At 43.8% G+C, this 142,941-nt stretch overlaps 2 protein-coding genes across 6 annotated transcripts; both read left to right on the top strand.

Annotated features, from left to right (window-relative positions):
- The first annotated feature begins 55,112 nt into the window (after positions 1 to 55,112).
- Positions 55,113 to 120,510, top strand: RASGEF1C (RasGEF domain family member 1C). 2 transcript variants are annotated; one of them, XM_054516416.1, is made up of 15 exons: positions 55,113 to 55,376; positions 95,003 to 95,185; positions 96,805 to 96,927; positions 97,156 to 97,221; positions 99,345 to 99,482; positions 103,891 to 104,103; positions 105,936 to 106,010; positions 109,330 to 109,425; positions 110,503 to 110,605; positions 110,706 to 110,785; positions 111,423 to 111,518; positions 116,301 to 116,396; positions 116,545 to 116,668; positions 118,655 to 118,727; positions 119,123 to 120,510. In XM_054516416.1, the coding sequence occupies exons 2-15, from the start codon at positions 95,009 to 95,011 to the stop codon at positions 119,145 to 119,147; spliced, it is 1,485 nt and encodes a 494-aa protein (XP_054372391.1). In that variant the 5' UTR covers positions 55,113 to 55,376; positions 95,003 to 95,008; the 3' UTR covers positions 119,148 to 120,510. The 2 variants fall into 2 exon arrangements, with proteins under 2 accessions (XP_054372391.1, XP_036247391.1); XM_036391498.2 differs by lacking the exon at positions 97,156 to 97,221 and having other exon boundaries at positions 55,115 to 55,376.
- An 11,251-nt stretch (positions 120,511 to 131,761) lies between these two features.
- Positions 131,762 to 142,271, top strand: CLK4 (CDC like kinase 4). 4 transcript variants are annotated; one of them, XM_036391557.1, is made up of 14 exons: positions 131,762 to 131,881; positions 133,771 to 133,830; positions 134,433 to 134,590; positions 135,617 to 135,842; positions 137,017 to 137,107; positions 137,496 to 137,562; positions 138,821 to 138,937; positions 139,030 to 139,196; positions 139,302 to 139,396; positions 139,743 to 139,872; positions 140,176 to 140,258; positions 140,748 to 140,827; positions 141,746 to 141,833; positions 141,916 to 142,271. In XM_036391557.1, exons 2-14 carry the CDS (start codon positions 133,777 to 133,779, stop codon positions 142,051 to 142,053), a joined length of 1,494 nt encoding a protein of 497 aa, XP_036247450.1. In that variant the 5' UTR covers positions 131,762 to 131,881; positions 133,771 to 133,776; the 3' UTR covers positions 142,054 to 142,271. The 4 variants fall into 4 exon arrangements, with proteins under 4 accessions (XP_036247450.1, XP_036247452.1, XP_036247453.1 ...); XM_036391559.1 differs by having other exon boundaries at positions 131,765 to 131,874; XM_036391560.1 differs by lacking the exon at positions 133,771 to 133,830 and having other exon boundaries at positions 131,765 to 131,881.
- The last annotated feature ends 670 nt before the right edge of the window (positions 142,272 to 142,941 follow it).

Raw genomic sequence — 142,941 nt, 5'->3', positions numbered from 1 at the left:
CTGGGCTTCTCCCTCCTGCCACAGGCTGCAGCATCATGTTCAGGTTTGTGTGACAGAAAAACTCATCACAGCATGTGGGTAATCCTGGAAAGCAGGGGGACTAAAATGAATCTCCAGTAGCTTGGCTGTCCATGCCCCACACTGACCCTGCTCTGACAACACAGTGTGGACAGACTCCCTGGAGTCAGAGGAAACCAGACAGGGCAGCAGAAAGAGCAGCCAAATATATTCCCCTGGCTGTAAATAGCTGCTACTACAGAAAACATTTTGATGGATACAGTGAGTTTGTATTCCTAGAAAATAGAGTTATAATGGTAAGGGTGAAAACTGGAAGAACAGGGAACTCATTGGTTTTGGATCCCCAAGATGTCCAGTAAAGGAATGCAAACCTTCAGTAATTCCAAATGTGGTGGAGGGTTTTTTTCATCTTGAAATTTTTTCTGTTGTATTCTGATCTCTCTGCTAGACAAAAGAAACAGCTTGAAATACTTAGGCCCCATTCCTGAAAATTAGAATCACTTCAAGGCCTCAGTATCTGAAAAAATGTGTGAGTCTCTGCAAAAGCCATGACTATATTTCTATACGGTCATATTCCCTGAAAATCTTGTTTTGTAGAAACAAAAAATCCTGAGCATGTGTAACTCTGAAAATTTTATGGTGGGTCCAGACAGTAAAGAATTATTAATGGAAATCTGTCTGTGGCATACCAGGAGATACTGAAAGTTGAGTGTGTCACACGCTTGAGCTGCTTTATTTGTACAGTCATTTATTCAGCAGTCACCCTGGTAGTTTTTCTACCCCTTCAACTTTGTGAAAATGTAGAACATGACACAGTTTCTTTATAAAGCTTTGTGTAGTTATGTAGAAATCAAACTCATCATTACTTTAAAAGGCCACAATATGCACGGAATTTGTCGGTATGCTTAGGAATTGGAATGACATTCTGTTCAATTTTAGAACATTTAGCAGTTAGCTCATCAAGAGATGTGTCTAAAAAGTCAGTAACCAGAAGCTGAGGGTTTGTTAAGCAAAGGCAAATATACAATTCTTGGAAAGAAAATAAATTGAGAAGAAATCCAGAGCTTAGTAAAAGAAATCAATAATGGTGTATATTCTTCTAATGTGTTTAAGAAGGTGCTTAAATGGCTAAGACTTGGCAATGTATAAAAAAGAAAGTACTCAGATATAGACAAGTCAATTTTAAGAGAGGGTAGGTTAAGTGACTTTGAGTACTAACAATGCCCCCAGGGTTCAAGGGGATAAAAAGAAGAGAGAAGCATATTCAAAGTAAACAGAATATTGAGTGTACTAGAAAGAGCTACCAGCAATTAATTTCTGGGGTTAATGGCAATGCAGAGCAATGTGATATGTGTCTGGGAGAACCTGTGAAAGAGAGGAATGCCTGGCAGGGAAGGGTAGCGGGGAAAAAAATTCTCCAACTCTGTTGCCATCAAATGCTTGTCCATCTCTCCATATCCTTCCTAGCTCCCAAAGGCACAAATGCCAAGCTGTGCCTGGCTGTCAAACTGCCTGAGTAACCAAGCAACTCCATATATATATATACACACACATATACATATATATACACATATATACACATATATGTGCATACTTATGTATTAAGTGTCTTCCTTTTCCCTCCTATATATAAATATAGGTAATAGTACTCTGGCTTAGATTCTTAAACTGGTTTCCCCATTTCTACGATTCCCTCCCTGAATACAAGCTGGAATTTTTTTTTTTTTTTTTTTTTTTTTTGTGGTCAGTGACAAAAAAATATTTTACTACCTTTTGTGAGCAACTTTCTGTGTCTTTTAGTTCTGGCCCTTAACACCCCGAGCACCCCACAAGCCCTAGGCTGTAACTGAGGTGTCTCCTGCTCTGCAGCACAGTGTGTGCACTTGCAGTGATAATTCCCAGGACAATTTAGCTGTGCTTTGAGGAATTAGTTAAACCTCCAGCTCTACCTAGAGCTGAGCAGTTTGTGGGGGTGGGGATGCTGCATGAAAAGTAGGCAGCATGAGACAAATATAGAAGCTGTCAAGGGAAGCTTATTTCAAGCCTGTCCCCCCAAACCCACCAGTCTATTATTCCAACCATAAATTTGTCCTTCGGTGTTTGTTTTTCTTGTCTCAAAGTCTGAAAGACCTATTTCTAACATGGTGAAGCCTCAGCTGTCATATCTGCTTTCCTCTTATTGCAAGCTATGCACTGAAGCACCGTGCCCTTTCATATCAAATACATCATTAAAATGGAGCCTTTTCCCATCACAAGGAAGCTCTGGGTACAGCTATTCAAGCATTTTCTCTTGCAGCCGAGCCAATCTAAGACATTCCCACCTTCCTGACCTCTTTCTGCCCACATGTACAGTTCCCATCCCCTCACGTGTACCTTGAGGGGGGGAGTGAAGTGGGGTCCCCATGAATATGATCCTTGTGGATGAAGCCCTGCTCTGAAAACACATGTCTCAGCACATCAGAGGGGGGCACTGACCCCTGCCATGGAGATGGGGAGTGTGTCCTTGGAACCACATCTTCAGACACAGCTAAAGGCTGTTGTTGCTGCTTACAGGCACTTCCCAAAGCAAAGCCTGAAAGCAGTGAGAAACCTGACCTGAAACCTTCATACAATCCTCCAGCAGCCAGCTAGAGACCACAACCATTTATTTATCTCTAATGGCACTCTCTTTAGGCATTTCCCCAAACAAAATTAACACCCTTAAATCCTCAAATCAAGTCATCTTTCACATTTTGCTACAATCAAGCAGCATGCTGTTATTTATTTAATCCTCTTTAGAAACAGTGGTAAGAGCTATATTTATTTTCAGGCGTTTAAAATTCATTACAACCCTGTACTGGTAGATACATCTGAAGGTTTATATCTAAACCACAATCCAAGGTGAGTCCCCAAAGCTGCACTGCAGTCTGGTATCCTCCCACAAACCTCCCAAAAAACTACAGCCCCCAGCATGCACTAAATGCAATGGCATTTCTGGAACCAGGGTGACAGCTTGCATGAAGAAGCAATTAACCTGCCTTGGCAAAACAGGGGGGAGTGGGAAGACTCATGGCCACAGCTGCTCTGTATTCCTGAAAATTCGGTGCAGCTGCCAGCTTGCAAGGCAACCCTGCACCTTCAGCTAGTGAAAATTTGCAAGCTGTTTGATGTGCTGGTTGTCAGGAGGAAAAGGGATGCTAAAAATGACTGGTGGAGGGCTGGGTAAATGCTGTGATAACCCAGGAAGGTACTTAAATGCAGAAAAAAGCACCTCTGTGAGCAAATGCTAGTGCTTTGGAGAAAATGCTTTAAGTCAAACTTGCAAAGGAGCAGAACAAAAGCTGAACTGTGTCACAATGGGTGTTGGCATCCCGAGCGCACTAATGAGCTGTTCCACCTAATGAATGAACCCGTGTTCCACGTTTTGGGGACAATGCCAACAAGCTGCAGCTCTGTGACACCCGTGCTGACCTCCCCAAAGGGGTTTTGTGCTGCTGCCAGGCTCGGGGTCAGTCCTGCCCGCCAGCTGCCACCACAGGGCACAGCGAGTGCCCGGCAGGGAGCAGGCACCTCGCCCATCATTCCCACACCAAAGTGTAGCTGGCTGCTATCTGAGTGTGTAAAGTTTAGCTTTTTGCAAATCTGGGAGGCTGGGAAGAGAAACAACCTTGCCAGTGCTCATCCCCTCAGCAGAGGAGAGCTGGATTCATTGGATTTGCATCACCAGTTGTATCTGCTAAATCAAGTCTCTTTAAGCCATTCCTGTTCTTTTCCCTGGGGTGAAGATGCTGGAAGAGAGGGAACTTAGCTAGGGACAAGAAATCCTGTTTATTTGCACATTTTTGAAAAATCTTAAAAATAGAAGTACCCATTTGTTTTTCCTCTAGTCCTGTCAGAGTTAAAGACTTGGGTGTGTATTTGTACAGGATATATGTGTACATCTATAAAAATCTTCACCTCCTCTTCTTCTCCCCCACACATACAGACTCACTGCAGCACTTGAAATTCTTCAGTTGCTTGCTAGAAAAATGCTCTGAAGAGTGATCAAAGGTTAATGAAAAGTTCAGCCAAGGAGCAGACCCCAGCAGAGACAGCAGTTCTTTAAAGCTTTCAAACAGCTGACAAGAAACCATCAATAAGTATTTGTGGTCAGGGATAAAGAGAAACATCTTTTTGAACATATCCAAGCATGAAACCTCCATGGTAGTTACCTTATAATATTATCCCTACATGTCAACCATGTCATTTTTATGAAGAAGACTGATTTATACATGACAGCAGCAACTTTTTACAGCCCTCAGGGGCTGTGACTTCAATAGCTAAGATCCAAGTAGTAGTAGAACTGTAGTCTACTACTCCCATACCAAATGGCAGTGGTAGGAAGATGATTGTTGTGTTTCCAATCCTGTTACCAGACTTTAAAAAGTATTGCCTGCAAGTGCAGTCAATTTGCTTTCAGGGCTCAATGAAAATTGACTTTGTGGAGCAATGTTTTTTTAATTATTATTATTATTTTTTTTTACTTTTTTTTTCCTGTGTTTCTCATGTTTTAAAATAGAACTGTCTTGAAAGTAAGTTTTTGCTTAGATACATGGGAAATTTTTAAGGACATTTATTTATGTTTTGCAAATGTTTGTGTTATAAATGAGTGTACTTGTGTTGTTTCTGTTCCTTGAGCACTGGGGTACCTCAGTGTTCCCAAGAGCAAGGCACAAGAAAGAATGGGCTCACATGGGCTTTGGTTTGTGTTGGAACACCATGGTCAGAGGGTGGGGGGAAGATCTTGGAGAACATGCTCTGGAGGAAAAGATTGATTCACATTCTCTGGGTTAATTACATGCTGGATGCTGATGGACTGGATAGAGACCTTAATATCTGTAAGGTATTTGTAATGGGAGTTTATCATTATCCTATCCTGTTATTGATTGAAATGGTAGTGACAAGACATCTGAATCCTACTGATTAATTTAGATATGTTAATTGAGTGTGTGCTCTAAACAGGGTTTGATGCACTAGTGCACTTTTTCCTTGAGTTTATTTTCTTGTCACCATGGTGCTGTACATGTAAACACTCCTTCTTTAAAAATATCAAGTATGAAAACAGATTCAAAGCATTTTAGAACGTAAGTGCTGGGACCAGAAAAACATGTGTGGTGTTTTGACATGAGCTGAAAATATATCCAAAGGTTCCTTTCCAGCATGCTGCCAAAATATATAAATTAGCCTGGCAAAGGTTTGGTTCCCACCAGAGCTCCCAGCAGAGCCCTGGTCCAGCAGAGCAGCCAAAGCCACTGGTACGTGGTGAAAAATCATTTTTCTAGCACAGATTGTACCTGTGCCTGTCACAATAAGGACCACAGGGAAGGCAGCAGCTCACTCACTGCCCCAAGTTCAGTGATAAATTTGGATTTCTCTGTGCCTGGCTGCTACAGGGGTGGCTGAGAAACCCCCACAGTGGCCTTGGCTGTTCCACCAGTGGGAAGGGAGGGAGCAGAGTCACCCCTCAGAGAGGAGCAGAGAAAGACAGCACATCCTGAGGAGAAGCATCCCATCTCAAATCACCAGCACTTCCCTCTTAAGGAGCCATTCAGTGTTTCTCATTTAGGCCCAACTTTACCAGCACTGAGAACCCTGGCCCTGATTACACCAAAGTCACACAAGCACCACAAGAAGGAAGTTAGCATTAGGAGTGTAATTCCTTTTAAAACATCACAGATTCTGTAATTTGCACTACTAATTCCGACAAATACTCTGGAAAAGGCCACTTGTGTTTCTCAAGCACGCTAGGACTGCTGGTGGGAAGTTCAAAGTCAAAGCATTAATATTATTAATATTGAAGCACAAAGGGGTCATGTGGTCTTTAAAAGTCATTTGAAAAAGGAACTCTTCCCCTAGAAAGATCAGCTTGTTTCTCCCAGGAATTCTCTGCTCCCAGGCAGATCTGTGCTACTGATGGGACACTCATTCATGTTCACATCTTGTCTGTTCTGATAGAGACTGAAGGAAAATCTCCCAAGGGAATGTGTGTGGCTGCTCTGGTTCTTGTGTTCCATCACTGCACCTCCTCTGTGCTGTCCTGCAGCCCAGGCTGCTGCACTGCTGGCAATAAAATGCCAAAGATCAAGCTGGAAATCAGGTCAGCCACCATGTCTTGGTTTCAGCTGCTCTAATTGCTGCATAGGCCAGGCAGGCACAGAGACCCCAGAAGATTCACCTTGGCAGTGAGCCCCCCTCTCCAGGCTGCTGATCTAAAGAGGGGTTACATTTTGCCTCTGAGAGCTGTTAATTGGGTAAATTATTCCAGGTGTGAACAATCCTTCACATGGGTCACTCCCTCTGCCTCCCAGCAGCTGGGGACAGAGGGGGAACATCTTTTAGCTGAGTAGGAGCCCTGAATCACTGCCAGCAGTGCTCTGTCCCCACCCTGCCACACACCTCTCCCAGATGCTGGATAGCTTTAGTGGCCTTGCAGTTAAGGGGCTGGAGCTGCTCCAATGTGTGTCTGAGGGGGATTTCTCCCCTTATGGCTGCACTCCACTTTCTGAAGCTCCCTTACAGCGTGTGTGGCTCTTCAGTCACAGATAAGCAGCAGTTCTTGGGTTCATTTGGTGGAGAGCTTTCATTGAATGTTTCACTCCTGTGAGTTTTGAAGTGGGTGAGATCAAGTGGGTTGGTTTCCCACAGTTTGCTCCTAGGCTCACGTGAGGTCTCTGTGACCATCCGCCAGGGAAGCATGTCTGTGTCCTAGGAAAGGTAAAAGTGGGATGAAGTTCTCCCATTCTTCATGGACAGCAAAAAACCATGAGACTTGTGTTTACTTTTTTTTTATTGTTCCATATCATCTTCTGTAAAACTAAAAGCAATTACTGTTTGTGGGTTACTTGGGCATACAATAAAGCTTAGTGACATATGGTCAAATTAATTCATGTATTACTGGAATTTTCTTTGTCATGCTTCTACTGGCTTCTTGCCCACAATCATTATATTTGAACTTTGATACAGCCTATCAAATAACGCTCACTTGGGAAGCGGGTGAAGCTATCAAAGTCCTTAGCAGCTCTTGGGGGGTAGGTACCCAGTGATTTTCCAGAAGTGCTCAACATCTACTGTACTCACAGCTCTGAAAATACAAAAAAAGTTGAGCAGATGAAGAAAGGTGTTGGATCCTGAGGTAGGGAAGTACTTGACCTTTTGTGTCTGCTGCACCCTCCTGTCACTCTGGGCTGTCTCTTGTTGCTGTAGGAGACATCACACATTTATGAAGGACCTGTTCTACACCTGAAATAAGAAAGGGTTTTTTGTGGCTTCTTTCCTAATATTCTGAACTAAGCCATTCAGGTCTTCCTTTTATTTATAACAGTTTTCTCTTGGTGGAGTTCATAACGGTTTGTGGTGGTTTATCCTGGTATAGGAACAGACAACTTATATAGGACCAGGAGCTTGAGGATTAAAAAAATATTTGGAGAAGAAACAAAGTTTTACCTGGTTTGTTGTGACTCTGAGTTTCTTGGGAGAGTCAGGGTGGGGTGTGTGGAATTGGCAGTGAAGTGTTTCTTGGTCTGTAACTAGTGCCTAAGGGGTCACCTGAATATTTGCTGCAACTCTCCTTGCCTTGTTGAGGACATCTGGCTCACAGCAGAGCTCCTCCAAGCCCCAGAGCAAAGGGCTCAGTGTCTCACTGCACAGAAGTGACTTTCTTTCCAGTGTTTCATCTGCATATTTCAAGTGTGCAGCAGCCAGGCAGGGGCTGCCTGTGCCCTGTAACCCTGGGGTTCTTACAAAGATGGGGGACTGTCACTTAACTAACTTAAATGAAATTACATAAGAAATTAGAAATAAAGGTCTTTGTTTAGAACCTCAGATTTCCTTGTTTTGATGCTAGGAATGAACGTCACATGAGATGTTCAGGAAATTCCCCTACTTAGGACGGCAGAAATCTGTATTTGAACAACAAAGCAATATGTCATAAGCACTGAAATTATTGGCTGGGAAAACACAAGTAATCCATCAGAATCAGGTACTTTGTGAGAATTCTGGACCTCAGACATGTGCATATCAAAATTCCAGCTGGCTGGCAAGGACTGTGGGAGCATCCAAAAAGTTTCCCTCTTGAAACACTTGCTTTATATCAGCCTAATCTCTCTGGACAGTAAATATCTGGTATATTCTCTGCTCTCATAATCAGGTTGATTTACCTTGGTGAAACTGAGAAGACAATACAACCTTTGTTTCTGATGGTTACTTTTCATAAAAGATCATCTATCCTCTATCTCCAGCAAAACTAATTATATTCTTCCGTATTACATTCCAGTCATTTCACAGTTGTCTTTTGTACCATGTAAATGGAGCAGAAAGCTTGTAGCAAGTGCCAATCCTGGTAAAGTGAGTCCTGTTTTTAGTATATTATGGTTGATTTGAAGTGGTTTCTTGCTGTTACTGTACATTTCTGTCAAGGAAGAGGAGGTGGATGCTGTATTGCCAACTGCTGAGTTATTTCACAGGTTTATTGTAATTTCCACTGATAGCAAATGTTGTAGTTAGGGATGGAAAATGGCTTTCACCATAAAATTCTGACTCAGTGTTCTCCTCTTTAGCCTTGGGATGAAAGTTGTTTCCAAACAGAAAGAAAGCAATAAGAAAATAAATTATTTTCCCTACCACATTCCTTCTATTGTGAAATCTGCTTCCTCTGCCCAGTTATTGAGACCTTAACTTTTCACAACCATGAGGAACTGCAACAAGGTACTCTGCAAGCAGCAGAACTCATACAGAACAGCTCTCAGCAGTGGGCAGGAGTCACTGAGCTGCTCTGAGCCAGGATGGTCCTGGGAAGCCACCAGTATTGTCACATTCCAACCATGTTCTACCTCTGCTCATGAGCCCCAGGAGGTTCAGGCTGGCTCCACATGTGGGCTGGCTCCACATCTGGGCCATGGTTGTCCTGGGGTCCCTAAGGCACCAGGACAGCAGTGTTGGAGCACTGTATGGCAGCCACAGCAGCACACACAGGGTTAGGAGCATGCAAGAGATGTGACTGAGAAGGCTGTACATGAAAAACTGATCTCTGGCACAGGTGAACTTCTTTCAGTCCTGAGCTTCTGTGGTATTTTCAGGGTCCCCTGTGGCAGGAAGGAAATGATGAATTTGACTCCACGTTCTTAGAAGGCTAATTTATTATTTTTTGGTGTTATATTATATTAAAGAATACTGTACTAAAATTGTACTAAAGAATAGAGAAAGGATACAGACAGAAGGCTTAACAAGATACTAATGAAAAATCTGTGACTCTCTCCAGAGTCCCAACACAGCTGGACTGTGATTGGTCATTAAGTCAAAACAATTCCCATGTTGGATAAACAATCTCCAACCACATTCCAAAGCAGGAAAACACAGGAGAAGCAAATGAGATAACACTGTTTTCCTCTTTCTCTGAGGCTTCTCAGCTTCCCAGGAGAAGAATCCTGAGCAAGGGAGTTTTTCAGAAAATATGACGGTGACAGGCTTCTTGATAAGATCAGGGTTTACTAGGAATGGAACATTCCCATTCACTGTTCCCCTCATAAAGAAGAAAGGGACCAATTTTGTTTCCCAGGGCTGCTCAGTCCCACTGGAATGGTTGCCCTGCTGAGCTGCTTCTGGATAGTGGAAGAAGTGGTTGGATGCTTCCACACTGCTTGGCTGATGTGCCAGTTTTCATTCTATTTCCAGGGCAGCTTCCTCCACATCAGGCTCTTGCATTCATGACAGCAATCCAGAGATCAGTGCTGTCTTCCCAAAGTCAAGGGCAGGGCAAAGGTAACTGGAGCAACAAGGAGATAATTCTTAATCAGGGTTGTTTGAGGGCAATGAGAGGATGAGAGTGTGGTTTGCTGCAATAGTAGCGATCAGGGCCTGGATCTGTTCCTATTCTCAATGACCTGCTCTGACTCTGGGAAACACAAATTGACTTCTTCAGTCCCCATTTGTAGGGAAAGGGAAACACTTCCTCAGCTTCACCAGTGTAGCAAAAATAATAGCCCCTATCTAAGGGATTTTCTTCAATACCATGATGCCTCTTATCCTCTTTCCTCTCAGCTCTGGCTGCACAGGCAGGCTTAAAGGAGGGAGGGGATCATCCTTTCTCCCCTCTTAGTGCCCTTACCAAAGAGAGGAAGTACTTTCATGAGTGCAAGGAACTGCTGGACTGCTCTGAACGTGCTTGATCCAGAAGAGGCTTTGTTAGCTGACTCAGCTTCAGCAGCACTGAAATGAAATTAGCAGGTGTTAAGCCTGTTTTGAAATGCTGCATCACTATGACCCAATCAATAACAGCCAAACTCTTTTAAGCTGCCTCTTCGGCCTTCTATGATTAAAACTTTGCCAATACATCATGTTGTTCCCTTGGTTTTTCTTATGCCAAAATGAAATTCACTTTATTGCATTAGCCTTGGTGGCTGGAGGATGCTTGTTATTGCAGGCAGTCAGAAATCTCTCGTCCTGTTCCTGCAGAGAGCAGAGTGTGGGCAGTTCCTGATGGAGCTCCATGGGCACCAGCCAGGGCTGCCTCACACCCAGGGGTGTGCAGAGCTGTGCCTTCCCCATGGCAGGAACTCACCCCTGCTAGAAACTTATTTCATCTGGATGGTTTTGTTTGAGACTGCAGACTCAAAGCTTGCGGTGCTTTCCTGGCCTGTTAAACTGCTCCTGTTTGGAAATCAGGTGCTTTGCTTGCTTCCAAACTGCTCCTGTTTGGAAAGCAGGTGCTTTGCTTGCCTCTCGTGCCTTCTGACTGGCTGTGCAGGTACAGAGACCTCCAAGCTCTGCTGATTACTCTTGTGGCAAGTAGCAAACAACACTGCATTTTTATTTTGGTTTTAATGCTCAGGGTGCCAGCCTCTCATACATTCCTCATGTAGTCTGTGTGATGCAGACTTCTGTCCATTTCTTTGCTGCAGATGCTGTTGGCAAAGCAGCTTCTGAGGAAACTATTGGATGCAGTGAATTGGGACACCTATCTCAGAAAATGAGAATGGTGTCACTCCTCCTGTAACCTTCACCTTCCCGGGCTCCTCTTTTCCTGCCTCAAATTGTTTATTTAGCCTACATGTTTGCAGGGCAGGGCATGGCTCTTTTCTTCCAGGCTGCATTTGGCAGAGCCTGATCCTCTGATAATGCAGCAATAAATCTCCTGCAGAGTTTCCTGACTTGACAATTGTGTGCTGAGTCCTATCTTCAGACATTCAGGAACCCAACAGGCTCAGGTGTCTTGGCTGTAACCAGCAAGACAAGAGTGAAAACCAGGTCAGCTTTTTGGGAACTGGTGTTTTGATACTCTGTCATCCTGCAATTACAGGAAACGAGGTAACCAAATTTTCAAAATCTCATGTACTGATACCTGCTGATAATCTGCCTGCTGCTTTTGATGACCAAGTGAGGGCTGACTCTCCTCACATGGTCAAGTTCCTACTTGACTTCTGAGGTTGACTCCAGCATCTGATGTCAACAGAGATGACATTCATTCATCTGCAGAAGGCCTGTATGTCACCAAAACTGAGTTTTAATATGGTGACTGAACTTGATCCTGTTCATTATTGCCATCTAAGCAAGCTCCTTTTCCCCACACACCTCTGAAAAATGCTATGAATCCCTGGATGGCTGAGTTTTGAAGGGCCATATCCTTTCTCTCTTTCCTAACACAGCTGGGCAGTGCAGTGCTCACACCCACAAACATGAGGAAGTCACAGCTCTTAGCTCTGCCATATCCAGTGTGAGGGCATGCTCTGTTAGACTAAAACTGATCTAATCCCATTAAAGCCCCCAAGCTGTGCAAGTTCAGACAGCCTAGCTCTTTGCTCTGAGTTCCTGAGTACATCTCTGAATGCAGGAAAAAAAAAGGCAGATATTCATTACTGACTTAAAGCACAGAATATAAAGAAACTAAAATTGCACCACTACTAGAAGTGTTTGTGAAGAGATTTTTTTTTAGTAAAGAATCTCTTTGACTTGCTTGGGTCATAGTGACTTGCTGTGATTTCCTTAGTTTGTGCTATTTTCATGCAGATACAAGGATTTGTTGTATAACCAGTGTTTGCACATGTCCTGTATTTTGATACAAATTGTCTAGCACCAGAGCTATCCTAAATGGTCATCACAGTAAACAAAGCCCAGTCGGTGTGTGCTGGGTGAAAGGAGCAGATTTGCAGTGGAACAGCTGACAGGGGAAGAGACAGTGTGAGACTGCAGCCCTGAATCATGTCACTGACTTCAGGCAATGCAGATCAGCAGGAGACAGGACTGCAGCAGATGGCCTGAGTTTGATTAATCAAATGTCCTGAATTAAAGCCTGATTGTTTTTCTTTAAAAAAAGTAGGTTAAAAAATAAAAGCAAGCTGACAATGTAAATGCAGGCACCGTCTATCGCTGTTATTAACTTCAAATAACTGAAGGCTGAAGGAATCCTTGTTTTCCTGACAGATCTCAGCACATGCAACATCAGAGTGTTTAAAGAGATTTAAAACATTGTGGAGATCATAGGAACAGCAAATTCTGAATCCTCTGGAAAGGCTGAGTGTGATGGGCTGGGAGCCTGGTGAAGGACAGGCAGGACTGTGCTAAAATTCACAGGGCCCCACCAGTCTTGGGAGCTGCTCTGGGCCACAAAACCCTGATCAGCCCCAGACATTCACACCCTGTGCTTGAATTCAATGCAGGTGGGGGGCTGAGCCTTCCAATGTGACTTCCAGAGAAGGAAACCAGACCTCAGTTCTCCATGGCTGAGATTACATGTTTATTTTTTGCTTCTAAATAATGCACATTTCATTATAACTAATCAGCATAACCCAAGAAAGGGGGAGAAATTCCAAAAGTGAAAATCATATTCAGCTCTGATTTTCTGTCTCTAAAACAGCAAAAGCCACCCAACATTTTAAGAGTGCAGAATTGAATTAAAACTATAGATTGATCATAAGTCCTCTTGGCTCCAAGCCAAGAGTGGAGCTATTAATTTGACGCAAATTAATCTATGCAAATTTGCACACTGATTTAATGAAGAGACAGACATGCAATCATTTCATTACTTCTCAGATTTTCAATTAGATTGAATTCAGTAGCTGGCCACCATCATAGTCACAGAGTTTTGCTAAAAGGTTATTTGATGAATATTTATGAATTTGTGACTCTGCTACAGCTGGGCTTAATAGCCAGTATCATACTTTCTGAGTGCATGCAAATAATTCTTCAAATATCCTAATGCAGTGATTGATTTACCTTTTTTTTGTCTTGACTGCTCTATCTTTAATCCTGGTTATTACTCTGCTGTTCTGCTCAGAGACAAATGACTTGCTTAGGGGTAAGTGACTGTTTTAAATTATTACAAACACTGTCTTGTTTCATGGCCATTTCAGTGAGAGACGTGATGTTCTGAACAGCTGGAAACGTGACAAATCTCACTCAGAGTGCAAACAGATAAAAACTGAGACAACCCATAATACTGCCCTGGGCAAAAAAGGTGTCACTTCTACAGATGTCTGAGATTAGAGGGATGGATTCCCTTCTCATGGAGTTCCATAATTATATTCAGCTTGCAATCACACCTAAGGATGTGTTCAGATGGAAGTCTGAGGCTTCCTGACTACAGTGAAGCCAGTACCTGCTTAAGCATTGTCCCAGTTTGAACTGGTGCTTCTGAACCTTATCCAGCTTTTGCTGAAATTGAAGGAGCTAGGAAAAAAATTTGTGACTGGGAATAGGAGTAAATCCAACGTGTCCTGTTCCTGCTTTTCACTGTTTCAAGTTCTCAAGTTAGGATACAGATTAAAAACTGAATGCACAATGCACTCATGTACTGCAGGACCATTTTTGAGCTAGTGGGTGTTTGGGGAACAAACCAGGTGAGGAAGCTAAAGATTTAATGTGCACATGCATTACTCCCTCAGGAGTTCAGAAATGTTATTCTCTGGACTCATTTAAGGCTACAGATGATCTCTAGCTTTAAATCTGAAGGTTCAGACACTTAGTTCCTCCAGGCAGCTACTTTTATTTTTGATAGGCTTTGGTTTTTTTTCTTTCCATCTTTCAACCTTCCTGTTCACAAGACATTAGCTTGGAGTTGGACCAAATCTCTTCTGGAGACAGCCAGAATCAGAAAAACCTATGCAAAATACTGGCTGCCCTGAGGTGGCCTGTACACCCCAAACTATAGACTGAATGTCAGAAACTTGGAGTAGAAAACATTTCATTTAGTGCAAGTTAAACAGGGACATGAGGAAAAAGTGATCACATCATTATGAGCACTCTGAATCTCCATTTTTCTATGTTTAGCCATGTAGGCTCTTACAAAACCTCCAAAACCAGTGTGAGAGCATGTTCCTGTAACCACAGGTGTGCTGTTTGCATGAGGGACTCAGTGTGTCTCTCTGCATCTCTTCTCAGCTCTGCTGCTATAAATGGGATTTGCTTCAGCTGTTCCTGAAGTCAGCCTGGAGAGCACACAGCTGGTAGTTTGGATAGGAGATGGAGAGGTTGTGATGCTCTTTAGTTCCCAAAGAAAACAATTCTGCTGTCTGAGGTCAGCATCTTTCTGTTTATCACAAACATCAAACTTTGCCTTGGACTGTAGCCCTTTAGTGGTGCAGTGCAAGTGAAAGCACAGGTGAATGTGAAAGGAAAATGGCTGGAATTTGTGAGCTCCACAAAATGAGATCTTGAACTGCACAAGGCAACATGGAAATAAGCCCTATATTTTATCCATTCAGAACGGGAAAGAGCTGGCTAACAAGAGTGAAAACACAGAGATGTCTTAGTAAACTGTGATGGAGGTGACAATGGTAACTTCACAACTGAGCCAGAACTGGGGTCACTCGCACCTTCTGCCAGGCTCTGGTGTGCCAGTTAAACCAGTTCTGTTGCCCTTTGGTTGACACCCACATGTATTATAATTACTCCCACATAACTACAGCACTGTGTCATTTTTACCTGAGCAAGAGCATTTTCTGTGTGAAGAGCCAGAAGAGCAGGATGTATCTAGAAAGACAAGAAGCGACTGAAGGAGGCTGCACCTCCTTTTAGATTTCACTCTCCACTGGAGCCAGGGTGTTAAATTTATTCCTACTAAAACATACACCATGTTGTATCTTCTCTCTGACCTCTGTGTGCTATCTAGGCTATGAATTAAATCTTCTTTGTGTTGGAGGTGTTTAGCTGGGAAAATGGAAGAGCAGCAGAGGGTTGGGAGGTTACCAGGACAAGGAAGGCATGTTCCCATTCTGCTGAGAGGGAGTCCTATTCTCTTTCAGTGGCAAGGAGATTGGTCACTATTCACTAATAGGTCCTGAAATAAAGAATATTTATAAATTTTTGCAATCCCTTTACTCAGGAAGGTCAAAAGGGTGCTGCTTTCATTGCAGCCTGTTTCTTGCACTACATAAACACCTGCAGGTTATGTCAGGCAGGACTCAGCTGCTCTGTGAGGAAATGCTGCAGGATTTCAACACAGGCCTGGACTGCTGGGAAGAAAAGCTCATTCAGTGTAGGCTTTGGGAAAGTTTGTAGCAAATGTCAGTGGCAGGGTTTGTCTATGTTATGTAAATTGGGGTACATGGAAAGGAGGATTATCAAACTGGTAAAGCAATACTATCACCAGGATGTGATCTGAGGCTGAACCATTGCAGGGAGGCTGGGCTGAGGCAGGGCTGCAAAATTTGACTCTATTAAGGGGTTTCTGATTTCCACACCCATTTATTTGCATGATGTCTGTGAGTGTCTAATCCTCTCCTGCTTATTTCTATTTTTGCCTGCTCTAGAGAATATCCTCCTTGAGCTTTCTCTTTAATGTAACAAAAGGAGGTTTCATCACTAGCCAGAGATCTGACCATACAACTTGGAGAGGTGTTGCTGCTTTTACAGCTCTATTATTTGACAGTGCATGATGTTTCCACACTTAACTGGAGACCTTGTCAAATGCCTCATTGCCCTCCTGAAAATCGCCTTTCTTCTGAGCAGTGGTGACAAATGACCATCACAGGGCCCAGGGAGCAAGAGGGAAACTGTAAAATTCAGTAGAAATTAATTTCCTGAAGCAACAGAATAAACCCCATGTTTGCACAGCCCCTGGCAGCATTTCTGCCTCCCTGTGGGAGCAGTTGAAGAGTTGTGTCCCCTGTGCTGATCTTGGAGCTGGTTTTCTTGGCTTTTGTGGCTCACTGAAAGGATGTGGCATGTCCATCTTGGCACAGCCAGGTGCCTTTTCCAAACCCTTCCTCCAGGAGCAAACTACAAACACCATAATCCCATTTTCCCTTTAAAAAGCAGGGGTGTGCAAGCAACAGGATCACCCAATGTGAGGGACAGGGAAAGTTTTGTCCCCAGTCTTGGCCCATGTTGCTGTTTCTGGCTTGTCCTTCCCTTGGAAGAGGGCCCTGTACTGGCAGGAGACTTCCTGGGAGCTGAGGAGATTGATGGGAGGGAGGAATGCAGGAGATCTGTGTGTCCCCGTGGATAAGGCACCCCTGGCTTTACCTGAGGTATCTCCCCTAATGCCAGTTGTGGTCAGGCTCCTTATTATTACCACAGCTGCCTCTGGGGGGAAGGCACTGGTGCACTCCAGTAAAGGAGAACAGAGGTCAGGAACATTAAAAAGGTGCTTTTCCTGCCCGGGGCACAGTGCTGAGGGACTGCTCTGGGGGTTTGTCCCATGGCTGTCCCCTCTGCCTGGGGGCCAGGAGGAGACCCCTCCCCTGTGTCAGGCTCCTGGGGCAGGGTTAGGTGCCCTGTCCTGTCCTTGTCCCCAGCTGAGGCTCTGAGCAGGGCAGCAGCTGCTGGAACAGTTGCAGAGAAGCTCTCCCCATGAGGCAAACATAACAAGGGAAATACCTTGCTTAAACAATAAAAAAGTTGCCTTTTTTCCTGTGGTGTGTAGCCCATTGCTGCATGGAGGGGCTTCTGCTGCAGGGTCAAATCTGCTGCTCCTGGCACTTGTCTGGATTTTGGGGGTGTTTCTCTGCAGGTAACACTGTGCCTGCTTTGTTGTGCTTCTCTTGCACCCATGTAACCCTCTCCAAACTGCCCCTGAGTGGGGAGGTGGCTCAATTTATTGTCTAATAATATTAAGTCTCTCAGCCATACTGCAAATAAACCTCAGAGAGAAATCAATATATCCCACCCTTAGCACATTGATTTACACCACCTTTCCAATGATGCCTCTTGTAACAAATGCAAAAGGGCTTTTAAAGACTTATCTGAATGCAAATGTCTCCCATGTGCAAAGCACAGTAGTGTGGGGTGGTGAGGAATGTGTGGTCCTGAACCAACTTGCACAGGGTCACACAGGCTCATGCAGGGCTGCCTCCTGTGCATGTGAGTGCATGTTTGAGAGATGCAGCCCACAGTCTGGGAACAGGCAGTAAAACAGTGGGATGCTGCCTCAGCATGTGGGCTATAATGGAACTAGGATGGCGACAATACATGATGACAATAAAAAAAAAAATATATATATATATAAAATAAAGGCAGTGACAAGGTTTGAACCTTGAAGCACTTTGTGGCAAGAGCAGAGCTGAACACAAAGAAGCAGCACATGTCATGCAGTGCTTTTGAGCTGCCTGTGTTTTGGTGCCAGGCAGCTGAGTGCCTCAAATTCTTGTGTGTGAGAGCCTCAGACAGATGGTTACACTGCCAAAATATTGGCCTTTTAGCTAACAGTGAAACTCCCTGTTCTGGGTCAGGCAGGGCAAGGGGAGAGGTTTCAGATGTAGCTGATGTATCAGAGCAACGTTCTCCACACCCCAAAGCCCTTCAGTGACCTGAAAGCCACCAGGATTGTGTCTCTGCCTCTTCTTTCAATTTGCTATGCAGAAAGTGTAATTTGTATTGCCATGGTTGTGTGAAATCCAGGCATTGCTCAGTCACAGCAAGCCTTTGTGTTGAGCTGCATTTTGGGGAGGTACAGCAGCATCAGTACCTGGTGTCCCGTCCCACCCAGCACTTTCACCAGCTGAAATCGCCTCTTAGAGGAGTTGTAGTGGCTTCACAAGGTGCTGTGCCTTGCCCTGGCAGAGCAGCATCAGATCCTGTGTGTAAGCAGCCAGAGACAAGCACTGGCAGCACAGCCTGGAGAAAATGCTGAGTGCAGCTTTTTGCTGGCTAAAAAAGGACTTGGAGCTCTCTCCTGCTGCTTCGTTCCCGGTGTGTGAAGCGAAACGAGGCTTTGTACATAATTTGAAAGCAAACAGGATTGTGTCAAAGATATCAGACTTTACTGTTAATTATTTCTGCAGACTGGAATGACCCATGGGAGTCAGATATTTTAGCCAGCTCCTCTGGGCAGGCAGAAAATACAATGAAGTGTTCTAATCTGATGGAAGTGGGCATCACACCCTAAATGGTACACAGATACACCTCAGCAAAGAAGCTGACAAAAATAAAAAGAAACAATTTATATTAGATTTGGAGCTGAGCAGCACATGAATTTAAATAGCTACTTTCAGTTGGCTACTTGGTATATTGAGTACATAATTTTCCTGCTCCATTACTCCACTGTAAAACAATCACTAATGAAGATGGAATTAAGAGTCTGAAAAAAATGCTTTCAAATATTTTGCAGTTTGACTCAAAGTGGTTCCTTGTCTGCAAGGGTAGATCTGATAGTTCACAGAGCTGCAGGTATTGCTGATATGCACTATACAGTTAGTTTAAAGGTGTCAGCATTTCAGAGCTGTTGGACTGTACATCTGCATTGCTGCAGCCTATGAGTTCCCATTAGGGCAGTTTCCATTTTCCAAGCTTCATCTCCAGTAAAATTGCAGGTGCTTGAGGAAGAAGGCACAGAGGATAATAATTTCTTGTGTTTATACAGTATCTACCACAACAGGACTCCAATTCTAACTGAAGTCTTTGGGTACTGCTGCAGTACAAACATTTTCCAAATGACAAATAAGTCTTCCAAACACTGTTTAAGGGCCCTTCAGGAGGCTGTATAGCATGTCTGAGTCCCACTGTACAAGTTCCCTGGCTCAGGGATTTACTGTTGATAGCTTCATAGGATGGGTGCTTGGCTCAGAGCAAGAGCTGCGCATCTGGCAGTGTTGTCTTTCTCTTGAAAGACTCAACCAGAGGTGCAAAACCTAAACATAAGCCTCAACATCCTTCAGCTCTTAGGTTGGATTGGTTTGTGTGACCTTGTTGGGTCTTCAGATGTCCCTAGAAATGTGACCTGCTGGGGTCTGAGCATCTCCTTGGGCCCAGCAGGAGCAGAGGGTTATGCTAGCTCAGGATCTCTTTCACAGGCAGACTCACCAATGCATTTTAATGCTCTTGGTTCAATATGAAGAACGTTTATTTCTTGAAGGAAAAAAAAATCTGTCCAGAAACAGGATTTGTAATAATTCTTTGTAATTTGGATAAAATTGGCACCTTTCACTTGAATGACCCTATACGCAAAGATTATTTCACTCACTGAACATCATGATTTCCCATCAATTCCCAGAAAAAGCACTGCTCAATCAAGGCACCTCTGCCTGTAGGGCAGAGCAGTGCTGCAGCAGTGGTGCTTTGCGTGGTCAGTGAGCTGTGCTTATGGTGCACATTTGATGTTCCAGCCATAGTCCCATATCATACATAAAACAACATTAATTTTCCCAGCAAGGAGCTCTGCTGTACCTCAGATCAGCTCTCAGTCCCAGCAACACTTCAGAAATTGCAATACTTTAAATAGAATGGTTGTGTGTGCATCAGCCCAGACTGATTGTATTCATAAGCTGCCACTGCTCTGGGCATGCACAGGACAAGGCACCAAAAAATGGAACAAAAAGCCACAGAGTCCAAACACTTCAGCTGTAACTTGGATTTTGGGAAATTCACTTCATAGGACAATGCACGACCTCTGCACTGAGACCCATTTGCATGATTTGTCTCTTCTGTATTCATGAACAGCTCTCTCATTATGGCTATTTCTCACATTTATTTAATTTCTAATTACAGTGATTTATGATTGGGTTTTAATTAACTTCTCTTGTCTGGATCCTACCTATATACTTAATTGAGCCTTGCAATCTAAGCTTCACACTGGTAGAAGCTGTACATGGAAATACCCTTGTAGCCACTAGCTTTAAATTAATCTAAGGTTAGATTCTGGAATGGAGCAGCTACTGAAGATGATCTCAGCTTTTGTGGCACAGAGGAGGTGAATAACTTGTTCAAGGTCTCTTCTGAGCCCTGGTCTCCCAACCAAGTTCATGCTCAGTGGTCCTCAGACTTCCATCCCATGAGTCGAGTGCCCTTGCCTGTGGATACCCCTGTTGTCCCAGAAGCTTGGCTTTGTGGATGCTGTCTTTCACCTTCATGGCACTCAGCAGCTCTAGTGAGACCTCAGCTGTGACTTTGGAGGGTGCTGGGACCCCAGAGCAAGACAGGAGGACAGCAGACTGCTGACAGTGTTGTGGTGTTGATTCCCTGCAGGGCTGCCACGTGTTCCAGTCAGAGAGAGCCACCCTGCAGGGACACAGGGCCATGAGATAGCTTTAATGTGACATCAGACTTTCAGTTTAGTATGACAGTCCCTCAATTTTCTAATAAATTTGGGTCAATGTTGGTCGTTTGTGGGATAATTAAGGTTGATCCGTTCTGCAGGGCAAGCAGGAAGAAAATTCATTATTGCATGAGGAGGTCAGAGAGGGCCAAGGTGGAGAATATCTGTGCTCCAAGCACTGCTGTTTAGTGCTGCATCCTAATTGATCAGTGAACCATGTAAATGCTGAACAGGTCAGGCTCTGCATTTTATGAAGTGTCAGAACTTTTGAGGCTTGCTTTGAAAAGTTCCCTTGCTGTGCTGCATGCTGCCAAGCGAATAGGAAAATGGGATCTTTAACAATTGTTCATTTTTAATTCATGGCAAGTTCTTCTTATGATCTTTACACTGTGCTTGGCCTGCTGAGCATAGTGATTGCCCCTGTAAACAAAATGCTCACAACACAAATACAACAACAAACATTCTCCAACCCTTCTCACCTCCTTCTCCCTCATGCTGGGTGCTGTGCAAAGCAATGGCAGAGCAGTGTGTGTTTCTGATGCAAACAATCAAGCTGCTTTGTAATAATATTTATTAGTTGGTTTTGGGGGAAAGGCAAATTCTGGAGCTAAAATCAAAGCCCACTGAGGCCACTGTTTCACACTCTCTTGGGTGTGGACTTCCTTTCCTTGTTTTTCTAAGAGCAGAAACCTGATCCCAATCACAGTCTCCATCTTAATTCTACCTGGCTCCAGAATTCTGGATTGAATGTTGCTATGAGCACCATGCCCTGAACAGAAGAAAACAGGAGCATCTCACAGCAGAGCTGGGTCCTTGTATGGCACTTCTAAGCTGGAATTCCAACACTGGGAGGAGGAGATTTGCTATAAATACAGGGCTTTGTTTGCAGAGCTTTGACTTGCAGGATTGTGCTCAAGTCCCATAGCCTGAGCACTCTGCTAGAACAAATTGCTTTGAGAGATCTCAATGTTTTCCATTTTACTATGATTGGAAGAATGCCAAGTTCTTTTCATTCACTTCTAGCAACAAAACTTACCTGACCTCAGGGCATTACAAAGTGCAATGAGTTAGAATCATCTAGGAATGAGAACTTCCTATGAAGCAAGCTGCATATTCATTTTTCAAGTGGTGCAGGAACAGAATTCCTACTTGTTTCATTAATCACTTTTGTGACAGGCCCTTCACCACTCCTTCCTATCAATGCTAAAGCTGGGAAACATTGTTTTTCACAATGAGAGAGGCAAGAAGTGGATCCCTAATTATGAATACTATTAGAGAGCAGAAGCAAATCACTCAAGGCTGTTTTAAGTATCATGCAATGGAAATCATCACTCAGGCTCAGACAACACACATCTGTTACTGATATTAGAATTGTTAATGTGAGCATATCATGGTTTTCCTTTGTGATAAGACTGTGCAAATAAAACAAAAAGAAATAAATTCAGAGGATGCTTGAAATTCTGGTTCCTCCAGGCAGAATTCCTCTGGTGGGCCCTGAGCTGTTCACTGTTTGAAAGGGTAGAGTGGAGGACTTGCATCCCAGTCTGGGACAGGTATGCTGTGAGGGATGGTCTTGTTATGAAGAACAAGGAATTTCTAATCCTGAGAGAGGGAGGTTGAGGCTCTCACAGGAGAAACAGCTTTTACTGCTTTGTGAAGTGAGAGCTGAAGAGAGAATGTGCTTGCTGACTATAAATTCCAGAGGAATAGATAGCAGGAGGGAGAAGAACTCTGTTGTTGGCCCGTGTATCTGTCAGTTGGCCCAGTGCTTTCCCATTGTATGAATGGATTATTGAAAGATGTTACTTCTCCTAGAAGACTCTGGTTTTCTTCTAGTCTTGGACCACAGCAGCTGTGGTACATCTATGCTTGGGACTTGACTTACGGTCAAGTTGAGATAAATTTGGTTTCAGTGTGAGGAGGATTCCAAATATGAGAGCTTTCTCCCTGGGAAAGGCTCACAGTATTCAGGCAAAGCACCTGAAATAGCAATAAATTGGATTTTGATTAGTATCTGAAGGATTGCATGACGTGGGAGCATGTGATAGCTGAATTGTGATGGCTCAAAATCCTCTGTAGTCCTGGGGGAATGCAAGCTGAAATAAAGAGACTGTGTAACATCAGTGAAGTGGGGAAAAATCTACATGAGGAACATCAGCAGATTTACTAGCCAATGGTTTCTATTTAATTATTGATAGTAATCCAAGTACTTCTTCCTCTGTCTTGTACTATTTTCCAGTGTTTTCCTCTATGTATTAAATGTCTGATTTACTAAGGAACTATATGCCTTGGAGTTGTGTAAGAACAATAAATGTATTCATCAGCTTTCATACAAAGCAGCTGTAAGATCTCACTGAGGAGGGCTTCTGCAGAGTTAAGCTGGGGGATGAAGGGAAATGTAATAGAATTATACATAAGATTGGCACATCCATCTAGTGTGCTACATGGGCTGTGTCATAAGGTTGGTTGTTTTGTTCTCCCTCTGTGCTTAGAACTTAAAAAAGCATTTCAGAAATTCAGCATCAATATCTAGGATAAGACTTTAGCTCCCACTTAGGCCCAGTACAAAGGAGCCAGGGTCTCAAATGGAGGGCTTTGCCATGGGGAAATGCTGCTCATCACACTCAGCCCAGAGGAATGGGGCACACACAGATCAGTGCCCTGCTCCCAGTGCCTGCACTGAGGGGGCTGCCTACAGGCATTTTGGGCAGTTACAGGACAAAGGGAGTGCAGTGTTTTGAATGCTGCAGCAATTTCTTCAGTGCAGCTGGTGTGGGATGGCACTGACCAGGGCAACTTTGCATGAAAAAATTTACCTGAGTAAATTGCCAAACTTTTATCCAAGATAAACAACCAGGGAATATCAGATTGTTTCTGTAAGCTAACCCTGCCAGTGGACTCACTGAAAGTACCAGAAAAAGCTCTCATCCTTCCTCTGCACTGCATTGTATCCTTGCTTTGTATTGGTAAGATGGAGATTTCCTCATCTGGAGCCTTCATGGTTCATTGTGCTACAAAAGGCCGCATGCACAGGTTTAACTGAAAGGAGGTTGCAGTGAGGTGGGGGTTGGTCTCTTCTCCATGTAACAAGTGATAAGACAAGAGGAAACAGCTTCAAGGTGTGCCAGAAGAGGTTTAGACTGGATAATTAGAAAAATTTCTTCACTGAAAGTGTGGTCAGGCATTGGAACAGGATGTCCAGGGAAGTGGTGGAATCCATGTCTCTGGAAGTGTTCTAGAAATGTGCAGATGTAGAGGCATGGCTTGGTAGTGTCCTTGGCAGTGCTGGGTTAATGGATGGACTCTATGATCTTAGAGGTCTTTTCCAACACTAATGATTCTATGATATGATAAAATCGCCTGTCTAGACTGTTCTTTGCTATTCCACTGGAAGGGGTAGCCCATGATGGGAGGCTGATAAAACAGGATGGAAGACCTCACTGGGCCTCCCTGGAGAAATGTGTAGACTCAGAAGAACAAGTGAAAACACTTCCCATGTCCTGACTGAGCCTGTGCTCTGAACTTTGGCTGCTCTTCTTGACAGCTTGGGTAGGTTGGGATCAACACTTGCAAATGGGAATGTGTTCCCAGAAATGACACAGCAACACTCAGGAGCCATTGCGAACAACTGGATGAACACAGGAGGAGGTTTTACACTGTCCTCAGCTATCATGCCTCTCCTGCTGTAAATGCATCTGAAGGGTGTGATTCCCATTTGGAGTACATTATAGAACCAGGTCAAACATGAGGAATCTGGTTTTTTACCTGCCTGCTAACATGACAGACCATGTAGTTTGATCTTTGGGAAATTATCTGACTAGACATGGCACTCTTCAAAAGTAGAGGATTAGGAACTATTTAGACAAAGGAGAAGACAGGTGTTTTAAAACAGTCATGAAAGTTGCTTACCCTAGATTTACAGGGAAAATTAAATTAAAGAGGAAATTGTTACTTATTTGACACTGACTGTGGGAATTACTGGGGAAAGTGTTACTTATTTGACTGTGACTGTAGGAATTATTACTAATTGCAAGAGTAATTTCTTGAAAATGATGCTGTAATGATTCTTTCTATTACAAGTGGTAATGCTGTCATTACTACATTACTCAAACTCAAATCCATGGGGGGAGCTCTGTAGGGTGAGCAGTGATTGAACGTTCAACATTAACATAACTACACTCAGTCTTAAATTTAGAATATGTGATCTATATCTAATGTTCTCTAGATTTCTTAAGGTTCCTCTTCCACAGAGATGCTTCTCTTATCTGCACTGTGGACTGGCTAATTTGTTCTTTTTATACTAATTAGTTGTTCAGGACATGTTTAATGATAATATTCAGAAATGAAAGAGTTTTAGCATTCATACAATGGTGAAAATCAAGAAGTGAACAGCTCATTTCTTATCTGTAATGCTGTGTGAAGAAAAATTTGTCAGTTCTATCCAGAGCTTTCCTGTTTTTGCTGCCTCTTTGAGATAGGATTTAAGGATCCCAGTGGAAACATCCTCTGGCAGTGTGAGAAATATGACAGAGGCAGGTGCAACAAATGCTACTCCAGGTCTCATCTTCATTCTGTAAGCCCTGGTGAAGTGGGCAGGGTGTGTGAAGGATCAAGAGGGGCTCTTCTGATTAGGGTAAAAGAGAGTTATGAAGTTGGGCTTCCACACAGTCTCTCTCTACTAAGTCTCTGTCTCACTGACCCAAGGGCACCCTCAGAATTTCCTAAGGAAGGCAGGGCAAGCCCTTCCCCTGGGAAATGCTGTTAATTCTGTTCTCCCAGAGCTGAGGAGCCTGCTTGATCTAGAATTTTAACCAGTACCTTCTGTACTACTTGAGAGTCAATTCTTTGCCAGCCAGATGGAGACATGTGGCTGCTGTGTGCAGATATTCCTTGCTGTGGCAGAGAGCAGGGAGCACCTCTGAAATGCAGGAGAAAGAAGGTGCTTTCCTCTCCTTGCTTTGTTCCTGAGCTGTTCCTGGGTGCAGTGGGAGCTGAGCCACTGCCGTGCCCTGCCTTTGCCTTGGCTTTCACTGCAAGGTTGTGCCGACCTAAGTGTTAAATACTATTGTAGGATCAGCTCTGAAGGAGAGTTTTATTCTGGCTTCTCTCCACCAAATGAAGGGGAAGGAAGCCCTCAGAACAATTTTTGGGTAAGTTGACTGGATGGAAATGAGGTAGTCATAGGAAAAACACAACCCAGTTCCACTAGAGGGTGAAGGGGCTGTGGGAGATGGACTCTCCTGCTTTGGAAGCACTTGCAGAGCTGCTGCTCTCTGTTTCTCCACAGGGTCCTGAGCAGGGGCTGCAACCTGGGGCTGCTGAGGGGACTTGGCTCCCACAGGAGGGAGGTGCCTGGCCCAGTGTGGGCACTGGGGGCTTTCCCTGTTCTCATTGCTCTTCACTTCAGTGATGATCTTGCTTCCTCACTGAGCTTGTCCCACTTAACTATAGCTGGGGACTTGTCAGGATCCTCCTCTGGCAGAGACATTTTAGTCTTTGCTCTTCAAACATATTCTCCTTTGTAAAAACGTTCAGAATGTGTTTTCTTTTTAAGTGCAATTTTGAACACATTAATGATATTGGCAATTACTCAAAGGAAAACATGTAATCAATGAAGGCTTGCTCATCTGTGGGGTGATAAATTTCAGAAATACAGTCTGTGCTTGCCTGGAATTTATTGCTTCAGGCAAGGTGATGGCTGCAGCAGTGCCATTTCCAAAGACTGTGCTGTGCATTTATTTTCTCATTAGCATCTAGTTCCTATTGTCTATTTTGAACAAAGGTAACCTTGGAGTAGGAACACATTCCTTTCTGTCAGGAAGAACTTGTGATGCTGTTTCAAAGGTGCATGCATGATTGAGCAGCAATACATCACAAGAAGCTCTGCAAAGAAGATAATTCTCCATGGGCTGTAGTTGAAGAAAAGAAAAGAAAAATCCATTTTTTGAGATTACCATACTTTGTTGGGGGGGAGGGTTAATTTATGTGTGTTGTGACAAGCTCTCTCAGATGGTGAGTAGACTGTTTGTCAACTCATAACTATCATTCTCCAAAATAGCAAAGATTCATTGATTTGCATTTTAGTAGGTTTTGATAAAAATCTATATTCCTTTTTGAAGGAAGGAAGCTGTTGTCAGTGAAAATTCTTTAAAAAGCAGGAATTCAGAGGGGTTTTTGTAGTTCAGGAGAGGAATTCAAAACAGTGACTCTAAACTTTAACTGCAGCATCCACTGTATAAAGCCCTTGGTTTATTGTTGTCATTTAATGCAATGACAGACTACATTGAGGTGCAGACAGACTACACTGAGCTGGAAGTTCACAGGAGCTGCATTTCTGAGGATGGAGAAGAAGATGAGGTGGGGAATTGAGGAGGGGCAGTGCTGTGGCAAAGCACTGAGCTGTGCCCTGGCAGAAGAGGAGGCCCATGGTGGAGGGAGAAGAGTTTGTGACCAAGAACATCAAATGTCAGTGGGAGCTCTGGAAATGGAGCTCAGGTGCTCCTGTTTTGGAAGCACCTGCATGCCAGCAACACCTCAGAAACATCAGGCCCAGCCCAAGAAGGTAACTAGGAGTGGACCTTTCTGTAGCTTGGCCCAGAGCTGGGATAATAATCACTGCCCAGCACAGGAGGGACCCATTCACATCCCTCAGAAACCACAGAGCATGGTTAGAGCAGGAAAAACACTGGCAGCAGAGCCAAGTATCGAGCAGGATGCTAATCCCAGTACTCTCATTTTACAAAACACAAGCTGAGACCTTTTACAGCTCTGCTTAACCTCAGTCTGGTCTGCTCCAGCAGAAATGTGCCCCCACATCTGAGGTGAGCACTGGTGCAGGGGAGTGGCTTCTGCTAAAACCCCACCATGGGATTTTAAAAACCTCTTTTGAAACCTCTGGTGTCTGCAAAGTCCATCAGTGCAGGGGCAGCTGCCCTGAATGCTGCCAGGATTTTCACTTCATGTGCCCCTGGAGCAGCTCCCAGTGCCAGCAGCACTCAGGGATGAGCTGAGCTGTCCCAGGAAAACAGAGGCACAGGTGATGAGCTGTGCAAGGAACGTGGTGTTAGAGCACAAGGAGTGTTCCCTGCTCTTGTGGGTGGGTTTTACCCCAGCTGAGCTGGCTCTGTGCTGGGGACACTCTGTGCTGAGCACAAACAAGGCTCATCCCACTCAGGAGAGAGTAGTGCCTGGGGAATTCCAGGGATACTGGAGGGCTGCACCAGCCAGAGCAGCTGTGGTGCTGGCCCTTGCTTTGTGTGTTTATGATGATGGGGATGGAACTGACACCTGGAGTTTATTGTTTTCAGGGTTTTTCTGTGATGGCAAGTTTGAATCCTCAGCTTTCCCAGGACACCAGTGTCCCAGGAAGTTGCTGCAGGGGAACATGGGGCTGGTCAGTTCTGTGCCAGATCGCTCCTAAAGGTGAAGCCTCCATCAGAGGAGTGGGGGGTTTAAGGATAAACTTCCCATGTGTAATCACAACATGAGAAGATGGCTCTTGGCTTGACAAGCTTCAGCTCTGCAGTCAGCTACAGCTGTGCTGGCTCAAGAAATCACATTAAATCTGTGCCTGTTCCTATTCATGAAACTTGTTGGGGTTTGAACATAACAAACTTTATTGTGTTTGAAAGTGCCTTAAGTTGGTAATGATGATGAAACACAGAGAACCATCCAAATTTCTTCTGTTTACTTCTATAGTATAAACAGCTTTATTCAGTAGTTACTACATGGGGTAGTCAAGATTTTTAACTGACAACAGAAATCCACATATGGCTCAGAGAAGTGTTGGCATCCTCTTGTGTGAAGTTTGTTAAAATTGTATGATAGACATCTTGTTATTTAAAAAATCCTTTTCCTTTCAAACAAATTTATTCTGTGGTTTAAAAACTGTGTCTTAAAAGCTAATTGGACAAGGCCAAGGTTATAATTAGATTTATGCTCATGCAGAGTAGTCTCCTAGGACAATTTTGTAACTCCTTGTCTGAAACTGAAGTTTGCCAGGGTGTCAAAATTTATTTTAAAAAAATTGTCATCTGCTGCAAGTGACAGTTGCAGTTGTACCAGGAATTTTTCAGTATCAAATGCAGAGATGATCTCAGATGGGGGGGATCTGCCATTATTACTGCCATTATTATTTACCATCTACCTTGTCAAGCTGCTTTCCTCCCTTCTCTCCTGGAGGTGATGCTGATGGCCAAATCTGTCCTGCTGGTGGTTTCTGTAGGATTAAGAAGGTTAAACCAGCATGAGGTCACTCACTGAAGGCTGATTCAGAGCTGTTAACAAGTGCATTCAGTAATCATATTCTTTCTCCCAAATCAGTAACTTCTTTAAGAGGAGCAGAAAATAATTTATTAAGGACATAAGAATCTTCACAAGCAGCCTAAACTTTATTTAATTTTTTTAAATGTGGATTTAAATTCTCTCGTTCTCTTACCCAGAAAAAGATGCCTTTGTTTGCGTCATTTCATGCTTGAGAGGGGTCTGGGCACTCATAGAAAAGCAGAAAAGTTTAATTAAACCTACCCTGGGCTGGTAAATGCCTTTCCCACCCATTCTAAAACTTTGTTAGCTCTCCCTTGTGCTTTTATCTGCTTGTATGGCACATCAGAGAGACCTGCGAGGTCCTGGCTGAGCACAAGGAGTGCTCCAGGTCCTGGCTGAGCAGAAGGTGTGTTCCAGGTCCTGCCTCAGCACAGGGTATGTTCCAGGTCCTGGCTGAGCACAAGGAGTGCTCCAGGTCCTGGCTGAGCACAGGGTGTGTTCCAGGTCCTGGCTGAGCACAGGGTGTGTTCCAGGTCCTGGCTGAGCACAGAGGGTGCTCCAGTGGGTCCTGGCTGAGCACAAGGCTGCTCCAGTGGGTTCTCTGTGGAGAGGTTCTGCCCTCAGCCTCCTGTGACCCTGCTGTGCTGTGGCAGGGGCACCTGGGGGAGAGGATCAGCTTACCTGGGCTTTGCCTCCTCTCCATCCTGGTTACTGCTGGAAGCAGCAGCTTTTGCAGTGGAAATGAGAGGCTGCTGCCAGCAAGTTCTTCCTAATTCCATAGTGCAAATCCTGCATGTTGAAGAAGCTGTTCCTCGTTAGACACACACTGTCATTAGCACAGGGAGGTATCAACAAAAGGCAGGTGTCCCTGTGCTAACAGCTACATTTGGGTAGTCAGAGCTCATCTCTGTCCTGAAGAACTTGCAGCTTGAGCTTGTGCACAGGACTCATGGGGAACTTCTTGAATGGGGAATTTTCCAGTAGTCAGAGCTGGGTGGTTTTGTGGCAATGACCTGACTTCCCAGACCTCTGCGAGATCACATCCGTGTCTGAATTAACACTGTTTCCTGCTTTCCTAGAAACCCCAGCCCTTCCAAAACCCCACACAAATGGAATGAATAATAAGGCTTTCAGTTTCTTTTAAAGGCAGGAGGTCTTGAACAAAAATGATCCTGGAAATTTTTGCTGTTTTTTCTTTGTTTGTTAAAGTCTTGTTTCTGGTGAGCTCTATTTATCGCCTAATAGAAAAGGTGGAGGAAATGTGCCTTGAGAACAAACCCATTAAATGACTTCCCCAGGGTCTCACATGTACTCCAGAAGCAGAATTGAACTTACAGCTCCTGAGTATTAAGGGCCTTAAGTAGGGCCTTAACTGCAGAATGATCTCAGTCTTGTTCTGTGAACATAATCTCAGCTATATGCTGGCTGACTTAAACCTCTAAAACTAAAAGCAAAGCTCTAGCTCAAAAATGAAATAAAATGCTGGAATCCCTTCAGTACTAGTAAATTATTAGCACTAACCATTTAAAGAGAAATGTTGCTGTTGTAGAGGAATAGCCTTTTTAAACAGTGTTTTCAAAGGACAAATGTTTATATCCAATAAGCAGACTGCAGGGAATCATCTCTGAGAAAGCTGCTTCGAGTCTTTACCCATAATTTGCTAATGAATTTCATGTTAAGTGCAGCTAAAATGTAAGAGTTTGACTAGGGACTGGATTGAAAATAATAATTTTTCTACTTCCTGTTTTCTCTCTAGGCACTTGTTAAGAAATGTTTGAATGCAGTGAAGTGTTAAGAGACTGAGAGCTTGTTAAAATAGCAGAGGGGCAGCTGTTGGAGGGGAGGCAAAGAAGAAAGATTCTTCAGATGCATTCCTTACTTTCTTTCCAAGAAAGATTAAAAGCACTTCAATTTGAGGAAAAATAAATGTCCTTTCAGATCTTCCTGTTACACACTTTAAAACCAAATGAGGCAGAAAATTTGTTTGGCTGCTTCTATGAGCATCAGTCTTTTATGTCTGCATTGGGACACCAGACCTGGTGTGCACATGCCCAGGTTAATTGCACTGGTAATGGTCTCATGCAGCAACTGGATCCAAAATTGGATGGATATTTAGGAATAATGGATGTACTCATAGCTAAAACCAGCTCAAATATCTAGGCTGCAGTGGGTGATGCATTCAATTTTGATAAGGACATTTTGCATTAACAAGGTTTCTCTATCTCAATAATTAATCAACTTCTTTATTTATTGCTCAATAGCCATAAATAGCCTTCTGCTCTTTCTACCTGTGCTGGGTTGGATCTGATGCTTTTTGGACCCTGCCTGGAGCTGAATCTTTTTTGTAATCCAACTGAAAATTAACTAAAATTAACTAAAATTAATTTTTAAAAAGTGGTCTTTGGTTTGGTTTAGGTTTTTGGTTGGTTTGGTTTTGGCAGAATGGGCCCAGAGCTGGCTCAGCACAGGCTCCAATGAACCCAGAGCTGAAGGAGGGCAGGGAGCAGCACCTCTGCCTTCAGAGCTGCTCTCTCAGCTCTCGGTCCCTAACTGGGAAGTAGAGTTAACAAGGAAGATTTGTTAAGTAAAGTGTCTTAATTTTTGTGAGGTTATTACAAGTTTGTGGAGTAGATATCCTGCCCTGGGAGCAGGAAAGGTGGCAATGCACCTTTGCTTTTGAAAAACTGCGCTGATGTGTGTGCAACCTTAGCTTGTTTCAGGGTTTACAGGCACAGATATTGAAACAATTCAATTAGATTGCATGTGATTAAAGACACTTCTGCTGTTAATCAGTGTGGATTAGGAGGATAGGTTTAAGAGTTTGAAGGGGGAGTTGAAAATATGGAAGGGGATTTATTAATATTTGAAGTGCAGACTGTCACTCATTCAGCTCTAAGCTTTGGGATCCCAAGGAGCCCCTGTTTCATTTTCCAGCAGCATACAGATGGCAAAGTCTGTTGACAGATGCATCATATTCTGTGGGAGACTTAGTGGGAATGTTTGCCCTGGACTTTTAGTATTATTCATATATAGTTCTTATTTAGATTGGATTTTAAGCAAGAAATCTGCCCCCATTCCAGTCTAGTTTGCATTTCAGGGCTTACCTGTACACGTGCTGGCACAGGCTGAGCTGATGCCACTGAGCCCTGCCTGGGATGTGGGGATGGAGCAGGACAGGGACAGAGCTGAGCTCCTGTTCCCCCCCAGCTGCTGTGAGCACACAGGCACAGATCCCCACACTGTGCTGGGACAGCCCATTGCTCTGACCTGGCACACCAGGACTCACAGGAGACATCTGGCAAGGACTCTGCAACCAGAGCCTCAGATTAAGGTACCCTGGACTCTGAAACTCTGCAAAAGCCCCAGAGATTGCTTGGCTGATATGGCAGATAAAGATCTCCAGGCAACTAAAGAATATCCTGGCATGTATTTGTGTTGCTGGCTTTGAAAATGATAATGGTACATTTTAGGGACTGAATCAAGCCATTTAAATCATCCAGCCTGACTTCTGTTACATCAGAGTTTTTCCTTACATTCTAATAGAGGAAAAAAAAAATCTTTTAGCTATAAGGACCAGTCTGTCATCCCCCAAGAGGGCTGTTCACCTACAAATTGTCTTCAGTCTTAGAAGTGCATTTTGTGATGCTGATGCCTTTCAGTTGAGTAGGCAAGTCCATAAAACTGGCTTTGATGTTCGGCCTAATGTGCTAAATTGAGCCTGGATACTGAAAACATTGCCCAAGAAGGGCACAGAGGTGACCTGGCTTAAAATTTGGCTTGTCTTCACCTTAAAAAAAAACAAACCAAAAACAAACAAACCAATAAAACTAAAAGCCCAAACCAGACAAACAAAAAGTGTCAAGCAAAGAAAAAACACACACAAAAATTATTGCCATCTAGTTTACCCATGATCACAGCCTGTATGGTTGCTGTAATGTTGCTAACACAAGGGGATCAGGAGTACTGCTCCTACTTTCCTGGCTGAGCAATGAAATAATCCATGTTGGGGTATGAGCAGTAATTTTCTGCTCCTACTTTTCTGGTTGAGCAACCAAATAATCCACGCTGGTGTGGAGCAAGTACTTTTCAGCACACAACTGAAAATGTCTTTATCAAAATCCTCAATTAAAACAAACTCTCCCCTAGCCTCAAATATGAAATCCTATTCATTGGCAAAACTGGTTAGCTTGTCAGTTTGTTGAGTATTCCCAGGACTAAACTCACACTGCCAAAAAGGATAACACAAAATGCAGAGTTTTAACAAAGCCAGAAGAGGGATGGAAGCTCTTCTTTCTCCTGCTAATGTATTTCCAGCACTGTTTTGCATCCTTATAACTCTGGGGAGCACATCTGAGGAGTACACAATTAAACATTATCACTGATTTCAGAGCCATCCTGTTACCCTGAGTAATAACTCATTTTCCACCACTGTGCACACCAATATTGCTGTCAGGGCTGAGAGCCTGACCCTGGCACTGGCAGCCCAGGGGAAGGGAAGCCAAACACCAACATTAACCATTGTGAGCACTTTTACACCTGGGAAAGCCAAACAGAACTGCAGGTCTGCCATAGGCTTGGCAGGCTGGGCAAAAGGACTGTTCTGTTACTCCAAGGCATTTTGGTTTATGGTTATAGTTTTCTGTGGGTTTATAAGAAAGTCTGATGTTTTCCTGGAGGCACCATTTTCAATTTGAGGGCAAATGAAAAGGGGACCAGTGTTGGATTCATCTGTTTAATGGGATTGCTCCAGGTAGAAGTTGCTCTCTGTTAATTAAAACATTCACTTGAACTCAAACCTGAAATACTGTCTGGAAGCAGGAGAGCAGCAGCTGCTGGGTGTGGATGTGAGAGGGAGGCTGAGGTTGGTGGCAAGGTGCAGCTTTGGGGCAGAAAGAAGTACAAGAACCTTCACTCTTTAAATCCCTGCTCTTCCAGTCTCCCTGTTGGGCCACCTCACATGCAATGGAATGATGGCTGAGATGTCAATTGATGGAGTATCACAAGGGGCTCTTGCTGCTTATAATCCCTAGACACAGAACTGGAGATCCAGTCCCCATTTCCCAAACAGGCAGGAATGTTTTCATTACTATGTTAATTCAATCTCTCCTAGAACAGCGATACTTTAATTGCTCCTCTGTTTTCCTCAGACATAATCCAATTCCCTTTGGCCTCCTAGTTTATCCACACATTAATTGGGTTATTGCCTTGTAAAACAGAAGGGCAAATATATAGCTTAAACGTTATAACAGACAGTTAATAAGCATGATTGAGATTTTTTAAGTGCCCTAATGCAATTATGTGCCAGGCTCCCAGGAATTTCAGTAGGATCTGGGTGCCTTCCTGCCTCACACTTCTTGGAAATTCCCATCCCAGGTATGTAAGGATGACTATATTACTTTACTGTACATTGAATACTTCAGAGTTTCTCCTTTTCAACCTGAATTCTTGATCCTACAGTCTTTAATCCTGTAAATCTGCTTTTGATTTAATCTAGTAAAATTCCTTTTGATTTCCTTGATAAAGGATTGTGGGGTCAAAAGCCTTTGAAGTACAGGTGAAGGCTTTGAAGTACAAAAGGGGCAGAGCCAAGGCTTGGGGGAGTGGGAAATGGACACCCAGATTCTCACACTCAGGGACTGCAGTCCCTGCCAAAGGTGACTCTGTGCTTCTCCAAGCTTGTGGCTGCAGGACCAAAGCCCATCCCCTGAAATCTGAGGGAGCTGCTGAGCAGCCTTGCTCAGCACACACAGAAAGCTCTGAAGCTTCTCCACACCCCCTTGCTGTGGGAAGGAGTTTACCCTGTCACAGCCAGGTCTGGGCTGGGTATCCAAGGAGCAGCTGTCTCTGAACCCCCCCTGTCTTGTGGGCACTTCTGTCCAGTGAACTTCTATTAACTGTGTCAAGAAGCACTGGAGCAGGATAGCAGCAAGGAAAATTATTAGGGAAAAAACAGAGGCTGCCAAGGATGGCCTTAATTCATTTTGACTTGAACAGTGCAGTGGAACACCAGGGCTGAGCACACTGTGAAGATCTTCCCCCCTTGGCTGTTTCAAGCACCACTTGCAGCAGCAGGATGAGAAATCCTTCACTCATAATCAAACACATCCTGCAGCTCCTTCAGCTGCCTGCTCTGGGAGGCAACAGCTGGCAGCAGAAGGGGGGATGGCTGCTGCACCCTCCCATGGGTGACACCAGGCTTGGGACATTGTCACAAAGCCCTCACCAAGGAGAAGCCTGGGCTCTTTCATGTCACTGACCTGGAGTTTGAATCAAACAGCAGACAAGGCAATAGGGAATGATCAAAGGGTGAATGCTAATGATAAGAACATTACATTAATTAATGGAATACCTGCCATGCCCTACCCACAGCACACCTGTGGAGTGGCAGTGATCGATTTTCTTCAGGCTGGCAAGGGAGAAATAAGAATTGCCAAAGCAATACACACTTTGGCCTCTCTATTCCTTTGAAATATGGAGTGAATAAAACTGACAGGGATCATTTTTCTTTGATTGAAAAACACTTTCCATCCAACCTTACACAGTGTAGGTGTGATAATGGCCAGGGGAAACCAGACATTTCATAGAGCATTGCAGGAGTTGCTGAAGTCAGAACTGGAAATAAGTCAATAAGTTGCAAGTGGTGGGAGAGAGCTGGGGGCAGGTGCTCCTCCAGTTCAAGCAGGGATTGAAAACCCAGGGCTGAGCTGAGCTGGAACCTCTGAGTCCTGGAGAATGCAAAGCAAGATGTGTTTTGGTAAAAAATTCTTTTCTTCATTGGAATCTTTCTTGTTTAAAGTAATTTATGGATTTAGAATCGGTCTCAAGTAACTTTCACTGACATGTGAACTGGGGCTTTTCAGGAAGTGCTGTGTTCCTAACCTCAATGGCCAGAGTGATAATGAACATCCTGGTTCACTTGGGTGTGCCATGGAGCTGGCAAACACAATGCTTGCTTTTGCTTCTGACTCTTCCATGAGGAAAGTCAGCCCTATGGCTGGCTGGGCTTCCAAGTGCCTGCTGATAAAAAATTACTTTTATTTGGAAAGTGTCCCCTGTAAGAATGTAGAGATATGCTGTCCTAGGGGGAGGCTGATCAAAGTCTGTGGAGGGGCTGGATTCTCCATCAATTGCAGACAAATTCAGAATATTTTAAAGGTACAGTTGTCCAAACAAGCTGAGAACTTTGTGGAGTGTTTCTGATCTGTTACACTATTTTGGCTATGACTGTCATAAGTATCATCTTAAAGTCTACAAACAAATCTTGTGTTGTGTCTTTCAATTCCAGGAAATACCTTTAATTTAAATATAAAAAGTCTGAGTAATTAAGGCAAGCAAAATGCTGTAGCAAGGAATGTGCCATCCAGCTGTGACTGTGCTAAGTACTGATGTTTCTCTTCCCCCTTCCCAAGAAATTAAAGGAGTGACAGTCTCATTTCAGCTCTGTTGCAGTTCCCAAAGCTCTCTTTGCCCATTTCCCAGCGGGGCTGGATGTGTCCAGCTGGGTGTTCATAGAGAGGGAAGGGTTCCCTGCCTGGGCTGCATCCACACACAGCCCTGGAGCACCACCCTGGGCAAGGGGAGCTGTGCCAGGGCTGAGCCTCCCAGGGGCACTGCAGCTCCTGCTGGAGCCTCTGCTGTGCTTTCACCCCTCCTCAGCAGGGATGGGAGGTGAGCTCTCCCTTGGGGAAACTTCCCTGGGTTTCTTTGGCGAAATAAGAAAAATGAAACTTTGAGGCCTCCTCTGCAGTGTGGTGGGTTTGGAAGAGACAGAAGTGACTGCAGCAGTGCTCTGTTAAATACTCACTGCCACAGGGGAAGAGATGCTGTGGCTGCTAAATTTGGGGTGGATTAAAACTCCCTTGTAGTGTAGGACAGAGTATTTTCATTTGGAGCTTGGAGTCTGTCCAAAGCAGAAATGCAGAAATACAGAACAAGCTGTGATTGTGACAACTGCTCAGTCCTGTCCTTCCATCCTTTCTCCCTGTGCAGAAAAACAACACAAGGTTTCATCTCAAGCCCTTGGTCTTGCTTTCCTTTTCAGCTGAACACTCATTTCAGTGCTCAAGTTCTATTTCTTGAAAACCATGCTCTATTTCTTGAAAACTCAGAAGCCCAAAGATTCATTTTGGGAGGTTATTTTCTTCATTGCAGCTTTAGAGTTACATGAGGGGCCAGGATATACTTGTTGGGTTTTTTAGTGACAAAAGTATCTTAAATAATGTCTTTTATGGTCTCATAATCTTTATTTGTTGTTGGTCTTTTCTAATACCTTTCAGGATTTATTAGCTGTGTATATAGAAAACACCCTAAAATCTGATAATCTGTAATGCTTTTACTCAGGCTGTTGAGTTGATTGCACCTTATGAGACTCAGTGACATCTTAAGTACTTCATTGAAGCTACAGCTATAAGATGATTATTGCCAGGTTTTTGGCATTAAAATACCAGTGGCCACAAGGGTTTAAAACTGTTGCATGCATTAGAAAGGGGATAAAATATATTGATTACACTGGAATTTATTCACAGTTCTTTAAGACAATGAACCCAATGAACCAGGAGAATGCTGATCATGCTGAGGGAAGCTGAGCTCCCATCAGCTCTGCACCAACAGAATCAGGCCCACAGAAAAAGTCTGAGATGGGAGAACCAAAATCCCACTGAAGCTGCTGCTGCTGTCTCTCTTACCTACGTGGGGTGTGGGCTCCAAATTCAAAGTAGAGGGAAGTACAGCACTGATTTCCTCCAAGTGATTCCCAAATGGCCAACAACTGGGAGATTCCCAAATTTCCTGGTTTGCTCTTTGAGATATGTTTTCTTGGCCCCATTCCCTGTAGAAGAGCTGCCTGGATTGAATGCTCTGAAACCTTTAAGATCAACAAGAAATTGGCCAGCAGAGATTGGAACTTCAGTCCTGTCTCTAACTTTGAACAGGCAGTGTAAGGTCCCAGGAATAAATGAGAAGGCTTAAGGGAAATGTCGTGCTTAAAGAACTTTATTGCTTACATTCTGTAGCACTGATTTTGATTAATAGCTCTGTCATGCTGGCAGCATCATATCCACATCAGAGGGAGCTCCACACACAGAGACCCCAGATCTCACTCTAAGGGCCGTGATCATAAAATAATTTGTGTGGTTGGAAAAAATAAGATGGTAGAAATGGGAAAGGGGGCAAAGGTGTTAAAAATGCAGATATGGATTATCTTTTAGCTCCATTTCAGTGAGGCTCAGCTGTGGTGCATGGTGTGTGTTCAGAGGTGCCAGTCTGGCTGTTAACCTGGGACTTGGAATGGAGTTGCATCTGGAGTGCTGAAAACCATGATGTGATACAGATTGTACCCCTCCTTTGTGTGCCATGCCAGCATTTCCCTGGCCCAGAAGGACCATCCAAGGCTGAGAGGTCATTTGACTCCCAGGGATGCACAGACTGTGACTTTGCCATCTACAAGTGCTCTGTCACTCTGAAAAACCAGCCCTGTGCCTGGCATGAGATCTGAATTCCCCCTTTGTGCCAGCTGGTGTGATGCAAGTCTCAGGACTGTTCTAACTGCAGAAATCTGTGAAGGTGGCAGTAGCAGTTAAAGTTTATCAGATTTTTCAGATGTGCAGGTTAAGGAAACAATTCTGTGACCTTGAACTGAACACGACCACTCTCTTTACAGCCTCAGCATAAACCTTATCAGGACCAGGTGAAAAAAGCATTCTCACCTTGTGGAGCTGAGTGGGCTGAGGGCTGTGATCCTGAGCTGTCCTGCAAGCCAAATCCAGCTCTGCTTTCCCTGGCCACAGCCAGACCAACTCCCGAGAGATTAATGAGCCAAGTTCTGATCTCAGTTGTATTTGTGGACTTGTCCCATATCCATCCTATATAAATCAGTCTTACCCTGCTCAGGAAAGCCAGCTGGGTTTTGGTCCCAATTAAGTCAATGGGAATGCTGCCATTTTTGGGTTTCATTTGGGTTGAGAGCTTTTGGTCTCATTTAACTGTTTCCTACTGGAAAAGGCACTATTGTTCCACAGCTGAAATAAATATTTGGCATCTCTAAGCAAGGCAGCTCTCATGTAAAGGTGCATTGCATTTCTCATAAAAACTGCTGCAATATTTGGTTGGCCAGGATGCTTCCCTTTCATGCTGAATCAAGGGCTCTAATAAGCATGATGACAAAATATGAGGAATTCTGTGTAATTATGGCAACGGCACCACCTGCCTCTAATTAAGCTGCCAAAACATTTGGTCTAAAATGATGCAATGAATAATAAAAAAAATGTATATCCAATATTTTGGCAATGCAACAAGAAGCTGGCTTTCCTCACATAATTGGTTTTAACAAAGTGTTGTTAATCTGATTTTTGATTAATAGACTATTTAATCTTATAGAAGGCTGACAAGACTCTGATCTGCCTCTGGTTTAAGTTTTTTTCCACCAAAAAGGCTAAGATTTATAAGAGTTTTAAGAGATATACTTATAAAAGAAACATTAGATTTTCTTATTATTTTCATTGTTCTTCATGAGAGCCCCAAAGGTTACATTCTCTGAATTCACTGAACTTTTAAGCCTTTCATTAAACTGGAAGCCAGAGGAAAAGCTCTTTTTTTTTTTCCCTCTTCCTAATTCCTTGTACAGAGAAGTCACTGGTATGACTAATTGGGGGGAGGAGGGGTGCCCAGAAACCTGACAAGCTCTGCACATTTAAGAGCTGCTGGTCGGCTGGCAGAAAGTATCAGCTTTGTGGGCTGCTGTGATGCCCTGGGGTGTTGGGTGGCTAATGGTCTCTCGCCCTAGAAGTGCTTCTCGGGCTGGATTTAGTGACAATGAGGAGGGGAATGTAATGAGTAACAACAGCAGAGCAGCCCAAGCGCTTTTCCAGGACTTGTGTGGCCATTTGGGTTTCAGAGCTGTTAATGTAACCTGGCATGTTAAATCAGACATGATCAACACTGTAAAAGAGCCAAGCATACCAACAGTACAGATGGGTGGCAGATAATGAAAGCAGCCGTGGCTGAACAGTGTAAAACTGCTGATCAAACCACGTTAATATGTGGGTCTTGTAATTCTGAAAATCAGCATTTGAATATACCAGGATGCAAACAGGTAACTGTGTATTCCCTGTAGGTACATCTATAAAAACCATGATTTTAGCAACTTGCTTGTCTCTTGCCCTAGGTGCCTTAAATGAATGTTTTTTCCAGTACTTTGTGCCCCTGCAGCAATTGGTGACTCCATGAGTTGGGTGTAAATAGTTTCTGCCAGCTGCAGTTTCTTGTCTCACCCTGTTGAGTTTCTTTCCCATAGCACTGTCTGGGCTGGGTTATCTACTCCCACTCCAGCTGCGAAGTCTTGATGAGCTTTAAAATTCAGAGGAGTTTCAAGAAAGTGCCAGAACTTGACTGCTCTGGGCTATTTGTAAAGTTGAGTGTTAATTCAAAAGATTTGTTTCATTTTTCTCATCCTGAAGTAATGATAATGGCATTGTTCTTGTATCTGGTATCTTCCTAGGCCAGTGTTGAGATTTCAGCATTTGAGAAAAGGTTTTCTGTTGCAGTTCCCAGCTCCGACAGCAGAGATTTGATGGCATGAGTGATACTCCCCTTAGAGGTCAGACAGCCTTTATGTCTGTGTGCTCTCTCACCCTTCAGAGCTGGGCGCTGAAGTCCATTTGTTATCTCCAGGCTGCCTTTGTGCAAGGAACTGGTTGGTTTTGTAGCAAACCTTAGCAGATTTGCTAAGTAAAAACCGAGTTGATGTGTGGTACCCTGACCCTCCCAGCCTGAGGCTACAGCACGAAACCTCCTCCAGATTCCACCTCCTGGCAGCCCTGGGGGTGTGGAGCATCCTCAGGAAATGCTTCCAGCTGCTGAGAAGGGGAGACAAAGAGGGCCAAAGGTCTCTGGATGCTGATGGGGTGCGTGAGCCAAAACCCAGTGGGTGAGGGTCCCACACGATCTGCTGAAGCAGCAGGAGTCTGGGGTTCCTCGCTGTTCACTGGCACACCCGACAATAATAAAAGCCAGGATCTCCACTGGTTCCCAAATCTTGCCAGTAGACTGCCCTGCTCCTCCAAAACAACAGCAGCAACCCTTAGGTGGCCATCTCATCTCTATTACATCTCTATTGGACTGCCAGATTAAATCCTTATGACTTCTTTTTTTTCCCCTCCACTCTCTATCTTATTTATCAGATAAGTTTTCAGGCACAGATTTGGGAATACCCCGTGTTTACTTTCAAATGCACTTGGTAACACTTGTTTTCTTAAAAGCTAATCCAATAGCTGAACAAATGGGCTCCTGAGCCAGTCCATAGAAGGAGGTGGCTAGGGTCAGTTTAATATTTGCCATGATTAAAGTACACACTGCTGAGTAAATACAGAGAGGAATTATGTGTTATTTGACTAGCTGCTAATTACGGTGAGCTCTTCCTGACTGTGCTTCCTTTTTAAAAGATGAAAGTCAGATCCCTCAAAATTCTCATATTTAGTTCCTTTGGAAAAAATGATCTGGTAAAGAAAACAAGTATTACTGCTCTAGTTTGTACCATGCTTCTTTTGCATGCTAATCTGAAGTTCCCCTGAGATAATATGACAAGAAGGCCATTAATGCAAATTTAAGCGTGACCTAGAAAGGACTTACTTTTCATGTACCACGTTGACTCTCTGCTATTGTTATTTGTTCTTCTTTGTTTTAAACTGCCTGGTGTTTTGGAGTTGCCTTTTCTTCTTTTTATTTCCCTTTTTTCCCCCTAATGATTGTAGTAGCACAACCTAGAAGAAATACATTGCTTTCAAATAAAATGCTGGAGTCAGATATGAAAGTGTTGCATGCAAAGAACAGAATTTATCTGGCAAACACTACATTTAGTTTGGGAAAACTGTTTTTGTAGGCAATTAACAAAAGTTGACTTTAATTTCTTTAAGTTTACTGGAGAACTTGTGTGTGTAAATGTGCATTATAGGTACCTGAGCTTTCCTAGCAGGTGTGGTCTCAAAGCCCTTCATTGTCCAACAATGCTAACTGGCCAGCAGAGTGAAGTAAATGCTAACAAACCAAAACTATTGCAGATGTAAGGATTAAACATTCTCTTTTCTTCAATGATTTGTTCCAGTAATTTCTAGGCATAGCATAATTTTTGGGAACTCTGGCTCTGCCATTCATGTAAGTTAACTATTGCAGAGGAAAGTAAGGAACAGTCCCAAGCACTCCAGCATATCAATGCTTCTGGGTTTGGTTATACCTTGAAAGAAATAAAAAAGGTCAGAGCTACCTGCTTCCCTTTAGCCCTTTAAAGGCCACTTCAGGGGTTTTACTAAGAATGGAATGGAATGGAATGGAATGGAATGGAATGGAATGGAATGGAATAGAATAGAATAGAATAGAATAGAATAGAATAGAATAGAATAGAATAGAATAGAATAGAATAGAATAGAATAGAATGTATGTAACATTTCCCAAAGGGATCTCAAAGCTCTGTGCCATCTTCTTTCACTGAGTCCTTGAAAAATACACATTTGCTCACAGTCAGGAAAAGTAGATCTAGCTGGTTTCTGGATAAAATGTGGCTTGTTAGTCTGTCGTAGTAGAAACTTCTCTGAGTCAGTAGGGTTTTCCTGCTTTGGCAGGTAATGGCAGCAGGAAAACCTTTCCTTTCCCTGTCGCTGCCTCTGCGCAGGGAGATCACGGCTGGTGCCGGCCCCGGCACCGCGCCCGGCTCGCTCCGGGTGAGTTCACATTTCTGCTCTCCAGGTCGATGCGTCTGCTTAATATTCGGCTGGAGAGAACGCAGAACACTTCCTCGTGTGGCGCAATGGGGACAGCGCTCAGTCCCGGGGCTCAGGGAAGTGGCTCAGGGAAGTTCAGAGCCTCGGGGTTCGGGGGTGATTGGAGCCGGGGCTGAGCTCTGCCCTGCCCTGCCCCGGTCGCGGTGCCCGGCAGCGACACCGCTGTCACCGCGCCAGCCTCCGCTGCCGGAGAGCCCATCCAGCGTCCAGCCCGCCTGACCCCCCGTCTGAGCGACTTGTTTTGCCATTTGTCACTGCCAAATGTTTCTTTCTTCTGCCTCAGTCACTCGCTTTGCCACTCATTTGACTCCCCGCATAATTAACTTTGCCAGCCAATTGACTCGCTGTGTAATTATCTCTGCCAGTCGCTCTGGCCTGTGCATATTAATCACGGTGTGTAATGGGCCTGGGGGCAGGCTGCAGCTCGGTGGGGCTGGCAGCAGGTGCTGGCCAGCCCCAGCACCCAGCGGCGCTGCCTGGTGCCGGCACAGAGCCCAGGGGCTGCCGGCGCAGACGGGACCTGGCGGGGCTGGGACAGCTGCGGGGACACGCTGCCACTTGCTGCTTCTCTGCCCTGACCCGAATCCAACTCCGCTTCCCAGCAGTGCCCCCCTCCAGCCCTGCCCCTCCTCGTTTAATTGCTCTCGTTTGGGATCTCATGACACATTTCCCCATCTGCTCTTATCGCGCTCGGGCTGTGCGGGCAGAGCCCTTCGCCCCCCCAACAACCTGCAAGGCGTCCACAAATTCTTTGTTCGGCTTCAGGTGGGGGGCTCTTTCGGCAGGAGGCCTTGGAAAAGTCAGCTGACTTAGAGTGACAAGTGTGAAGAGCAGTTGCAGACAGTTTATACATCCTCCTGGGGGAAAATAAACCTGTTAGTGTGCGCCATATGCTACAAAGAAGTGGCTCTCGGCCACGCAGCTGAAACACTGGAGCCCCTCCTTGACTCTTTGTCTATTTGTCTTCAAAGCAGGATCCCCTTACAGCTGACACTTCTTAAGTCCTGTTTACCAAATAGCTGTGGACTTTGTAAATAATGCTGATAAAAGTTTTGGATGTTGTTGGGAACAAACAATATCATGTCTAGATCAATGGCAGGATAATGTACTTTGGAAAACTACCTTGCCTGCCTGCCTAACTTTCAGAGAAGGTTGCTTTTCTCCATTGGTGCAGTTTGCCTCTAAAATCTCTGTAGCCTGTGCTTTGTTCTGCCCCTTCTGTCCAACTTCAGTCTGGCCCCTGTATTGCTTGATTAAATTTCATACAACTTCATTCCCTACTGGATATGCTTTAGCTCTAAAACCATGATTCAGCACCAAAAACAAAGATTCCAATCTAATTTTCCCTGATGGTGTTTTCTAATTTGCCTGGATGGATGAGAATCCATTGCTAGGATTTTGGGCTCTCTGCATCCTTTTTTAGTGACTGCTTACATTTATCCTCCTTGCTTAGAGGACCTACAACAAATTCCTGTAAAGAGCTTTTTAAAATCCTCTCCCATTGCTCAATGTTTTGCATCTGTATGTAACCAACAATGTCGTGCAGGGCTTATTTTTCTGAAGTGTCAAGAAATATAAACTCCCAAATGCATTTCTGAGATACAAAGGCACGGGTCCCTGTGGTGCAATCGAGAATGGTGTTGTTATCTCGCCTGATTTTAGTTGAGCTCTCCTACAGGAGCTTTCCAGGTGCTGGGGTCAGTACGGTTCTCACCTGAGGTTCTTTAGGCCCTCTGCCCAGCTCTGTGCAGCCTTGCTCAGAGGTTTCTCATGAAACCTCTGTGGGATGAGTGATGTGAATGTTTTGCTCGTGTCAAAGGGAGGAAAGTATTCCCCCTCCTCTCCAGCCTTTACATTCCCTGGCATGTTCCTCGGAGAGCCTGAATTATTGGTGGTGGTGGTTTTGTTTTGCAAGAGGACGAGTTCCTTGGCTGACTAATGCACCGGCAATCGTCTCTCCTGGCTTGGTCTTCCCCGAAGTTCTGCATAACAAAAGGAGAAGGAGCGATCCCATCTCAGCTGGGCTCTCACCCTGCCTTTCAGTCTGGGGCAAGATAAAGGAGCTCTGCTGGGAAGAGATCTAAAGTTCACAATCTGGAGTCTTTCTTCTGAGGTTTAGCAAGCTTTTTTTCTTTTTCAGAAAAAATAATGAGTTCATGTGTGAAGTATGAATGCTGTTTATTACTATTTTTTTTTCCTGAAGTGTCTCTGCTCTGTCTGTCCTGACAGCTTTGAGCTGCAATAAACCCACTCAGAGCTGCACCAAGAGCCAGTTCTGACCGGCGCAGACAGTGAGGCTGCCGAAATTCGATTTCAGCACAGGAAGTGACATGACTGGGGCAAATTCCTCAGCTTGATATTTAGGAGCAAATGTAACATCATTGGTGGTTTGGCTGGGCTGCTGTTGTTCTGGGCTCGGCTTTGGTCAGTGGGAAGCACAAGGACAGAGGGGATGTGCTAAGGCAGCCTCACCTTCCCTGCTCAGGGACAATCTGGGGGACAAGGGCTCAGCTCTGCCTTTTCCCCAGGTCAGTCCCTGCTGTGGGGATGTACAAACTCAGGGCTCTGTGCACAAGGAACTCCAGCAGAAAGCAGGAAAGAAACACAGTCCTTCCACCAAGCTCTGGCTAAAGATTAACCTTGCTGACTAATTGAATGCTGGGTATGAAAAATGTTAAAACTTATAGACTAAAAAAACCAGGCTGTATTTTTCCTCTCCACTGGCTGATGGAGGGCAGTGTTGCCACCTGTTTGGGACAATACTTTTAGATATTAAATAAACCTGGTCTCTTTCTGTGACACAGTACTGAGAAGTTAATTCAGCTCTATTAGAAAAGTCTAGAGCACAAAGTGAGTTAATAACAGCTTTGAGTGTGTCCTTAAAGCCATGTTTCACACCCACCCAGAACGCAGAGATAACAGTGTTTACTATCACTTTGTAACTCTGGATGACTAAATCAAAAAGTAATGAAATGAGGCTGCCTGCTGTGTTCCTCTTTCCCCTTTCATTTATTCATCTTTCTGTAAGAGAGCCCAGGGTCTGTGATCCCCCCCTCTGGGAAAAGGAGGAGTAGGTTCCCCTCTGGGGAAAGCCTGGCTGCATTTGGGGAGATGTGGAGGCACAGAATGCTGCTCCTGGGGGGTTTGCTCAGGACTCTGAATTTATCCTCCCCACTGAATAATCCTGTCCCCCTCCAAACCCAGTGCAATATCCCTCTCTCTACCAGTACTGACAACAGACTGTCAGAGCAAGGGAGGAAAAAGAGACAACAGCAGAGGAAGGAAACAGGGATGCTGTTGGAAATCATTGGCCTTTGAAGACCTTTTTTAAAGTCTCTATTATATCAAAGATGAGCTTGCTATAAACTCCCAGATGGACAGACAGAGCCTGATGTGCAAGAGAATGGGCCTGAGACAGTTTTCTATTATCTGGGAGATTTCTGTCTTAATAGAAGCTTTCAGAGCCAGCATGAGAGTTGAGCTCTGAAATTATGCCCCCACAGGAACATACTGTGTTCTGATGGAAAAAGCAAATAAATTGTTTTTTATGATACTGGACACACAGAGTATTATTCTGCTGGTTCTCAAGTCACGCAGACTCCATCACAGACATCAAGCCTAAATGTCTTCTGTGGCAAAAATCAAAATCACTTTCTCTTCTCACTGAGAAAATGGGGCAATACCTGGTGAAGGTGGCTGCTGTGTTCATCTTGAGGAGCACTTCAAAGTTTTCTTCTCCTCTCTGCTGCTCAGCCCTTTCTACCCTTATGAACTCATTTTTCTTTTAATTTTTCTTTTGACAGTATCTACTTACTCAACCTGTAAGTGTGAAAATCAATGTTTACATAATTTGAACCAGTTAAAACTAATTAAAGCAAACCATCACCTCCCAGGCTGGGTTGAAGTGGAGAGTAGCCTTTGCCCCAATTCACACACATCCCTTCAGTCACACAGCAGGAGAAAATGGTGAAAATTTCAGAATCAAATCAGAACATCAACTTAGAGGAAGTTCTGCCACCACACTGCTACTCTGTGCTGTGATTTCAGCCATCAGAACAGAACTCTCCACATTCAAACCTGTGGTTTACAAAATAGATTTTGTACTTCCAGTCTTGCCACTACTTTATTTACTTTACTTCTTTGCTTGCCACTTGTGGGTGGTGTCTCCTTTGGGAATGTTGGCCATAGCTTCCATTACTGGCTGCACTATTTATCATAATTCCACATAATTTTATTTTCTGCCAATGGCAATCATATTAAGCAATGGATTATTTACCTCCTTTCAGCTTAAATATGATCTATATATTTCAGCCCAGCTTAATAGCTCTTGCATTTACAGTGCATTTTTTGAAGATTTTAATCAGATGTATGCTCCAATAATCCCTACAACAATATTTATTTTTCTAGCAAAACTCAGGATTCAGTGAAAAGGCTGCTTTCATGTTTTACAGGTTTTTAAAAGGAAAGAATCTCATGAGCAATTTTTGGTGTTATACTTTTTTTTTAATCTGCAATTAAGGGAATATAATTACTTTTCACCTTGTGTTCTGTTTGCTTTTTGCATTCCAATTCTGTGCTTGGGGTATGAATCATGTTTTATTTCATAGTTGGAAAGCAGGCATGGGTGTGCTGCTGATTCCAGGTCTGGGCTGTATTTTTTGGTAGAAACACTCAGCTGCTACAAATCAACAGAGGAGCCACTGAAGCCAAGTTGGTTTAGATGAGTAAAGGATGTAACCTTTGATCTTCTGCAAGAAAAAGCCCTTGACCCTACTCCTTTGAAAAATCTAATTTCAAACAAAAAAGTACATGACTGTCAATCAAACAGATACTATTGTCTGGGTGAGGGTTTGCCCTTGCAGGCTTTTTTCCTCCTCCAAGGAATGCAGTCGACAGGATTCAGATAAAAACCTGATAGCTAAGAAAGACCCTTCAGCAAAATGTTTGTCCAGCAGTGTTAGAACTTGCCCCTGGATGATGAGTTGGATCCACCTTTGTCATTCCCTCACAACTCTCAGCAATCAGGCAGCTGATTCCAGCACTCCTTGGAGCTCCCAGGGTTTCCAGGCTGGATCTGCTCCTGCTGACAATCAGTTTGACCCTGCTGGAGCAGGGTGGGCCTGGGCCATCTCTCCCAGGTCACCTTTCTGTGCTCTGTGCTGCTTTCCAAACCTCAGGCTGTGTCACTGATGCAATAACTCTGGAGGCTCAGCCCAGCTTTCCCTTGAACCTGCTCTGTAATTAACTCTGTTTCAGGTTCTTATCAGCAGATTAACGTACTGCAGAAACATTCTGCATTTCCATAGCTTCCAAGCCACAGAGGAACTTGGCCACAGCCTTGGCATTACTCAATATGTCAGCTGGAGTCTTAGAAGTTTTCCAGACCTTTTAATCTTTACTCCTCACATAATACTGTTCCCTTCAAATAGATGTCATTCCACCCACAGACACTTTGCCTCGTGGGGATCTAAAGCAAGCTGGATTGAGTAAAGACCCATTTCACCCATGGAGGAAAACACAAGAAAGATAAGGCCTCTAAATATAAACCTCCATTTAGGAGGACAATAAAGCCCATGCTTAAATCCATTCCTGTTGTAATTATTGGTGTTATGAGAGCTACAGGAACTACAGCCCTATTTGTACTTGATGTTGTATGAATATCTAATGAGGAGGAAGTGGTGTGTGCTGAAAGACTGCCTGGCAATGTAAGGATAAAGGCAACAGGGAGATCCCAGCAACAGACAGGAGCACAGGAAAGTTGACAAAACCTTTATCTACAGAGGGATTCACTGGCCAAAATAAATTACCTGTTGAACAGCGCTGTGATCTCTGTGGGTGTTGTGGCATATCCTCAGCCCTAAGCATGTATTTAAGTCTAATTGAAGAAATTAAAGTTTGCTTCAGTGCTTTGCTGAATCAGGGCCATAATGCTGCCACCAGCCACTTTAACACTGGACAGAGAGGAGCTAAGGATTTTGTGATGTCAGAGACATTCCTCAGCAGCTCCCAAACTGGGGACATCGTGTTCAGCCAGGGGAACTGAAGCCCCTTTCTGTGCTGTGATTTTCAGCTCTGATTAAACCATCTCAATATCCATTCCCGAGGCCACTGATGTAATAGATTCCTTCCAGAGAAAAAACTGGTCAAGCAATGCTGCCAGGAAACGGGAGCCCTCACACTTGGGGCCTGTATTTATTGTAAATATCCTGACTGAAGTCTTTTGTGTGATAGTTTGAGAAGCAGCTTGTTGTTGTCACCCTCTTCAACTGCACCATTGTCCAAGTCTGAAAAGAAATTGGGATCTTGTCTGTGGTGAAAAAAAATCCATCTTAGAAAAGGAGATGAAATACAGTAAAGACAAAAATAGCCTGAAAATGAGTTTTCAGTGGGAAAGAAAGTTTCCTGGAGTTCTTGTCAAAATAATCTTCATCAACAAAGGGTTCTTAAATGCTATGGGATTTTCAGGGTTTTTTTCCTGTAACAGTAGATTCAGTACATGAATGCTCATTCCCAAAAGTGGTGCCCTCCCTGACAGTATGGTCACAACACAACCCCCAGTCCCTCACTGCAAACAAATTCAGCAGCTTGGCAGCCTTCTATGCAAGGGGCCAGCTCACCTTACCCTTACTCAGTTCCCAGAAGCAGCAAAATGGGAGTTTTGCAGGAGGAGGAGGATAAAACCCTGGAGTGTTTGTGCTGGGTGCTCCACCATGCCTGCAGCAAAGGCTTGAGAGCTCTTCTGCTGGAATCAACAAGCCCCTTGTCCCAGTGCTCCAAATGTGCAAGGCTCCTTTATGCATTAAAGCAGCTAAAATGTGGACAAAAGAAGCAGCCAGTTTTTTGGCATGCTAACAGTATTAAATGTCATTGTACTGTTAAAGATGAAAGGAACTGAGCTTGGACAGAGTTGTCCCTTGCTGAAAGCAGTCAGTGACTGCAGGCTGTGGCATCTGGGCAGGCCAGCACTCACCAGAGGGACACATCTGCTGCTGTGCCTGGCTGGCAGTCCTCAGCCACAGAATCAGCATCCACAGCTGCTTTCCAGCCACTGCTGGAACTTGTGGGCTCTCCCACAGCCCTGACCACTCACCAGATCCTCATTAAGGTGTCAGAGCCTAAGATGAGGAATGCCAGGTGAAATGTGGGGCAAGGATAGGGTTTAGTCACCACCAGGTGCTGCAGACTTTGACCCTGGGGGCAGGTGGGACTCTGCCCCAGGGGTGATAACTGCAGTGGTGGCTGTGGACAGCCACGCTGCCCTGTGGCTGCTGATGGGCCTCACCTGGGAAAAATCATCACAGCACCAACAAAAGAGCACAGCTAATTACCAAAACTGAGAGGGGAATATTCTTAGTGAAACCACACAGCTCTCTGGGTGTGCCTTCAGTTCATGGTAAATCCCTCAGTGGAAGCATCATCAATCTGCCACCACAGGTACCTTTCTAATTAAAGTGGCAACATCCCACATACGTTTTTCAATGGCCAGTGCTCTTTCTCCACTTGCAGTGCTGGTTTTGATCTAGGAGCTCCTCATGTGATTTGGTTAAAGGCTGCCTTGGAGTTTGCTCCTTTTCCCCCAGCCACCACAGCAGCAGAGACCAGGGATGCTGTGACAGGGACTTGCTGAAGCCAAACTGCTGAAAGAGTTTTGGGCAGTTCTGTCTTACTGGAATTAATTCCCCTCTTGAGTCACTAAAATGTGGATGTTGAAGTTAGCCCAGAGTGCAGCACTGAGCCATGTGAGTGAGAACCAAGAAGGTTTCTTCACTGAGGAAACCATGCTGGTGACTGTCAGAGGACACATTTTTCCTTTCACAAAAAAGCATGCAATGAATCAGCTGCTGATGAAGAAAATATACCTCTTTACCACCTCTTTTCTTTTTATCTGAAAGTCACATCTGCATGGCAAATGATGATGAGCGAGAACCCCACCCTTCCTTCAGAACCCTGCACTTCCATCTGCCAGCAGAGGAGATGTGGCCTCAGCTGTCTGAGAGACAGCAGTGATGAAGAAGTAGAACATCTGAAGACAAGAGACACCTCTCTGGATTTCTTCCATGGTGTTTTGTAGATTCTATCACCATCCTCCCTCACCTGTGGGAGAGGGTTATGATGTGCCAGGGAGCAATGCTGTCACACAGCTGCCTGAAGCTGCACCTTTCTGTGCTAGGACCAAAAAGTCCTTTTGTAGGAAGGCAGAAATAAGGAGACATTGGGAGACCAATTCAAAAGTATTCTGGGATTTTTGTGGTTCTGTGATGTTTCTTCGCTCTCCCAGGTGTCTCACTAAAAATGAATTAAAATGAGACAATTAGCTGCTACAGAGATTTTACAATGCTGCTGCATCAAAGTACTTTGGAGTAGTCACTAAATAAGAGCCAAGTAATTGGTATCTATCTCTACTGCCTGTCATAAAAACAATGGTCATGGTGAGGGTCCTGGAGAGATGTGGCCTTTATTGAAGAAAGAAAATGAATGCTTAAAATGCTAGTTATGAACAACATATATAAATTAATATGATTAGCAATAACTTTAACTTGACTGGCTTTTTCTTTCATTTCTCTTTTTTTTTTTTTTGTCTGCTTCCTTCCACAGAGTCTTGTTCTGGTGTTCTGGTTGGCTGTAGAATGGGTTTCCTGGTGAACAAATAAGGAAAGGCAGAAATAATATTACTTTCACAAACCTGTGGTCAAAATGCCCTTGTGCTTCTTAAAAATGGAAGCAGGTCAGCTGAAACCCACTGCCTGACAGTGCCTGCAGGACAGCTGCAGCCTCTTCTGTCTGTCCTCTCTAACCTTGCTGCTTCTCTGGTTAGCCCCCGAGCAGAACTCAGGTCTTGACTACCATCAGGACCAAAATTGGGGCCAAGATTTCCCATGTCAAATGTACTGTGAGTGCAGCAGCAGTCCCTGTGTGTGTGGGGCAGGTCCCCCTCTGGCACAGGCGTGTTTGATCCCTGCAGGCAGAGCCACCAGCCTGCACTGAGGGATCCTGCCAGCCCTCTGCTGTGAGCCAGGATTTACTGCTTTTCCACATCTTCACAATGGTCTGGCTGCTTCTGCCTCCCCAGCTCTCTGCTCTGCAGGATTTCACCCCAGCAAAAGGAGGAAAGAAACAGAAAAAGCAATAAGGCAGGGGAGTGGCAGGAGAGAATTTCTGATTAACTCGTTTTCACAAGCTCCATTTTTATTTGAGACTGTACCAATTCCAGTTTTCATAACAATGCATTTTTCCTTTGACAAGTGCTTATTTCATTTCATATAGTTGTCTAAATAGTTATCACACTGCTAATGTTTCCAGCCAGAAATTATTCCCCAGTGTGCCAGATCCAGACCTTCCAGTAATTTGTGTATGTAAATTTAGATTATTATTATTATTATGTTCACATGTAATACTACAGGTAACAAAATGAAAGAGCAGGTACAAATTATCTGCATAAAAATCTGCATAAAATATTCACATAGAGAAACCTAATTTTTCTTGTTTGTGGAAATGTCTGAACATGTGAGATCTATTAATCAATCTCACCAGCACCCATACAGCTCATATTTATTGTGTGAATCCTAACACCATCTTCCTGTAGTTCATAAAATATGATCACTGCAAGGAGCTGAGCAGAATTCAGAACTGTATGATTATTTGGTTACTACTCTGGGTGTAAAATGTCTTTTTTTTTCTCATTTGACAGCCAGCTCAGCTATAGTGATCTGGGATTTAGCAGCTGATGGCTGTTCAGCACTGCAGGATGCTTAATGCAATTAGCAAAGTTAATAAAATGCTGGACAGGTGCCTTGTACTGGGGGAAAAGGCATTGTTCTTATTTGGTCAGGATCAAACAGTCATGTTACCTTGTTCCTTTTAAGAAAGCATTTATTCTAAAAATGGGATGAAATAAAGAACAGAATCAATGCCTGGCTTGTTACTGGTTGAATTTTACAGTAAGTTTCCCTGTTTTCTGCTTCCAGGAAAATACAAGCAGAATGCTTTCTGGAAACAACACCTCCCTACTTGCAGAGGGGCACAGAAACAAAAAGTACACTGAAAAGGGCAAAGCCTGAAGAAAATTACCCTGGAATATCTGAGGGACAAGGTGGAGCCAGATCTGAACCATCTACCTTTAATAATGGGTGGAGGACAGGAAATATAAGAGAGGTCAGAGAGGAATAAGTCCACTGTTCCCTCTCTCTTTGACAGAGTTCATCCTTGGAAATCACACACTTACCAGCTTAACACCTGGAAAGACAGCAGAGAAACTCAGTCAGTGAGAGAGAGCTGGAAAGTGTCTGTGGAACTGGGGGCAGCAGAAAGCTCCTGCTGAGAGGTCAGCCATGAAGCATAAGAAAAGCAAGGATAAGGTAAGTGTGAGAGTTTGCTTCTACCTCCACTGGAGAGCTCCTCTGTTTAAGGTGAATGCTCTTCTGCATCTGCCTTTGAGGGAAAACTGAACTAGGTAGTTCCCTGTGAAGTAATTTCTGTGTTGGTTTTAAAGGAAGATTGGGAAGTCTAAGTGAGAGCCTGTAATTATGATGGGCTGGTTTTTAAAATTAAAAAAAAAAAAAAAACCAAACCCAAAAACATTTAAAGAGAAGAGCTTGAAAGAGAAATTGCAGAGTCAGTCTGTCAGGTTGCTTGTCCTCTGTTACAAGTCATGTTGTTCCAGGTTATATTGCCTTTGTGCTTCCCTCACTCTTCTATATTTATATCCTTCTAAGAAAAGATTCTACTATAACTGAAGGGAAAATGGAGGAAAAGATAGTCTTAGCTTCTTTGTCCCCATCTAAGCCATGCACTGCAGAGGCATCTGCTCTCAGGGAACACACACAGCTGCCTCTGACACCTTCCCCATGCCTTCACCTCTGGGACCAGAACTGAATCAAGAACAAAAAGCAGACATTAAAAATAGTGTCTGGGAGACCAGCATCACTTATGTCTCTGTGATTGTGTTGGATTCTCTGTCTCCTGAGCAGCCATGGGCCTATTCCAGGGTGAGCAAAACCCCAAAGAGGCCCAGCTGAAGGCAAACCAAGGATGCTCCATGTCCTGCCCAGCTTGTGAAGCCCTCTGTCTGTTTTGGTCCCTCAGAAATCTGCAGAGCACAGGTGGGAAAACAAGGAGCATTTTACTGTTCCTGCTGAGCAAAGGCAGAGCTCCTCATGCTGAGACCAGAATTAATGCTGATGTAGCTCCAGACTCTGCATAGAGCCACCTCTTGACCCTTTCCATAGGTCCAAAATGGTTCTCTGTTCACAGGTGTCACCTAAGTACCACTGGTAAATATGAAATGGGAGTGTGACTATCGTTGTGGGCTCGGGCTGAGAAATTTGTAATTGCTTGAAAGAACTGTAATCCCTTGCCTTCAGTTAAATTGATAGGAGCTGTTGGTTAAGACCCTGGACTGGGCAGGATAGAATCTCTTTTGGGGATGGGGGAGCTGACTTCCAACCTGCACTTTGTGTTAACAAGCAGGACTGCCCATCCCCTCAGACACTGCCCAAGCTGACAGAAGTACAGATGTGTCAGCTCTCTGTGGCTCCCCTCTGCAGCCCTGGGCTAAAAGAATTCCCTAATCCTGTTTATCTGAAGTATTTACACACCTCGTAGTGTCCAGGTGTCAGCAGGAATGGCATGGCTGGGTTTCAGCTTTGAGTCATGGGGTGAAAGCAGTGTGGTCTGGGGCCTGTAGTGACTAGAAATCATTACCTTGTGTTGGCTGCTTGTCCTCTGCAAGATGAATTTGTGGGCTTGATCCATTTTCCTCACACAGATGCATAAAACACCCACACATCTGACTTGTATTAGCGTGTCCTTATTGGCAATTTCCCTGAAGACAAACCAAGCTGGGGAGAACCGGGGTGTTTTAACCATCTGCAGCTCACCTGGCCCGCTGAGAGCACAGGTACAGCAGGACAGCTGCACAGGGGGTGCTGGTCCTGCTCAGCCAGCCAGGGCATCCTCTGCAGCTGAGCTCCTGCTCAATAACAAGGTCCCTCCTTCCCCAGTGTGTGCAATAACCCTTCCATCCTACAACCACGGTGTTTCCTCCTCCCTGGCTACGGGCAGCCAGTTAAGCCCATGCTCTCTGAGGACACACACTTTAAGAAATAAGTAAATAAGCGTTGTCCCTCATCTTCGCCTGCTGTGAGCCAGAATAATCGCAGTTGTCTGAAGGCGAGAGCGGGGCCCCGGCCATGCGGGGTCCCCAAGGCAGTGCCCGGGCGCGGTGTCGGGGGCGGCCCCGGCTCTGCGGTGCCGGCGGGGGGAGCGCACGGCAGCGGCACGGGGGGATTCGATCAGCGCGCCTGCCAAAGCCAATTATCGGCGAGAGGACGATATAATTATATTAGGGAACATCTGTACTTCATTAAAAGCCCTCGCGGGGCGGATTCGCGCCCGGCCACGTTACACACAGGCGCTTCCAGCCGCTCCTCGCCCCCGTTCCACGCACGGCTCCGGCAGCTGCGCCGCCCCGGAGCCGCGCCCGGCTCCGGCTCCAGCTCCGGCTGCGGCTCCGCGCCGCCCCCCGCCCCGGGCGGCTGCACCTGCCCCCGCGGCCGGGCCCCCCCGCTCTCGCCCCAGCCCATCCCATCCGAACCCATCTCATCCCATCCCATCCCGGCGGGCAGGCAGGCGGCGCTCTGCGGCCGGGCCGTGCGGGGCTCCGGGGCGGCGCGCTCCGCTCTTCCTCCTCCTCCTCATCCTCCTCCTCCTCCTCCTCCGCGGCGGCGGCGGCGCCGGGCAGATGCGGCGGATCGCGGGGCGGCTGTGGCCCGCAGCGGGCTCCCGTCCCCCCGCCGCCCCCATGGACGGCAGCGGGGGCAGCAGCAGCAGCAGCCGCGCGTAGCTCGGTGAGTGCCGGTCCCGTCCCCTCCGCCGCGCCCTGCCCGCACCGCGCTGCCGCAGCCGCGGCTGCCGCTCCTCGCTGCGCTGCTCCGGCTCCTCTCCACGAAAAATCAGCCCCGGCCCGGCTCCCCGCGCCTGCTGGCGGGGCTGGGCTGGGGGGACCGGCTCTGCCACCTGCTCCCCGGCTTCCCGGCCCCGGCTCCTCTCGGCGCTGCGGGAGCGCCGCCGCCGCCGGCTGCTGCTCCCTCCCGCCGGACGGGGCTTGGGAGCGCTCCCCGCTCCTGCCCTCCTCTATCGGGAGTCCCGGGCTGGGCTTGCACTTGGGCTCCCGAACATGTGTTTCAGGGTAGGACTTTACCGGTATCAATTTTAGAGTTATTTTGTTTCAGTGAATTTGATTTAAATTGACTCAGCGGCTGTGGGAAGCTGAGAGGAGAATGTCAGTTTGAGGATTGTTTTCTTTGCCTTACATTTAAAGGTCTCTTCCCCTGTATATTTCTTTTTGCAAAATGATTTTGTTGTGCTTTATTAACTCCCGGAGTTTAACAGTCCTCCAAGACAGACAGGCTTGTTAGAGGCTGAAATAATCAGCTCCAAGGCGCAGACAGTGCCCTTGGTCGTAACAGGTGCAGCGTGCATATTCTTATGAACAATGAAATGGTTTTCAGCATTCAGGTTTATTTGTATGCTCTGCATTTCTGTGACTCTGGAAAAATTGTCATGCTGTGTTATGTCAAAGCTGCGCTTACGGCGTGAGCGTGTCCGCAGTACCCAATTAGCAGGACAGGGGAGCAGCTGCACAAACCTCCTCAGCCCGTGCGCCTCTAATGCCCGCGGTGTTCCTGGGTGACATCGCATAGCCTCGGGCGTTCTGGTGGCTCTTTGGGGACCCACACTGGGCACTGGTCCCTCTGGCACAGCATTAAACACTGGGAGATGATGAGGAAAGAGAGAAGTGCAGAGGAGGAACCATTTAGGCTTTGATTGTATTCTCTAGACTTGATGGTCTCTGCCCATGTGTTGAGTAGGGTGGTGATGGCACATAGGATGTTACTGACACCTGAAATCCTGACATTTGTATTCCACAGGAGAAATTACCTGGGCATGTATTTTCCAGATAAGAAAGATAGTTATTGTTTTCGTGGCTTCCTGGGCTCTCTATTTAAGGCAAACACCCAGAGTGGTACCACAGTTGGGAATTGGCTTCATAGGAGTCACTAAGGAGTTAGAGCTGTAGATCAGGAGGAAATTAGACTGGAATTTAATTATTGTTCTCAAGCCAGTGTAGCTAAAAAGGTGTATCCAGCAGTCCTTGCTCAGGTTCAGCTCTTGCTGTGGGACACCCGTGCTCTGTGCTGCAGCCAGTGGCACCTCGTGCCTGGGGCTGTGTCTGCCCTTCTGAGCACTGAAAGATGCCCCTTGCTGCTGCTCTGTTTCCCAGGACTCTTTTAATCTCCCTGTTTTGTTAGGGATGGGAGTAGGGTGGGCTGCCTTTGAGGGATGGGGAGGATGACTTGGTACAGGAGTGAGGATGGGGAGTGCATTTCTTTGTTACACTCTGGCTCTTTGTGCACTTCAACGAAGAAGTGGCAGAGCAAAGGAAGAGTCAAGGCTCTAGCCAGGGGAAAGTGCCTGCTAATGAAGTCCTGGGTGATGTTAATGGAGGCTCTGAACAAAGCAAAGGCACCAGAGATATCCGAGAGGTCCGAGCTTATTGTGAGAGATGCCCTACACTGCACAGGCTTGGAGCTTACCCCATCATAGGAGACGGTGCTTCCTCCTCCGGGAAACTGGTGAAAAAAAGTCATGGATGTGTAGTCTGGGGCTTTCAGCCCTCTCCAGAGGTGGGGTCTGCCAGGTCATGCTGATAACTGCAACAGCAGTGACCTTTGTGTTGCTTTGTAGTGTCTGCAAACCTTGGGACAGCAAAGTGTCTTGCAAAGGAGGTGGAGAAGTATAACCAGGATTCCTTGTGATGTCTTAACTTCCCTTGGACTTCTTAGAGCCTCACCCAGCATTCTAATTCCATCCCTCATGGCAGGTGAAGGTAGGGATTTGTTCTGCCTCCTTTGAGTCAGGGCATTTTGTGTGGTTCTAATTCAGCCAAACAAGGAAGATAAACACCTTGTTAACCATTTGTAAGGTGTGACTAATACAGCTCCCTCTGGTTTATTAAGGTAAAAGTGCTGTCTCCTGTTAGAATACAGCATGCTTCTCAAAAAGCCTTTACTTAAAAAAGACAAGGTTCTTTTATACCATCAAGTCAATTTCATCTAATGAAATTTGGTTGAAAATATTTACAGCATTTTTAAATCAAATTTGAGGGCAGAAATCTTGAAAGATCCTTTTAAAATCCTTAGAAATAATTAGCAGCCTTATTTAACTTCTTGGACAATTTATGCTGGTGAGAGAGTGATTTGTCCATTTCACATGGCTGGCAAAAGGTGATGCTGCTGTGAGTAAGCTGGATGATGTTTATGGCTCTGCTACAGCAATGAAGCTCTGCATAGTGGCCCTTTGGTTGCCTGAGGCTTTTCTTGCTATACATGCTTGTTTAGCAGGGTTTGAAAATCATCTCTGGGAGCCAGCTCTGTGTTTATGCTGCTCGTCTGGCCAGGGCTGTGTCCAGGCTGCAGCTGGAAGTGCTCTGCTCTGCAGGAGTGCCTGACTGCCTGGAGCTCACTGCAGCTCCCTGCTCTCACCCTGCCCAGCTCACCTGCACCACAGGAGCTCTGTCCTCACTCCACAGACCTGATCCATGGGCAGGGTGGGGTTGGTGCAGGAGCAGAGACTCCTGGGCACTCTGGCCAGCTGATTTAGCAGACTGGTAGCCCCAAGCCATTAGCTAGCCCAGGAGTTTAGCAGGATGTAAATTGAGTTAGATGTCTCAGATAGTGAGGATGTGAGAGCAGCATGTGCTGAAAATGAACAAGGCTTTTAGGGGGTTCCATTCCTTTTGCTCAGTATTGTTCCTTTCTGATACAGTTATAAGATGCTTTCTAGGTGCTGCTGAAGGCATATGGAACTTGTGAGGGCTGGGTGGCAGTGCCTGTCCTCTGAGGAAAACCTCTTCTCTAACTGTAGACAGTTAATAGATCATTGCATTCTTTTGCAACTATAAATTCCTAGTCAGAAGTTCAAATCTGTGTGGTGAATTTCTTAATTAACTTCATTTATTCTGTTTTCTGATTTCCTTGCTCAAGGACTGCTCTGTGTGTAAGAATAGTAGGTCACATGCTCTGGGATGCTTCTTTTAAATATCACCATGCTGGTTATTTTTGAAAGGTTTTGTCTAAGCAAATTCACTCTGGACACTTTTCCCACCTGCAGGTTTCCTGAGGGATGCAAAGGCTTAGCAGGTGTATACTGAAGGCTTTTCCTTTGCTGGCCAAATGTTTGCTCATGTCCTAAATATAACTTCTGGGAATTTGTGTTTGTTTTGGAGCTGGGGAGCACTTTTCTCTTTTACTCTCTTTATAGATTCAGGGAATTTAAGCATATGATTAACATTAAACATGTGAATATTCTCCACGGACTCATTTTTTGGATCAAAGGCAGAGTGCTCAGTCTGTTGAGAGGATGGAGCCCACAACCACTAAATGCAGGGAGCTGATCTGCTGCTATGCTTGTCTGAAAGGAATATATGATATGAGTGCTTTGGATTTATGTCTGTCTGTGCCCCAAATCCCTCTGCTAACTGCTGTCTTGATGTTGCTTATCTACAAAGTGCTTACAAGCATTAACAAACCTTTGTGGTGCTGCTGAGACATCTTGTTATCCCCCTTTTCCAGAAGGGGATGCTGAGAGAGTTTGGTGATCTCCTGAGACCACTGTGGATTCTGGACAAAGCTGGGCATGGAGCAGGGGGCTGTGAATTCCCAGCCTGGAAGGGGCAGCAGCACTGGGGCTCTCTGGCAGTGCTGGGTCCAACATTGCCATCTCTCACACTGCCAGAATGCTTCCCAGATTTCCATCCTGACACAGAATCTTCTCATGTCATCTGCTGGATCAGGCTGCAGTGCAAAACACAGCCTGTCTGCAGGAGTGAGCAGTGGCCTGTTAAGGGAAGGAATTTCAGAGTGAATTGTGTCCGTGCTGGCTCTCAGTCTTGCTGGGTGCTGCAGGCAGAGCTGATGCGTCAAGACTCCTCTAATCTGAGCTTAGAGAAAAGGGAATTTTTCCATCTTCTCTAAGTACAGTGATTCTTGATTTCTTGCTGATTTAAAAATACTCATAGTGCCTGTACCAGGCAGGAGCCTGAGTCCATGTGTATAAATATAGACTCTCTAGGTGTGTGTGCCTGTGAGCTGGCAAATGAATCAGTTTCCAAATCTGAACTTGGCGTGGTGTCGCTTTTGGCTCCGAGCTGGTTGTTTTTCATCTTCCTGGTTTTATTGTGTTTCACTTGCTTAAATTAGAAGAATTTCTTGAAAGAGAATGGGCAAACTTCAAACATGGAAGGACATGCTTTGCACTGGTCTCATTGTGCTTGTGCAGAGGTGAGAGGCCAGTGCCTGCCTCCCTTGCCCCTGGTCCATGAGACCCTCCTGGGCCACTGCAGGATTCCAGGACACTGGGAAATTGTGTCCTGTTTATGCTGGGTCCAGTAATAAGGCTTTGCTGTGACAAAAGCAAGGTTCTGTGTTTGTTGAATTTTTCCTTTAGGAAATGAGATTCATCAAAATCCAGTGTTCTGTAATATAAGGCTGATGACAAATCTGCACCAGTTCTCAAGTTTTCCAAAAGACAGCCATCTGCTGTACCTGCACACACAAACATGTGAAGGACAGACAAGCCCTAATTGGAAATTTACTACCTTTATGTGCTGGGTAAATGAGCCATCCTGAGCTTTTCATGTATATAATGGCATCTTTTCTTCTTTCCTTTTATCCTCTGTAGGGAACCTGTGTTCTTCTGAACTAATGTTCCCCTCTATAAATGACCAATCAGCCTTCATCACTGCTTGTTAGATCAGAAACTTATTAGTTAATAGCAGTGCTGTTCTTCCTTTTAGTCCCTTCTACAGCTAAGCTCATGGCATTTACAGACAGACTTGTTAGTCATTAATATTCTTTGTATTCTTCATCTTTGGCTTCAGAAGAGAAGGCCTTTCATCTTTTGCCTTGCTTTGTTTTTTAGAAGAAGCCCAGTTTTGACTGGAGGAAAAAAGAAACCAAAAAAACCATTTCTCTACTGCTTTCTTACAAGCTTCCAAGCAGTCTCCCCTGCTGACTTTGTACTTTTGCAGTAGACAAACATTGACTTTGTTTTCACAGAATATAGCAGATTTTTTTTTTTTCTAGTTTGCTTTTTGGTTATGCCTCAGTAGCTTGGCAGGACAGGATTAATTAGTCAATGATTGCATCTTTTGCTGTAATTCTCATTCTTTATTCAATTTTTCCATCATGTTTATCATACCTGAAATCAAGTTGGTGTAGAGAGAACATAAGCATGTGTCTAAATTTAGCAAAATTGTGAAGGATTTCCCTGGTTTGAAGACTAAAAGATAACTGAGATTGATCTGTGGATTCTTGTTCTTTTCTTTAAAAGCAACCCAAATGCCGATACCCAGGAATGTGTTTCAAGTCTGTGCAAATTGTGTTTCTCAGATGGGGCAGGCTTTGTTAACATCACTGAATTCTCACCACTTGCAAGTGGTCAAATCCTTTGCTAATCTGCAGTGCGAACTAAAATGAAAATACAGAGAACAGCATTTGTTGTCTGTGATCACATGAAATCTCACACCTCATTTCTGAAGAGCAGGATCAAAAGATAAAAAACTTGGTGCCTGAGCTACGTGTTTTGTTCTTGAGGTTTGTTAAATGCTTTTTTGAGTGTGCCAGTAGTTCATATCCATTCTGCTCAGGTTTCCTCACTCCCAGCTCTGATGCTGTGCACATCACAGTGTGATCATTAAGTGTGATTACTGCATTTTTTGACCTATTTAAAAGTGTCTGGCTGTGAAATTCCAAAGATTCTAATTTAAGCTATAAACCAGATTATTAATGTGCCGCCGCTTACACATTTCATGGCTCATTTCCTGATTACAGCAGTTTTGAACATGGTGTAGGCTGTGCCAGTGCATGTGTATAAACATCCTACACCATGTTCAACCTGGTCACCTGGCTCGAGGATCATGTTCCACAGCTCAAAAACAAACAGAAGGGAAAGCCACAAGTGCAGGAAGTTGGGATGTTCCACATGGATGCTGTTGAAAGGCCCGATGCTTTCTGCAGGGCTGGAGTTCAGGACAGGGTGTAGGAATGGGATCATGCAGGGGTATGGAAGCTGGGCAAGGAATGTCTTCAGACAGTCCCTGCTGTGCCCTGTGGGCTGGAGAAGGTCCCTGAAAGCATCAGGGATCCATGGCTGTCCCTGGAGTGCTGCCAGGAGACTTCAGCTGTACTGAAACTGGAACACAGACAAGATGCTGAGTCTAATCAGTGGGTCTGCAGAGAGAAAAGATGACTGTGGAGATCTGCAGTGTCTTCCATCACTTCATTCAAATCTGTCAATTTACTCATGGAACTGAAACTCTGCAGAGCCTCCTTACCTGGGTGCAGAAAGAGTTTGGAGTTATGGTTGTGTGGGTCACTTATGGTTCAGCCATTAGGACGAGCCTGCATGGAATAATTCACCAGGGCTTCAGGTTCAACTGCAAACAGTGGGTCCAATAGAGAAATTGAGGTAGGAAGATCAAGAGCAGGTGAAAGTGTTGTAGAAAATATCCTGTGAGGCACTTCCATGCAGCTACATTGTCTTCTCCTGCTGAGGGCATAAAGGAAAGCTTGTCTTGCTGTGTTTTGTAGGATTAATTACGTGCTGAAAACTGCACCTGGAGATTTCTCTCTGAGCTGGGAACATGTGTAAAGCTAGGTGTGTGAGTGCTGGGTTTGGTGCTTTGTTCCAGCAGGGCTGAACCTGGTGCTACGTGAGCTGCCAGATATGGATATCTCCTCTGTGTGAGATTAGCAGTGATTTTATACAAGTCTGGGGTGCAGGATGAAAGCAAGGTCTGGAGCAGGTGCTGCTCTGTATCAGGGGTGGGATTTGTGCTTCTGCTCCTGGCATGTGCACACACTAAACAGCATTTCAGTGTGTATTGCTTCAGAACTTTATGAAGGCAGAGTTGCTGCCATTTGTTACTCAGTTGCTGGAACTGATTTGGATCCTTTGGATCCTTCTGTCTTTCTCCCAACTGGAACGTTGGTAGCAGGGCTGGCTGAGCCCTGGTGGAAGGTATCATTGCATAGTGTGCACAGCTGGGAGAGCAGCAGCTTGTCGTTTGCAGTTGTCTTACTTCTTAATGTGGTGTAGTGAATTATAAATGTACACAAACACCTACGGAGTGTTTCATTCATGAGCTGCCAGACTGCAGTGTGCTTTTGGAAAGTGCTGGTTTGGGGGTTGTTTTTGTTTTGGGAGATAATTTCATTATCTGATACCAGACATTTCCTAAAAGTAAATGGATCACATGAGGGCTCTGTGTCCATTAGTGATTCTGCTAATAAAAATTTTGGTGTTTTTTTTCTCATTCCATAAAAGACCACCTGTACCACAGCCCTTTTATGCTTTATGACAGCTATTAGCTGTTACCAGGTCATTTTAGGAAGGCCATTATTTGCTAATGGGTGTGCTGTGGGGCTTAGAAGCATATGCCACAACATCCTGTAGGCCAACAGAAGTATTTGAAAGTATAGATTGTTAGGAAAATGTGCAGGAGGGTTGTTGTATAAATAAGGGATGGTTACAGGGAGTCCCTCTCGTGGCATTTCTCACATGCCTCTCTTCTGGGCTGCAGCAGTGCTAACAGCGATCCCATTTGTGAATTAAAGCAAGGATCTTCTGAAGTGGAACCACAAATGACAGCAGAATTAGGATTAAAGGGCGGTCAGTACTGATGGCAAGCCCAACATAACATACAAGCCTGGCTGTGGTTAGGAGAATGTGCCCATCTAATAAGCAGCTTAACTCGGTGTATTACTGTGAAATAGAAAGAACCATGGAATATGTGATGTGAATAGTAGGCTGGATTTCCCTGTCACTTCGTATTTATGTTCCTGGAGCTGCCCTGGGCTTGCCAGGGTAACTTCTGAATTGTACCCTAGGGAATGAGAGGGGGATTTCCACTTCTCAACACCTTTCTTTTTCATCTGCAAACTGTACTATAATTTCTTTGGTTTAGCCCTAGATTTGAAGTTTTCATATCAGATAAAATGTGCGCTAAATATCTTAGCAGTAAAGCTTAATTGGTCCAAATGTTTTATTTTTCCAGTTCAGCTGCTAAGTGATACAACTTCGTCCAACTCTGTTGAAGGAAGGGGGCATTGTTCCTTTCTCACTAATAGCAGTTGAATCGGGCCATTAAAGGCCAATTCCAGGAGAGATATTAGCAAATACTAAGGCTTGATCCACAGCTCTATGCAGTCAATAAATCAGCAATTGCTGTCTACACAATAGCCGGTCTAGCAGGGTTTGAGTGTCTTTGAGATTGAGAGCCCTTGTCTTGAGTATTGCTTAAGTTTCCTGAAATCAGTTAAACTGAGATAAAGCCAATGACTTCTTCATGTCTCTTGGACTTGCTCAAAATTTATGTTCCTCACTGAGAATAGACTGTGCTCTGCTGTGGGGTTGGGGAAGGTGGAAACTTTTCCCCTTGTACTGTAAATAGCCTGCTGAATATTTGTATTCTAAAGGTGTTCAACCAACCACTGAAGCTGTATTTCCAAATTACCTTAAATCACTTCCTGATGGTTTCTGTTACAGGTATCCAGGTTTTACCTTTTGTAGCCTTTTACATGTGACGTTTCCTTTTAAGATTGTTGTGTCTCCCTTCCCTCCCGTCAGAATTCTTCTTTACAGCCACATCTCAGGGCTATGTTGAGGAAAGAAAAGCCTGATGATACCAGGCTGTGTGTTTGAGTGTTTCAGCAATGGAAACTGGAGGTTCTCTCCTGCACACCTTCCATCCTGATGTTTTGACAAGTCCCATATAAAAGCTCTCATGGCGAGTGATTTTTATGAGCACGTGTGGAGGGGAATGTGCAAAGTGCTTGGGATGGTAGGGGCTGGAAGAAGCATGACAACTGCTTTGTGTAAGCTGATCTGTGTTCAGAGGAACAAATGGTGCATTGAGATGACAAATGGAGCAGCAGAGGTGCAGCTGGGCAGTTCCACAGCAGGGGCACCACCAGGCAGCTCCATGGAAAGAGTTTGTAGTCGATAGAAACAATTTCCTATTCGCTTTGAGCTTTCTGATGAATTAATGATATAATTCTCATTGATTTAATTAAATCAGATTCCAGGGGCTTGATTTGCAGAGTTTTCTGGTGGTAGTCTTATAACTAGATGGACAAATAAATGGCCTTGATTTTCTTGCTGGCTGGGTGGGGTGTCTGGTGGTAATTACTGCATTTATCAAAGTGTCCTGCCATGCTGGAGATGGGCTAGTTTCCACTTGTGACTCGTCCAGTGGCTGCTGTGTGATGTGTCAGAGCTCAAGAGTGAAGTGCTGGCACCCTAATAGCCAGACTGGTCCCACGAGTTGTGCATCGCTCATCCTTTGGGCCACACGGTGCCTTTGTCCTTCCTGGGGAGGGCAAACAAACCCCTGGCACAGACCTGGCACTGCCCCTGCCCCAGGGCATTGCTGCTGGCACTGATTAAAGCTCCAGTGCAAAGACCTGAGGCTTCGGTACCATCCCAGCTTGGCTTCTCACCTGGTGAGGCAACGTGCAATGTCACATTGCTCTAATTGGTGTTGGTTTCTCTCACTCGAGTTTGAATGTGTGTTGGCTTTTGTCAGGAGATCAGGAAGGAATTAAACCTGCATTCTTCTTAATTGTTCCTCAACAGTTCAATCGTGACAAAATTGCTCCACCCCAACTAGTAAAATAACACTTAAGAAGACTTAATTATAGCCAATGTCTGAATTTTATTTATATATATATATACATATATCTTTTATTTCTACTAATTACTGTGTTGAGTAACAAGTTTAATAAGAGCAGCTTGTAAGATGAATGACAATAAAAACAGAGGAAGAAGAGAATGCTTGGGTTTTTTCTTGTAATAGGACTGGAGGAATTTGTACCATGGGTTAGACTTGCAAAGCCTTCAACCCTCCCCTCTTGGTTTTTTTTTCCTAAAAACAAAGATGCTGTCAGCACAAGTCACCACATCTTGGAGAGGGTCATTTACCTTCCATAAATAATAATAAAGGCCTGTATAAATACTCCCCATATGCTGCTGCTGGATTGTTTTAGTGAAATATGTCAGTGTTTGTGGCGTGTGCAGCCCCACGTTTGATGGCACCGCTTGAAAAATGAAAGACATTCATGTGAGTTATTTGGGAGACAGTGCCAAACTCATTGGGCCAAGCAGGGTCCTGAAGGGAGCATTTCCAGGGTCCTGAAGGGAGCATTTCCAGGGTCCTGAAGGGAGCATTTCCAGGCTCCCAGCAGAGGCAGGGTGTGTGACCAGGCATCCCCAGCGCTGGGGCAGTTTCAGCCCACGTGCTGCTGGAGGAAGGATGGCTGTGGGGCTTTCCAGTTTGCTGGGTTTTCCCAGTGGGACCAAGTGCTTACAGGCACCAAGCAGACGGCCATGAAGATCTTTTCTGCATAGCTTCCAGATATTTGAAAGCAGGGTGGTTGTTTGGTTTGGTTTGGTTGGTTGTTGTTTTTTTTTTTTTTGACAGTTTATGTGCTGTTGGGTCTCTACCTTAGCCATGTTTTATTGATCTTCTTGGATAACCTGTGTGTTGCCAGGACGTGCTGCAGAGCTCAGCAGACACAGCAGAATCCAGGCTGTGGTCAATCCCTAAAGCAATGTAGATTTCCACCTGGAACTGCTGACTGGAGCAGGTTGCACCCCTGTACATCTGCTGCCCTGTACTGCTGGGTGCAGATGTTTGCACTGGTGACCAGAGTTGGTTTTTTGAGCCAGAAGAACAGGGGTGCTCAGGGACAAGCTGGGTTTGGATTTGGGCAGCCAAGGAGAAGGTTACCCCAGCCACCCCTGTTGTGCTCTGCCTTCCCTGTCCAATACAAAGGGACAACTGGTAGTAAAGAGCAAGCAAGAAGCAGCTTTTTCATGCATCTTTTTATGATTTTATCTAGTCCTTGGGCCTTCACTGTATTATCTCCTTAAATCTCTGTGCCTGACACTTTTGCTTTAGCACAGTTGAATGTATTACTGTCCTGGGCTGTAAAAGAAAAGCATGTGCTGCAAGCGTCCATAGGCTTCCTGGGAGGCTTTGGAGTAAATCTCCCAACGTGCAGCTGCCTGCTTCAATTCTTCCTTTTCATGCAGCTCCTTTTTTAGCAGTGAACTATTGCAAGGATGAGTTGCTATATGTAAATTTGAGATTAAACCTTTTGTGTTTCCAGCATTTTCTGTCTGAGTTGCTCAAAGAGAGGGTGCAGGTCCCCAGCTTTGGGCTCTGGCTGTGCCAATGCCCCAGCTGAGGGCTGGGAGTGTTGCTGCATTCGAGGCTCAGGTTCCTGGGACAGTGAGTGACAGGACTGATAAAACCCAGGCTGGGTGACTTGTACTGCAGGCAGCAGCAGCACAAGGTGGGGGCTCTTTTGGTTAATGAATATTGAACTTCTCCTGTCTAACAGCAAGTTGTGTCATGCTCTGCAAGAGGCTGAGCTGCAGGCAGGGGGGGCTGCTTGGGAATTCATTAATTCCTGTCTGGGTGAGGAGTCTGCTCCAAGCAGGGCTCTGCTGGCCACCCAACAGTTGGTGCCGTGCAAGATGACTTTTTCTTTTTTCAGTTGTTCACTTCTAATTATTTTCCTCTCAAAAATCTTTACTCAGGGTTGGATGCTTTTCTCTGGATGCTTTTCTCTAGCTGCCCACATTGTATTTTCTACATGACAATGTCCTCAAAGAATTGATGTTATAAATTTGTGCACTCGGCAGTCCCTAAATTCAGCTCTATTTGTGGCAGGAGTTCCAAAGGGCAAATGCATCTCAGAAGCATTGTGACTGTTGCATGAAATGGTAATTGTAATGCATGGAAGATCAGCTGCTGATTTATTTTTATTAGTGCAGATGAAAATTACTATGATGTTTCAAGTAGGGCGTAAAATAATATCTTTCATCTCATTCCAGTAGGAATATTAACTTCACATTTTGTATTTCTTTTCTTTCCCAAAGCACTGAAAAATGCTTAGTATGTGACTTGAGTGTCTGTTCTATCATGTTTATGTAGGAAGGTTTCTCTTTTTTTTTCATGCTCATAATAGGAAAAAGTGTATTTTGATTTGTTGTTTTTATGCAGTATAGAAGTTCCAGTTCCTTTGATCAGAAAAGTCACAGTTTTTAAGCAGAAATGTGCATTTATCCCCATAGACACATTAGGGAATACTTTTCCAGACAGGTGAACTTCAATTTAAAATCCAGCTGGAGTCCAACATTTGCTATCAGCAGGAACACCTGGGCATCCATGGCTTGTGGGAGGGACACTTTCTACTCTGGGTTTCCTACAGGTGAGAACCAATTTGTTCCTGGAGACTCCATAGATACACAAGCAGCTCCCTGGAAGGCTGACTGTAAACTGAGGCTCTGAGCAATGTCTGTGTGCCTGAGTCTCCACTTGTGGCGTTTCCCCAGCTGTCTTGGCAGGAGCTGCAGGGAGGAAAAGCCCTTTGGAGATCTCAGCTGTGTCCTGTCTGTGGCAGCTTCATCTGCTGCCCACGTCCATGCCTGGGGGTGGTTGGGGGCACGAAAGCAGCCCTGGAAATGGAAAGTAGTGCTCCTTCCTGCTGCCATTCACCTGGAGAGGTGAGGGGCACTGTGTCCCACTGCTCTAGCACCCCTGCATGCTCTGCTGCTGCTGCTGCACGGCCCAGGTCAGTCTGTGAGTTAAATTAACTGATGGCACTGGCCCTGCCAAACGTCCCTGGAGAAAGAGGGATGATTGTGCCAGCATGACTCAGTACTCCTGCTCTGAGCTACCAAACCAGAGCAGGGTAAGCAGAGCTGTGAATAACTAAGGGTTTTCATCCCTAGATAAGTTAACAAAAACATGGTTGTGGGCAAGCCAGGACTTCATACCAGCATGTGAGGACATGAATGTGTTTTTCTGTCACATTGTCCTGTCTCTGAGTGCTGCTGGAAGAGCATTAGGTAGCAGTGGTGTTTCAGGGGGGTTAATTGCTAGTCTAAATAGCATTGTGGGGAAAATTGTAAAAGGCCTTGAAGAGAATATTAAAGGATTCAAGTATTGCTTAAAGCATTAACAGAAGATGCACATGTAGGTGTGTGCATGCATGTGTGTAATTGACAAAGCAAAGCCTTTGAATTGGAAATCATTGGTACAGAAATACAGTTAAGGGTTTAGAATGGACTTAGTTCAAACAGCCATAGGGAGAAGTCAGCAGTAAAAAGATGTATGGCAAGGCATTCACTTCTTTATCAATTTATTGATTATACTGGAGGTGGAGTGTGTGCAGAGATGGGTCTTCTGGTAGGAAAGGAAAATTTTAGGAAATGGGAAGAATCATTGAAAGAGCATGTTCTTAATACATCTTTCTAAAAGTCTGGAGTGGGTCCCTGTGAATTTTGCTCTGTGTTCCAGGAAGTTGAAGATTGTCCTCTGTCTGGGAAAAGCTTTGCACAGGTGAACAAATCAGTGTGGTCTAAGACTCCACAGGTGTAAGAGAAAGAAAGTAATGATATGAAAATATTTATGGTGACAAGAAATTGTACACTGCTGAAGTGACACTTCTGCTGTGAATAATTTTCCATAATGAAAGTCAAGAGTTGGGCATCCTGGTGAGTTGACTTTGACTCTTTGTAGTGAGAGGGCTCAGAGTTGCACCTAAGGTGGCCACATTGGTGCTTATTATTGCACAGAACAACTCAAATATTCTTTTATCAGTAGCACAGAGTCTGCTAAGGGTTATGATCAGCTGGCCTGGGGAGTGAACAACTGGAGTTGTGTGGCCAAGATGTTGTCTGTCCCAAATGCCTTACCTGCCTTGGAGCCCTCTGTGTCCCCTCATCTGGGCTGAGCACTCTGTGCCTGTAAAGCTTTTTGGGGAGGAATTTGGAGGAAGTGGCTTTGGGAGTGTTACAGGTGGAGCTGGGCAGATACCTGATAAGCCACTCTGCACTTGTGACTGGTCTGTCTGCTGTTGACCTTGTTAGTGATGCCCCTGCCCTCTCCCAGCAGGTTTAGGGTGTGTGGGGGGCTGTGATGCAAAGCTGCCATGCTGTGTGCTCCAGAGTGAAGTGGGAGCAGGTATCCATTGGTGGGCTCCACCACTTCTGTGTGCTCAAGCCGTGCACTCAGCCCTTGCTGTTGGTGCCCAAGGCCACTGTGGATTCTGCCCAGTGCTGGGGATGATGCTGAGCCTGTCCTGTCCATACCCTGCAGTGGGTACACTGCACAAGTGCTGTTAACCCCATCCAAACCAGCTCACACAGCGGCCCCCAGGTGCTGACAGTGTCAGATGTGATATCTGTGCAGGGTATGGGGCCACTTCACTGCTTTATACTGCCGAGCATAAACCTGCCCCAAGAGCCTTCTGGTCACAGGAGGCAGCTCATCCCTGTCTCCTGAGCTTTTGTAATGCCAATAGGCTGAGCTACTGTGGGGTTTTTTTACAACTAAGTGCTAAATCTTGGAATGTACCAGCTCCTGTAGGAGGTATTGGTATTTTTAAGGATTGCTTGGTTTCCGCTTGCAAACACACAGCTTGTATTCCTGGATGAAGATATTCTTGGAATACTTCAGTGTGAACCCTCCAGTGGGCAATCTTTTATTCCAGAATAATGGGCCTTTGTCCAATTTAACATAATGTACTTTGGAAGTGGAAGCCTGTAGTTTGTTGCGCAGGAAATGCACTCATTTACCAAATCTCATTAATTAACTGGCACCTATTTAAGGGAAGTCTCTTCTCTCATGTGGTGTTTAAAACCTCATCTATCATAAAAGGAGCTCTTTGGTTTTTGAGATTTCATCTTTGATTTTATAAATGATTCCTTCTGCATATTAAAAGTAATTTTTCTGCTGTTTCTTGCTATGAAAAAGGGACCTCAGCTTTGAGAACTACAGTTTAAGCTGCTCAGAGTTGTGTGGCAGCTCTGTGCATGCTGCCAGAAGCTGGGACTGTGCTCAGGACACTGCGTCTCTGCCGTTCAACATCATCTTCTACGTGATGAAAAACTAAAGTAGCTGGTTTTTTATTCTGTGTGTAGCCCCCACCACTTCTGAAAGGTACAGGATTAATCTTCTGGCTGCCAATCCACAGAGCTTCGCCCACAGCAGAGACATCCAGCAGTGCCTGCACTGCACCAACTGTGTCAGACAAACCTCACTGTGTTTCCTCAGTGGGCTCTGTAGAAATAACTGTGCAGATGCTTCTCCTCAGCCACCTCATCTTTGCTCCTTCCCTTGCTTCACTTTGTCATTTCCAGGTCACTTCCCTTGCCTTTGTCAGCATGTTTAGCATTGCTCCGTGTAGGCACTGCCCCCAGGAGCACTGCCATGCATACTAAATCCACGTCTGAGGCCACGGCGTGGAGTGGCCCATGCACTTGGGAGTGAAATACAGCCATGGGGAAGAACAGGCAAGCTGCTGACCTTCTGGAGGTCAGCTCTGGGCAGCCACACAGGCCCCTTCTCCTGTCCTCCCAGAATCAGGGAGCCAGGGTGGCCCTTGAGCAGGTGGGTGCGCTGCCTCTGCCACTCCTGGCTGCTCTCACTTATCTTCAGTGGTGCCTGAGCCAATCTATTTCAGTAATGCAATTATTCACATTGAGCTTAATCAATGAGCCACAGAGCAATCTACTGGTGGCTCCAATCAGTGGAATTACTCAGAAGGATCAAGATGAGCTGCTCTTTCTGAAAATGAAGCTGTCTTTCACACGGAAATGAGTTCAAGGGAGCCCTGTTCTTTATGCAGGGCATGCTCAGAGTACCTGTTCATGGAAGTCCTTGCCTTGCTGTGATGTAGGAGGAGGGGTCTCTGCATGTTTGGGAGGATGAGGATTCCAAAGCAGAAGGGCCAGGGTGATAACCTGACTGAGAAAATGGGAATAAAGGGCTGCAGAGAGCCCTGCAGTTTGCTGTCTGCCTGCCAGCAGCACCAGTGCAGTGGATAAGAGATGGTTTCAGTGGGGCCCAGCTGAGTGTTTCAAGGACAGTGTGGCACAGCCCAGACTGTGATGACAGCCTGAGGTGGGAGTTTGTGCAGCTGTCCAGCTGTGAGCTGCTGTGTCTGGTACCTGCTGGCATGAGCCTGCTGTCTGTCCCCATGCAAATGTTCCTTATACCTGCAGCACCAGGCACTGAACACTCAGCATGTGGGCAGCTCCTGCCTCTCTCACATGTGTTCCTCCTTCCAAATGACAAGTGTACAAGGAGGATTTCAGGGGCTGGGGAGGGATCTGGTGTGAAACTGGCGCTGCTCTGTGTTGGCAGGGCTTTGTCCAGGCTCAGCTGTGCGAGGGGAAGCCAAATGTGCTGCCCTGTGTGAGCGTGCCTGGGCTCAGCTGTGGGGAGCAATCCTGCACATCGTGAGCCCCGTGCTGGGATCTTTATGTGCACATCTCTGCCTGCGCTGGTGTTATGTGCTCCTCTGCAAACCTGCCCGTGTCTGCCGACTAGAGCCAAAATCCCACAGCGCTGCCTCCTCCCCACGTGTGCTGGATGCCACTTGCTCACCGAGAGCGTGGCTTGAAGGTTTTACCCTGCCCATGAACTGATGCCCAGAGGGAGTCTCCTCCCTCCTTTGGAGCTGTGAATCTCCTCCCTCTCCTTGGCTCATGTTTGCGGGCTGTGGGACTGACAGCAGCAGGCTCCCTGGGCTCACTCTGTGGGCAATGTTTGCTTTTGCTAAGGGGCAGGGCAGTCCTTGGGGGGGTTTTTACCTCTCAGTGTTTCCATTCTGTGCTAGATCAGCAGATTGAACAGCCCATCCCACTTTCTGCCAGCTGCTGTCTGTTGCAAGGACAGCGACAGGCAGCAGTGGGAGAGCAGGAACTCTGCTGCACTCTCTGCACAGTCACAGCACATCATGTTTAACATCCAAATGCTGTCTTGCCTACTTCTTACCTTGGATGTGACTGCAAGTGGAAACTGCTGAGCTTTTATATGATTAATTTTGAGTTATGAGTACAAAAATGCGACCACAAATAGCAGTTTGGCTCTATAAAGCTAAAATGTTGGGTGCATGTAGTGATTGTTTATTGTCAGACTCAATCTGGCTGGGGTAAGTGAGAAGCTGATGGTGAGATCCAAATACTTCCACACTTTCAGAGATCTCAGTTCCCAAGTTGGAGGTTAAGCTCAAATATTCATGGTGATCCTTCCTAAAATGCCTCATCCCAAGGGGCATAACTCTCCCTGCCCACCACTGGGCCTTCAGCTCAAGTTCTTGAGTTCAGTTCCTATCCCTGGTCATCCCATGATGTCCTGCAGGGCTAAGGGGGAGACAAACCTGAAGGCATTTTGAATTGCCAGAGCCATTTGTATCTTGTGTATTTGAAATCCAGCTGGGGAGGAGGGTTTGTTCTACACTACATTACTGTTATTTTATGGTATTGGTTTGGGTGTTTGGACAGTTTTGTGCTTTATTTGTAATCTTCTCCACAGATGTTTGTGTGATACCTAAAACCTAGTCTAGGACTCCTGCTGCTCAGTAAAAATTAAAGCATAATTGAAAAACATCCAATTGGATCCAGTTTTTCAACTCAGTTCAGATCCCTGATTAGGGAACCCAAAATGTGGGTGAGAAAGCCAAAGTGCACAAGTAACCAATGTCTCCAAGACACCAGGCTCTCTCTGAGCACGTCTCTGGCATTGCTGTTTCCCTTGATTTATAGTTTTTAGCATGGTAACATTGGGATACGTGTTGGCAAAATGGTAACTCCCTGTGGCAGCCTCTGCAGGCTTCAGGCATCAGTTCAGCAAAGCCCAGAACCATCTGAGCAGCTCCATCTCTGCTGGATGGGACGTTTATGTGTTTACTAAATTTTGAGCACATGAGTAGCTTTGTTGGCTGTTGCATTTTGAAGCACACATTTCAATGATTTACTGACCTGGGGCCTACATGCAGATGTGAATATTAAAAATTAAAATTAAAGCATCCAGTCCAGATTGTGAATCTGAAATAGATGTTTTCAAGGCAGTCTTGAGGATTTAGGCAAACATTTCCCATGAAGTTTAATGGTAGATACATGTCTTAACTCCTATAGACTGCTTTGAAAAGCATTAAGTGTTGCAGTGTGAAGCCCTAAATTCTGGATGTCTTTGCACTGCAGGTTCCCAGCTCTGAGGATCTTGTAACATCTCCTGGTCACTGTTTTTCATCAGGACTCCTGTGCTTATCACACTGTGTTGCCAGCCCGTGGAATTTTATCGTTAGCTTCATGGTACTTAGTTAGTTTTACCTTAAAATAACAATTCCTCATCCTGATCCGTACAGTTTCAGTTTCTAGTCCTATTTCTACTTAGCATGTGTTGCAGGGGGTGATGAACATTTACAGCCTTCAAATTCCTGAGGGAAGCACTTGAAACACTTGACAGCATTAACCATAAGCACTCTTATGGTTAGGGAATAGGAATTTGATAGGCTTGTGCATGTGTTTTTAAATCCCGAGGCTTTAACATCAGTCTCCTGACCTGTTGCATTGCTGGGGGAGCATTTGGTGCCAGCCTGGCACATGCAGCTTCACAGCCTCCCACTGGGCATCAGCCAGACACGAGCACTGGGAGGCTGGGTCTGTCCTGCTGTGTTTTTAGCATGAAGCTCAGCAGGATGGCTCTCCTGCCTCTCTTTCTGGAAAGCACTTACACTTGTCCCAGCTTCTCACATTTCTCAGTGCTCTGCCTTCTTTATAGTGGTGCTCCAGGGACTCCAGATTGGTGCAGCAAATGTAATTTCTGTGTGCTATTTGTAGAACTGCTTTGGTTTTTTGGAGGTAAAACTGTTTTCCTTCAACTGTGCCTTTTGTTCACAGGCACGGTGCTTGAGGCAGAGCGTTTCATTAAAGATTTATGTAAAGCAGGGGCTGGTCTCTGAAGCAGGAGGATGAAGCTGTGCTTCAGAATGCTAATGCAGAGCTGGAGCAGTTTGAGATGTGCATAATGCAGCACTGGTTGGCACGAGCTGATGTCTCATCCAGGAAAGGGAAACTTGCACCGTGTTGATCTTTGCCACCCTGTAACTTGGAGGATTGTTCACATTTCAGTGTAGATGAGGGAACAGAAACATCCTGCAGGCAGGCCCTGCTGGGAGCCCTGAGAGTGCACAGGCTGGGAGGAATGGAGGGGGTTTGGCTCCAGAGCAGCCACTGCACTGAGCTCTGTTTGTTGGAAGGAAACCACAGCCTTGTGATTTGTTCTCTCTCTGCCCAATCCTCCCTTTTCCAGCTGGCATGAGCAGAATGTGGAGGTGAAGCTCAACTCATGTTTCCTTCACTGAAGTCTCTCTGATAACTTCTGCAGTGGCTGAAATGTGTGGAGAGCGGCCTTTCTTCTGTGCCCGGTTCCTCAGTGGTAGGGAATCCAGGGAGTCTGCCAAACATTGAGACACTTGTGAAAATTTACAAGTGCACCCAGAGGCACTGGTGTGAGTGGCTTCACTGAGTACCAGGCAGCTGCTGCTGGAACCCTGCCTTGTGGGAGAGCACGTGTGCTCCTGCAGGGCTGGGAGCAGGGACTGTCCCAGCCCCAGCAGCTTGGGCAGAGCCAAGCAGCCTCTGTCTGACAGCACCAACCAGATATCTCCGAGCATGTGGAGCTTCCCCTGGGCTCCACAGTTGTGCACAGGAACCCACAGCACCCTTGCACAACAGTTCTGGTTACTGCTCATGGCAGGTGCAGCTCCTGTTCCCCACTTTGCAGGCAAAGCTCCTTCCTGTCAGGAGGCACCCAGAGCTCCAGGGACTTGGCAGCCTCCAGCCATGCATTAATGTATTGCTGAGCTGTTTCTTTGGGTGTAAAGGCACGACAGGAAATGGGGCTTGTATTCATGGAAATGTAATTATGTATGTTGTGTAAACTAGCTAGTAAAAGTAATTCTGGAACTCATAACAGGACGAGATTTGAATACTTATTAAAGAAAACAATGGTGGTTGATGTGTAGGTTGGAATAAACATCTTTATCCAATAGGAAACGCTGTGTTGTCCCATCCTCCTTTATTGCCCTGGCAGCTGGAAATGACCTTCCTGCAGGCCTTGTGTAGGAGGCTTTGGCAAGGGTGGTTCTGGATTGTCTCAGCTGTGTGGAGATCCTGCAAGTTACAGATAAAAGTCTGGATGGAACAAGCTTGCCTGCACAGGCAGTGCCCTTCCAGCCAGTCTCCTGAAGACAGGATCTCTAAATCCCTTCACAGTCATTCATGGAGAGCCATGATAACATGGAAATCTCCTGGGCTGTCTCCTTCTGCCAGCAGCTCCAGCTGGGCTCACTGCTGCACTGAGTGTGTGAGAAGCAAATGCTGCTGGAGGACTCTGGGCATGCAGAGGGTGCTGGTGGTGAGCAGCCTTGTCGAGGGATGAACAGGGTAGGGTTTGACTTGAGGCTGAAATTTCAGCCAGAGCAGCTCAAGTGTGAAACAGCTCAAGTTGGAGAGCCCAAAGGTGTGGTTGCAGATGGTCCTTGTGGTGTGAGCTCCCAGCTTACATCAGCTGTATGAAACAGTTGCCCTGCCTGTGTCAGACCCAGGACTGATTGGTTTCACTAATTTCACCATGTACCTGAATTAATGCTGTGGCTGTGACACTCTCATTTGCAGTTTGTTTTGAGGTAAGGCTGTTGCAAATTGGAAAGTCCAGTCCCAGTCCTCTTCACATCAATAATCTGCATGGAGGACACCAGCCAAGTGTATATTTTAACAAGAACACAGCTAGAGAAACACCTGGGGGTTTTTGCTTTGCATTTGCTGGAGGCAGGTAACTCCAGCTGATGGCTTTTATAAGGGAAGGTTCTGAGAAACTCGAGTTATTCTGGTGCAAATCAACTTGGTTGCAATCTGAGTAGAGCTAAAGATTGGCCAATGTTGTTAATCCTAAGCAAGGGATAGTTTTCTATTTCTGCTAAACTGTGGAATACAAATTGAAAAAAAAGCCCAAATCTATTTCTTCATTTTTGTGGTGTCCATTTTTGGTCAGTGCCTGTGATGTAGGACAGCTGAATGTCACTTGGCTTACCTGTTGTGTCTTCAGCAATGAATGGAGGCAGCCTCAGCTTCCTGTGACTTTAGCATCTCTGCAAACAAGCACTGGAATGGCATTACTGATGTACAGACATTGTCAGATCTAGAAATAACCGGTTGGCAGTGTCAAGTTCTTGTTTCCCAGCAGCTTTGGAGGACAGGGTATACTTGAAATAAATCCTACCAATATCAGGTAGGATTTCAAATTGGCCAGGGCTGTAAGTAACAATTTATTGAGCTTATTTATGATGTGGCACCTAGGAAATGAAATGGAGAAATGTCAAGTGCTTTCAACACCAGCAGCACAGTTTAATGTCCCCCTCCCCCTTGCTTGGAAGCTCTATCTTGGCTTCATGCCGGAAGCGAATTATTGCAGTAAAACACATTCACATTCTAGGTGCTAAATGGAATTTACCCAATAATTAAAACTAGAAATAAAATAAATTCATTCATCATCTTCATTCCCAGCATAGCTGACATTCTTACCACTATATATGGTATAAAAATGTGCACCTTGGGTTTTTTAGCTGTTCATGGTGTAATGACCAAATGCATCTATGAGAGTCTTGGGAATTGAAGGTGAAGCAAAACCACACAAAAGCTGAATCTGAGCAGTTCCCATAAAGGATGTTTCCACAGTCTCTTCTCCTGAATTTGGACTTTGGCCCAGGCTGAAGCCCATCTTCCTTCCAGACTGATGGTTGATGCCATTGTACAAAGACAGACCAGCCTCAAGTTCCTCAGCTGAGTAACCATCTGTCTGCCCTCCCACACAGACACCTGAAGATGAGATAATGTTGAAAAGAAAACAAATAATTTAAGTAATTTTAAAGCCTCAAATGCATCTTTCTGCAACCTTTAAAAATTTCCTATGTATTTTTTTAATGTGTTAATAGGAGAGGTATGTTCTTAGAGGTCGAGTTTGCTTGTTACATTAGAATTATGCATTCAGTTTGATAGAGTTGTTTCATAACTGTGCAAAAGGTCTGTGCAAATGCACAAATGAGTTGGATTCAGTCCTGAGGGCCAGCAGCCCTTCTGCAAACCTGGGATGAGTGACTTGAACCCTGCAGTCTGCTTTGCAAGTTATGTCTCTTTGTGCTGTCTTACTGAGTAAAGCCTTAGTAAGCAGTCAAATAATCCAGGACAAGCAGCACAACTGAGCACAGCAATTTCTTTTCAGAGGAGTGCTTGCTAATATTAGGATAAACCTACACAAAATAGAAAAATTAAAGACAACTTTGAAATGAATCCTGAAATGCAGCTAGAGGGATCTTGGATTAAAAACCTCTTGTGTGCTGCTTTATGAACAAACAACTTCATCCGTGATAGATTGTGAGCCCTGAGCATACATAACAAGGCAATTAAGAAAGCACAGTCAATGGAATAATATTGCATTATCTTTTTGTTTCACATAAGTCCTGTATCTCCTTTCCACTGCCAGTTTGCTGTAAATTGCACCTTGTCATTAATAGGATTATTGATAACTCTGCCAAACAGAGCTTCTACAGAATTTAGTGTTTGCTAAAATGCCTCCTTCACCATTTAAAAGTGTTACTAATATGCTTTAGACATAAATCTTGTACTGTTAATACCCTAGGTTACAGCCAGCAGCAAGCAGAGCTTGGTGGATCACTAAAGCTGGAAGACAGGGACCCACTCCTGCTGTGGGATGTGGTGTGTCCAGCTGCTGGAATTTTTTTGAAGTCTGTTTTTAAAGCTTAAAAGTGAATTTGCCCTTCCTCCATGGGGCAAATTCAGGGGTGAATTCCACCCTGGATAAATTGTCTTGTGCCACAATCAAATGCTCACCAGACAAATGGTATTTTCCTTTGCTTTCACCCTCTCCTGCAGCTTCCTTGGAGGCAGCAGCTGTGCTGGTGTTGGGTGGCTCTGTGCTGGCCTTGGCATAGGGACATGGTGATACACAGGTTCAAAGTCTGATGGCCTCTGGATCAGCTGAAGGACGTGGGTTCATGTCCAGCAACACAAAGCTCCTAATCTCCTGCCAGCAAGGCTGTCAGCAGTGGGGCTGCATGTCACACATATCACACACTGTCACTCTGCTTGGACCCAGGGTGGATGACTGCAGGGCATGGGCTCATTTGGGGAAAAAAGAGAGAATTGTGGCTGGAATCTTGTCCAAACCACTTTTCTTTGCAGATAGCATCACGTTCTGCAGCTTGGGTCTGGGTTTCAGTCAGCAGCTTCTGCTCTTTGTCATCCTGTCCTGTGTGGCACATCTTTGTGGCACCTGTAGTGTGGCTGTGCAGGGAAAGGGTGGTGGCACTGGGTCTCCTCTGCCCTTTGACAGCTCCCCAAATCCTCCCTGCCTGATGTGGTCCCACGGGTGCTGAGGGGGATTCCAAAGCAGGGCTAGTAAGCAAAGGTGCCATTGCCCATCACTGCAGTTTATTAGGAAGTGTTATGTTGCAGGATTATCCTGGACCACTTTGCTCCTGCTGTGAAGTGCTTTATTACTGACAGGTCTGAAAGCTGCAGAGGATTTGTAGAAATGAAAATAAATTACTTTCCCATCTGTGGTAAGAGGCAGAGATCATCTGTCACTGCTTTTGGTGTCCCACCTCCAGCTTCAATCCAGGTTGTTGTCTGGACCATGAGCTCATTCAGGTGATCATTGCTGCACCCAATGTGCCCTGTCTCTGTGTAGCATTCTCTAGTGCACAGTCCAGCTCAGGCTGAAATAACACAAATGGATTTAATAATTATTTGATGGAGCTGTATGATATGATTGTAACAAGACACAGACGTGCAGTGGTACCATCCTGATGTTTTCAGGACAGTGACCAAATTCAGGCCCAGCAAAGATGGTGCAGAGCAATTCCTTGAGATTTTCATTACCTGTGTGGTGATGTTCAGATATTGTTGGAGTCTGTGGCCTGCATGGACTTGTAGCAGTGACCACTACGTGCTCCTGCAGTCCCTTCTCTAGCCTGTGTAAAGCAGCGATTGAGGCCTCCTGCTCAGTCATTTAGAAGATGGTTGTTCTCTCAAAGCAGCAGTTTGTCAGACTGTAATTTTAAAATTACACTGTGTTTTTCTAGGACTTGGCAGAACTTTTCCAAGACTTTTAAAATAGTACTCCAGAAAAGCTCATTCCTGGCGCATTAAAAATGAAAAGAAGGAGGAAGAGTGGTTTGAAATGAACTGTTTGTTTGGGAGCTGGGTTTTTGTTTCAGTTTTTTCTAAGAGAACGGTGCCTGGAACTCTTGCTTTTGAAGATGTATTCCCACGCTGAGTCACATGCAGGGTTCCTGCAGAACAGCCTGGCTGGTGTTTTAGAGGTCGATATTTGTTGACTATTTCAGTAATGTTGCCAGTGCACGGCTGTGGTGTCTCACAGAGGAGGGCTCCAGGCATGCCCTGAGATAAATTGACTCAAAAGGTAGGCACTGCCTCTTGGCTGCTTTAATTTTCCTCCTGCCAGGTTCCCTGTGCTGGTGTGATTGCAGCACACACCAGGCTGGAGTTGCCATCTTTCAGTGGGTGACAAGGACAAACATTTGTGCCTTCAGAGAGAATGAAGGTTTCTCTATTGTGTGTCACTGTGTCTGGGGAGCATGTAGCTGCGTGTCACCTGTGACAAACGCAGCTTTAGAAATAAGTCTGCTGTGGGTTAAGAGCCTCCATCTGGAGGTTATGTGGCTGTTATGCTACTAAATGTCACTTTAACTTACAGAGTCTCACTCCAGCCTTATTTCTCAGTGCTTTGCTTGGTGAGCACGTGGTTTTGCTGCTGCTCCTCATGAAGTGCATAACTCAGTGTGAGTAAAGACACCCATCTGAAACCATAATGTACAACTACATTAAGCCCCATTAGTTAAGAGTCAGACTGGTGACAAATGAGGGTAAAATGGCCATTTCATTGCTGCATCTGTCTCTTCTCTGTGTGCGTGTTTAATTCTTTGAACAAAGGGTGGGGAATTAAGAGACACCTCTGTGATAGGTTTGGTGCCACTTTGAGCCAGTCTGGGAGAGCATTCTTATTTTCATCACCTCTGCGAGTCATCACAAAAAGTGCCAGCTCAGGTTTGATTGCTGAGATTGCATTGTTGCTGAAGTGTGAGACATGGAGTAGAAGGAACACAATGTGGTGTTTAGCTGCAAGACTGAGCTCAAGATGCTGACAATTTGAAAAAGCTCCGTTTTGACTCGGTGTGCCAAACAAATTTACTGTCGGAAGAACACGCCGGCCACGCCGTGATGTCATTTGCATGGAGTCACTTTACAGATGGTGCCTGCAGCTCAGCAGAAGGCTTGGTCTGAATACAAAGACCTCTTCAGGGTTCTTCTGGGTCTCCTGGTTGGAAGAAAGCCAGTACTGATGTGATACTGAAATGCAGGTAGTGAAACTACTCATCCAGTAAAATGCGTGCCTGAGCTCACTTGCAAATCAAAAGTGTCATTGAACTGCCTAGAGAAGGTGAAAATTATCAAAGATTTGGAGATATGAGAGAGAAGGAAAAAAATATATGGATTCTCCAGAGGATGGAGGCATGGTGCTGGACCAAACTCTTTCTTTGTGGAAGAGTCTCTTGGAACTTGGAAGCTTCTGGAGGCTTTTGTAGAAATGAGTGTTGAATAATGATGGACTGAGCTCCACAATAACCTCTTGACTCTGGCTTCTCATGGTATGTGGTGTGGCAGTGAAGCAAAATGAAGAGCTGGTGTAACATGAAAAGCTTTAAAAGCAGAGGATTTGGGGATTTTGAAACTGAGTTCTCACAGAGAAGTTACTCAGCTGGCAAAATGGACTACAGCCCTGAAAAATGGTGGTGGATTGTACCATATGTGAGATGGAACTTTTTTTTTTGCCCCCAGGTAATTGTGGTAGCCATCTAGCTGCTCACTATGTTAATGCAGATTTTAAACAAGAAAGCAATTATGTATTTATGAATGGCAGCACACACTAAAAAATGCCCTGGACAATCAAGAAGAATGTTGGTCATTAGTGTGGTAAAAGATGTATAATAGGCTAAATCACTTAATTTCCCACACATTTCCGGATTTGGCCAGTGGGAAAGATTTCACTGAAACGATCACAAAATGGACTGAGATAATCTTGGCCAATATCCTCCTTTTTGGCAAAACAGATTCTAATAATAATATCCTGCATTTGATCACTTATCCCAGTGAAAGGCTTTTCGTGGTCCTTCCTTTTCACAGTGTTTAATAGGCTGTAGCAGCACTGCCAACCAGCCTGGAGCAGGGAGGGAAGGAGAGCTTTGTGCTGGCCTTGGCAGGAAGCTCAGGGCACAGATCTGGCCAGAGTGCAGTGGCATTTGCAGGGACCAGCTGGGAGCTTTATTAAATGTGTGGGATGGAAGTGAATGGGAGCATTGGTGTGAAGGGAGGATCTTCACGGGCACTTCTCTTTAGAAGATAGTTCTTGAAAAAAATGCTTGTAACAATATGGAGGGAATTCAGATGTGGATGAATTCCTTCTATTTCCCAAAGGGAAATAGCCCTCCCATGCCAGGACTGATGGGGACTCTTGGTCCCACTGAGGTACATGGAGCTCTCCAGGTGAGGGGATGTGATGCAGGTGTGCACTGCTGAGCAGATAAACAGCAATGCATCTCTGCTTTTGCACAGTGCAGCTTCTCTGGAGTTTATTCTGCTAAAACTCTTTGAAAAACTTAAAAATGCAGAGCTCTGTCAAAAACTGAGTTATGTCTTCTCCTGTTCATGTAGCACAGTGTGGTGTTTTCAAGCAATCTCTGAGTTGCTGGGTTGAGGTTTTTTTTCCACTGACTATTAAAAGGCACCCGCTTCTACCATGTTGTTTTAAAGCTTGAGTATTTCAATTTTGTGGATATTTTAAGCTGGCATCCTTGAAATCCCTAAGAAACCAGCCTGTTTCTCTGAGTCCCAGGCATGTCTTCTGAAAACACTGTAAATGTCATAAGAAGCGATTTCACTGCACGGCTGCCCAGAGCAGACATATTGATGTTATTTAGCTTCCCTTGCCAGGCTGAGTGTTAGGATTGGGTTTTCACATGCGAGGCAGCTATCAGCTTTACTGATAGCCACATTTTCATAAGCTGCATTTGGCTGTCACACCTTCTCCTGTAATTTCTTGATATGCAAACAAGTCTCAGTTATATATGCTCCTGGCATATAAACTGATATCCCTGAAGAGTTCCTGATTATCCTTCCATTAACTTTTACTCTCCTTTGTCTCCCTTGGGGAGGTAACAAGTAGTCTTTCCTCCATCATGGATTTCCAGCTGGTTACCTTCCTGCTTCCCTCCTAAATAGATTCTTTCAGTAGGGAAATATAGTCTGTGAAATTTCAGTGCCATCTAAAAGTACAGCAGGGACTGCTGAAATGGGAATTGGAAAATTTGAAATTTTACTGGATCTGAAAGTGCCCTCCCAAAGAACAGAATTACCATAACTCTGTCTAAATGCAGAGTTGTAGTGTAGCCAGGAGCAGGGGCTTTGCTGTTTGGATGTGGTGTTTCAGCTACTCAGTTGTACTGCTGGAAACTCTAATGGAGGTTTGTGTGGCTCTGCCATTATTATGTTTTCTGGTCTAATTAGTGTCATTTACAAACATTCAGCCCCCTGGTTTCACTCAACACTGCACAGTTCACAACACTCCTCCCTTCCACGGTTTTCTCTTTATGGAGTTCACATTGGTTTTTAATCAGATTCCCATGCCCTGTGTCCATCATAGCTGCAGCTGGGACATCCTAGCAAAGCATTCAGCAATGAAATCTTCACTTCTGCTTGTCCATTCTCCTGCAAACTCATGCAGCAGTAAATGTTTGTGTGAGTACAACCTGAGTCCTGTTCCCAAAGATGGCTCCATGGAGGGTGTGTTGTACTGGAACCCCCCATGCAGGTTTTGGCACATGCTACTGGCTTGACCCCTAATCTCTATGATTATTTAAGTTATAAGTGTTCTTAAAACAGTCCTTGGGGCCACTCTGTGCTATCCCATTTTCCTACTTGGGTTATTCCTGTTGACAAAGGGCTGTGTGTATCTTCTAGCTACTGCCTTAAACTGAGCATAAAGCAGGATTCTTGTCAATGTTCTTTGTTTGCAGCAGGATGCTGTCTCAGCTTCTTTATAATGATTCAAACTGAAATAATTGTTTAGGTGAATAAACATTTCAAGACAAGTTGCACATTTCTGCTTTTGGTATTAGCACTCTTAGAAAGTTTGCAAATACCAGAGACTGAGTTTTTAAATGTGATCTCTAACCTTTTTGCTGTAAATATTGACGTGAGTCTTCAGTTGTATTTGGGGAGCAAAGGTGACTCCCATTACCCACATGAGCAGAAGCACCCTTGTGGAATACTCACACTGATTTCAAGAGCTTTTTGAGGCCACAGAACAGAATTAAGATGGCAAGAATATGGCCCCAGCTATGAGCTGATGCCAGGCTGAATTTGAGCTTGTGATTCATCCAATTTCCCATGCAGAGTGGAAAGTCAAGGGTTTTCTTCAATTGCAGGTATAAATCTAGAGGCTTGAGAGATTACAGGTGACATTAGACTCTTCCTTTTGCAAATACTCCCTGTTTGCATATCTGTAGGTGCATAGTTTACCAGAAATTCCCCTGTGGAATTTAAAGTCCTGTGTCTGTCTGTGCAGGTCTGGAGCCTGAGAAGATTAAGGGTGAGACATTTAGCCACAGGGTAACAACTCTGGTGTACATTCAAATTTTGTATCAGCCAGTTTGTTATATTATTAAAATAGTGCAATTTCATAACAGTGAGAGTTGCTGTTATTAAAACATCACTGTTGCTCAAACAATATGCAAAATGAAGGAATGTAGTTTTTATATGTTAGGTGCTATCTGTAGGCACAAATTGGGATTTTCACTGTCTCTGTACAGCATATCCTTTTCCAAGCATTCCAGAGGGGTGTGTGTGTCCCCATCTGGGCTGCCTAAACCTTAGGCAAGCTGCTACCCTGCAGTCTTGAGGCTGAGGGGAAGAAAACCCATGTGTGTTGTTTGGGGCTTCTCAGAGCAACAAAATAATGAGTGATTAAAGCTCTGTGCCTTCTGATGGGCCACATATCTTTTTGATCTACAGGATTTGCACCCTTGACATCATCTTTTGAGGAGCGCTTCCAAAAAGTATGGAATGAATGTAGATTATGTGGGAAATATCTCAGTAGTGTGCTCACACAGCTCGAGTCAGCACAGTCTCCCACTGTTAACTGGACATGTCCTTTATGGAAATTGGCTTTGTAGCCCACATTTCAACTGCTGAAGAGTTATGAGGTCAGCAAGTGCAGTTCAGAATTTAGCTAGTTTTGTGTATATCTTGGACCATGTTCACCCCTGGGTTTTATACCACAAAAATCAGTGGAATGATGCCAAGAAAAAAATTAATCTCCTAATATTTAGAAACAGCTCCTCTGACAGGAGTGTATTTCACTGAGCTCCCTGCCATAGCTCTTAGAGTTCTGGTGCTGGTTCCTGGGAGTTATAATTTCTGCATGGGCACTGAGAATCACTAACAAGAGCAGGTTTTGGGTGGATATTAAATCTCATGCTTCAGGGTACAAAGTGTTGTCCTAACTCGGAGTAGAAAGAGGCAGCTGTAGTGGGCAAAGTGTTGCATTTCTGCCCCTGCAGTGCTCTTGCCTGTCTAAGATGCACCCAGTGGTGGTGGCCAGCGTGAGAGGCAGGTGGGAGGGCTGGATGGACCACGGGCAATGCCCACGTTTCTCTGAGAGCAAATTGTTGATCCCAAAGCCAGGGCATCGCATTGCATTGCTGGTGCTTTGATTGGAAGCTAAGAACTGATGTCTGCAGTCCTTTTTAATGACAGACTTCTAGCAGTGATCACAGAATTGTCTTGCAGAGTTAATTTCGGCTAATGAGCAATTAGTCAGCTCAGCAGTGACTCTCCCTTGCCCGTGGCCCCTGGGGAAGGGGTGGTCAGGGCTCAGCGTGCTGCTTCCCTGGGGTGTTGGGAGCCCCAGCATGTGGGCCCAGCACCCTCACCTGCACTGCTGCTTGGGCTGCAGCTCCTGAAGCAGAGGGATTTATTTTCCAGCTACAGACGTGCAGTGTTATCCTAAATGTCAGCAGTCTCTTCTTTCTTTTTTTTTTTTCTTTTTAAATACTTAATGCAGCCAGAGAAAATCTGTCTGCTGAAGACTCCTTGCCTGCCCAAATGCAGGCTGAACTTGTATGGGTTTGAGCCTATTCCAGCGTGAATGTGTTGAAATTTGGGGCAGCCAGGGATGCTGTGCTGCTCCCTGGGCCGTGTGGGGTCAGGCTGTGGCAGCGGGTGTGGGATGGGAGCAGGCACAGATGGTGCTCCAGAAGGGGAAATCCAGAAGCTCACGAGCTCATTTCTTTTAGGGAGACGTGTCCATATGTCACCCAAGGAGGATGAGAGCCTGCTCATCAGTCTGGAGCACTCTGAGGCTGCTGGGATGGAATAACCTGAATCTGTGTCTGAGCTGGAGCCTGGTGCTGGAGCCCCTGTGCTCTGCCACCCTCCCTGCCTCCATGTCTGAGTGTTCAGTGCCTCTCCTGCCCAGGCTGAGGGGGGGCTTTGCTAGGGAGCCTGCATGGCTGGATCCATCACTGACAGGCAGGCTCAGCCCTGACCTCTCAGTTTTCCTGCCCACAATCCTGTGCACAGCTCCTGCAGGTGAGCTGAGGCTCAGGGATGTGAGCACCGTAAATCAGGAGCTTGGTTGTCTGTCCCCTCAGCCAGGCACTGCACACTGGGGCACAGAGATGCTCCACACAAAGGATGCCTTGCAGGTGGACATAAATCTCAGGGATGTCTCCAGACCCTGGTAATTGGCACAAATGTCACTTAAATTTTTGCTCCTAATGTGGTAACTGAGCATTCCTTAACACCCTCTAATGAACAGTGGTGATAAATTGACATTGGTGACAGTCAGAGCTTATGCTGCTCATCAGCGTGTTGATGTTTTCTGAGATAAAAATGAGACCCTCTTCCATTTATTATTTAAGCAAATTTGGGGAAGAAAGTAGGTCAACAGAAATGTTGTCCCACTCAAACTGGAGCAGTGGTAAGGAAGTTACTTGAATTTCTGTATTTACATATTGAGGAGGAGGGGTGCACTTACATGAATGTCTCTATATAACTGCATTTACGTATGTAACACCCAAAATACATCATTATGCATTCATATTCACGTGGTGTCTATCTGAGGATGTCTCTGTACGTATAAAAATATGATTTCTAGGTTTTTAAACCTCCCTGACAGATTCCAGGAGACCAATTTCTAAATGTATGCCAAGATTTTTGACTGAGACAGGTAGCAGTAGGTGCTAATAAAGGAAAGAACTGCAAGTAAAATGTTGTGACATCCACCTCTCTGAACAACCTGCAGAGCGCTGGCAGAATCATCAAACTGAGCTGAGAGTAATCAGCAGGGACTGATAAAGCTGCTCTTGTAATTATTTGTTTGATATACAGCTTTCCTTCTTCCTTCTGCATAAATAGCAGAATTGCTTTGCTTAGTGTGGGAGGATTTTTTATTCCTGTCAGGGCTTGTTCTCACCAAGATGTCATGAGAGGAGGACTGAGATCTGCATTTTTGTTTTATTTACGGGCTTTCCATTGTAATTCTGACAGCATGCAGTGGAGACAGCATTCATTTAGCTGGGAGAGGCAGCCCTGCTCCTGCAAAGCTGTCGGGGTTGCAGGTCCAGACTCTGCCATGCTGATTTTAAGCCTCTCTGATTCCTCAGGTTCTGGCAGAAGCTGTTCCTGGGAGGAGGTGGCTGCTGAGGTCTGAAGGCAGTCAGGATGTCATGCTTGGGTATTTGGATTTAAATACAATTTCCACAGTGGCTCACTTGATTTTAGGTGTGAGTTTGATGATGCCACAGCCCAGGCTGCCCAACAAAACCACACAGCCCTGCAGTTGACAAGTGTTAGTTATCCTTAAATAACTTCCTCTCCTCACCACTTCCACTGCTGAAGGAAGAAGATCCAAGCATTGACTGATTTCCAGGCAGTCCCAGTGGTGGCCTGTCAGTGATGACTGACCTGAGCCAAAAGGCTCCTGTTGATGTCAGTGGTTTCTGGGAATGCTGCCTCTGTGGTTTTGTTCTGGGATTTCCCTCTCTGTCCATGCCTGGTTGAGCTCTGACTCCACTCAGGGGAAAGTTTGCAATTTAGTGTTTAACAAAAGGTACAGTAATTCATTCCCACCCTAAGCACTCTCATTTTCCTTTTCTCATTTATGTTCTATTTAGCCTCTTTCTTTTCTTAAAAAGTGGAGGAAAAGGATAATGGATAATTTCTTGGCAGATAAAGAAAGGATAACTTTTACTTAAAAAAAAATTCTATGCACCAGAATAGTTTTTATATTGTCTAAGGGCTTTACCAAGATCCCAGGAACTCTGGAGGAAGGGGAGGCGTAAGGGGAGAGAGAGCAGAAAATAGATTTCCTAGCCTAAAGAGAGAAATCCAGACTGCTGCCTTTGGCATGCATTTGAATATTGTCAAGGGCATCTGGAATATGTTGATAGCCTTCTCCTTCTAATAATTCTAAAAATCTGCTAATGATGAGGCACAGATTTGCCATGGGCTGTGTCTGCCACGTGCACACCCAGCACTGGGAAGGGCCTGAGACATCAGAGGCTGTGCTGCTCTCCTGGCAGGGTCAGCACCAACTCCCTGTTTCTCAGGAGAAATACTTCAGACTTGAACCAGACTAATGAAAAGAGAAATTGCTCTGAGACTAAGAAAAAAAGCTTTACACCCATTGCAGTGCTGTGGGGGGTTGTTCTTGAGTGATTATGGCTCATCCTTTCAATGCCTTATGATTCCAGGCAATGATGGCATTTTTAGATAAATAAAATGTTCATGGCTCTGCTTGCTATTGAAGGGATTTTATTATTGCTGATGTTACATGAAAAAGAAAGTTATTAAAAAAATGTGGCACTAACAAATTGAAGCCCCCGGGGAACTGTTGCCTGAATGGGATTTTGATTGGAGTTCAATTTAATTGGCCATAAATCTTCCCTTTTCTGATTTACATTCTACTTCAGATCAGTCTACCAAATTCATGATAATCAGGTTTTCATTTTTCTCTATTGAGCAAAATACTCTGACATGAGCACAAACAGAAACATTCCTTCAGCAAGGTGACCTTGTTCTTGCTTGCACCGTGCTGGTAATTGATTTAATGCCTCCTTACCTATAAATTGGGCCTCTTTCTGAGGCATGTCCATCAGATTTCGAGGTAATTGGTTAGCATGGTTGTTTTTCTGACTGCAAGGTATTTCTCATAAACCTCTAGTACAAGATCATTTTACTGGCATGATGGAATGAATTCAGCAGGCAGACTGGCTCTGCTGCAGCTTGGAATGCACCTATATGTATTTCTTGGGGAATTACAAAAGATTTTGTTCTAGCCTGGAGTAAATCTGTGGAGTTGGAGAGCCCAGTAATTTCTGTGCAGTTCAATTTTGCAGAAGAAAAAGAAGAAGAGTTTTCCAGGCATCCTGAGGCTCCTGGCCCACTTCCCCTGCTCTGAGTGTTGTTTACCACAACACATCATGGAGCTGTCCTGTCCTGTCCTGTCCTGTCCTGTCCTGTCCTCCCTGCTGCTCAGCTCCCCTTCCTTTACCCAAGGCTGCTTTCTGTGATAGCTGGTTTAGATTTGTGAGGAGTTTTCCTTCCCCTCCTCTCTAAGAAGCCTTCACTGGGTGAACTCTTTAGGGAAGTGATACGCGTGGGTGGATGAGTAAGAGGTGAGAACCAGGTGGGATCAAAGGAAACACAATTGTCATCTAATTCTGATTAGATATCCAAAGCCACACATTCACTTGCTGCTCTTGCAGCCTCATTCATGGGAATCTCAGTGAAGTCCTCAGCTGCTGCAAGGCGTGGGTAGGAAAGGGGAGGGAACCTGCATTGAGATGTAATCATCATTATTGAGATTGGAGAATATTGCAGTTAAATGTTTTTCCCCGCTGTTCTTATCCCTTGTGCTTCCTTTGTGTTTCTAACTCATGTAGAGACTTCATTATATTGCTCATTTAACCACTTCCAGCAGTACTGGGATTGACAGGTTGAGTTTTCAGCAATCTCACAACTTCATGGGCTGTAAATTGAATGTTTTAGGGCCTGGTGAAAAGGTGATAAGAAAGTTACATCTGCTCCCACTTTCCTAATTACATCATCATCAGATACATTGAGTTTGTTAGTGCCAGGTACTCTTGCTGAAATACGTTTCTAACCATGGCCTTGGTGACTGGAAGCAATTACTTTGCAGTGGTTTTCCTTTTGTATTCTGAAACACCAGAATTCTTTTCTCTTCTTTCCCCTGCTTCCCTCCCTACAAAAGAAGCAGAGAAAAATCTGAATTTTAACTTGTTATGATTATCTCCCAATTTTTTTTTTGTCAGCAAAGATGAATAGCTGGAAAATTACTGAAAGTAATGTAAAGAAAAATGAGCATCTGCTACTGCAGTTTCTGCTGAGCTCAGTGGTATTTGAGGCTTGTGTGACAGCAGTGGGCAGGTACTGAGGCTGATGAGACCTCAGTGTGGCTTGTGCTGTTCTGACAGGGGCTGTGGAGAGGGTTTGTTCCCCATGTAGTGATGGCTGGGTAGTAGACCTGGTTACTAAAACTGATCAAGATGGTTTTCCAAACTGTTCTATTGCAAACCATCTTCCTTTAGTTATGGTTTTGGTGATTGTTTGATCAGAAAAGACTTTTGCAGGATTGAGATGGGATGGGAGATGTCTCTTATCCTGATTCCCAACTCACTCTGGATTAGGTATGTTTGTTGAAGCCTGTGCCTTGCCAAGTGAATGCCTCACTTGGGTCTCCCATACCCTTGGTGTGTCCCCTGCCCATGCCCCCTGAATCCTGACTGGCTGGAGTGACACTGGAGCCTCTCTCATGGCACACATGGGCACCCCAGCCTCCACACCTCCCCTTGCCACCCTCTCTAGCTCCTGTAGTTCTGCTGGGAGATTGTCAGAACCTTGTGCCTTTCATCCCTGAAGTGGGAAGGCTTTTATTTATTTGGTTAATCCAAAAGTTAAGTGGGTGGGAAGGAAGATAAGTTGGCAGCCCCGTTCCCTTCGTCACATGGTACCAGCTCTTGTTTCCCCTTGAGAGAGGCAGAGCAGATGGAAGGCAGAGATGAAATGAAGATCAAAAGTAAACAGTGTGATTAGGTTTTTGATAAAGGATAAAACACTTATCACATCAAAGGCGCTGAAAACCACATTAAATGTTTCCTGAACATTTCGCATCCACGTAAGCACTAACTGCACTTGCCATGGGGACACTTGTATCAGCCAGTGGTGGAGCTGGGGGATGCTGGTGGGTATTTGCCCTCGTGGCTGTGCTGCAGGCCACCTGCCTGGCCCAGGGAGGCAGAGCTGCAGCCTGCAGCCATCCTCTGGCACCTTGAACCTCTCCCATGTGCATGCTTAGGACTCCTTTAAGCCTCCTCAGTCTTCCAGGTCTGGGCACTTCTCCACAGTTTCCATCAGGTTTTCCAGAGATTTCAAGGCACTTGCAGATGTAGATAGGTGCAGAGTTTGTGGGTAATTTTTGTCCCAAGCACTGGTGATCCTTTGGTTCTATGCTTTAGCTCAGTGAATCAAGTCCTGGAATATTTTGTGTAAGCAGCATCATTGGTAGTGAGAAGCGTCTTTTTTATCACTGTGTTGAAATGCTGGTGCTGGCCAGTGGAGGAAGATAAAAAGGTGTGTGTTGCTATTATTTTTAAATGGTGGCAGAGCTGATTGCTCTAGCCACTGCTGGTGGGCATGACATTTTGGTAAAATTAACACAAAATGTAGCCAGCCCAGCCCAGCAGCATTTGGTGTTCCTTTTTCCAGGTAGTGCTGAGTCCAATCTGCCTTTGCTTCCAATTTATCACATTCTTTTCCTGTAGGCAAGGAAGGAGGCCCTGCCTTCTGCCACATGGTAGGTTCTGTGTAACAGAGACCAGTCCCAGAAACAATCTGCCCCTGGATTTTCTTTTTGGATTTTTTAGCCGGTGCAGAAACACTTTCCTATCTCCTGGTGTCAGCCCTTCAGAGCACAGAGGTAGTTTAAATGCTGTGTGTGTGCAGCCACATGAATCATCAGTCATTTTGCATGTTGGGGGAGGAAGTTTGCCCTTCACTAACATCTCACCATCTCACTTCCTCAAGAGCACCATTTATCAACTGAAATTGGCATCAGATTTGCTTCTGAAATGAGAGGAACAGCAAAACATTGTGTGTTGAATTGGATGAAAGTTCATGGAAGCACCTGCTGAATCACATGCTTAAGTCTCATTGACTTCAGGTTAAGTCCAAGAGGTTCTCAAGTGAGGTTTTGAGTCATTTTTACCACATTCGGGCTGTTGTTTCCAGGAAAAGCAGAAAAACCTTTTTTTGCCAAGACAGACTTCTTTACAAATATCTAATATTCTGGACTCAATTTTGCCAGAGTTTATATTAAAAAGCTCACAAATGGGGCAATATTTGAGTGGAAAGGTGTCTATTAGAGTCACAGGAAGCTGCCTCTGCTGCCTTTTCCATCACCCAAAGAGCTCAATAAGACAAATCTCCTTGGTTGTTCGCTTGTTTGTTTTCCTCTCAGTGCTTCCCTTGTTTCTGTGTTCTGTGAGTGATCGACAGCAGAACCTTGTCTGTGTATTTGGGTTCTTTCAAAGAAAGATCTTGTTTCTATTTAGTACTCTTGAAAAGAGAACTCTGGAAATGTATGAACAGGAAAAGGAATTAGGCAGTGAAGTCCCTGTCCTGAATTCATGTCTACCAAATGCTAATGTTAGTTATTTTTGAGCTTAGTGGTGCAAGAGGCTTTTATCCTTTGTACAGCTGGCCTCATCCTGCTGTGAATGTAACATAAAAGGGAGCAAAAGGCATCTGTTAAAACCTTCAAGTCTTCTTTGGTGGCAAGTAAGGTGGCAATTATGCACCAGCTCAGGTATGACACAGGCCTTGCCTGAAAACTTGAGGTTACTCACGAACTTCATAATAAATAAGTCAAATTTAATTTCTTGACAATACCCAAGACAGATGTCTCAGTGACAGTTGTACACCTGTTTTAATTCCTTTTTAAAAATGTACTTTTTCTTAAAAAGCATTGCCATGTATTTCAGCAAGATTTCTCATTTAATAATATGCAGAAGTTCAGGCAATATCCTGTTTAGATGGTTTCTATCTGATAATAAAAATGGCATTGACAGTGAGAGATTGCACTGAATAAATCATTAGTTGTGAGTTCTGTTTTATGCTGCAGCCAGGATGTGTCCTGTAAGTTCACAGCTGTTCTAACTTTTTCTTTTCCTCATCTAGACAGCTGTATGTCCATGAGATTTATTTCTTGATCTATGTGGACATGAAATCCTTCTTGGGATTATTGCCATAGAAACAAGCCATAACATAGAGCGTGTTAGAAGTAACAAATGGGATTTGGCAGTCCTTCCCATTTACTGCACAGAGTCTGAGCTATGTGCTACAAAAAGCAGCAATTACTTGCTCTCAGAGCTTTATTAACAGGCACATCTGCACATTCATTAGAACTGGATGCTTCAACTTCCATCCTGGCTGGGATGGCACTTACATGTTCTGGTCCTTAAACTAAAATCCAACATCTAGTTTATTTTCCAGTCAAGGCAGGAATGGGTCAGCTTTGACATTTTGGTCCCTTTTTGTTGGTTGCAAATGCCAGAGACAGCCTGTGTGAGCCTCCCAGAAGGAGATAAGGGATGGAAGTGCTGGCTCCAGGCAACGCTCCCTCCTTTGAAGGATGAAGTCACCCAAGTTTTGCTTGTAAAGCCTGATCTCCCACGGAGCTGGGACTCAGCTGCCAGCCTCTCCCAGGGCTTCCCACCCTGCCTGGCTTACAGGAAGGATTCCCTTCTCCTTGGTGGCCCTGAGCAGGGGGAGCAGATGGGCTGTGCCAGGCAGGGAAGGGTTTTTTGCAGGAGAGAGCTCAGCAAGCTGTACCTGGAGCTGAGGCTGAGCTGCCTGGGTCACAGCACAGCTGCTGATATCCATGGGGAGAAAGGCAAACTCCAAATTCTAAGCCATATCCATGGGTCAGCTTTTGAAATGGTATGGGATAGTAAAGAGGCAGAAAAGCAGAGGGAACAGGATACAGAAAAGGGCAGAGGAATGTATTAAAGCCCAAGGTGTGTGTGCCTGAGCCCTGGCAGTGCTGTCACCTGAGCCTTCTGCCATGGGAGGGTGCAGCAGGGCACCCTTCAGCAGGGCTCAGGGTGCACATCTTGCTTGGCTCTGGTGCTCTTCTCTTATCTCTTTCCTATCCTCCCTTTTTATGAGGTAAAATCAAGCATGAAAACAAATGTCACAGAGGGGTCCCTTGCTCTGGATGATGCATTTGCAGACCTGGAAGGGAGCACACACTGTTCTTTTCCCATCCATGTCCTATAATGCTGCCTCTAGCTGAGAGAGGAGCAGCTTCCAGGGGGGATTTCAGAGGCAGCTGGAGATGCTTTAAAGTTCTCAGGGCAAAATCTCTCATCCCCCTGCAGAAATTCAAAAACAAAACAACTTTGCTCAACAAGAGGAACATGCAAAGTTGATTGTAAACTACAAAATCAAGATGAAACCTAGAATGCAACCAGAAAAACCCAGATAAGTGAAATATAGGGATTTGAATCTGGGCTATGTGCTCAGAGTCTGCCTGGCCTCCTTTTCAGAAGTGCTGAGGACTGAGCAGCTCTAGTGAAAGCGATGAGTGCTCAGGATTTCTTTGAAACATTTATTTAGTACCTAAGTATAGATCTAGGACTGACTAACTTTGGGCTCCAAATATAGTTCAGGTGTCTGCCTTCTCACTCTTCCTCATTTCTCTTTTCCTTGCTATTTAATCTCTTCGTGAGCTCCCACATTCTCTGTTTCCTCCAACTCCCTTCACTGTTCCATCCTCCCCCAGCTGACTCCTGCTCCCATCTCCTCACTCACTCTGACACCTCTGCTGTCCCATGGGAGCCACAGGGCTCCAATCCCAAGCAAGCTCTATGTGGCATCCCTTTTCTCTCCCTCACACCCTAAATTCTCCCTGCCTCGTTCTCAGGAGGGCAGAGGTTCAAACAAACTGCTTCATCCTGTTCAGGAACCTGCTGAGGTTTGTCCCAAGTATCTCCCTTCTCCTGTGTGGGCCTGCCCAGAGATGTCAGTGAAAAGGGAATCATCACAGCCACTCTTGACTGGGGGGGGAGCCCAAAGTAGCTGCCATCACTTTCTGGCCCAAAAGCATAAATCAAAATGTCCCATTTTCTGTGTTCTGCCCATTGCAGGCGTGATCTGCAAGTGCCAGCAATGAAAGAGATGTGGAGGTTATCAAGAAGGGATCATGCTAATTTTGTGCACAGGAAGCTCTCATTAGTGGCTGTGTTGGTCAAATCAGCCAGAAGACAAATGTGGCTGTGGATCTGATGGATTTTGTCCCTGTCTCTTGCAGGAAGGCATGCCCCAAACACTGAGTTCTACCAGTATGTTTACCCCATGTGGCTTCAGCCCTCATCTACATACTTCAAAAGAAGGTGAACAAGGAGGACTGATCTTCCAGGATGGAAACCTTACCTCAGCATCTCTGGATGCTCTAATCCAGCATCTGATACCTACCACTGATTACTACCCTGAAGTAAGCAATTCACAGTATAATAAATGGCTTAATTTTGATGAATTGGGGCAGCACTTTATGCAAAAGTGCAAATGTGTTAAATTTTGAATTAAGAGGGCTCATTTAAAAGCTGCATACAATTAAAGCTTGGTAAATTGATGCATTGCTTTAAATGCTGTTTCACTGCTCTATAATTGTTCCCATGAAGAAGCAGATCCCAAAGATGATACTGCCTTTAAATAAGAGAACAGGGTTGGGGGGGAGCTGAGGTGGTGATGAATTAGTGATGTAGCAGTTGGAGCTTTTCAAAAATAGCAGCACTTCCCAGAGAGGTTTAGAGAAAAACTGAAGCAAAGAACTCCCAAGTCTGAACTGGCATTAAATTAGCTGAGTTTCAGTGGCTGCTGAAGTCATCCAGGTTTGCCTGGATGTACAGAGCATTCCCTTGGTGATAACAGAGATGCTTCTTCTGGTGGGTTTATAATTTACCTGTATTGTATTCACAACTTTGCAGTCACTGGACAGCATAATCCAGATCCCAATCGTTGCTGTATCAGTGGAAATTAAGTGTTTCCTCACCAAGAGTGTGAGGATCTAAACTGGAAGCAGGTTTATGGTCCTGCAAGCTATTGACTTCACTGGATTTTCAGTGGAATTCAGACATCCTCAGTGGAATTCAGACAGAGTTTGACTGGAAGACTTTTAAGTGCTAATATATCTCCATGGCTTGTATTTCAAAGCACAGAGGAACATTGACTTCTGGGTACTTGAGGAGACTGGGAAAGTTATCAATGCAGAGCAGGCAGCATGTTTTAAATTACCCGGAGCTCAGTTTCTGATCAGCTAAAAATAAGTAATAAAGAAGCATCTCAATTAAAAAAAAAAAAAGGAACAGAAAGGCAATAAAAATAGGTAATGGGCAGATCAGGCTGTGAGATTTTCATTAGGCAGTGCATGATATGTAATATTATACCTGCTGCTTGGGAGCATGGCTGGGGCTGGGGGAAAGGAGATAATTCAGGTGCAAGGATGCAAGAAGGGGTCAGGATGCAACAGCTGAGACTTCATGCATGTATTTTAAATTCACTGCTGGAATAATTTGAATAATCCAAGGATTTATCCAGCAGACCTGCTTCCCACAGCTTCACAGATGTGGAACTGCATATGGTATGACTTGGCTGATAGAAATGAAATTTGGGGAGTTAATAGAATAAATGAAAGATTGCTTAAAATAGGCTGGATGATATCTGCAGGGCAATAGCAAGATGTGGCAGATGTGGGGGAGTCTGCAGCTCCCAACCCAGTACAAGACAGAGTTTCCTGCCCATTTAGCTGTACTGTCTCCAGCATCCTGGCTGGGCTGTCTCCTGTGCCTGGGCTTGCTCCTGCATGTTCTCTTCACTGGATGTTTGCCCAGGGTTTAGGCAACCGAGGGCTGGAGGTAGATGCTGTGGAGGAAGGAGACGCTGCTGCTCCTGTGCCCAGTGTAACCAGTTCCAGGGTCAGGAATTGTTTTGTCTTTTAGTTCCTAAAGGTCTTGCCAAGTAGAAATGAAAAAGCTGTGAAGTTCAAGGCTTTTACAGTCAATATTACCCACTGTGTGGCTGCTTACAGTAGGTCTCCTTGTCTTTCTCCTGCAGAAAGCCTATATCTTTACATTCCTGCTGAGTTCCAGACTCTTCATTGAACCCCATGAGCTTTTGTCCCGGGTTTGTCACAAGTGCATCGAGCAGCAGCGGCTGGATGACCCCGTGCTGGACAAGGTTAGTTTATGCTTACAGCAGAAAAATGTGAGGCGTTTTCAATGGATAGAAGATTCTGGGGCTCTGGTGTGTGTCCCTTCCACCCTTTAGATTGAAGGAATCTTTCTCATAAAGGATTTGCACTGAGATCCTGCCATTGAGGCATCCTGGTATCCATGTCTGAGAGCAATGTTTCAGGCAGTAGTCACTTCAATTCTTCTTCTAATTTTCCCTTTCCCCCTGTCTCAGTCTTCCCAGGTGACTTTCCTTCTTAACTCCTTTAAGGCTCTGGGGAAGCCTGCGGGATGCAAGGAGGTAGGACATAACCCTCACACACTGTTGGGTGCTGATGTCCACACACCACTCTCTCTCCCATTTTTACTTACTGTCTCTGCCCCTTTGCTTTCTTGCTCCTGGTACAGTGATATTTCCCCTTGGCCTTCCCTGTCACTTTGAGCACCATGTAACAGGGGGGCAGGTGCCCACCACCCTCCTGCCCTCTGCCCTCAGAGCACCAGGAATGGGCAGGAGCAGCAGTGGGGCCCTCACAGGTGAACAGAATGAGAAAATCCAAGCTGCTCCTGCCTCAGCACTCTTCCCACTTTGCCCCAGGGACTGTGCAGCCTGGTACAGTGTATGGGAACACATGTGCACCCTCTGGCAGTGCCGCAGACAGTGCAGAGGTGATGGGTCCCACTGGATGCTGCTCGGTGCTGGGTTCTGCCCAAGCTCTCCTTGCTGCATTGGTGAACATTTGGTTGGTATGTTATTTATCTGGAGCAGAAGATGAGCAGGGGAGAGGGACAGAACATGCATTTGTTGGAAATTTCCAGAACTTCTGAAATGGTTTTCAGGATCAGGCTTTCCAGCTTTGAAACTGTGAGTTTGGCATCAAATACTGAGTCCCCAACATCTGACCATGCGCTTGTTTTTGCACAGACAGCTGGTTCCATGGGTAGCAGGAGCTCTGCCTTCACTGTGGAGAGCCATTCTCCAGAATGCTCAGCAATCCCAGACTTGGGTTACCCATACCGTCAGTGTTAATAGAAATACACCAGTTCTATGAGATACAGGTTTAGAAGAATTAAATGTGAGCATTGCAAAGTTTTGCTGCTCATTAAACTTTTAAGAAATGAAAAACACTGTGTTATTATGAAGACTTCTTATCTGCCTGAAGTTCATCTGGGTGTTGTAGCAATACAGGGCTGGTGGGACACAGCTGATTTTGTGTTCCTGAAAGTGGGGCTGATTTTGAAACCTTGTACACACAAAACATCTCATCCCATGTCCTGTGACTTGCACAAAGTCCTCTCCATCAATTCATAATGCAGTTTACACAGCTGGAGCAAATGTCTCCCCAGACCTTTGTAGTTTCCAATAAAGCTTTCCCTTCAGCAGCCACCTGCTGCTCTTTGAGCCTGAGTTTAATGCTAGCTGACAGCAGTTATTTTTAGAGATGTGGCTCATTGAAACCTGTTGTTGGTGGAAAGCTGAAATATGCATTTTGACCACCTTGGTTGAAAAACAAAGAGCCAGGGAGCTTAAGAGTATAATTTTTCCTGATTACAGGGTACACTTCAGCTGCAGTACGTGGGGATGCAGAAGAAGGCTGTTTGTTTCAGTCTGTGTTTTCTGTAAATAAAAATGCAGTTTGTTTTCTAACACCATTTCCTTTTCACATAACAGAGGATGAAAGCTTTGGGAGCAGCCACACTGGCTGTCTTTTGAGACAACACTAATGCACCAGTGGTGCCATTCTCTGCATTTCCCTCCTTGCCCCATCCCAATCCTCAGATAAATCTCCACCAGAAGTGGGCATCAGCTTTAAGCTGTGTGAGTGTCCTTGTCCCATCACGACCTTGAGCTCATGTGGGAAGAGAGAAACATTACCAGCAGCCCAGATAAAGTTACAAAAGTGCTGCTGTTCTGTTCATCTTTTTCTTCATGTGCATCTGCCACTGGTCACTACACAGTTTTTTTCATACAGCCAGAAAGCAAAGGAGCAAAAAAACCTCTTTGATGGTCAAGAAAGTCAATGCAATTTTTCAGAGAAGGATGAAAATATAGAAGGGTTGTAAGTACAAAAGGGAAGAACAAATGGTTCAAATCAGCAAAAAAGCCAGATGTTTTTAAAAAAGGTATAAAAGTTGCACCAACAAAATGTCCATCCAACCATAAACAGGCCAATTGCATGTGCAGAATACTTAAATCTGCATGTAAAACAGGCAGTTGTGCATGCACCTGAGTTCTGGTACATTTTGCATGCCAAAATGTAATATTTGTGCACCACACTCTGTATGCATGTGTACAGGTTTTGCAGGTGCAACACAAATGCCTTCTTTGAAAACCTGGCCCCACGTTCAGTGACACACACAAAAAGTGAGAGGCTTTAACGAGTAATCATGTTTCAGTCCATCATTCAATGGTTTGCATTTCAGGCTCGAATCAGAAAGTTTGGACCCAAAATCTTACAGTTGCTGACAGAGTGGACAGAGACATTCCCGTATGACTTTCAGGAAGAGCGGATGATTGGCCATCTCAAAGACATGATTCACAGGATAGCTCCATGTGATGAGGTGAGGATGCCTGACTTGGATGTTCTGCTGATACATTGAGTTCGTTTTCCTACTTGGTTCCTCCTTTTCCTCTTTTTTCTGCATTCTGTTCCATGCCTCTTCCTGGATGCTCCCAGAGGGTTTTTTCCCAATAATGTAAAAACCTGGAGTATCTTCCCTGAAAGCTACATCTCTCTTTAGGTGCTCATGGAGCAGTGAGCATTGGAATTTATCTCCTGCACATGGAACTGTAGGATAGCAGCATTCCCATTTTATAGAAGGAATATGTGAAGGCACAGCATAGACTGCATGTGCTGGTGACAATTCAAACAGTAGCAGAGCTGTGATCTCCCAAGCTATGATCATAGAATCACAGACTGCTTTGGGCTGGAAGGGACCTTAAAGACCATCTTGTTCCACATCCCTGCCATGGGCAGGGACACCTTCCTCTAGACCAGGTGGCTTCAAACCCTGTTCAACCTGGCCTTGAACACTTCCAAGGGTGGAGCATCCACAGCTTCTCTGGATCCAAGTTCTTATATTTAAAGAAAATACTAATATTAGTGGACATGTAGCTTGTCTGGGAGCATGGAGGTGGCAGAAGACAGCAGTGTGTGGCCTGCTGAGCACAGACTCAGGCTAGAGGTCTGTATGGTCCTGGGGTTCAAATATGTGAGCTCTGTGTGTGGCACAGTGGGCCACAGTGAATGGAGCCTCTGGGAGAGGCAAATTCAGGTGGGTGAACCCCATAAATTAATTCAAAAACATTAAAAAGACCACAAAGTTCATGAAAATAATAAGCAAATAGTACACTGAGAGTCTCTAATTACTTCTAGGTTAACTGTGGGATGTGGAAAAATTCAGTTCCACTGGCTGCATGAAGGCCTGGCCTTGAGCCACAGAGGGAGCAGTCCAGCAGAACAGCAAGAACTTACCCATGAGGATGAGAGAGAGAAGAGGGGAGAGAGGACAGAAGGAATTAGCAGGGCTGCAGCACAACAACAATGAAATTGGGCTCTCCCATGCACATGAAATATAAATGGAAGCAGCTGCTCTTGGACTGGGCTGGCAGCATGTGTGGCACTTCCAGGGAGCTGTAGGCTGGCATGGATTGACTGGCTGGGCTGGGAGGGAAGGGGTAGGACAGGGAAGCTGTGAGACATGGTGGAAGTGAAGGCAACAAATAATTCAGAAAGAGCCAAAGTGTCTTTAGTTCCATTAACCAGAGTAGTAGAATTCCCTCAAGGAAAAGAGGCAATGGACTTGCTCCTGGCCAGCCACAGCAAAAGATGCCTCGCAGCCCTTCAGCATCAGGAGTGAGGGAAACCCATGCAGACCCTCCAGAATTGTGTCAACAGTTTGTGTCCACCAAAGGGTGGAGAGCAGGGACTTAGAATGTGCTCTTTAACAGCAGTAGTTGCCCTGATGAAGAATCACAAACGCTATAAATTAAATTTCTGCATGCAAAGCAGGGGTTTATTTGCCTAACCTGAGCAAGCACTGCCCACCTTTGCTCTGGAGCGTGCACAGCTGTGTACAAATCCTTGTGGGTGCCCTGGAGGCCCTCAGACTACATTAGTTTCAAATCATTGTTTTTCAGATATTACTAGGCACTGTAATTGCAAGTGATTATGCCTGAGCAAGATCAATAATTAATTTAAGAAACAGCTCATATCCTCCAAATGCAAATTTCCTTTTTTTTTAAGGGACAGAACAGAACAGTTATGGTGACCATTAGATTTTTGGAAGGAACTTGTTCCTGTTGTGAATCACAGAAGTTAAAGACTGAAAGATTTGTGATGTCATCCAGTCCATGTAGGTCAGTGCAGGATTTTCCCCTGCAGTGTCTGCTCCTGTTCTTTGTAGAGTCCACTTTCTAAGGATTGTGATGTGCTTATAAAGGTGTCCATGCTGAGAAGCATTTCTTAGTAAGTGCTGTGATTTGCATTTAGAGTTAGAAATTTTAATTAAAATTTGAGCTCCTAAGCCACCTGCTGAGGCCTGCTGTCTTCAGAGGAACTTTCCTAGTTAAGAACGAAACATTTTCTTTAAATATTAAACAGTAGTGTGCTTCTTTTGACTGTTAATGTGGCAGGGAAGTGAAATTGGTTGATAAGTCCAGCATGCAGCCCCTGTACAGTGGGGGGTCACTTTGTGCCAAGATAATTACCAGCACGTTGAAGGTAATGAACAATGTTGTTTTCAGTTCATGGATGTAGTTTAAAGAAGGCAGGAAAGGCTTTTAGAAAGGCAAAAGCAGGATTTTTTTTTTTTAATTTCTCTCTCAATATGCACAGAAAAGCTTTCTAAGCAAGGGTGCACCCAACTGATTTCCAGTGAGTCTCTTCAAGAGCTCTGATTTCTGTGTAATTGTTTGTGTCCTTTCAGTGTGTCTCTTTTTTTTTCATTCTGTATTAGGTGGTTGGCATACCTGAGTCTTTGTTTACTGTTGTCTATATCTATTTTTTGTGCCATATTCCCTACAAAATGAGGTGAAACTAGATCTCTTGATAAAGATTTATTGAAAGACTGGCTAATATGCATGTCTTTCAAGCAATTTTATGCAGCTTTTTGGCTTTTTGTCCAAACTATGAAGAATTTGATACTGCATAGACATGGCTGGTCCAAGATTTTTCATCCAAACTCCTTTTAGATAGAGGAGCTGGGTTTCCAGCCAAGTTTTTTAGCCAGATGTTTTTTATTCATTAGGAGGCTTGGCTTTCAGTACTGTACCCCACCCCCAAAAAACTGAGTTTCCCATTTACAAAATAAGTTCACAAAATGCCAAAAATGTCTCCAGTTGAGTTTTCACTAAAAAATCCCACTGTGTTCACAGAGCTTCATAAGCTGTGTTGAGATTTGCAAACACACCTGGATGTAAAACAGAGAAATATTTAGGTGGTGCTCAGTAGTTTAGGTCCAGAACAGTCTTTGTTAATCACAAGTGTGACCATCTGTTGACATGAGGATTTACATGAAGAAGGCCTTTACAGCTAATACACATCAGTAACAGATAGAAACTGAAGGAGTGGGGTTTTCCTTCAGTCAATTTTCACTCCACCTTTGGGATTTGATTCCAAATACATTGTGTGTTGTCATTCTCCAAGAAATGTCCCTCCTGCCTTCTGGGGACTTGCTTCATTTCAGACTTAACAGCTGTTTTACAAATAAAAGGCTGACTTATCCTGCTCATCTGGTACATGTTCTAGCCCAGCTCAAGAGAGCATCTTCCTTAAGTGAAAGGAGAGCAATGTGAAACCTTTTGTTAGAAAAGCTGCATCAAAGTTACAAAGTGTTGTGGCAAAAGTTGAAGCCCTTGGGATGTTGTCAAGGTCTCCAGCCTTTCCTACCCTGTCATGAAGACAGAGTAGATGTAAGAAGTTATTCTTCACTGTGAAGTAGGAGGAGGTGCTGTCTCCAATGTGCAGATTGGATTCTGTGCAGCTGAGAAGAGCACTGACTCTGGTTCCTTGAACACTTAAAATGTGAATGTTGTCAATGCCTAACACTGAAGACTATCCACAGCCTACAAAACTCTGAAGACAAGGGCTGGATCTAAACCATGGGATGACTTCCCAAAGGCTCACTTAAGCTGCATCCAGCTTGGGACACAGGTGTGTGCTGTTCTTTGTGGTGAGGCACAGTCTAGCCAAGGACATTTCCAGTTAACCTTATCCTTAGAACCCACCCGGCAGTTCTGTTATCTCAGTTTTGTGATGTCTGCACCTGTCAGTCATGAACAGTTGAAGTAATTTTTTTCTGCCCATCCTCCATGGCCAGAGACTCCATTCATTGTCTGTAAAGAGTTGCTCCAGCTCTGAGAACAACCTGGGCAGGTTGGTAATGATGATCCTGCTAAGCACATGGCTGTGCTTGGAATACAATATGAGCTTCCTTCAGCAGCAATTAACATTTGGATATTAAATACTCAAAGCTACACAATGCTCCAGCCACTCCAGCTGGGTAGCAAGCAGCTGCAAGCTTCTTCTGCATTCGGGTCAAAAGGATGAAACATTTCCTATTCTGAATAAATAAGAGGTGACAAAGCAGCATTAACAGGTAGAGTTCTCAGCCAAAATGCAGCTGACATAAAAGATAGTTACCAAAAGCTGCTGTGCTCCAGAGAGCTGCAGTAACTCATGTGGTAGCTTTGCCTCTCCTTTGAGCCTGATGTTGGCAGCAATCTGGAGTATCAGTGCCAGCACAACCCACCAGTCCTGCCTGCCTCTTCTCTTGTCTGCAGACTCTGTGTCCAGAGCACAGAATTGTAATTAAGCCAACTGGTTATTCTGAAATAGGCTTGTTGGAAATAAAATGGTAACCTGTTGCTGCCTTAGGAGTGTTTTGCAGAAAGGAAAATTCAGCACAAAAAACCCACTCCAATGTCAAGTTTTCTGGGTGGCTTATGTTTCTCTCCCTGTCTCTCCAGGCTTACTGGAAAAAGATGAATCAGCTTTTGCAAGCCCTGAATCAGAAGCTTGCAACCCTCAGCCATGGGCAAGAAGGGATTGTCAAGATCAGTACTGCTGTCTCTGATAAGCTGGTTGCCTTTAAAACTAAACCTCCATCAATTCAGAGAGAAATCCTGAGTGTCTGCAGTGACCCTTACACCCTGGCTCAGCAGCTGACACATGTGGAGCTGGTAAGTGGGAATGGTTCCCAACTTGTGCAGCCAGAGATGTTATTTTAAGCCATCAGCTGCTAAGTATTCCAGACATAACCAAAAAATGTCTGCACTGCTGCAGCCTATCCCATGCTGTATCAGCACTGCAGCAGGAGGCAGGGTTTGACAGGTTAAGAGATGCTTGGCAAGAAAACTATATATCAGAGTGTCCCTGTGCAGCTTGGAGCAGGTCACTGTACTTCTGCTTGCTTGTTTGTGAAATGAGAATCTATCCCAGCAAAGTCAAGTCCTAGGAATGTCACTTTTATAAGGTGCTCAGAGCCCCACAAGCTCTGCAGGTGCTATTGAAATGGTCATTTATAAATGACCCTTTATAAATGGCTGGTCATTTAAAAATGGCCTTTATAAAAGGCTGGTCATTAAGCTATTTATAAATTTGGAAGAAATTTTAGCAGTTCAAATCCATTTCTGCAGATACACAAAGCAGTGGGTTGTCTGATGTGCCATTCATTCTTCCCTTTGGGATTTTGTGCATGGACATATAAGGGTGTGCAGATACCACCCCCACAAATTCCTGCTGTTCCCCCTGTGCTGGGCTGCAGTCTGCTCCCAAACAGGCTCTTGTGTGAAAAATTGCAGTGCTGGAGCCTTGGTTGTGCTGCACACCCTTCTCCCAGGGTCAGGTCCTCCCCACAGACCTCCTGGGTGTGCACAGAGAACATAAAACATTGCTGCCATCTGCAGACCTCTCCTTGCTCTGGTGCCCTGCTGCCTGTCCTGCTTCCCTCTGCTCATCCTGCAGGGGAAGGATGGAAAAACAAAACATGAAATGCACTGTGGATTGGAGTGAGTAGTAGGAAATCAGAAATTCAGATTTCTGATGATAGTTTATATTCTGTTTGTCGAGAAATGGAATGGATATTTTTCAGAACATGCAGCTTTGGCTCTCTTTGCTTTATTAACTTAAGCCAGAGAGTAGAAGTCCTTTTGCATGGAGGTTTTCCTTGCTTTTGTTTTTTTCCTCTTCCACAGTGCAACTGTCTTCCAAGGGGAAATTCCCTGTAATCGGGGCTTCACTGCCTTTTTAAAACAGATTCAGCCAGAGATTTTAATTCCAGTGTACTGTAATCAATTCTCTCTACCTTCTCTTTCATTGCTATGTCTGATTCATCAAGTGCTCTGCACTGAAACTGTCTGATGCTTATTTGTTAGTAAGAATTATTTGATACTTATTTAAAACAGTTATTGATTAGTAAGAGCCCTATACAGTTATCAGTGTTTGGGTGAGAGGGCCAGAGAAAAAGCCTAGGACTAGACATAAAATTTTCCCTTGACCAGAATTACCATTTATTTTATTGTTGCTTGAGTATTCTAAGTTTGGATTGTAGGAATTACAAAATATCTCCTCAAAAATACCTTTCTGGCCTACAACCTACTGAAAATGTTTATTTTTCTAATAAACACGTTTAAGGAGAGTGAAAAGCCTAGCAGGAGGGTCAGTGTGTTGTTGGAGCTGCCACATTTTTTTCAGGAGCTGCTGGAGGTGGCCTCTCTTTTACTAAGAGGGAGCACCAAGCAGAACTGATGTCTGCTGGCTCCCTGTGCATCCAGCACAGTGGAGGGGACTCTTACTGTGGCTTGTCAGTATTTATTCTAATTTTCTTTTTTCTGCTGACATAGTTCTAATTGTTGTTATGAATTTTAATGTCCAGTTAGTTGGCTGTGTAGCAGCTCAGTGACACCACTCAGTGCTGACAGAAAATGATGTTGTTTTATCAAGAGAAACAGAAGATATTCTGGGGTGCTTTCTTATTTTTCCCTCTCTCTTCCCACTTCCCTACCCTCAACAGGAAAGACTAAGTCACATTGGACCTGAGGAGTTTGTGCAGGCTTTTGTCCATAAGGACCCTCTGGATGGCACCAAGGTATGGTTTCTCCACACACAAAGTGTCTCCTGTGACCACAGTTTGTGCAGTTGTGACGAGGTCCCCACGAGCAGGGACACAAGCTGACATGGGCCAGGCCAGCTGGTGGCCTGTGCTGTCATGGCCAGGATGGGAACCTGCTGGCAGAGCTCACACTGGCAGGTCACTGCCATTCCTCCCTGCTGACAAACTGGCCACCACCCTGCTGTGCTCTCAGGCTTGTTCCTCCCAAGCTCTTTGAGTGGGACAGATGCTTGTGGCTGTACACAGCCAGGGAATGTCTGCTGCTCTGCTGAAGGACTGAAGGCTCTGGGTGTGATGTAATGGCCTCAGTGTGTGCCCAGACACCACAGCCATGAGTCAGTGAGTCATGAATCAACTCTTCTCTCTCTACACAATAACCCAAAGCACCACAGGGAACAGAGTGCCTGATCAGGGCTTCATCCAAAGGCTGTGAAAGCCACTTGGAGTCTTTCCACTGATTCCCACTGAGGTTTGAAGTAACATTTCAGTGAGTGCCTCAATAAGGAAAGAGGCTTCCTAGCTGGAGAGGGAGTCAGAGATTTCACATACTGTCTGAAAAGAAAGGATGGAAAATTCTTGCCCTGGACTGTGTATACATTCCAACTGAGATCATACATCAATGGCTGAATTTCCTCATTGGATCCTCAAAGGTATCAGGAAGACCTGTGTCTGTACTGCTGCACAAAGAGCACCAAAATAGCTTGTAAAGGGGAAAAGATGGATGGATGGATGGATGGATGGATGGATGGATGGATGGATGGATGGATGGATGGATGGATGGATGGATGGATGAAATGTGCAACATTGGGCCCTTTCCTTCTTGCCTTGCACTTGTGGAGATTCTGCAGTTTGTTTCAGCATGAGGGAAATAGGGAGAGATGGAGTTCCAGGTATTCTGGGCATTGTTCACATTCCTTAGAAAAGAGCTCAAAGGCGGCAAATGTGTGTCAGAAACACAAGTACCAAACCAGCCACAGTGAGATTTCAGCCACCTGGGCTTCATATCAGCAAGGCTGATCACAGTGGGATCACAGTCTGGAGCTTTTCTTCAGGCTCTGAGTGGTTGATTTAGCAAAGCTTCTGTGCCAAGATATAGCCCAGGGGGAGAGCATTGCACACAAAATCACAAAACAGTTTAGGTTGGAAAAGACCTTTAAGATCATCAGCTCCAACCCTTAACCTAGCACTGCCAAGGCCACCACTAAACCATGTCCTCAGGTGCCACACCCATACATTTTTTGAACACTTCCAGAGATGGTGATTCCACCACTTTCCTGGGCAGCCTGTTCCAATGCCCAACTACCCTTTCAGTGAAGAATTTTTTCCTAATATCTAATCTAAACTTCTTCTGGTACAACTTGAGGGCATTTCCTTTTGTCTTGCTGCTTGTTACTTGGGAGAAGAGACCAACCCTACAACCTCCTTCCATGGAGCTGTGGAGAGCAAGAAGGTTCCCCCTCTTTGTCTCCAAGCTGAGCTCCCTCAGCTGCTGCTCCTCAGATCTGTGCCCCATACCCTTCCCCAGCTCCTCTGCCCTTCTCTGGACACATCTTGGGACAAAGTAGCACCAACCTTATGTGGAGTCATATTCCCTGACCCATGGAGAACATCCCTGTCAGACACAGGGAGTTGGCTCAGGTCTGAATTCCCTCCAGCTGGAGATCATATTAAACATCTTTCTTGCATGAGGGCTTCAAAAGGCTTCACTTATGAATGTTTATCAAGCATTCTGAGCTGCAGATGGAAGATGCTTGGGAGGTGCTAAATATTGCTGCCATTTATAAAGCTTAACCTTTAAAAAGCAGTCTGTCTCCACTTTACTGTTGCACATTTTTCACAAGTTTTGCATTATTAGCTGTGGCTCTTACGCCCTGGCACAGGACAGCAGTTCTGAGATGGAAATACTATTTTCAGAACAAAACCTGGGGTTTGTGTACTTTTTGCTGCAATAGGAAACAAGAAACAGCACGTGAAAAGGAGCTGCTATAGTTAGACTGGGGCTGATTTGGGTTTCCTTTGGGTTTTTGATATTTACGTGCTGCTTGCTAACATTTACTTTTGAGATGTTTTAAAAATACACTTTTATTGTGTTTGTAGTCTATTCATAAAGTGGCTCAGAATTTCAGTCCTGTTAGGCTTTGCTCCTCCACAGCATGGTACTGTGATTTCTGTTCCTAAACACGTCTGTATACAGAATCACAGGTGAATATTTTCTTACTTGGAGTTACCTTGGGAATCATATTAAGCCACTTTTCCAAAGGGGTTCTTTTTGCCTTACATAATATGGGTGATCCCATTGACATTAATGGATCTTTGCTCATGCATTATGATTTTCCTCTTAGTGACATGTGTTTATGGTGCCTCTGGGAAATGATCATCCTAATAAAACAAAAATCAGTATTCTCTGGTACCCTCTAGTGGATGTTCCTGAATGTTCAGACAAATCTCTTGAACTTTAGAGGGCTGTGTCCTAGATGGATTGTCTAAGAGTTTAAAGCTGGGCGCAAAGCACTTGAATTCTTACAATCCCAAGCAACATATTCAGGCTGTGTGAAAAAATTTTCTGTTGATGACAAAGGAACTGAAAGACTTCAGCCAAGTCTCTGCTCACATAGTCTGTATCAGTTATGGGAATTTATGTTAAATTTTATATAAATAAGTGAAAAATGTGCTTCTTCTAATGGCTTTTATCAGTGAAGTGCTTCTGGCATGTAAGTGACCTGCTCAAACACAGCCATCCAGGCAGAGCTGGTTGCTAAGAACCTGTTTTTCTGAAAACTCACTAAGGAAAATAGTGTTTTTTTCATAAAAAATCAACCAGAACTGTGTTTTCTCTTGTTTATCTCTTGTACACTTCACTAAATTCTGGTCCCTCCCCTCCAGAAAAGGACTGTGGGTGATTTTATTTACTGAGGTGGAGGAAATCCTGGAATCAAAGTCACAAACTGAGCCTGCTGTGGAAGACTGTGCCTGTCTTATTTTGTCTGCACGTCCTTGTTGATGTCAGAATCCTGCAATGCCTCAGCTGTTTGTATCCCAGTGAACAAGGGTCAGTGCAGACTCTCAGTGAACACTTGCTGCAGGCAAAATGGGGCTGTTTTTGGACACCAGTGTGAATTGTGCATTGTGACACACCCGGGCATCCACAGGATTTTTTTAAATGGGCCCTTAAATGCACAGTCTTCCATGAGCAAGAGAGAGATGTGGCCAGTAATTACCTTTGTGCAGTATTCATCTTAGTGATCAGGTCACCGACTGGAACACAGTTACATCTTCCTGTGCTTTTTCCCCCCAGACTTGTTTCAGTGAGCAGAAGAAGACAAGTAACCTTGAGGCCTATGTGAAATGGTTCAATAGACTCTGCTACCTGGTAGCAACAGAAATTTGCATGGTAAGTTACAAATATGTGCCACGTTTTACCACATACCTGAAGTACCACGCTGAGATTTTATATTAATAAGCAATCCTGGGGATTTATTTCTTATGACCCAGCTAAGCATCTGATGGTAAGTTTTAGTAGTGTTGCACTTGCAGAAGAGACCTGATAAATGACAAACATATTGCAAAACAGAGGTGGTGGCACACAGGGGAATGCACTGTTCTCTTGATGTAGTAGGAGCACAGTGTGGAATAATGAACCCTGCAGGGAAAAAGAGAGGAAAAAAATGCCTTGAGTTATCCTGTGAGATTTCTGCCAGCAAAGATTCTAGCAGAGCCATATTTGTTATCTGTCATCCTAAAGATCTGCTCTGTGTGTGAATTCCCACTCCATGGCTCTCTGTCCTGCTGCCCATTAATGTAGCTGTGGCTGTTGTTTCTTAACTCATAGTGGTTTTAGTTTGTTTAACTTGGTCCCATCAAAATGAAATTCATGTTTTCCTCTTTGGAAAGGGTATGGAAGGGAAGAATAGTAATAGTTTAAAGAGCCTAGATAGCCTGTGACACATGAGAATTACCATTTGAAGATCATCTTTGGAAAAGTTAGGGTGATTCCAGTCCAATTAAAATGTGTATTTAAAATGCTGTCATTTGGTCTGGCCTATTGCTAAAGGGACAGGAGAGGGGAAAGGGATTAATGCAATGAAACAAGCTCTTTCTGAGACAGAGATGCTGCTGTTACAGGGGTGTGAAATCCTGCCCTTGGGGAAGTCTGTGCTGATGAGCCTATGGACTCGGGGAGGCCAGCAGGGAGCTGAGGCTGTGCTTGGGCTGCCTGTTCCAGCACTGAGACAGTCACTGGGGCTGGGAATTGCCATGAATTTCTTCTGTGTCACTGCAGTGAAAGCTTTGATTTCAGAGGCTGCCAGTCACCAGCATCCACTGGATTGTGGAACAGAATTAGGGCCAGTGACTGAAAGCAGATGGCCCAGGCTGTGCATGAAGCCCCACAATGCATGGAACAAATGCTTAGGATGACCTCCAATTCTGCATATGCTCATTACAGAGACTCATTTATTTTAATTTACAGCCTGCAAAAAAGAAGCAGCGAGCACAAGTCATCGAATTCTTCATCGACGTTGCCCGAGAGTGCTTTAACATAGGGAATTTTAATTCACTGATGGCAATCATTTGTAAGTACAGCTTCTAACCAGGTCCTCCATCAGCTGTCACAGATGAAAAAGCAAACCCAGCTCTTATCAATGGCTCTGTTTTTTTCTCTCTCACTCATAGCTGGAATGAACATGAGTCCAGTTTCCAGGCTAAAGAAGACTTGGTCAAAAGTGAAAACAGCCAAATTTTTCATTCTGGAGGTAAAAAAAAAATTAATCCCTGATGCACTGCTTTAATTATATTCAGGATATTTTTGTTTGGGAATTTTACATTGTTATCCAGGCGTGAGATGTGTGGAGACACATTTCAGAGGCAGAGAGCCTGATTCTAAGCTGAAATACCGCAGGTGTAGTGAGGAGGGTGTAAAGCTGATGATATGTAGAGGGGATTCAGAGTACTCAAATAAATAAGAGGAATTAAAAAAACCCCAAAGTATAAACCTATATGCACGTCACAGTGCTTCTAGTGATGCATGTTTTGTTGGGCCTTGGGCACAATGCTGAATGTAAAGCTCCCGATCTATACCTTGGACGTTGAGTGAAGATCCCACAATATTTTTCATTGAGAATTCCAGGATTTGGCACACACAGAATGTGCAGTGCTTATTCTTCACATAAAAGCTCAGTAAGCTGTCAGTAGAAATATCAAAGGTATAAACAGCCATGAGTTGTAGACCTCTGATTGCATCCTTGGGGCTCTGCAGGCATGTGGATTTTGAAATGTACATTTTGAAGATGGAGGCTCTGCTCTGCTCATAGTTTGCTACAACTGAGTGTAAAATTGTCTTTAGAGGGCCCAGGCTACTTTCTAACCAACTGTGTTGTTTTGTGCATGTAGCACCAGATGGACCCTACTGGAAACTTCTACAACTACCGGACAGCGCTGCGGGGAGCTGCTCACAGGTCCCTCACTGCTCACAGCAACAGGGAGAAGGTGGGTGTGAGCACAGCCCATCCATCCCCACAGGGCTGGGGTATAGGGTTTGCAGGGAAACCCCAGTGAGGGAGAAAAGATGAGGAGGACTCCATCTTATCAGAAGTCTAATTAATTACTTTATCATACTGTATTACATTACATCTAAACTGAATCTGCCAAGCACTCCACTGCACAGAGTCTTGTGACTGTCAGCCAACAGTCCTGACACCATACCTGGATTCAATTGGTCAGTGAATCAAAACACTCACACCAGAATCCAGTTATCAATTCCCTTCAGGTAAACAATCTTCCACAATGCATTCCATTTGTGCACAAACACAGGCGCCATAAATGAGATAAGAATTGTTTTTTCTTTCTCTGAGGCTCAGAGAATGTGAAACCCAGAAATATTATTGGGAAGAATTGTGTCTGTGAAGAGAAATGTGCATTTCTGCTGGGAGTCAGTGGCTCCAACACTTGATGAGGATGCTCTCCTCCCTTCCATGGGTCACCAGTGCAAGGCCTGTGTGCTTCAAGATGCAACTGGAAATGTAAAATGTGGGGGGAAAAAAGTGATTGAAAGTGTCTCTATAGGATCAAAGCAAATCCTTGTGGACTTGCTGTCAGACATTGGGAGGGCTAGAGAGGGCAGGACACACACCATGGAGTAGTTTGTTGCAAGTGTCTCTACATCCCTGGAAAATCCACACTGTTTAGATTGATAAACCTGATGGAACAGGTATTCCAGACTGAAAAGACTTTTATTTTGGTGGTGGAGCAGGAGCCTGGCAGAGGCAGGTGGAGCTGTGCTTGGTTACAACTGTGCCCCAGGCTCTGGCACAGAAGCCCCTATTGTGTGATGTGTGAGGTGAGATGGAGAGCAAAGGGCACAGCAATGGAGGCGAGGTGGATCTCCATTTACATTAGGGAAAGATGATTTATCACAAGTCCTGCAAGGGAGTCTAGCCTAAATCCTTTGCAGCAAATTTGGAGTGATATTCTGTCCTTGTGAATTTTCATTTCATGTGGTTGTTGCTCTCATCTCAGTGAGCAAGAACTGAAGTGTTTTATCAATGTTCATGGCAGATGTGGAGCTTTCTGACTTGTCACTGATGCTGCAAAAATCAGATTGACAAGATGCTAGAGTGTAGAATCCTCCTGGCCCCAGTATGTTTCTTGTTAATTTTCTTATTCCTCCATTCAATTCTTTATTTTTTTGGTATGTGAAAAAAGGTTTGTGTTTTACACTGCAATTGCCCATAATCATAAATGGGTAATCTCTGCACTAAGCATGGCAGAGCTGAAGTAGATGCTGCATGAACAAGCACAATATGGAATTTAGTATTCATTCACTAGAGGAGCCCAGCCAGATGCTAATCTCACACCCCTGTAAATTTGATGTAAATCTGCTGAAGCTAATGGAATCTCACAGCATTTACAGTGAAATGAGATCAGCATCTGGTGGCAGGCTGACTCAGCTGCAATGGGAGTGCACTGAAAAGCACTTCTCTATGCAAAGGAGGCATCATTTGGATGTGTGTGACTGGAAAAGCAATCCTTTCAACTCTCACACACTGCAGTAAGGACCTGTCAGTCTGAGATGCTTTTGCAGTTTAGCTCTTCTGCAACCATCATAGATATTCAAACCAGTTGCTTTATTGTTTGACTTAATTTCCTGTGAAGTTAGCAATCTCTGTCATATCTCTACCCCCAGCTGGTTAATACTGATGGCAGAGAGGTTATCAGACTGAAAGGAATCTATTTTACATCAGAAAAAGCCCATATTCTGTTTTTCTTGTGTAGACAACATTAGTTCAGGAAAATGCTCCAGGATATGATTTGGTAGCTGCTCATACTAGGTATTTTACAGTGTCAGATACAGCAGATCATGGAATGCTTTCTGTAGGATTAAGGAATTTAGTTTCTTTTTATAAGCAAGATTATAATTTATTTGTCTTAATGAACTTAAACGCATCCAAAAGAACATGATGACTTCTTTTTGATAGATGTTACATTGTTTCTTGGCAAACTCATAGCAAAGCTCACTCTGAAGAAAATTTTTATCTTCAAACTGAATTGTGCTTGCAGAGGAGTATACTGGTTAGTAAGCAAGTCTGGTTTTGTCTGTGCAGCCAAATGACCTGTGACAGCTCCAAAATGAAGTCATTCACTGGGAAACTCTGCATTGTACTCATGGTATAGCTCTGGCTTTGAAATGTTGGGAGCGTGTACAGCACAGCACTGTGTGTTGTTGCTGTCTGATACTGTGGAGCAAGAAAAAGTCAGATCTCATTAATTGTCTTCTTTCTGCAGGAGGCAATTGTCCTTCAGCATGTGGGTGGGTTGGATGGCATGGAAGGGGGATAAAAATGGAAAGAAATATGGGTTTCTGGCACGAACCCAGGTTTTATGCTAGCAAAGTGCCTGGAGTGAAGCCAGTGTTAGAGTATAATTGTAACCACTTTTGTTGTTTTTCCTACAGAAATTTGGAAAGTAAAGCATACAGGGTAATATATTTTTATTGGGAAAATAAATGGTGACCAGAATACAGCAATTCCATGGAAATGTGTAGAGAATTGGTATCCTTGGGTATGTCTTTCAGCATCTTTTGGATGAGATGACAACAAGCTCTGCCATGTTCAGAGCTGACTGGGGGCTCTGTAGCTGTATTACCCTGGCATCCAGCCCACATTTGTGTACCTTTCCTCTCAGCAAGGCTTTTCCTTCATGTTTAGTACCACTAATGGTGCTGACCTTTCTCCCAGGCAGTGGAGCAGACAGAACAAGCTCACATCTGCCTGCAAAAAAAAAAAAAATGTAGACAGAACCTGGTAGTGATTTCTAGCTGGGGATCAATGTCTGGCTCCAGCTCTCTGTATCTTCCCACCTTTTGAGACCACACTGGTTACAGAGTCATCATCATTTTTGGGAGAAAACAAACCACATAGAGTGAGTTGTATTCTTTACTCCAGGTTGATGATCTAGTTTGGGTAATATGAAAATAAATCCTGAAACACATTCAGCTCAGTTTGACTAGAAATTGTTCCACCTGATTCTAATAGGGGGGCTCAGCATTTTGGGAGGATAAGGCTGTGCTTTGTTTTCATTCCTGAGTTTTATCAGTGGAATGTATCAGGATAAGTATGCAGTGGCTCTTGGGGCATCAGTCCAGGCTTTTTTATGGCAGTTTGCAGTGACATTACAGAGTTGTTCTGTGGCTGTCCCATAAGAAAGCCAGCAGAGATGCAGATCTTTAAAAGTTTACTGAATGTGGTGATTTAGTTAGAACAGAAATGTGCTTCCATTTTCACAACACACACTGGCAGTAGCTTGTGGACTCCTTGCCTCAGTGTTTTCACTTCTATGGCTTGTTCGCCCTCATTGGAGCATCACAGCATTGTAGCATCCATGTAAACTGGAAAATAACAGCTCCCAATCCTGTTCTGGGTCCATTTCATATCCTGCTACAGCTGATGTACAGCATGAGGTGGAATAACATTAATGAGATGGAATAACATTAAATACTTAACTAAAGGATTGCTCTCTTGGCTGTTCTTGCATGCCATGAGGGCTCTTTAGCTTTGGTGCTGCTTAATAAGCTCCAGCTCAGTTAATATACAAACAGACCAGTGGAAACATTTGGACACTGCCATGCAGTGTGTTTGCATTTGTGTTCATGGTGGTTAAGTTTGTACTTGGTGCTTTAAACGACAGACATTGCTGACCTTCAGCTCAAACCCCCCAGGCAGCCTTTTGCTGTCCCAGTGTCACTGCTGGAGAGGTGGGCAGTCTGAGGTTTGACTGTCAGCTTCCATTAACTGGTCCTTTGTGTTATCTTTCTTTTCCCTTTGAGCTGTGAGACAAAGGACCCTGAGAGAGTCTGCTTCATTCTGGATCTCTGCTGAGGTTGAGGATGCACTTCAGGAGCACTGCTACTGCTTTTTGCTGTAGAACATCTGGCATAAAATTTATTTTTCCCTGCTTGTAATTCCATCAATTTCAAGAGTCCTATGCAGACTTCTTTTATAGCAAATTATGATCCAACTCTGATGGGTTAGGGGAGAGGCTTGGGTCACTGCTGAATGCCACTCTGCCCTGGATGATGGCCAGGGCTAGTTTTAAGGACTATAGTGGTTCTCTCTGGCTACTGTTAGCAGTTTCCTGTCAACCAGCTTAATATTTTCAATCCTGTTGTCTGCAGGTTAATTTGGAGAAGCAGGCTGTATTAATCATGCACCAGGAAGGAAATTACATGCCTCAAGAGGTAGCTGTGCATGGAGCTGTTGAAAATGAAACAGCTCCCTATTAACTGTTTGTAGACGAGTCCTTGGTCACCAAATTTTATGCTGTCTTTCCTTGTCCAGGGACAATATTGGTTCTTTGGTTCCCATCTGAGTTTAAATAGATCAGTTTTTGTGTTCAACATCTCTGCTTACAAGGACACAACAGGAAAGGGAAGAGTTCTGCAGTGTTATTTTGCTCTTTGCTGTCTGATGTTGTCATCAGACAGTGATGTTGTTGATAATAAATGGGGCTTTTAGCACTTTCTTAGCCATGTTATTGTGCTCAGTGAACATTGTGTTCAGTTCACTTTCATCTCAGCATACACTCTCCTGGTGGCTGAAGGTCTCTCTAGACACTACTGCCCTTTTGCTGGCCTGTAGCTGTACTGCTTTTCAAGTGCACAGCACACTGAAAAGTTAATACTTCTTTATTCTCATCTCTCCCAATTGAGTTGTTCTTTCATGCAGAGAAAATACTGAACTGAAAAGATAATGGTATTGTCATTTCTCTCCACAGATTGTGATCCCCTTCTTCAGCCTATTGATCAAAGACATTTATTTTTTGAATGAGGGATGTGCTAATCGCCTTCCAAATGGACACGTCAACTTTGAAGTAAGATCTGAAAAATGTTTTTACCTATCCCATTCTGATAGCTGAGGGACTATCTGAGACAATTAGCCTGCAATTTTCAGTGCAGACCATCAAACACTGAATATGAGGTAATATTACTGTATCTGAGTGGAATGATTTATGTTTACAGAAATTCCTGGAACTGGCGAAGCAAGTAGGAGAATTTATAACATGGAAACAAGTGGAGTGTCCATTTGAGCAAGACCCTAACATCATCCACTACTTGCACACTGCTCCCATTTTTACTGAGGATGGTAAGACTCTGTACAATCACTCATCACTGAAAAGGTCTTTCTTCATCACTACTAATTAACACTGATCCATGCTTTGGTGATCTCTCTCCCTGTCCCAGCTGTTTCCTGGCTTTCCTGCCAAGCAGCTTGTTTATGCCCAGTCTATCAATGTGTTTTTGCAAACACAGCCTTCCAGCACATGAAGCTGCTGCCTAATGGTTTTTCTCTTGTCTGTAGCTTCTCTATAAGGCACTGTCTAGGAAGCTGCCATTGTGGCCTCATTTTTTAATCACGAATTGTGGCCACACAAGCCTGTCATGGGCTCCTGTGAATGTCAGCTGTCCCTTAGCCACTCATTGTGTGATTGATGGAACCAGAGCTAATCTCTCTCACAAACCAACTCTGTCATCTCTTCAGCAAACACAGCTCAGGGCGATGGAGCCCAGCTGACCTCCTCCTCTACAGCAATGACTGTTATGTACAGAAAAGAATTTTTAAGAAAATCTTTTCTATTCATTTCAGCTGTAGCTATGAAAGCCCTGTTCTGAAATTATTTCTCTTGTCTTCTGGTACTTTTCTGTCCTCGTGAGTTTGGTATCCAGCATGTCAGTATGTGTCACTTCATACTGGTTTGTGTCAGCTGCCTCTCTATACATTGTCACGCACAGAATTGTCTGTAGCAACCTTCCCAGAAGCTATTCTAGTGGTGGGTTTATTTCTTCTTCATTCTATAGGCAGTTTTCTGTACTAATCCAAGGTAAACAGACCAGACAGCTTTTATTTCATAGACTACTTTAGAAAGCAAAGTACTGTTTCTAAAATCTTGCCTAAATCTTAAGAATGACTGCCAAAATACAATAATTAGTATGATTAAACTAATATGTATCAAAAGGAGATAAAATGCAGGCATTTTTTCTTGTTTTAGGCTCTAAAGGGACAAAAAATGAAAGTCAGGGTTTTCAGACTACTGGACTAAAAAAAGAGTGACCTCAACCCACAATTGTACGCGGATTTTCTCCCTCATGTCCTCCCCTATATTCATGCTGCTTTTGTGAAATGCCCTTTGCAGAAGCCACAGGAAACCTCCCCCTTTGCCCAGGGGCAGTGCAGAGCAGAAAGAAGTGCCCTGAATGAAAGGTGGGAAGAGATCTGAGAGGGATTCAGCAGTGGCATGTGAAATGCAGCTGAACTGTGCTTGTCACTATGTGGAGGAATGGTCAACACTTGAATATTAAAATACAATGCATTTGTAGCTCAGACTTGAATGGTGAGATGGTTCCAGCAGTTAAGAAAAAGCATCATGAAACAGTCAAATGAGGAAATGTGTGTGAACACAAATTACAGCCTGTGATTCTGTGAAGACAGTGAGATATTATTGCACTGCCAGCTTTTGCAGAGGGGACTCTACAATATGGACTCATTTTGGTGTCATAAAATACATCCTACAGTGTAAGGAGTTGCAATAAAAGAACAGATTTATTTTCTTCCACTGTGTTCCTTCTCTGGTTTCTGTAACTCACTCTTACCTTGACAGTATTGTGTATGCATTTAAGATACCATGTTCCCATAAGCTTTTAAAAAACTTTAAAAAGATTGAGGAACATAAAGTTGTGTTATGTGATGAGAATACCCTTAGTTTTTAAAAGCTTATGTGTTTAGGTGTCAGCTCTCACTGTGTCATTTTTAAAGTTCATATAACTCTTGAGTAGCAGTGCTGGAGGAAATGGGCCCAGATCTCTGTCTGCAAAACCAAAGACATTTCAACCATTAATATTGTAATGAGAAGGTCATGCTAACATATTTTAACTCTGGGCTCCTTTACTGTTCCATCAAAATTAACTAACAACTTTCCAAGGTAGACATGTGACCTAAACATCAGTGTCCCACTGATCACCAGCTACCTGAGGGACCATGAAGTTTTACAGTTTCTCTTTCTGTGTGTACAGCAATGCAGAGGGATGTGGGTTACTGATGCTATTGGAAATAACACATATTTACTGTTTCCAGGTTTGTATCTGGCTTCCTATGAAAGTGAAAGTCCAGAGAACCAGACAGAAAAAGACAGGTGGAAATCCTTAAGGTAACCTCTCGTTTTATCAGTTCATTTCTAAAATACCTCCAAACAGTTGCTCTGATATCAAAGCTTGTGAAGTCCAGGTGTTTAAGCTATTACCCCTGAGAGAGATCTCTTCCATTTAAAACTAATTTGCAGAGCTAAGGCTGCGCTGATAAAAACACATTTTAATCTCAAATTATCCTCCCTGTAAAGAATACCCTCAGCTTCCTGTACCCATGCACAAGCCTGATACAGATGAAGAATGCCTCAGGTCAACTGGATCTTCCAACAGTTTAGAACTCTTCTAAGAGATGTGAAATGGTTCGACATAAATGAGAATATGAAGACAGTGATTAAAACAACCCAAACCTTTACATTTGCTTTTTTTTTTTAATTGTCCTTATGTTTTACTTTTACAGATCCACTATTTTAGGAAAGACTTGAAGATTGAGAGATTATTGCAGTAGGTCAAGGAAAAGAAATCCGCAAACATTTTGCACTACTGATTCCAAAGATGCCTGTTTGGGATTTAGACAATTTATTTTGTTTGAGTTTTTTGTTGGGTTTTTCTGACTGCCTAACATGATGGATGAACTGGATTCATCCACTGAAATCAACAGAACTGTGTGCACAATGATGCTTTTCTAACTATGAGATAGAGAGAGGAAGGACAAACAGACTATTTGTGGCTGTGCCCAAACTGCATCAGGATCACTGTAATTTTGCCTCTGAAGGAAAATACAAGAAAACCAGGAGCAGGGAGAATCATGGTACTGCAACAGAGAATGGAAAAGTATAAGAAAGGAAAGCAAAAATACACAAGAGTATTTCAGAAGCAGGTGCTTCAGACAGCAGTTCTTTAAACCTTTGAGGATTGTAAAATTAAATCAAAGACAGACAACAGCAATCTGGTTAATTGCTGAATGAAGAAAAAAAAGAACTTAACCTTGCATCAGCAGTCCCCCAGCCTTGTTGAACAAAGCACTGACTGCTGCAGGTTGGAGCTTGCAGGGATGAGGACTGACACTGCTCACACACATGTCTGTCACATATAGGCCACGTCAGCATGGGAACATTGTCCTGACCCCATGGATTTTTACAGAACAGCCTGGAGTGTGACTCTTGCTTAGTTCATCTTCCCACCGCGGTTGTTGCTTTCCTTACTGTGAATCTGGGCCGGTCTAAGGAGGGTACAGAGGGTTGATGGTGCTGCTTGAAGTCATCCCCACCACTTCTGAGGTTGAATGAAGAAGCAAATGACTCTGGACTCAACTTACCTCTATTTAATGTATGTAGTGTATTCCCTAAATTTATTGATGCTGACTTGCATCTTTTAAGGGGTTTTATCACACTCAAAGAAAAAAGGTACTGCATTACCATTTCTATGGGGTTCCAATTGACACAGTACTGTTTATTTTGTAACATGATACTTAAGAGGATGGGGGTTAATTGCTCTGAACTTAGGAGCTACATGGTATGCTTTAAGAAGACAAAGGGTTTCAGACTGGAATGAATGCACTAAAGAATTTGTCATTCATGAGCAGATAACAATTTTTGTCTTTTTTACTTTTAGGATGTAAAGTTCACTGTTTCCTTACAGATAACATGAAATAGGGACAATGTCTTGTATTTAAAGCTGTACAATAATCAAGGTGCTACTGTAATAGATATATTAAATGATAATGAACTATATTAGATTCAAAACTAAGCCCTAACAGTAGACTTATTGTTTGTGTGTGGAAGGAATGTTCCTAACTGCCCCAGAAAATATCTCAAAAAGCTTAAATGAAGCCTCAATGCCACATCATACTGAACTTTGCATTTTTATTACTGACTTGGTGCTACCTTTTCAGATGTTCCAGTCCTTCTCTCCCTACAACAGAAGGATGTAACCCTTTCTTTGAAATCAGTAATAATTTTATTTCAGCACAGAGAGATTCCAAGTGGCTGTGGTGTTTTGAAAAATTAGGGTAATCACAAAACCTGGCTGTGTTGGCCTATTCAGCCAGAAAACTGGAACTGTTCCTGCCCTCTGCCAGGCTCAAAGTTGTCCATGCCTGAGTGAGCTGCTGACCTGGGGACATGGGCAGGCTGGAGTTTGAGGGCAGCAGCCTGGGAATGCTCTGTGTGGTGCACTCCAGGTTGGATGTGTCTGCAGAGCAGTTCTGTGCTGGGCTGTGGCCTGAGGGAGCCCAGTCTGGCTCACTGAATCCACTTGAGCTTGCTGAGCTGAGCAGGATGGATTCTTCTGGATTTGCAAACAGGGCTTGAGGCAGAACTTCAGGTCTCCTTTTCCTGTAGATCAGCACATGAATTCAGATGGGGGGACATAAAACTCTAATATGTTTATTCCAGCTTTGTATGGAAGAACTAAGGATGTAAGGATGATGGTACAGCATCATTGCAGCTATGGAATGATGACTGCTCTGCTGATACTGTGAATCTGCTGTTTGTTAATTTTTGTACATGAGCTAAGAGCTATACAGAGGAACTATACACATAGCTGTTCCTTCAGGCAGAACCATTTCCAAAATGAAGCCATTAAAAACCTGTTAAATTTCAGATGAATCCAGAGCAATAACCATAAATGTATCTACAACAATGCTAATGTTTAAATGTGTTTCCTAAATGGTAATTTTTTTTTACTATCTGCATATTTTTATTAGGCACAGTGTGATTTCACAGTGGAAATATGGGGGTTTTGCTTATCTGAAACCCAGTGCAGGTGGATGGGCCCTTTCTTAAAACCTGCTTTTTAAAATTTAAATCCTCACTCCTTTTCTAATGAGCCACTAGAGGTTGGTACAGGTGAGATTAAAAACCATGACAATTAATTAAAATATTATTTCTCATTATAATTCCTTATATTTTGGGGCACCTTCCATGAATTTGGGCAATTTTGCAAGTACAGGTTAAATTAGATCTCCTAAAGTTTATCAATGTTGCAAACTAAATCACTTTTGTAGTCCAAAACTTTCAGACCTCAGTGCTTAAAATGGAAGCATAAAGGTCAGATCTAGGTGGGTATTAAGGGCTTAGTGGGACTGTCAGAAGCACTAAATTATTCTTAAGCCTTTATGTAGTCAGACATTTAAAAGGTCTTTTTTCAGAGGTGCTAAACATCCTCATCTCTTGGGGAGTAGTGAAGCAATTATTGCTTTGTAGAGGTGCATGGCACATTAATCTGTAGTGTTTGATCTCCAGAGACATTCACTGCTCTTTGCAAAATGACTTGGAGATGAGAGTGCAAAACAACTTAAAATGAGAAGACAGCGCTTTTAAAAAACGGACTTCAGGAGACATAGCTCGTCTTCACAGAATTTTGTAGCTGAATCCTATTTAAACAGAAACAATGCAAGCCTTAAGTTGCAGCTGTCAGTTGCATTTCTAATCGATCTGTGGCCTAACCAGGGTGAACAGCTCCTGGCAGGAGGGGGTTAGAGCCGTGCTTCACCAACAAGCACCAGTACAGCTGAAAACAAAGAATGACAACTTGGGCAATAAATTTCTTCTAAAAATGTATTAATATTACATGAAAATGAGACCATATACATGTCTAGTAATCTATTTTTATTGCTATAGAGGCATAAAGAACTCCTGCCATGCTGAAAAGAAAGGATCACTTCCCACCAAGCACTAAACCACTCTAAGGTGTGCAGTCATTAGACAAACATCTAGACAAGTTACTTGTAGTAATGTTGTGGCTTTCTAATTCTGCTTCTTTGAGTGGATTCACTCCCTGGCAGCTGCTTGAACTAATGCTACACAGAGAACAGAGCAAAGCTAGACCTGTAGGTCTGTTCTGATGGTGTCAAACCCCTAAGCTGGTAAGATGTGAATATGACACAGTCTTGCAGAAGCATTAACTTAGTTTCTGGTATACAGCAGTATCTTTAAAGACCCAAATACACGAAATCACTTCTGCACCTCCTCCAGTGTAATCAGAATGATAGCAAAAGTCCCATTTTTCCATTTCTTGCGTGTGCCATCCTGCAATGCAAGGATGGGTATAAAGCTCAGTGGAAAGCAAGGAGGGAATTGTGTGCCTTCAGCTTGTGTGAAGTCAGTAGATGAACTTGCTCAATGCCTTTTGAAAGACAGTTAATTGTACAGTGTTGCCCTCAATTTCACATCCACACTGATCACATTACCAAATTAAAGGTGCATGGATATAGGGCAGCTGGGCACAACTAAATTTTCAGGACAGAAACTTGAAATGAGTCAAGCACTCTGTGCCCCAGAGCACCCTGATTAGACTGTCATTGTTCCCCCTCTTAGGCAATGAACACAATCCTGTTGTACATCTCTGGAAGCTCCCCATGTGGATAGAGCAAACTGCAATCCCAGCTTCTGCTGAGGTGTCACTTTAAAAAAGTGTGGACAGCTGCTAAAGCACTTCAAATAAGAAACAATTTAAATGTAGAGATATTTTTCTGAGCTCAAGAACACTTTATGATGTGGTCAGTAGTGATAAGATAATCACTCACTTAAAATTAAGCCTCTCCCTTCCTGATATCTTGGTTATTTCATCATGTTTTATTGCAATAGTATAATGCACCTTTTTTTTAAGCACATGAGCACTGGTTTGCACATGACTTTAAATCCATTTTAGAACAGAGCTCAGATCACTGAATATGTAATTGGAATTATCAACTGAAAAGACATGTTAGTAGAAAAAATAGTTATGCATATCAATGTAAAAATGTTACACAGTTAACAGTCTCTGGCCTAGCAATGACTGTGTTCCATGGAACGAGACTGATTCCAAGCACAGCAATGTGCCAGAGGAAAAACTCCAATTAATTCTGATGAGTTTTGGAGCAGTCCTGCAATTATTAACTGGAGTACAGTTTTTAGTTATTCATAGGTATTAAACTGTATTGCCAGCTGGTGTAGTCTCTGTGCCAGGTGCAACTCTCAGAGGGGAGATGCACTTAACAGGGTGAAAGTCCAGCCTTAGCGAAAGTTTTCTTTGACATTGTTGAACTTTCAGCAGCAAATTCAAGGACTAAATCTGATCCAATGAATTAATTCATGTCTGAGAGCAAAATTTTACTTTTTGGCTTTCTGGCTTTAAGAACCTTTTTCTCTTTTTATACTGGTAGAAATTAGCCATACTGTCTCAAATTATTCTTTCATTGGAAATTAAACCCCCTTTGATTGTGAACTGATTATTTCCATTGTTGTAGTTGCAGAATGGGGTTAGGGAGTGACAAAGAAACAAGGAAAAGCCCCCTTGTTACTGCTCAGAGACTTGACCGTGGGCCAAAACTGTCCTTTCTTTTGTCCTTTCTAACATCACCTGTGGAGTGGAATTCCCTCTGTAGGTGGTGCAGGGCATTCCTGAAGTGTGGGTGCCCAGCTCTCAGGATGGCAGCACAGGCACCCCCAGGGGATGATCTCAAAGGTCAGTGCACATTCACAGCTGAGCCTGCACTCTGCTTTTCTGGGACATGCCCCTTTTGATGGAGAGAAAGTTCTTGGAAGTTCACCTGAGGCAAAGCCTTCCTTACCCACCCAACAGAATGATTACCCAAATACTTCCTTACCCACTCAACAGAATGATTACGAGAAAATTCTTTGAACTAAAAGTTTTCTCTAGTGGATTTAAAACAGTGAAGAATTTGTTACTTAGTTGACAGAGGTTTTAAGATCTAAGAAAAATAAGTATTTTAAAAATTATGAAAAATACTTTGATGGTTGTTAACTTTCATATTTCACTGCATGGTGGCAGAGTGGAACAAAATATCTTCTATTTTGTTAGTGGCAGCTAGGCAGGCGAAGGCAGGAGAGAATAGTGAAATACTGGTGCAGAAAATATTACCAATAATTTTGTTTTAATATTGGCTAGAATGTGTCCCTTCCCCTGAAACCACTGTGAACCAGTTACCAGTTTTTAGATGGAACAGATCTGAAGCTTAATCTGGTTAGTATTGATTTCTTTTACAATTCTTTCTGCCTATTTTCAGATAGGCAAAAAAGACTAAGTACACTAAAGCTAATGCCCATACAAGGCATCACATCCTGTATTGTTACATTATGCCAGCGTAGCTAGGGAGCAGATAGCTTGTATGGCTGGTATTTCATACACTCTGCACGGGTGCAAGACACAAACTCAGGCAGCAGCCTCAGCTGCAGGAAGAAGCTAAGAAAGAGTCACTCCTGCTGAGCTCCCTGCCCTGCTCTGTGGCCAGCACAGGCTGGAGTGCTGTAAATTCAGAGTGGCTTAGACTGCTCACTCCTCCCTTGATGCCTTTCCCTCCACAGAAGTGGTATTTTGCTCCATAAACAGCTCTTACAAAATGCCAAAGGAACATTTTTCTAGCTCTCTGCCATACAAAGGCTCTGTATTCATACTCCAGATCTGTCATAACAGAATAAGAATCCTTCTCTCTTTTCATCCCCATGGCCTTAAAACTGCCAACCCAGATTAATATTGCAGTGTAGCAATGTTCCCAGGCCTCCTAGAATGCAGAAGACTTAGGAGTGCAGAGCTCAGGAGTCCTGCAAGTTAAATGTTTGTAAAGGAACCTTCTTTCTAAAAGGTGCAAAGCTCCATCTGATGGAATTTTGAACAGAAAATGACATATTCCAGCTACCTTTCAGAGCAACATAACTTCCTCAGTGAGCTATTACTGGTCAGTACTACATCACCGCTTTCATTATTGAATTATGCTTCAAAAATTCCAGTCTTTTTGAAATGAATATATGATGAGTTTTTGATGATTGGTCTGTGGGCAAACAGAATAGAGAAAACGGGGGCTGTAGTTTAGGCTGTTGACATCATCTGTGTTTCTTCAGCAGCCCAAGCTGGGTTATCACTTACTGTCTGTCCTTGCCTTGAACTAGGAGTTGTTCCAATATCATTGTCCAAATTATTAAAACTTAGTGAAAGATGCACATGCAGAGCTATTAAATTCAAGTGGTTCAAAGTCTGATTCTTACAAAGGTACATGTACTTCCCTTAGGGGGTTGTCTGTAAAAACATCATTACTAGTAGACAACATAGATGGAAAACAAATTATCCTCTGGGTTCCAGAACTCTTAGCATTCATTAGCTTATAAAGGTGAAAGATTGGATTTTAAGAGTGAATATCAACCATCTTAACTAAACTCCAAGAACATAGTATTTAAAACTATTAAAATGATACTATTTAGTCACGGACCTAAAAGCACAGAGTAAAAATGGTTAAGCAGAACTATCTTTATTTTCAGACTGAGAAATTCAAAGGTTTCATGACAGGCCCAGGGCTACCTGGGAAGCATGTCCTTTCAAAAAATTACCCAAAAAGATATCCAAATTTTAGTTTTACATTTCTTCTGGTGTTAGTCCTTTTTACAGCTGTGCTTAGATAAATGGGAACTAAATTATCACTTTAGGTTTTAAAAATAATCAAGCTAAGAAACAAATATGACTTAAAAGAGTGGTATGTATTAATCATGTGAGTGATAGCAATGAGGAACTGTGCTTTTCCTGTATCTTTTTCATTAAATTAAAAAATTCATGTTGTGATCAGCATTTTCAGGTCAAATTTAAATCTCTCTACCATAGAATCATAAAATTGTAGAATCATTAAGTTGGAAAGGACCTTTAAAATCATTGAGTCCAACTTTTAACCCATCCATAATACTCAAACTATGTAGCTTTGTTAGAAATTCCCAGAATACCAACATTTTATTAATTGCACAGGCAGGAAACAGTAAAGTTACTTGAAAGTGGCTGTTATGATTTTGTGACTGTACATAGATCTTGCAAAATGTTATTGGTAATATGCATCCTGTAGCCCACATAAACACTGCGAGAATAGCATGGTCATTGTTACGCTTTATAGCTGTTGTGGAAAATGTCTTAACCTGCATTCATGATGATAGTGCCCATCCTACTCCCATGCCTTTTTATACAGTTGTGGTAAGATTGTTATGAAATCCTTTTGTCAGTCATGTTCCAGCTAACTTACCTATGTATAGAATTTATATATTAAACCCCCCTAATTTATACTGTGTTTTAACAGTTTGCCTGAACTGTCTATGGTTTCTAAATTTTGTAATGTGAGTGTCAAATAAGAATAATAATTAAAAAAAAATACTTGTCTGTGTGGATTTTTTTCTTTGGTTTTATATGTAGGAAAGATTTCTACAGGATAGGCTGTGAAGAAACTCACATTGCTTTGAAAGAGATGTCCCATATATATGTGTAGGAAGAAACCTGTGGTTTCTGCTCTTTCTCATTTCCACTTAACTGTTTCTCTCTTTATCCTCACACATGCAGTTCAAGCATGTGCACTGCAAGGAAAGGAGACAGATTCACCATTCACATAACAAAGTATTTTCCCAAACAGGAGTTGTAGAATGGAAACTTCATAATAATAGGAGGAAAAAGCTGAGACTGGGTCTGAGTATTTTTAGTTTGTTTCTATAAAACTCTGTGGCACAACTAATGTTTAGATGCTTTCTTTTAATATTTGTTTTGCTGATGGCAATGCAAATAATAAACTGAGAGGTGCTACTGAAATGAGGGGCCCATTTCAGTAACAATGTACAGCAAGAGACATCGTTGGTTCAAGCAGCTTAAAATTCTTTTAAATAAAGAAGAAAGAGGCTTGGAGGTGAAACTTGTGTAGACAGAAGTGGTGGAGTTCCCTTGATGTCACATTTGGCACCTGCACCACGATGGTTCTGTGAGTAACTGCTGTTCAGCACAGCTGGTCCTGCCTGCTGTCACCAAGGGCGAACGCCTGGATGAGAGTGGTGGCACTGGCTCCAAAGCCTGCAGCAGTGGATGTGCAACCTCCTTCCTCAGCAGAGTTCTTACTCACAGTGCCAGAGCTCCTCTTGCCAAAAGGAACTGTTGAGTCATCTGGCTGAATTTCCTGTAAACTGTGGCTTATCCAGGCTTCCCCATGTGAAGCCCCTAATTCTCTATTAGGCTAAAACATTTCAATCCTCAGGAGGCCCAGCTGTGCCACAGAGAGTGAGAGAAGTCCAAGTTTCAACCACCCCTGTGAGCTTTTCAGTTAAAGGGAGTGGATCAGCTCAGCTCAGCCCAAGGAGAGCCCAGCTGGTCCCTGTATCACCAAAGTAAAACCCAGCCTGCCCTCTGGAGGGAACAATTCCTGCTCAGTGAAACCCAGCCTGCCCTCTGGAGGGAACAATTCCTGCTCAGTGAAACCCAGCCTGCCCTCTGGAGGGAACACTCCCTGCTCAGGGTGAGCTGTCAAGGTGTCCCCATTGCCCTCAGCTCAGGACATGCTCAGGGTAGCACAGCCCGTTCCAGTCTGCCACTGGCCACAGCTCAGGTATTACCTGGCCACAACTTCTCCCCAGTGCACATGGGAATGAACAAAGTGCCCACAATCACACAAAGTTTCTGGGTCACTGTCTTTCTAAGAAAAATTCTAATAACTCCTAAAGAAGGAAAATATGTCCCTAAGCCATAACCATACCTTGTTCTTCTTCATCTGGTGAGTATATTTGCATTTTTTCTATTCTACTGCATAATATTAAAATTTTTTTTTAAAAATCTATTTTAAAATTTTCCTTTATAAAAATAAACTCTTATGGAATGGAAATGCAACTATCAGTGGGTTCTCACTTTGCCTTTCTGCTGATCCACACATCCAAGCTCTTATTATCTCTTTGAATTTACATATGCCACAACAATCTGGGACACTGGCTCCCTTGATCAGTAGTTACAGTGATTTGTGAAATGAATAATATATTTGTGCCTGAAATGTACCTTAGAAATTCTCGTGGTGTTTTTTCTTTCCCCATTCAGTTCAGTCCCTTATAAAAAGACAGTATTGTCATTACTCTGTCCCTGAGCTCCCAAGCAATGATAGAGCTGCTCCCACACAGTTGGGGGAACCTAAGAAAATCTCTCTCTCAATGTAAAAATCAAACCATGGAATGTAGAAATCCATAAACAACTAAAGGCAAAGAACAAATCCTAATCAGCCACCCCCTGAGACCAGAGGGAGGAAAAACAAAACCAATACATCTGTAATTAAAAGAAAGCAAGCACAGCACTGGAAGTACTGAAAGTCAGGAACTTTTGGCTCTGCCTCTGAGTTTTTCTGAGGCTTTGGGGAAGGCAGACAACCTTTGCTTTAAATTTTGTATCCAAACAATGAGAAAACTCGATAAGATCTATATCTCCTGAAGAGCTGCTGTGAGGATGGATCACCTCCTGTGGCAAGACATTTGAAAGAGGAACCTTACAAAATTGCATTTTGAAGCAAATGGTTTGAATGTATCTTTTCATACACTCACAAATGTGTCCCAGCAGCACAGTAACACTGAATTGTCATGTACTCTGCTGTACAGAGCAATCTAAAACATAGTTGCATTGTGTGCTGCTCACTCCACAAGCTGCGCACACATTTGGCATTGCAAGTCTAATTAAAGAAGGATATCTCTCACATAAACAAAAGTCAATACCATAAGGGCTGACAGCAGAAGTGGCTGTAACTGCACTCAAATTAATTTCCTGAGCTTTGTGAAGACTGAATTTCTCTAGTTTGATTCTTCACTGTTCTTCACCTCATCCCTGACTTAAAAATGGCCATTTCTAGAGGGACTGTCACTTTGTGCTTCCTAGCCTGGTCACGGGCAGCAAATTTCTCTTGACTTTATCCTTCTCTGAGACCCCACCTAAATTCCAGCTGACATTGCTCCACTGCTGTGTCTCCACTGCCACCTCCTGAACAGGAAGGAAAATTAACTTCTTCTAATCCTGCTTTTCTTTTGAAGGTCTGCAGAGGTGGTTTTGAAAGTGCTTTGTTCAGCATACAGAGCAGGAGCAGAAACTGCTTTGCAATCTGTGTAGAGAGGCTACGTTCTATAAATCCACTGTAAGGATTTTACTTCAGAGGGAAATTTCTTTATGTATGTTTGATATGAAGGTGGTTTAACGTTTATACACTGCTTTTCTTCTTCAAAAAGGTCCAATTATTCACTTCTGATAGGTTTATTCTTCTTTCAACTGTCAGCTGAAAGCCTCTGACTGAAATCAGTAAAATTTTACAGCTCCCATTCATTCTGTTTTCAGAATGCACAATAGTTATTTCTACCTTTTCTATTCCAGGCTGAAGACCCTTATTCCTAACAGGAGAGAACCAAAATATCCTAGATCCAAAATTTTCCTGCTTCCAAAGGAAGTCAGTTCTGAGAGTCTTCTGCATTCATTTCCTTTTTTCCCACTAAATGTGATTTCCCAAAATTGAACTGCTACACCCTGTTAGAGGCCCTGTCATCCATATATAAGGGAAGATGAAATTAGCAAAGGTAAAACCCAGTAAAAACTTAGAAGAGGCAGCAAGGCAAGAAAGGCAGATCCTGTCAAATCCCATCTTCTCTGCCCTGCCAGGAATACCAGCCACTGGTTTGTCATCAGCCTTCCAGCAAGAACTTTCCATAAAATCCAGATGATCTTAGTAGACACACCTCTTGGATTAAGAAATTAGAGAAAAATTGTAATTATGTGATACTGTTGGCTAATGTCAGGTACATGGATATTTTCTGCCCCTTCACAGGTGCATATTCACTCCCTGTAAATTTAATTTCATGCTTCTATCTTTTTTCAGCTGCTTGCAGTCTGAGAGAATTCCTCAAACAATATCAGTGGATCTTGGGAAAACTCTTAATACTTGGCAGATATTACTAGTTTTTTATAAATAATAACCAATCATTTAGGTGCAAAATGACAAACAGTGAAGCAATGGCACCAAAGCCATATTTGGCATTAACAGATTTGGTATACAACATGAATTATGAGGTTAAAAGATTTTTAAAAATACAGAGGGCAATAACAGGTGTCAGTGCTCTGAATCTTAGTTTCTCTTGTTAAAAAAAAAAGAAAGAAACAAGAAAAAAACCCAAGAAGAGGAACAGGATTTCCACTCTAGTGCAAACCAGCTTTAAATTGTTATCTTACTCTTGTTGGCAAATGAATTCAAATGACAATTTTAAAACCACAAATGCTCTTATTTTAGAACAATTTACTAATGTTATTTGGGACTAACATTAAAAGGACAACAGCACTCATTAAATTCTAAGTAAATTATACTTTAGCTATTCTGGATTTTGCTTCAGCTGCAAAACCTTGCTGTATTAGAGGTAACACTTGCTAAAATTATTCTGGGAAAGTGCCAATAAATCCAGGAATTTTTCAATTTACCCATTAACCTTCAGAGATTGCTATTTTCCCCAGACTGCTATATTCCTCCAAGTAGGAAAGAAAAAAAATCCCAAGCCACCATACGTAGAATTTTCAGTTCACCTCAACATTGCTATTTTCCCCAATGGTGAGCTCCTAAATCTGAAGCTTGCCTTTCAGTTCGACTTTTCCCTATTTTGGGGTGTGCTTTTCTTTACTTTGCAACAATCTCTTTGGGTTTATTGCATTGTGCCTGGCTGAGGGCAGGAGGGGTTGGTGATGCCGAGTTTCCCGGTGCAGTCCAGCACTAACCCCGCGCTCCCTCAGGCCCGGGACGCGGGGTTTGACCTGCCGGGCCGTGACTCAGCGGGATCCGCCATCCCACATCCCACACGGGCTCCGCACTGAGTCACGGCCGAGGGGACACCGCCGGCCCGCAGGCTGCAGCACATAAAATATTTTATTGGGTTTTTACACAGAAACGGCCCCCACAGAGAACTGTGAGCCTGAAGCCAGGCCTAACTGCGGGATCATCAAACTGCTTAAACGCTGCGTTTAGCGAGTTCATTAGAAGGAATTATTTGGCGGTTGGGGCTAATTGGTGATTTCTGCACTACTACACGCGTTTGATGAGGACAGGAGATCTGGAGTTGCCTCTGAACTCGCCCTCCATGCTTGAACTCCTCCATGAGGGTGGCTTACAAAGCCGTGACAAGCCGTGATTTGGGCAAAGATGGCCAGCATGTGGGACGGGGTGGCACAGGACAGCAGGAACACCGCCCCGCGCCCCTCACAGCTGCCGCCATGGCGGTGGCACCGCCTCAGGGCGGGGCGTGGGGGCGGAGCCGCTCCTGGGTCTCCCGCCCTGCCAGCCCTTACGCCGTGCGTCTGACGTCAGAGCGCACACACGCCGCGAGAACGAGGGAGAAGGAGGAAGCAGCTTCTCCGCGCTCGCAGCCGCCATTTTGTCTGTGCGCGCAGGGCGGACACGGAGCTCGCTCGCTTTCTGTTCCAGTTGTAAGTGGTGAGGGCTGCCCTTCTTCGTTCTCTTTTCACCTTCGTTTCTTTCCTCTGTCCTTTCTGTTTCCGGGGGGGGCTAAGCAGCGGGGAAAACGGAGGAGAGGCACGGTGGGGGGTGGGGTGGGAGAGCTGCTTGCGTTGTCTCCGCGGCGCGGGGCGCATCAGGCGCTACTTCAGGAGGGTTGAGGTGGGAGGAGGATTCTCGGCACAGCAGCTCTGCCGGGGTCTCTGCGGAGGTGCAGAGGGCTGGGGCGGGTGGAGCTGGCCTCTCCCGGCCCGGCCGTGCCTGGCGCCCGCCCAGGTGGCGGCGGGGACCGGCCCTTCCTCCCCCGCCGGCCCCGGAGACCTCCCGGGGAAGGTGGCCTGGAAACGGGCTCGGCGCCCTGGCTTGGGGCGGCGGGTGTCCCCTCCAGGATCTGCTGTGCCGGACTTTGGCCATCCCGAAGGAAAAAGCCTTTGACCTCCTCCGCCTGCCAAGATTTTGAGGAGAGGCATTTAGAAAGTGCTGTGTAGGCAGCTTACCTTACCGCGGGGCTTTCGTGGCCCTGATGTGCATGGGTCTGTTCGAAAGGGGAATGGCTCCTGCCTGAGCAGCCTTATGGCAAAATGTGGGAGTGAAAACTGCCTGTGATATGGATTAGTTCCACATGCTACAGGAATGCATATGTTCATGGCAGCTGTCAGTATTACATAAGTGAAGTTCTTCGACGCATAAAATCATATAGAGCACCGTAGTTAAAAAATTTTAAGGTGGCTTCTAGCGTAAAATGGACTCAGAGCGATTCTGGCAATTTCCTCCTCATTTAAGTGTACTTGGGTCCTTTAGGGACAAAATTTGTTATTTTTGTCTTAATTTCACTAAAGCTATGTGCATTTGATTGTAGTTAAGCAGCAGTTAGTCTTCAAGCATTTTCTCCAGCTTCCTGTGTCAAATATCCATCCCTGCCCCCAAGCCCGGCTCTGCAGGACGATTTAATGGTGATTTTATTTAGATAGTTGTTAATTACAGAGCTTTTGTGCAGCCTGCCTTCCTCCAAGTAGGGAAAGAAAAATCCCAAGCAACCATAAGTAGAATTTTCAGTTCATCCGTAACTGAGTTTATCTGTTTAGAGCTCTGCACCTCAAGAGTAACTGAAACCTGAGTGTGCTTCAGAACCTGAATTATGTAAGGTGAAAATACAGGAAAATAGCTTTGGAGCTGTGTAAGAAGAGAGGAAATTAAAGCACGTGAATGAAAACACCAAGTCGGTTTAAATTTTTCAGGTGGTTTTGTTAGTCATTTGCTACATTAGTATTTTTTGTTTTTATTAGAAACTCACAAGTGAGTAAGATTTTTGTGAATCATGCCGCACCTAAAATGTGTACAAGGCACTTGTTTTGCACAGTTTGTTAATATGTTTTTGATTTTTAAAAACATTGTTGCAGATGTCTGTCGTTTTATGGTTTTTGTTTTTTTTTTTTTTTTTTTTTTTTTTTTTATTACCAGCTTTTCACGGATCTTCTGAAAGTATCAAAAAAACCTTTTTTTCAGAATTGGCCCGTCATTTGCATGTTCTAGGAGTTTCCAACTTAATGCCTTCTCTTTGTATAGAGGCATTGTTCTCTGTAAATTTACACAGATTTGCACAATTTACACATGATTTACAGTCATGATTTTTCTACTCTGTTGCTGCTATTGTCTCTAAACTACTGTTCTCACTGTCACTGCTTACTGCATAAACTTTTTATTATCTTCTATGAATTCATTCTTTGGACTATACTGGAATAGATATAGAAGGTTATTCTTACTTTCAAAAAACTCCTGCTGCAGATGAGTAAAAAAAAATAACAGTTGGTTTTGTTACATTCTTTAATTCTACAGCCATGTTTTACTTTGCCTTTTTTTTTTTTCAGTTGTGCATGTACCTGTTTGAACAAAGAATTCCTGCACCTAACATCCAGCAACAGAAGCTGGTGGGTTTTGTCTTTGGCAAATCAGCTGAACTGTAGAACACCCACAGTCCTGCATGCTAATAGGGTGCAAAAGTTGTGACTTGGCTCCAGGTGCTCCAAAGTTGTGTTAATCCATCAGAGTTCACAGTGGTTGATGCTAAAAGTGACTGTGTCCTGGTGTTCTGTAAATAGTTAAGTGAGAGAAGTTTTTAGACTGATTCTTGATTTTCTGTAGTAACTTTACAATTCAATAGGAAGACCTAAATCCAGGTTTTCTTGTTAGAGGATGTTTGGAGAGGAAGGTTTCTTCCTACAGGAGGCTCTTTAAGGATACTATTGTGCTTAGTCACTTGAGAGTTCATTTAAAACAGGCTTTAATGACATGTTTGAAGCTATTAAATGAGGATGAGTTGGCCTATTTAATCTTGATTTGTGTTTCATAACAGTGTTAGTGTTGGGATGAGGGAGCTGGGTCTGCTCGCCAAACCGAAATAATGGGGGGAGGGAGCTGAGGACAAATGGGCCTTTTTAGTTCTGTCATACTTGATCAAACTGCCATTGTTAACTTGTACCTACATGTGCGTTTGTTGATTTTTTAAAATGATTTTTATTGTATTTTGCAGTGGGAGATGAGGCATTCAAAGCAGTCTCATTGTCCTGAGTGGGACGACAGGAGGAGCTGGGATCAGAGGAAGCACAGCAGCAGCCGCAAGCGCAGAAAGAGGTCCCACAGCAGTGGCCAGGAGAGCAAGCACTATAAACCCAGTCGGGTTTCAGAAAGGTATAACACTCTGAACTGAGTAGTGCAAATGTTTCTTACCATGTCTAAATAAATGTGTTTTCAGGGTAGGAGTTTTTGAATGTCCAGAGTTGTCAGTTCCTTATGGTTTGGCTCACTTAAGCCTGATAGGTAGTTGTTAACACAGCACCTGAACCATTAAATAGAAATTGTTGGATAAAAGCAAGTAAATGTTACTAGTTTGTCTCAGATGTGTCAGTTAAATATTGGTATTGAATACAATCAGTATTAAATTTCAAGTGAAAAGGATGCCTTTTAATTTAATGTGAACAAAAGGAGGAGAAGGTTTGTTTAATCGTTTAATACAGTGGTAAGTATGAATCTCTCTTACTAATGTGCAAGTGATTTGTGTTTTCTCCCACACTGCTTTCACTGGAAAGATGTATTTTCTGTTTTGTCTTGGTTTTTTTCCCTTGAAAAGATCCAATGGAATTCTTTTTAAAGCTCATACTCATGCTTATTAAAATGCTGGAAGGAGTAGGCGTACAGCAGTCAGGGAACTCTGTGCCTCAGCAGCTTTCTTAATGGTCTGTTTTCTGTGCAAAAGATCCTCGTTCCAGATCCTCTGAGGTTTTAATGTTGGTTGCAGAGCACTTAGAACGATGCTACTTCTCTCAGTCTCTAGGTTTTATTTAAACCTGGAGCTTTGAAAGCATAGAAGGGATGATTTCTGTATTGAAGGTGGTTTGTCATGTGACTTTTAAGGTTGTAATGAAGTTGAAGTAAATTTTAGGAAGTGTTTCTCCTTTTTAAGTCTGAGTTTCTTACTATGCAAACTGTGGTCAGATTGTACATTGTTCATGTGGATGGCTGCCATGTATTTGAGACTGACAATGTTTAAATTCCGAATAAAGTAACATCAAAAGCTCCACCATTTTTGGGGAGGGAGTCAATTAAAAAACATTTGTGCTGTAAAGACAGATACTGTGTAACTCAGTTCAGGTCACTTATCTTGTTGGAACCTCAAGTTTTTGAAGTGGAGAACATTCACTTAAAATATATTTTCAGTCATTATTTGGACGATAGAGCCATAAATGAAAGAGACCATCATGACCGGAGATATGTTGAGGAATACAGAAATGACTTCTGTGAAGTGTATGACCACAGGCATTATCACAGAGACTATGAAAAGAGTCACCATCATCACTATAGCAAATCCTCTGGTCGGAGCAGGAAAAGTAGTCATAAAAGGAAGCATAAGAGACATCATTGCTCCAGTCACCAATCGCATTCGGTATGAGTAATTTTTAACTTTATTATTCATGAATTAGTGGTAATAGACTTCTTAAATGAGTGCTAGAGCTGCAATTCCTGATCCACGGTACTTTAAGGAATACGTTATTGAAAAAGGATTTGTATTTATTTGAGTCTGTTTGTGGAGCATGTGAATATGTTGTTAGTTGAGATTCTTGGATCGTTGTTGGGTGGGGGGTGGGATCATCATACTAGCTGTACACTGGGAATGTAGGTGGTTGGTAGTCAAAATCACTGGGGTTGATCTGAAAAATGTTATCTTGAAATTGAAGACAGGCAGCTGTCCTCTTTTAAAGTACAGTTGTCACTTAGCTCTGCAGCATAGTGAACTCTGTTTTTTTCAGGTAGATTGTGAGATGCTATCCACCCTATTGCTAAAAGCAATTGAGATGACATGCCTTTTTAACATGAATTGAAAGTATGAACGTGCATGTCTGGTAAAAGGCTTTGAACAATTTTACACCTAATTCCAGAAAGCTTTGATAAGCCCTGTGCCCAGCTAATGGCACCTAATGTTTTATGAGATGGGATAAGTTTGCTGCTTGCCTTCTTTGAAGGTGCACTCTCTGAATTTCTCATGATTGTCATGATGCCCACTGATGCATCTACAGTTCCAGGTGTTTTATACCACTTTTCTGCAGTAGAACAGCAAGGTGTATTAGATAATAAAATGCAAATTAAGGACTTCAGAGTAATTTTTCTCCCCTCTCTAAACATGAGGGAAGTAAAATTGTTTACATGAGTGGATGTTTTAAGAATAGAAACATTTCACCTGACTGAGAGCTTAGGTATGTACATAAATACTGGTTTCTGCTATTTGCTAGCCAAGAATTAGAAATAGCAGTGTTGCAGTCTTAATCTGTCTTCAATTAGGCCACTGTTTGAGAGACAAAATTGTGTTGTTTTTTTTTTCTGTTGCTTGTATCACTTTAAGTATTTATCTGAAAATCTGTTCCTTGCCATGTTTTTCTTCTGTAACATAAACTGTGCCCTGTGAATTTCTGGGGACTGAATTTGAAATTGCTCCTGCCAACTGTTCGTGGCCTGGTGTGTAACTGAATGCCTGAATATCTCCCCGCTGAATGAATTGCGTATTCTGCCCTGAATTCACTCTGATATATTGATTGGCTGGACGATCTTGGTGCCGTTCCCAGAAGAGTCACCGAAGGAAAAGATCCAGGAGTGTAGAGGATGATGAGGAGGGTCACCTGATCTGTGAAAGTGGAGACGTTCTAAGAGCAAGATGTATAGAACATTTTTCAACACTTTTAAAAAACTTTTCAGAAAAAAATCTGTTTAGAATAGTATGTCAGAGGAGGGGGGCTAAAGAAATCTCATTGCTCTTTTTGTTCTGTTTTTTTTTGTGCTTTTTTGTTTTTTTGCATATCTTCTTTTCTGTAGAATTTAAATACTGTGTTCAAAAAGTTCCAATTAGTAAATGAACTTGAGATTAGAACAAGAGATAGTTTTTTGGCTAACTGTTTTCATGACTCCTGTCCAATAAAATAATGCATTTTGATGCTGAAATTTAAAGTAATTATGCTTTTGTAATGGCACATTTTAAAATCTACATTAATATGTTCATTCTCCTTTAAGTAGTTGTATAATTCTAACTTATCTTTGTTCTTTTTAGATGAAATTGTTGCGACTTTAGGAGAAGGAGCTTTTGGAAAAGTAGTGGAGTGCATAGATCATGATATGTAAGTGTTGGGTTATCTTTATCAGTGGATCTCATGATAAAATATACTTAGATCAGAAATTAAAGCTCGAGGATGTTTTATTTAAGAGAAGGTTGCAGCCCAAATGCCCTTTTTAATGATTGAGAACTCTGTTTCATTTTTCTGTTTCTATTAAGTACTGCTGCTGTAACTGGAGAAGGTGAGAGCAGCTGAAGAGTGCAGAACTAGTTTGGGAGACTTTTAAAGGTGGTACAGTGACATACTGAGAAAGTACTTTTGGCTCTTAGTGGAAGCAGTTTCTGGAAAGCAGTTGCTTGGAATTGCTTGAGCTGTAAATTGCTATCCTCAGTTTTCATAATCAAAATTATCCTTTAAAGTTTTTTTAATCAACAGTAACCTAGTATGGAGTGCTTTTTAAATTAAATTATTGCTTCCATGTGGGGGACATGTCTGGTGAAAGAGAAGAAACTGAACTGTATTTCCATTAATTCTGTATGTTCTAGCAGTTGTTAGAACTCAGACTATTTTAACTGTATGTTTTATATCAGCAGTTCTATGACATGGTTTTAGTACTTTTTCCTCTACCTTTGGTTTGTTTGTTCATTCTGTCATTTCATAAGTGAAGTCTGTTCTGGAGTTTGAGGTCATGTTGTGAGGGCAGAGAGTGTTCTGAAGTTGTTAGAATTCAAAGAGCTCTGCAGAGACAAAAGTTGTCTAAGAGCAAATGGGACAGAAGGAGCTGTGTCTGTGTTCCATTCAAGTAACAGCCTTACAGTCTGAATGCATGCAGGCATTCAGTGCAGGGCAGTTTTCACTGGTATAAACTGCTCATAACCCAAACTTCAGAAATTACTCAATTCCCCTGATTCCATAAGAACTCTGGAAAAGAGCCAGCACAAGTTGAGCAAGTTGCAGGGAAAAAAACCATCAAATTTGTGTTGTATTTTTGTTCAAATGAAAACTTAGTTAATTCTTTAATCATTCTGCTGGCAGATTCCTAATGTTTATTCTGCTTCAGATGAGATGATAACACTGAGAAGTCATTAATAAAGCATGTACTATAAGTATTTGAGAAAGGAAAGATCAGGATTACTTATTTTTTTATAAAACCTGTCCTGGTTGAGTGCAGCATGCTTAAATCAAATTCCACTAATCCAACTCATAATTCTCCATGACCTTTAATCTTCCTGTGTTTCTTTTATTAAAATCAAGCTGCTTTGGGGTTGTGGGTATTTAAGAATAATTGATTCAGTTTGCTATGCTTTCCTTTCTTTCCAAGGAGAGGAATGCATGTAGCAGTTAAAATAGTGAAAAATGTTGGTCGGTACCGGGAGGCAGCCCGTTCAGAAATACAGGTGTTGGAACACTTGAACAACATGGATCCAAGCAGCAACTTGTAAGTATGAGATTTGAGTAGTCAGCATACCAAGGATTTGAGGAAGGTGATTTATTCAATAGTTTTTCATTTGTTCTTTTTTCTCCTTTAAGCCGCTGTGTCCAGATGCTGGAGTGGTTTGATCACCATGGCCATGTCTGCATTGTTTTTGAGCTCCTGGGGCTCAGTACTTATGACTTTATTAAGGAAAACAGCTTTCTGCCATTTCATATTAATGACATTAGAAACATGGCCTATCAAATTTGCCAGTCTATCAACTGTAAGTAAATTTCAATACTCCTTTCAAATATATGGGTGTGTTTTGGTTTCTACTTTAGGAATTTAATCTGTAAATTATGGAATACTGTTCTCTTTTTTCTTGTAGTTCTACACCATAATAAACTAACTCACACAGATTTAAAACCTGAAAATATCTTGTTTGTGGAGTCTGATTACATAGTGAAGTACAATGCCAAAATGGTAAGTTTGTTCTTTGTTTCTCCCAACTTGAGTTGCACTACTTCTGTCTTCATTGAAACTTCTCTTAAAAAAAAAAGAGATAACAAGTAACTTAAGGTTAACAAAAGAGGAAAAGAACTCTTGTTACTGTGAATGGTCTTTACTCAGCTGTTTTGGGTATTGAGATTAAATCACTTTGTTATTCGCTCTTCTTTCTTGGAGCATTGAGCTGCACAGGAATTAAAGTATTTGGAGGAAGTGTTTTGTTACACATTTTATGCTAGCTGGTACTTTGAAGATGATGTGATAATGCCTTTTGCCTAAGCATGCTTTTGAAAAGTATTAACAGCACCTTGGTTTCTTGCAGAAACGAGATGAACGCACTTTAAAAAACACAGACATCAAGGTTGTTGATTTTGGAAGTGCGACTTTTGATGATGAGCATCACAGCACATTAGTGTCTACACGACATTATAGAGCTCCTGAGGTTATTTTAGGTCAGTAAAGACTCTTAAACCTTCTGAAAGTTCTTTGCAGTTCATTCAGATGTCTTTACTTCATAAACCAAAGTAGTTGTTCATGGTTCTGGTAATCAGTCATCTCTCAGGTGGTGGGGGTAAAATTACTGAGAGTAAACAGTAAAAGAAATACTCTAAAACCAGAAATATGCAGCAGGGCTTGAGGGGGGCATGGGGAATGAGTTGGGCATCAGTGAATGTGTGGAAACTGGACGTGTGCTTTGTGGGATATGCATTTTGAGAATATACTAAAAAGTAAAACAAACTTTGCCTTTTTTGCAGCACTGGGATGGTCTCAGCCATGTGATGTGTGGAGTATTGGTTGTATTCTGATTGAATATTACCTGGGATTTACAGTGTTTCAGGTAAGCTTAAATAGAATGTGTTTCTTACTGACTACTGATTTTAATCTTTTAATGACATGCACTTAACTGAGTAAAAGGCAGAATCCCCCCCTCCCTCCCCCATGGGCTTTTAAGGATTATATAGATGAGATTGAAAAATCAGCATCCATACAGGAAAATGTTACATCTTTGATATCTCCTTCAGAGTATCTAAGATGATCTTTTCTGGCATTTTGAGTGAAGAAGACTGACATGTTACTGCTGCAATTAAAAGTAAAGAAAACACTTTGACAATACTTGGTTTATGAACTGTTGGTCAAAGGTCATCCTCACTGTGGAAAGTGTTATATAATCTACATTGCATAATCTGTTTTTAATAATTGCAAGTGGCAAAGTTTAAAGATATTGTGACAGTGCTCTGGCAAAAACTTGTTTGCAATTTGATTGTTGTTACCAAGTGGCTCAGAGGAGAAAAATGTGCTAAGTGCTTTCATTGCTTTTTCCACATAGACTCATGATAGTAAAGAACACCTGGCAATGATGGAAAGAATACTGGGGCCTCTGCCCACTCACATGATCAAGAAATCCAGGTATGTTCATTGTAGAAGTGGTAAGTTCCCTAATATTTTCTCTTACAAGAGAAATTGCAAAGTAAGCTATGAGTTCTTGCAGATGAACAGAGATTCATAGGCAACCTTAATTATTTGACAGTAGTCCTCTTTTCTGATTTTAGTATGAATTGTCAGCCTCTTGAACTGTAACTTGAGTATGGATATTTCTAACTCTTTAAAGCAAAATTTGGTATGGTCACCACAACAGTATGAGACATAATTTTTTCTTTGAACTCTCAGAATGAAGAACATGTTGTCATCACAATAATTAGTGCGAGGAAGAAGAGGGTCCTTGCTTGCTAATACAGCTGACATCCTCTTCTTCTGCCCCTCCCTATCCCTCAGACATGTGCTTCAGTGATCTTTCTCTCTTCCTCAAAGATAACTCCATGCAGCAGGAGTTTCTCACTCCCAGGGCAAGGAGAAGAAGCCAGCACAGGCTTCTCCCCTGAGCCCTCTAGGTCCAAAGTTTAGAGGTCCTGGGAGTTGATGGTCTGTTTTGTTTCTTACATAAGCTGTCCTCTTGCCAGCTCATGTAGATAATTCTGTAACTCATGTTAAAGTAGAATTCCAGTAACTCTGGATTGGATAATATATATGTTTCTTATGGTTGTCCAGTTGATTATAGTGCATTTTGAAAACCAGGAAAAAGCTTGGAAAGCAGCAATTGCAATAGATTCAAGTAATTAAAAAAACAGCTACTGTATTCTAATTATTGTAGCAGCAATAATAAAAGCCCAGCAGATCTCTGTGAATAAATGCACACTAAAAAAATGTTAGCTCCCAGATGCAGAGATACATGCAGGAGCACTTAATGGTGTTTTAAAGCTTCTTGGAAAAGCATCTGCTTGCTGTGTGCACTGACACCAACTTGCTGTTACTCCCCTTGCCCTGCAGAAAACATTATTTTCACCATGACCAGTTGGACTGGGACGAGCACAGCTCTGCGGGCCGCTACGTCAGGAGACGCTGTAAGCCTCTGAAGGTAGGAGACAGCATTTTTATTGCTCTGCTAGACTGCAATTGGGAAAGCTCTCTCTAAAATACCTCCTGCTTTTTTCTTTCAGGAATTCATGCATTGCCAAGACACAGATCATCAAAGTCTGTTTGACCTTGTTCGCAGAATGCTGGAATATGACCCAGCCAAAAGAATTACTCTTGATGAAGCCTTGCAGCATCCTTTTTTTGATCCATTAAATAAATAAATTCAAAGATCTTCTATGCTTCTTCAAGGAGATTTCCTAGACTGTGTCAGTCAGTCAGCAGAGGTTGCATGAAACTTTTGTAAGCTTTAAATTATTTTGTACAGTTAAGTCTGTAAATAATTACATATGTTTTGTATAACTGTTATGTTTACCTTGTTGAGCAGTTGTAGTCTTATGAGTATCAAAGTGAAAAATAAAAGTAATTTTCATTTTTGAAAGCCCGTGCCACTCTCCTTTTACAGATGATGCTAGTGGACCCTCTGGCTGTAGGTGAGGAGTCTGAGGTAGCTGAAGGAGTTCTGGAAACTTTCCCTAAAACTTCCCTTTTGTCAGTCTTGATGAAAAGGTCCACCCAGTTATGCTGTATGTAACAGTTCGATGGTGTGTTGAAACACGGTTGGAAACAGTGTATATCCTAACTAGGATGGCTTTTGTGGGTCACCTTTTTCCCAGATTTTCTGTTGCATGCATTGCTCCCCTGACAGCTAATTAACTCTTGGAAACTTATCTGAAGCCTTCAGTTCCAACTATTCATAGCTAATCTTTTTAGTTAAGATCCATAAAGTAACATTTCCTGTTTTCAGTATTGTTCCTAGTCATTAAAGATGAACATTTTCATAATAAGTTTTTAGACTGTCCTACTGCAGAGAAATAGGGCATGCCGCAGAATTGTGGCGTATTTCAGCTCTTGCAGTAGTGAGATCATTCTGAGGTCTTCAACGTGTATTTCTTTGGAGCTTTTTTTTGTACTTATGGTAAATTAAGCGACCTTGGAAACTGAGAAGTGCTGGCATTGAGACTGTACAGGATGCAGGTGCCCAGGTTCTCAATTGTGGTTCCTGAACTCTGGTACTGAGTTGAGAAGAAAATGGTGCAACTTTCCAAGAC

This window comes from Molothrus ater, chromosome 15, assembly GCF_012460135.2.
Source record: "Molothrus ater isolate BHLD 08-10-18 breed brown headed cowbird chromosome 15, BPBGC_Mater_1.1, whole genome shotgun sequence".
Lineage (NCBI taxonomy): Eukaryota > Metazoa > Chordata > Aves > Passeriformes > Icteridae > Molothrus > Molothrus ater.
The sequence above is the reverse complement of the archived record's forward strand: the minus strand, read 5'-3'. Positions and strand labels throughout refer to the sequence as shown.

What these genes read in the sequence shown, in the direction of transcription:
- RASGEF1C (XM_054516416.1), top strand. Translation starts at nt 95,009, where the DNA reads ATGCCCCAAACACTGAGTTCTACCAGTATGTTTACCCCATGTGGCTTC. An exon ending in CCACTGATTACTACCCTGAA is followed by an intron (nt 95,186 to 96,804) that starts GTAAGCAATTCA and finishes TTTCTCCTGCAG; the next exon opens with AAAGCCTATATCTTTACATT. An exon ending in TTCACTGATGGCAATCATTT is followed by an intron (nt 110,606 to 110,705) that starts GTAAGTACAGCT and finishes TCTCACTCATAG; the next exon opens with CTGGAATGAACATGAGTCCA.
- CLK4 (XM_036391557.1), top strand. Translation starts at nt 133,777, where the DNA reads ATGTACCTGTTTGAACAAAGAATTCCTGCACCTAACATCCAGCAACAG. An exon ending in ATGGATCCAAGCAGCAACTT is followed by an intron (nt 138,938 to 139,029) that starts GTAAGTATGAGA and finishes TTCTCCTTTAAG; the next exon opens with CCGCTGTGTCCAGATGCTGG. An exon ending in AATTTGCCAGTCTATCAACT is followed by an intron (nt 139,197 to 139,301) that starts GTAAGTAAATTT and finishes TTTTTCTTGTAG; the next exon opens with TTCTACACCATAATAAACTA.